We start from the raw sequence: 133,654 nt of genomic DNA on the forward strand, positions 1-133,654 counted from the left end.
TCATACACCAAAGCCCAAATGGGGCTTTACCAAAAGTAATAGCAGATAAACACTCATGTGCCCAAAGGTTCTGGGTGAGTATAGCCTGTAAAGCAAAGAGAAGGCAGTGCTGGTAGCTACTGTGGCAAGGAAAGGGCCCTGCAAAGGCTTCTCACTAACCTCATCATTGCTGATCCTTCAGGCCACAATACAGCTGCAGAAATACACCACCTCTGCCTGCTGGTTTGCTTTTCAAAGCCTGCATTCCCATATCATTTCCAAAGATAATTTCAAAGACTCCTTAACTCAGCAACTATAAAACCCCACACCTTTAGAGCAACAAACCTCAATAACACCAGGCAGGAAGACAACACAGGCAGGGTGAGGTTAACAGGGCAAGTCCAGGCTGCCTTCACGAGGCTGAGACAGCTCTCCACCAGAAGAGCAATGCCTAAAAACTACTGGCTGCACCTGGAAGGTGGGTGCTCAACAGGTGTCTGTTGTAAAGAAGAGGGAGAACCTAAATGTTGCACTTAATCCTCTTAATTCAGAGGAACGTGACAGGGAAGGTGGTTTTTAGTCAAGCATGTAAATCAGGGCAGTCTGCTGTTGTAGCTGGCTTTATAGAATCATGTGCTAAAATCAGTAATTCTTCCTGGCCAGGAGGAAGATTATCATCTGTTGTAAATTGTCATACTTCAAAATAGCACATTAATTGCTGTGATAATTTACACCAGCTGAGAATCTCCCCTGGGGACTGTGTTTATTACTCAGCTTTGTGTCTCAGACAATAGCAGTCCCTATCAGGGATGGGGTCCTGTGGTACTTTCATCGTACTCATAATAATGGAAAGAGATAGAAACCTTCTGTCTTTCCATTTTGGGCAACTAATGCAACAACTGATTTGGATTTAATTGCATAACAGTGGAAGTGAAGCCTGGAAGCACTGATGGAAATCACCTTTGAGAGTTTTCTTCCCCTTCCCCCCCCAGTTACCTTTTACTAGATGATCATCCACATATTTATAACACTGAAGAAAACACACACTTATGTTTCAGGGCATAAATAGTCAAGCTACATTTTTCCTTTACAAAATCAATTTAAAATGCATGTAGGGAGCAGATGAGGAGGGTGCATTGGGGTCAAACTGCTCAGCATTTGAATTTACCCAAATAAAGAGTGAAAACGTTTTTGATGCTTCCTCAAAATATGACCTGTCAGTTGTGTTCAACTTGATAAGGTCTTTCAAAGCTAAAAGTAGTTGAGTGGGTAGGGCTAGCAACACCCTGGCAAAGTTACTTTGGCTTTTCTTTTAAAGGCAGAGCCCTGTGAAACATTATTAACGCAGTAAATGTTTTACAGAAAAAAAAATTTGCAACCCAAATAACCAACCTATGCCTTGGTGTGGGTTGCTGGGCTGCCTCTCCATGCATCCTTCCCTCCCTGCAATGTTCCCTGGGTCCCACACTTGGCCTCACAGCAGCCAGGGGCAGGACCAGCTCAAGGAGAGATGCTGGCAGGGCTGGCTACTCCCACAGACCCCCTTCATGTCCCAGGCAGCAGCTGCCCCGGGCTTTTAGTCACACAAAGGTTTCCTGTAACCAGTTCTCCTGAAGCTGGAGAACACTGGAAGATCTGCAGGAGCTTTTTGTTCACTGCATGGCCCCTTTTCCCCTCTCCTAATGCAAACAGGCTCTTAACGATCTAAACAGCCGCTCGGAAATGTTTAGAGCAAATGCATTCGCAGTGGCTGGCAGAGCTGTCACTGCCTGCCAGGCAGCTGTGGGGAGCAGGGAAAGGATCCAGGGGGGCTCCCAAGGATGGCCAGCACCTCTAGCTTTTAAAGATTTCCAGCTTTTCTGGAGTGATGGAGCTGCTTTTCCTCTAACCCATGCAGGCTGGGCTTGGTCAGCCTGCAACCTCGCATGCTGGCAAGCAGCCCCCTCCAGAGACAGAGCTCCCACCTGTGCTGTGTGCTCCCATTTCCGCCACACTCCTGGATCTCAAGAGCAAAAACTGCTGCCTAGTGAAGTGGTGCTACTCAGCTTCAGCACGGTATTTGGACACAGCCCCGGTCCTGTCACCAATCTAAACTCTGATGTCTGTGTTTGGAATAAAACTTTGTTGCATGAAATTTGAAAAAAAATTCAGAGGTAGTTTAAGGCATGCTATAAAATACCTGATATCAAGATAAACTCCTTCCAAATTCAGAAAGACAGTAGCAGCCATAATTTGGCTCACCCTCAGTTCCCTTCACTGCCATGGTAAAAGCCTTCCCCACCCCCCAGCATGTGGAAGATTTGTTCTTGAAGCAGGCTGGGGGAGAGGACCCCACGGGGCAGTGTTCACTATTCCCATCTCTGTAAAAAACATCATCTCACTTGGAAAACACACCGCAAGGGACCTTTGCTTTTAAAAAATTCAAGGCAAACAAATTAGCCAGCACCCCTAAACGGGCAATCATCTCCAGAGACACCAACTATCCAGAATGGCTGATGTAGTCACTTTTTAAATAGGAATTCATGGGAAGCAACACATTACATTCAACCACTTGCTTTAGAGCAAGCAATTCTGTAAATCCTGATCTCATTCCTGTGATGATGATCTTGCACTGCAGGTGACAAGGACTAAGTTGCCCTGTGCCTTCATTTCCAGGACTAATCAGGTAATTATTAGAAGTTTCACTTACAGTTTTCAGAGCAGGCCAGCCTGACAAGAAAACTGGAAATACTGGTGACATTCCAAAGTTTAAAACCTCTGATTTCCAATACCATCTGCACCAGCTGGTATGATCAACTTCCCTAGTAAACGGCTGAGTTGTTCAGAAATAACATTTTGGAGCAAGGGAGTAGGGAAAATAGTAAGGCATGAAATAGATTTCACTCCCAGGAGCCACACCATGGGGTAAAGACAGCACTTCACTCAAAAATATGCCTGTTAGGGATCCTCTGCCCCCCCTTGCACCAGCACAGGCTCTTCTAGTTAATCCAAGTGACAAGAAGGGGCAGTTTCATCTCTTCTCCCTCAGTGCGGCACCACCAGTGCCTGTGGTGCTTTGCTATTAGAAATGGCAGATCCTGGATCCCAATGGAGCAGGTACCACCCGTTTTCACTGCTGGAGCAAGGAGGGTTGAGGCTGATGAGTGATGAAAAGGGCAGGAAAAGCATCACCACCTCTCCCCTGGCCACTTGCAGCTTAACAGGAGCTGCGGGAGCAGCCATTCCCTCAGGTTTGTACATGCCTAGTAACTAGCAGGCTGTGGTACTCAGCAAAATGTTGGTCTCAGGCTTTTTACTCGTGGTTGCTGAAGCACAAACATCATTCCCTGTGAAAGCAGGTGATTTTGGTCTCAACCTGTTGGTTCAGGTTTGTACTCCTGGCACTGCCTTAGCAAAGAGCTAGGAGGGAAAAGGCTATTAAGCTGCAGAGGCCTTTGATCTGCTCTATTATGTTTTACGAGGCTTTAGAGCTAGACAGAAGTTAGGGCCTGCATCTCTCATCATCTTGGGAGGTAGAGCAGCAACAAATGCAGCAGGACAAGCTCCCCCAGCCCATCCTGTGGGCATCCTTCAGTGTCCTTGGGTTTGTTGTAGAACGCACTATGGTCAACCTGGGGACACAGTGGGAATCAGCTCTGGGAAAGCAGGGCAGATGATGACTCTACTCCATCCCAGCAATGCAGCATTTCTGGCAGGACACTCTCATCCCCTCCACAGAGGAAGCTTTTGGGGGCTGCAAGGGAAGGAAGAGCAGGATGAGGCAGCAGGGCTGCCAACAAACCTGCCTCTGACTGACTGTTTCTTTGCTTGGGTGGACTTTGCCACCACATGACTTGTCTTGAAGCTTGGTTAAAAGACAGCATGTCTGACTTTGCCCACATGTAGCCCATTCATCTCATGGGGCTGATGACACACTTTAATATAAATTGAGTTAGGTATTCTTAATACATGGCAGGGTTTCATTCTGTGTGCACCTCTAAAGCACAAACCTCCTCAAGAAAACTTACTTGCTATTAGCAGAAAGTATTTTCAAGAGACTGCATGGCAAAGAAAAAAATAACAGAAAGGCATCTTCAAAATGGCCCTGGCTACTGGGACAGCTATATGTGCACTTTAGAAAACAAGACCTCCTGTAGGCCAGGAGAAATAATTTGGTGAGCACATTGCAGCAAAGAGGTCAGAGAACGTGGCTCTTTTCCCTCCCTTTTGTTTGAAACAACTACAAAAGCAGCTGCTGTTTTTCTCCCACACTGGCTGTGGTGTGCTCAGCCCACGGGCATATTCCAGAGCTGCAGAGGATCCCACCAGGGCCTGTGGGAAACCAGAGCTCCACACCTCTGTGAGCCAGTGCCAGAACAACCAGCCTGATATTAGAGGCTGCTCCTCAAAGTCTGGGACTAAGGGATGGGGTTGTCTGCTGCAGGGACCATAAAGTCACAATGAGTTTGGAATGTATTATAGTGGCCTCATCAAAAAAAAAAAAAAAAAACTCCACTTTTCTGTACAGGAAGGACAAGGCAAGCTCTCTCTGCCCCAGGGAGATGCTTACACAGAGAAAACTCAGTCTCTAATGTAACATGTTCACAGAGTTAAAGAGAGTTCTGTAGCATGCAAAAATACCCCAACTATGGTTATGTTATAAACACCTGGAAAAGCAGATTAGATCAGTCTGTTAAAATGCTCAAATAACACCCCAGGTTATTTCTAGGGCAATTACAATTTCCTGCAGCAGCTCATTAATGGAGATGTCAGTGACACTTCACTGGCATGTCTTCCAACAGTTCTTGGTGACCCTCACTGCCCCTTCTCACACCAGTCTTTGCAACAGCAGCAAGTTTGCACTGAAGCATCCACTCCCCTACTTTAAATTCCACAAAATAACAGGAGCATTTGAAAAAGGCCTAAGTTCTCTCTTACTTAACAGTCTCATGCTAACATTATTGAGGATGACTCTCACTCAGACTGTAAACTAAAGCAATAAGATGTGAGGTTTAGCAGGGGCAAAGCATGTCCTACAAACAATAAAAATCCCAGGCAGTTGTCAATTGAACCAAGAAAAAAAAAATCCCTTGCAGACATTAAGCATACTTGTCCTGCCTGATCAAAAAGTCTTACTGACGTTGGAAAGGGAAAACATCCTGTGGCTGTACCTGCCCTGGCTGATTCCCCTGGCAGGGAAATCCTCTGCATGTGCCTAAGCTGTCCATCCTCAGAAAGGCAGCACAGGTGCCTGTCTGCAGTCAGCCCTGCTCCCCGTGCACTGCAGTGCCTTGAGGACAATGTCCCCTGCCCACCCACTCCTCTGTGGCCTCATTTCCCATGCTGGAGAAAACCAGAGCAGCACCCAGCTCAACAACCCTACCCATGCCCAGCACTCAGCTCAAGTCTCCCAGCATCCCAGTGGAAAACTCCTACTCTAGTGTTGGCCTGAAGTACTCATTTGTCTTCTTCCTATTTAATAAGGCAAAGGACATACTCCCAGACTGAAGGGCACCGATGTTTGTTATCTTATACACCAAGAGTTTTCTTATCATTATAGTGCAAGGATTCCATATCACCAGGGCTTCATACCTCCTCGATTTCTTGCAGGCTGCTCCTCAGAGCACTGACTCTTCCTCATCCTTGCAGTAGTCATCTGACTCCTGATCCTACCAATCCATTCTTTTATACCATTGTTCATATTGGCCACAGGTGTGGCCTGTTAAGATCAGGCCTGCTTCTAATCTTTAGTAATTGGTCCAGCTGCAGCTCGTTGGGGGATAAGATGACATTCTATACCACCTTCTTTACCCATACTGTATTCCCCTACAGATGTTGAAAGCCTTGCCATACATCCTGGGAAGGAGAGCTGAACTCTCCCCATTTTCCATCTGAATTGCATCCACTAGAGCCATCTCTGCTGCCTCAGAGGTGGGGGTGAGAGGTACTGCTTCTTGTTTCTGCTTGGTGTCAGTGAAAAGAAAATTCTCATACAAAAAAGAGAACATTTCCCCATGTACAAATAAATACTTGGCTGAAGTCTCCGGGTAAGATACATTTGTGGAAGTCTTTCCAGTGTATGTAGAAATTTGTTACACATTTCCATCTGCTGAGGAGTCTGGCCATCAATTTGTCCTTCTAAATTCTTAAGTGCCATTAGTCTTCCAACATTGAAAAATGGGAAATTTTATTTGTGGGAATATCCAAACCAATAAATATTGCGCAGACATCACACATGCACGTGGGGAGATGGGGGAGGAGAAAAGGGTGGGAGGTAATGCACAGGCTTGCTCTTGCCAATTAGTTTAGTACTCCTAAACCCCAATGAGGGGTTTAAGAGTACTCACAAACTCGTCATGAAAATGGCCTTTTAGGCAGGCTGACATCACCCTGATGTTTTTAATTACAATGACTCTGGGACTAATTTCTCGGCTTATCTGCCACTGCCGTCCAGCACTGGTTCCTGTTGATTGAATCTGCCTCACTAACAGAGTACAACTTCAGCTGGAGAGATTCAGTTTCCTGGTGATTGGGTGTTAAGGCTTCATTGCATTTCCAGATAAGTTAGCACAGACAAGGGAGAGCAGGTCCATAGCATGCTACCTCCTTTGTCCTGATGTATGCTCAGAGGGTGTTCCTGTCCCTCTCTCCACATAAGTAGCCCTATGTGTCCTCATGAGCCAGAAGTCAGTGGAGATGGATTCCAGAGGGGACGAGGACCCACAGCTATGTTGGGGTAAATATCATGTTGAAAGGTAAGAAGATGATTAAACACAAGGTCCTCTGCCCTCAGTGGCAGAAATAGCTCATCCCACAAGCCCCTCTCCTTTCCACAGACAGAAACCTCACAGGGATATGTGAGATCCCACAGTCTCAGACCAAGCCTGTCATGCCACTCCAGCCAGTGAAGGCATCACCATTGGACTTGGCAGGGTGGGAGAAGGTTTAGGGACTGAGGCCCCAGCTCCAAACTGGAACACAACAGCTGTACCAACACAGCCTGGTGCGAAAGCAAAAGCAACATGAATCACTGGCAGCCCAGTGTCCTTACAGTGGCCAACAAGCAGTAGTTTTTCTTCAAATCCCTCAGAGATTCTCCAAGTTTCAGAGCACTTTAAAAAGCCTTTATGAGTGTAGAGCAGGATTTGGGCTTATTAAATTAAGTGCAATTCATTTTTTGTAAATCTCCGGGAGGATTTCACATCAAAGCCTGGTCTTGAGAGATATTTTCAGTCATTAATTTTCATTGCTTTCACTGGGGAGGTGTATACTGCATACAGCTTAAACTGTTTCTCTGAGCCCCTTTAAGAAAGCTACATGGAAGAAGAGCCTCTCCTGACCACAGGTGACCCCTAATTTGATGCTCCTATTACATGGGATCTGAAGCAGTCTGTATCTCTGTTTTGGTCCAAGAAGCCCCTTTTCAGGGCAACACTATTAGTTTTTATGAACTTCTCTTTACATATTTAAAGTGACTGTAGCTCCACTAATGGCTATAATTGTTGCAGACACCCATTAATTTTGATTTATTAACTTATTCAATATCCCATATTGTAGTCTTGCCCACACTGTAAGTAATTTACTGTTTTAATATTGTGGGTCAATACTAATCATATAATCTGTAAGTTGTTTAATTAATAACAATTAGCACCTCCCATCAAGAGCTCATTTTCCTGAATGAGCACTGTTAATGTAATTTTTCAGAATCATTACCTGTACCCACTCCCAACTCACTATTCAACATGTTTCACCAGTAAAGACACTTAAAGCAGCTACAGTAGCTTGTCTTATTCCATGATTTTACCAAGAATCTTGTCATATTTACTTTTCTTAAAGCCTTGGCCTTCCAGCTGAGTAACATCATGTGCACCTCATTTTCAATGTAATAAAAAAGTATTGATACAGCATATGAGTGTAGGAAAAGAGCTTACCAACATAAACAGCAGCTCAAAAACCAAAGGGTAAATAAGAACTAAAATGGCCTCTCCACAGATGTGTGTGAGTGTATACTCCTTTCCTTCTTATGATTTTAAGCTGACTTCTGTTTTTTTTCTGAGCCTGCCATTATTTTTTAGTATCAGCCACTGGCATTACTGTGGTGTTTAACAAGGAATGCACGGGTATAACAGTATTCAAGTCCCTTTCATAAAAGTCTCTCCAACCCCTCTGTGATGTGGCCACTTAGTCTTACATGTCAGCAACAAACACAGAAATTAATATTCAAATTTGTGGACCAAATACTCATCTTCCATTAGTTTTTCACCAGGGGAAAAAAAAAAATCTAGTTTCTGAATTCAAACTGAATTAAACCCCCCAAAACCTTCACATTAATATGCAGTGGCTTGCCTGGTGACATTGCAAAGGCAATGAACTGTCATGCATCAACAGACATGGATTGGTCACACTCATTTTAGCTTAGGAGCTAAGCAGGAATGGAAAACAACTAACACACAGTGTGTTGGAGATAGGAAAGAAACTCACCTGCACAGTGGTTGGCCAATCCTGGCAGCACATCCTTTGAAAATGCTGAAAGCTCACACAGGTTTGAAAGAGGCTTAGATGAGCTCCTACCAAAGAAATCCCTCCAGCACCATTATGGAGCACCTTCACTGGGGAAGCTTTTGCTGGAAAACCCCACTGTAGCTCTGCTTTACCCCAGGTGCCCACCAGGGCTTTGGCCAGAGGACAAAGCTCAGCCAGAGGCTGCTATACCCCACCTATTGCTGGGTGTGACTCCTCACCAGCAGTGGGAGTCATTTAAAACCCCGCATGGCTTTTAAATCCAGAAGTGAAGGCAAGGGATCAAAAATCCTGTCAGAGGATGCTACCTGAAGGGCTCAGAAATGCACTGCTAGCACAAAACACCCCAGCACCAATGGAAGCAAAATAAAAGACAAAATATACACACAGCAAATTTATACTACACGATCATAACCCAAATGATTGTTTCTCATCAGGCCTCCTACACGATTTCACTATGAGGAAGGTATCTGCTAGGTGCAACCAGCTTAAGTCACTTGCAAACCACATATCACTTTTTTTCCCACATTAGTATAAACCCAGACTTTCCATGTGGTCAACAGAAATGCACACACAGGACAGCAGCTCTCGTGCTCTCACTACCTCCTGAACCACGCCAGGAAATGTGGTTAACCCCACGCGAAGTACGGCAAGGCAACGCTAGCAGTGACACACCAAACAATGCGACATGGGAAAAAAAAATCAATGTTGCTATTTTTACACAAATAAAGTAATGCAAAGAGAGGTGAATGACACCTTGAATAGAATGGGGAATCCCACAACAGACCTGAGCCAGGTTCTTTATCCATTCTTCTTCTCTGTGGTTCCTGGCATGGGATGGTCACCACTCTGCACCACATCCTCACCTTTCCTCCCTTGAAACTGGCTCTGTTTTCGTAGGTGCCCATTCCAAGTTTGTCCTTTCCTAAAGGAAAGGGAGGCAAGGGAACAATTAATACAAATACAAAGTTCAGAAAAATACCAGACATGGGGGTTAACATGTCAAATGCTGTCAAAGAGATATTTACCCCAACATAGCTGGAAAAGGTGTTGCAATGCAATCCTTGACAGTCACTTTATCTTAATCTTCTATGTTAAAAATTAAAGACTGTATTAACACAATGTCAGACTAACTTAATAGTACTCTTTTATCAAGTTGATATGATGGTAGCTAATTATTAAATGAGTTAATGTATGTCTTGTTATTTAATCTACCATGACTGATAGAGAGCTCTGTCAAATACTTATTAGACACTCATTCCCTCTACACCTAGCCGACACTAACATAGCCCACAATGAAACACCCATGCTCCCTCACTGCCAGGCACAATCACAACACTACCCAATGAGCCCAGTAGATATTCCTTGGTCCAAAATGGGAGCCTCATTCTCCATGTGCCTTATACTGACATTTCTTTATCTGGTTCAACATCAGCCTTTTCATTAAAGGTGGTGGCAGTAACTCAGATACAGACCAGATGCTTAAGAAACTCTAGGCATCATCAGGCTCTAGAAACTTCACCAGAACATCCTTGAAGCTTCATTGCAAGAAGCTGAGCTGGAATCCATTCAGACGTGGCTTTTGGTCACAGCACTGCCAAGGGAGATGTTTCCTTTGACCACAAGAGGTCTTTCACTGCCAAAGGATGAATGTCCTTCATCAGCAGGCAGCTGCCACAAGGTACTGCTCAGAGCAAGCAAATTTCTTCCCCATTCCTGTAAGTGTTGAAGTTCATGTTGGACAAGGTGTTGAGCAACCTGGAAGGTCTCTCTGCCCATGACAGAGAGGAGGGATGGAACAAGGGAATCTTCACATTCACTTCCAACCCAAACTGTTCTATGATTCTTGGGCCACACTCTCATTGCTTTTCTGCATTGCCATTCCGTCCATCCAGCATCAGCATTCAGCTGGATGCAAAAAAACCCAGAAGGAAGCCACCTACCTACTCTCTTCAGCCAGACCCACTGGCCACTCCTTTTGGGGTTAGGGTCAAACAGAGCCTCAAAGTAGGAGTGGAGAATGCTGTTGTACTGGAACAAGGCTACTGCTCTTGGGACCAGAAAGAGTGGAGAAGAGGAGGAGGAGCAAGATTCAAAGCTCAACATACCTAGTTTGCTTTAGGTCTTCTCAAATTGCTGCTCTTTCACCACTAAAAGAACAATTGCCAGTCAAACTGACAAGCAACCTAATATTGCATTCACTTCAGACCTCAAAAAAATACATCCTTCCTTAGCAGGAACTTCTCACAATCACCTAAAGCCAACAACAGAGTGGGGCAATTTCAGACAGGCAAGCACTTTCTGGGCACCTGCATGAGCCATCCTGCTAACAGCCCAGCCTGCACCCTCACTTTGGCTTAGTTTCAGGGAGCTGAAGGTGAGATAGCAAAAGCTTGGCTTCATCACTCCCTGATGGAGCTGGCTTCAGCTCATGTCCACTTTCAAACCTCCTGGCCAGGGCAGTGTGTCTGCAAGCAGCCCTGAAGTTCTGATGGAGTGTGAGCTTGCAAATGGGATTTAGCAAAGCGCCTCTGAGTCTGTTCATACCTCTGGAAAACATCCCAGTGGGCTTTCAGAGGAATCTGAATGCTAGGAAAATGAATGCTTTGAGTTATTCACACACTACTCTCACTTCTCTGGAGAAGTTTTCATAACTTCTAGCAGGCTTAGGACAAATCTTCACCTGGGATTTCGGTTTCTGTATTGTAAGGTGGCCTTGCAACATGCCAGGGCATTTTGAAGTTCTTGCTACTGGGAAAAATCAAGAGTGAAGCAACTGGGTATTTTATTTTATTTGCTGACTTACTTGGAGGAAAGGGCAGAAGTCAGAAAGTATAATATTAAATCCTGTCATAACTTCAGCTCATATACAGTCTCAGGAAAAGGCTTAGTGCTAAAAATGGAAGAAAGTTGTTTGTCTGCTCATAAACAAGTCAATTGAAAATAGATTAAAATATAGACTGTATCAGAAGAGCTTCCCACCTGCCTGTGAACGCCTAAGGGAAATTACCTGAAAATGCAGAAACTGTTATATAGATCAAACAAAAGCACTTATCTATAATTACTGGACTTATCTGTTTGTCCCGGGACTAGCAGCAACAGCTCCCATTGTCAGGAATAAATATGGTGCTGTGATTTGTATTCTCTTCTTCTATCTCTTCCACCAAGATCACTCAGAAAGGATTCAGTTTATCAAAAAAAAAAAAAAAGCTTCCTCAACTTCACTAAATAAAGGCAGATTGAAGAGACTTGGCCAGATAAATGAGGGAGGGAAAGAGAGCAAGAAGAATAGCCAAAAGCTCTTTAGAGTGGATTTTCTTTCCTTTTAATAACTTTAGAGCTGGACCTGCTAGTATCTCAAAGACTTTGGAAAGTCACCTGGGAAACTCCTCACATTTCTGCCATGTCCTGGCTCTCATCCTACTTATTCAATAAATAATTCTTAAAGTTTTAAGTATTCACAGAGGAAACTTCCTGTTGCTTAGACTGAGCAGGCTCCTGCCAACTTGACAAGCCAACACTGCACGGATGATACCGAAGCCAAAGGATAATTATCCGGTTTAAAGGAAGCTGAAGGAAGTGAGTGCCCTGCTGGTTCGTAATCATTTGCTGTTGGCCAGTAGCCACAGGGTCCATCACACACCCTCAAGTTTACAGCTTTCTCCTGGGAAAAGGTGTGCCTGTGCAGCTCCCACTCAAGGGTGAAAGATGTTAACCATGCCCTACTAACTACTAGAGTTCAGGAGGCAATTTTAAATACAATAGAATAGAATACCAGAAATGTGTCTGTCATGTCCTAGGGATGCCCAAAATGCATCCCAGTGTACAACATAGACATCCAGACGATCTGTGTCACGTTTGGCCCCACAGGCAAATGGAGACCCGTCCTCTGTGAGTGGTCACACCTCCAACTGCAAACACTCACCACCCTGTGGCTGCTGAGGGAGAACAAGTCACTCCTGCCTGACCTACTGCCCAGCGCCACTGTGTCCCCAGTGTCACCAGGTGCTGAGGTTCCAGGTGACAAATGAGATGCCTGTGCATTCCTGCACCCCTGCATCTTCCAACACCTCCTTTCCAGTCCTGCAGGCTTCAGTGCCCAACAAAAGACCAGGCACAGCCCTGGTGCCAGGGCCAGGGTGGGAGCTGTTTGCCATGTCTATGTCACATTTACAGTGTTGCCAGGAGATTCTCATGTGCAAGTGGGCAGCACAGAGGGCAGAGCATGGGGCTCAAGCTGTGGGGACAGATGAAGCTGAGAGGGATGGGGATGTTGGAGGGATGATGTGGGACTTGCCCAGGGGTGTAAACTGCACAGGCTTGGTGATCAGGGCAGCTCCCAGTAACTTCTAAGCCATGAAACTGTCATTTCAGAGAGGATGTAATTGCTAGAGGAATTACTTAGTTAATCATCAGGGGACAGATCCATTATAAAAAAAGAAAAGCTCTATCAGCAGGGCTCCCAAAAAAATCAATTACTGGAAATGGTCTGCTGGGGCTCCCTGGAACCACTATTGGCTTAACTGATTATTTCTAATTTAATACAAATCACACACTCCCCCTCACACTTTCATCCACCCACTTCCTGGAAGCCAACGTGATGACTGTGCCTGGATAAAATATTCAATGAATCCTGAACCAGTGTTGCTGCAGCCTTTTAGAGACCTAAATTCAGCTGTTAGGTATTTTTGAGGACTTGTGTCTTTAGGTGCAGCACTGAGCTCCTCCTCCAGCCCTCCAGACAAGAGCAGGTCCCAGAAAATGCTGAGCCCATGATCCATTTCCAAGGACAGCTCCTCCATCTTTCTTTCTTTTTCTCCAAAGATGATAGAAAGTTGGTACTAAGGTGCACCAACAGCAAACTGCGGTGCTCTTCTGTGGAAAAAGGTCCAAGCTCTGGCCATCTTCCTACCACCTTTTCAGAGGAAAGGTGTAAGCAGATAAGCACTGCAAGTCTTCAGACAAGGGTTAGGACGAATTTCTGAATCAAACACACTTACAGGAAAAAATTAGGTTTCCCACAAAGCAACTTTTTGCAAACCTTTGGCAAGCTTGCTTTTTCAACTGACCATCTAAAATCAGAATCCTTGGAAGAGGAGAAGGAAGAAAGTGAGAATTTTTGGCTATAAAGGTTTGTGCTTTAAATCTCTCTCTCCCATGAGTCCATCTCATGCTCCCTGGACAGATTTTCCATCACAAACTGTCCCACACATCCCACCAGTAACCCTGGAGGTGATGCACCTGCCTAGCAATGCAGCACTGGACCACCTAAGCCCAAGAGCCTGTGGAGAGAGGGAGGTGAACCCCCCAGGTCCCTTTAGGGAACCCCAGTTTCCCAGGCTGCAGCCACCATCCCCTCCTGCCTCCACCAGCTCTGAGCCCAGCCTTGGCTGCTAAGGAGGAGCATTTCATCGTGCACTACAATCAGGGAGCTGACAGGGAAAAAAACATATGGGAAGAAAACCTGGAACCTGATAGCTCTGGAGACTTTCTAAGCAAGTATTTTTGTTATTGTAAGGAAACCAGCTTTCGTCTGTAGCAGCTGTAATGGGTATTTGGGCCAAGCTGTGGCAGATGTAAAAACCATCAGTTTGCCTCTGCACCCTCCCATCCCACAGGTCTCAGTCACTCAGCTCTCAGCCTTCTCACCTTGCTTTCTCCAGCTTCACTGCAGTTCCTTACAAAACAAAGTGCTGCACACTCTGAGACAAATTACCAAAATTTAGCCTTTTCTGTTTTGTTTTTTTTTTTTTTTTTTAGCAATGGCTACATTCAGAGGCCAAGTGTATTTGTATGGTGAGAGTGCAATAGGATGTGTGATGTCAATGTTTTCCCTTTCAAAAGCAAGTGATAATGAAACTAGCCTCTTCTTAACTTCATCTATTTTTTGCTAGCTTTGGGGTTTTCTTAATATGCAATAGGGAGTCTTTTAGGAAATGTATTCTCTTCACAGCTTTTTTTTTTGTCCTACAGTAACCCTTTTTAAAATGCTGAGTATATGCTTGCTCAGATAAATGTGTATCTGAACACACAAGCAATTATCCTATTTTCATATAATTAATTTTTTTCAAGCTTCTATATGCATTTCCTGCTCATTTGACCATGCAATAATTAATTAGCATTAATTATCTTAGATTATACCTTCTCCATCTACACACAAATTCAATTAGAAATGCAGGCATTTTACAGCCCACTTCAGAGGGAACACCACAAGCAGTGAAAACATATCCATGGTGAGGACATATTTCACACCTGCCAGAGTATTCTGAGAAACTATTACTATTTTTCAAGAAACACTAAAATCAAAATCAAAACCAGAAACCCACATGGTCTCTGCTGCATCCACGCCAGGGACTAGACCTTCCCCCTTCTCCTTCACTGTCCCTCTTTTCCACATCCATGGGGATATTTTCCTCCCAGAAGAAAGGTTATTTCCTTCCTCCAGATAGATGTATTTGTACTTTGAAAGCTCTCCCACTGTCTGGACCAACCTCATGGCTCTTTGATGTCCTCTTGTCCATCTCCAGCTGGTGCTTGCAAACACCCAATTTAAAGCCCTTGTGCTCCTCACTCACATTACTTCCAGCAGCTCTTTCTCTCCACTTCAGGAGCCAGCAATTACAGCTGAGGACCAATATCTAACCTGGCTGACAAATTAAAGGGTTTCACCTCCGTGCTGCTAAAAGCTGAATATGTGTTTTTCCATACTGGATAGGCATTCTGGTTTCCTTCAGGAGGGACATGCCCACTCAGTCCAGGGAGAGGCGAGACCTTTTTGGTAGTGTAAGACATTTTCAGCCAAACCATTTCCCCACCTTTATACCAAGTCCTGCAGGAGTGAGATTGGAGAATGTTGTGGTAATCACTGCCCTCCTAAATTATTAGGAATGAGGTGGAAGGGAAAATTATCACTCCTGGATAGCTAATGCTGTCTGGATGCTACAACAAGCCAACCATAAGTTAACATGAAAGGAAGGAGCAAAGTACAAAAACCCAGACAGTGCAGCTTAGCACAGAGAAAGGGAAGTGGTAGCACAGTTTTCTTTAGAAGACCAACCACATAAGACAGTGCCCCTGGGACTAAAGCTTTTGAAGTACCAGCACAAGGAGATTAATCATCTTGCCATTAAAAAAAAAAAAAAGAAAAATATAGAAAAAAACACATCTAACCTGAGACTGTGCAGATGAGCATCATACTGATGCAAGAGATGAATCATCTGCCACCTGTGCTGACTCAGAGCAGCAGCATGGGAAGCAGCTGGTGCCAAAGGCTGTGCTGCTGAGCCCCTGCACCCCCACACTGGAACAGACACCCCTAAAGCCCCCAGGGGAGAGGGAGGGAGAGAGACAGAGATGATGGGGAATGTGTGCCATGGTGTGACATCTCTGTGCCACTGAGTCAGACCCTGTTCCCCGGTAAAAGCTTTGGGTGCACGTGCTGTACACATGCATATGTGCATGCATATAAACCTGCATATACATGCACGTATGCATGCATGACTGCCTATGCAGCCATTTGTACACCCAGTACACATAACTTGGCAGCTATTGGCACTGAGGGGTGTTTGTGACTTCTGAGAAACTGAGCATCCTTCAGCCACATGTCATAAACTTGTCACCTGAAAAAGGGAAAGGAGTTTCTCCTCAGGGCATGTAAGCAGCTTCTTATCCCAGCCTTGCCACCAGGGCTTGGTCCAGTCACTGTCCCCTGTGCGGCCTCTGAGTAGGGGATTAAGTTCCCTGGAAGTGTTTGGTAGTGCTTCTGGGATCTCTGCTTCCTTGGAGGGGAGATGGCAGTGACATAATGGCCCTTTGCCCCTCCCTTATGAAGCCCCTTTCTGGGCAGGAGCCATTTCCTTCCCAACAGATGCTACAAGGAGCAGACTTGGCCTCTAGGTACAGTGGCAGGTGTGCAGTCCCCACACCTGCCCATGCAGCTGGAGGCTCAGCTGTGGCAGGGAGAGCACCACCAGCACCCCTCTTTCCCAAAAAAAGCCAAGAGGAGATGGGAAGGGAGGTGGGAGAGATGCATGGCAGCCACTTTTCCTGTGTTTTGGTCTGGTCCTTGCACAGCCAGGTGAGGAAGCAAGAGAGCCTGAAAAGAGAATGTTGAGGCTGTATTTTGGAGTCATGAGCCTGCTGTTCAACTGGTGGTCCTAACTTTGCTCCTGGAGCACTTCAGAGCATCTACCAAAACATCCTTTGGTTCTTCTAGGTTTCCTTCATTTGCCTGAGGATTTTTAGCATGTTTCTCCCTAGCAGTGCAGCCATTGGGCAAGGCTGGCACTTGCTTCTCTCCTCAGACTCCCTTGAGAATGCTTTTGGCAGATGAGATTAAACCAAACTACCCAAAAGCACCCAGCAGTTCTCTTCCCACCACTCACATGGGGAGCAGCCCCTTGGCCAATCCTACTCCCATGCACAGAACTGAAGGAATGAGGAAGGATGGTTTTCACATGTCGGTGGAAAACAGGTCAAACGATGTGCCATCAGCTGGGATGTATCTGCATCCTGTGGCTTCCCAGCCTCCTCCAAAACAAGCGTCTTCCACAGAGGAAATGTGCTCACCAAAGGAGCATCCCTCGAGCCCTTGAGCACAGCTTAGGCACATGTGATGGCGCTCCTCGACTGGGGATGTGTGCAGCCCTCTCTCAGGAGGTAGGCAACAGGACAGCAGTGGTTCATTACAGACAAAAATGAGGTTGCTTATAGAATTTTGTTGTGTAAAGCAGCACTAAGGAGCTAAACTTTGCTGGGCAAATGATTTTCCTTGCACTGGGTAATGATTTGTATACAGGTAGATATGCCAGGACACGGTTACAGTTCATTATCTCATGGAGCCACGAACAAAAATTTAAAAATACTCCCTCAGGACAAAGTGTCCTAAATCCAGCCCGGCAGATAGCATTTGTAAGAAGGTTTTCCACATCTAAAGATCCTTCCCATATAGCAGACGTAAGGATGCAAAAGCTGCCCTCAGGGTCGGCATCCCAGCCAAATCCTACAGGAAACCTCCTGACACCTTCACTGCTGCGCAAATGAGAGCCTTACACATAAGCATTCAGGAGGGGGAATTCATGTCCCTGCACATTTTAAATCCTCTGGAAATGCCTAGCCCGTGGCTAAACGGAGTAAATGAATGAGCGTTCAGTGCCACCGCAGGCTGTGCCAGCAGCTGGCACCCCGGTGTGTCTCACGCCGCGACGCCCGAATGGCAGCGCCAAGCAGCGCCGTGGCAGCAGCCGCGCTCACCTCGGGCAGCCGGGAGGGCTTGTGCAGGGAAATCTTCCGTGAGACCGAGAGGCGACAGCGGGCGCCAGCGCTGCCAGGTGTCCGCAGCACAGAGCCTTTCATCCGGGCAGGGCGGAGGTGATGGGGAGGAGGGTGGGAGGCTCGGGAGGAGCCCTGTTCCCCCAGGCAGTGCCTCCCGCAGCACTGGGACGTGGCCCCGAGGGCCAGGATTGCAGGAGGGCATGATGGCAAGAGGGGGCTCTCCCTGCTCCCGCGTGTTTTCTGCCAGGAGGAGGAGTGCAATACTTTAAGGAGGAAGGACCTCCCTGTTCACATTAGAACAACAGCTTCTCTTCCCCTCAGTCTCCCCAGGAAGACATAAGTTTATCCTTGTGCCAAGCCCAAACCCCAGCTCCATGAGACCTGGCTCCCCTGTGTCCCTCATGCTGTCTCCTTGCACCACAAAACCCCACAAAAAGGTTTGTGTCTCTCTGGGCTGCAGAATGTTGGCATCTCCTTCTCCCATGTCTCCTCGGAAAACAAATCCAATAAGGGACAGGGACAGAGGATGAGGATGGAGGTGGGAGCAGCGCACTGACATCTCCCACACCCAACAAGGCTCACCCTTCCTCTCAGCTGTCCCTGCTGTGGACTGTACCAGCCCAAAAGCAAGCTGTTGTTGTTCAGCCCCAAGGAAGATCAAGCCCTTCCCCACGCTGCCCTCTGGTAACCATAACATTTTGTCAGAACAAGAAAAAAAGCCAGAGAAAAACCCAAAATGTCCCAATCCAAGCACTCTCAGATTTTTCTAAATGACAATTTAAATGTCTGCCAGTCTATCAGCCGATAGCAGAAAGCAGATTGTGAGTGTAACAGGATGCAGTCGAGTCAGACAATTCCTGGGAGAGCAGCAGAAGGCTTAATATTAGGACTATTGGCATTCACAGCCTTTGCTAATGCTTCATGACTGTGTGTGCTGATTTGGGCTGGCTTTGCAGTGCAGAGAACAACACTTTCTGTTCAAAGCTGAAAGAGACCATCAAGACTTGATGGTCTGACTATCTTGGTGACGGCTTCCCTGTAAATATATTTTTTCCACACCTTAATGTGAAATAAATACGTAAACAAAATTAACAAACAAAAGTCAATTCCCCAGATTGCAATCTCAAAGAATGGACATTTTATGGGCAATTTTTCAACCAACCATTACCTCAGGAGAAAAACCACACCTGCAGGACTCAGAGGGATTTAATGCCATTGAATTCCTGCAAAAAGCACCAAAGAGAAGACAAGAGGTTTCTGCTGCCTAGGGCTACCCTTCTCTTTAGGGAAATCCACCTTTAAATTGTCCCTGTTGCAACTGGGAACTGCGCTGCTCTCTTCAATTTGCTGTGTTAAAGCCCAGGCAGGCTGGGTCACACTGTCACTAAGATTGCCCCCCTGACTTTAAAGTGCCTGTGCATTTAAATTAAAAACATTTCTCCACTCTTTGGAGGTGAGTTTGGCTGCTCACTGATCTGCACCAGTTGATGCCCATCCCTCCTCAGGCTGCTCTGCCCCTGAGGTTCATGCTGTACCAGCACAAGGTATTTTGGAAAGAGGTCCCAAGCCCTCACCTCTGGGGAAGGGGCACCAAACAGAGCAGGCATGGGGGGATGGCCAACACATAGGAGACTGCCAGCCACATGTGTGACACTAATCAGCACGTGCAGACACTCAGTGCCTATAGCACCTAGCAGCAGGGAGAGTGTCAACACCTTTTGGGTGGCTTAGAAGTAGATGTTAATCGTTAAATCTCATTTAGTGCTTCCCATGGGATGAGGCCTGGCATACTATGAGTGTTTTTTCTAAACCCACTGGCAGAAGAAATGTCCAACAGTTAAGTGGGGAAAAGTGGGGGGAATTTTTTTTTTAAACCTGAATAACCTTGAAAGCCACACAACAACCAATTAATCTCTTAGGAGGAATAGCCCCAGACCCTCAGCAGCCTGCAACATCCCACCCAGAACAAACCAAGGTTTGTTTCTCATTTCACTGGGTAGTAGCGCTCACAGCATCCTGAATCCTGCTTTCCCCACACCCAGACTAGCCAAAATTTGTGATACCTTAAAACAGGGCTGGTTTTACAGCATGAGGAAAAGGAGATGAATGCTGGCCCCTTGCTTTCTCAGCTGCCCTGGGGAGAGGGGGATGTACCTTGAAAAGAAGCTTTCCATGGCTGCATTCTGTGGATGCTGCTACAGCGGTGGTGATGGGCCTGCCAACCAGTTCCCTATAGAAAGGAAAGGCTGTTGCTTTCCTGTGGGACCACAAGGTGGACTGAAAAGGTGACTGGGAAAAGGGATGAAAAGGAGAAAGGATGAGAAGAAGATGAGCTCAGAACAAGCAGGTTTTTTCTTTACCTGGCAGGTTTCATTACATGTCACTTTTCATACCCAGCTCAGTGCTCTGCTGAGGGGCAGCTCCCTGCCTTCACCACTGCCGTACCTAAAGACAGAAAACAAACCAGGAAAGCAAGACGGGGGCAGGCAATGAAGGCATTGTTTAAAAATGCAAATTCCTTGCAGCTGCTGAATCGACTGAATATGCACACAAGGTCTCTGCACTCCCATGCTGCTCTTCTCCACTCTTCCCCATCCACAGATACCACCATAGATGTGCATGGGCCAAAAGGGCTTGGAGGCATCATTAAATCAGGCTGTCACCTCCATACCAAGGTGACACATGTCAGGTACAGCAATGCCATGAGCAGGCTTTAGATGGGGATTTTTACTTCCCCACTGCTGCTGATTTGCATGTAGCAAAACCATGGAATTGAGAGAAATATATCAATGAGTTTAAATGGACTGAAATGCCAAAAACATAAATTCTAGGTGACATTCAGCTTCCAGACCAGAACTTGCCCTCCTTGCCCCAGGAAAGATTGTCCTTAGTAAGACTCAGACTCTGACCTGCACTGAAGCCTCAATGGCACAATTCATTGCTCAAAAGCTTGGCCAGAGAAAAACAGTCTGAAAGAGCCAGCACACTGTGGGGGATAAATATTATCCGCTGAGAAAACATAATGTTCAAAGTGCAAGAAGAGCAAATGTGAATCAAGAGCTTGTTTTTCAACATGCAAAGTGTGGGTCTCACCTAAGTTTGGAGTGAAGGGGCATTATATTCATCAAACTTTTAAGCTATCTTTCCTGAGAGCATTTATGCATACATATGTTTACATCCCTGTCACTAACCTAGTACAGACACAGGTGCACATGCACAGGCAGTGTCTACCCTTGGGATCAGCATCTTTGCCCTCAGTGCAGCTGACCTGGTGAAATCTCCCAGCAGATGCCCAGAGCTGTTACAAACATCAGCCTCAGCAAACATCAGCTCTGCTGCCTGTTGGTTCTCTCTAATGCAATTAGGACAGATTAACATGGGTGACTAGATGTGAAAGACAACTGCACCTTGCCATCTCCATCCCACTCACATTTATTAATTTGAGTCCTGCCCTTTCCATAAACTTGCTGCTCTCTTGACCTCCCTCAGATGGAGCACCCTTTTTTTTTTGCTGCTTGAAAATTAAGAAAAGCTCTGGCAGGGAAGCACAGCCAGCTGAAATAGTGAAAGCCACAGGAGCCCTACAGCAACAGCCCACAAAGTTTCTTTGATAATCTGGACACGTGGGAGCTTCACGAGCTCCCTAGTGGGCTAGCAGCCACCTCTCTTGACTCCTCTGTCAATCCCTGGTTTCAAAAGCCCTGAAAGGACTGTGAAATTAATACCATTACAACTCTTTTGCATGGGACATCTTGATTTTATCTGTTCACTTTGGAATGCCAGGCATCTGCTCCCTGCATAGACCTCCAGCAACAGGGCAAACATCTTCGGGTTTGTGTCATGCTTTTGTGTCACAGTAACAGTTTGTGTCACAGTAACAGCACAAATGGCTTAAAAGTGTGATCCACTGACCACACAACCATCTTTTCTGACTTCTCACACAGCACAGCCTTTAGGTAAGCAGCTAAAGCACCATGGTACGTCTTTTAGACAAACCCTTGATTGAAAGGCTCTGGCACTTCCTGCGCTAAATTATTCCACAATTTAAGAAAAAAAATGCCACTTGCTCTTAACAATGAGAACCTTTCAGGCTGAATTTCTCTAGCTTTATCCCTCATCTATCGTGTTTTGTTTTGTCTTTGATTCCAGGTTCAGTCCACCCCTGGCATCCTAGCAAAGAGCAGTGTAAGGTGTGCTCCCTCCTTCCCTTGTGACAATGCGTTCTGTAACTCCCTAAGTGTGGACAGCCTAGCAAATGGCACCTCTCTGCTATTTATCTTACTCCATGCACCCAGATTTTATTTTCAGTGTGGTCTCCAACCACAACATTATTGTTCCTCCTGAGACTGTTAAAAAAAGTCCATAATTTTCTTGAGATGATGCAAATATGGGTCTCTGAAGGACTGTAGGTGGTTTCTGGTCCATCCTTGGCCTGTGGGGATGTTTCCTGACAGGCCTTACCCTGCTGAGCCTCGGGTGTAATATCTTCTTCAGGCAACTTGTTTTAAGTGCAGAACAATCTTTACAGTCAGAGATTACTGTCCTGGCAATAGATGCACATTGCTGCCAATTAGCCCAGGTTTTTCTCGCTTTACTTAGAGGATGTGAAGGGCACTTGATGCTCAGCATTTTAACAGGATTTAACATGGAGCAGATGACTTACCATGTCCTCACAGCTGCCAAAATCCCAATTCAGCAACTCCAAACCCTTCTGCTTGGGAGAGAGCTTTGCTGTATAAGCTGTCATTCCTGCAGATGACCTCTGAACTCCCTCATCTAATATATTCCTGGAAGCTCTCCAGCTGGCTGCATTTCTCCATGCAAAGCTTCACCAGGCTGTGAACACCAGAGGGTACCTCCCTGTGGGGCACACTCTGCCCTTGCACAGCACCCTGGGCTGCTGGCTCCAGAGCAGCCTGTTCTGCTGATGCTGAGCCTGTGCCCTCCTGGGGAGCTGTGGGCAGGGGGCAGGTGCCCATCACTGCCAGGGGTGACTGCTCAGCAGCTGCTTGTGCTGCACCTCCCTAAACATCTCCCTTCTCACCAAGAGGGCTGTAACAACCCTTCTCTTGACATCTTCCTCTCTCTCCTCCTTATCTGTCTCCAAAGTCATTCAATAAATCTTCCTCTTGCTTCCTCACAAATGTCAGATGAAGAACAGCCTTTCCTGGTATTTGCTGCAAAATTTAACCCCCGTTTTCTCTGCTTAGTTTTCCCAGATCAGCTGTGCCCTTCCATATCTGCCTTTCCAAGCTGTAATCTGTCCCCCAGAGTCTCTGTGGTGCCTGTTAAATCCTGGTTTGCTTCTGTGCTAAATACCCAAATACTTCCTGTTTATTTTCTGTACTTCTGGCATGATTTCTGAAGGAATTAGAATCAAATCTGTTTATCTTTGCTAAATCCCTCTGCTGATAAGGGTATTAGTGTTCTTATTTACAAATGGAAGAGTAAGGAAAAGTAGGACTGGAAGTAAAAATCTTATAAAGTGAGTCCCAAATTTGAGATGTCCTGAAAATATCCAGCAGTTGAATTTTCTAAAAATGCCAGAGAAAATATCCTCTAAAATTCGTGCCCCTTAAGGTGCTTCAGTTTAGAGACCTCAAATCAGTGGCATCCCCACTCCCTTGGTACTGAAGAAAATTGAGGATCCTGCCACAGAGGTGGAGAGCTCATCCACAGTTTTTTGTGGAAGGAAATATGATAAGTACATTGCAGGCTATGTGCCAGTCAGAGTCCTTGGTCACAGATAACCTTCTTCTATCAGAGCAATTACTTTTTAATATGTCTCCTAATTTTTCAGAGATGAAATTAGCAAGGCAGATATCACCCCACAGCTATAATTTTTTTAAAACTTTTCACCAGGTTTATAAAATCATTCTTTTCCTTGTCTCTCAACACCTTATTAAGGGAAGCAGAAGACAGGGCAGGTTGCCTTCCCCAAGAATCAGTACAGCTATTTTTCATTTTGACAGTGGCATTCTACATTGGAGGCAGTGGCTGCATGCAAAGGTGCGTGTTGCCAGTTTAAGGCTGACCACTGAACATGCTTTGGACTCCAGCCCTCAGCCCTGCCCAAAGCACCTGCTGGTGCCAGTGACCAAAAGCAAACCCCACCTGCAACACCCTGCTGCCAGCCCGAAAGGGACACACATTGTTACATTTGGATGACAAAGGAGACCTTGTGATAGTGAAGGCTGCCCCAATGAGCCAGGAAGGCAGCTGCCTTTTCCTGAAAGAAGAGAGAATTTGTGGTGTTTTAAAGCTGCTCAGGGAGGCAAGGGCTTCTGCTGGTGCCTCACAGCTGCTGAGCTCTGACAGTCTGCTCTTGTCGCTCTTCAAACCCTGAGATAAAAATGTACCTTTTAATATAATGCAGTGACTGTGACTCTGATGGATGCTTGCATCTTTCAACAGAGCTTCCCAACAGCTTTTTGAAGAAGGGCAGAAGGACAACTGTATATAACATCCCCACTTTCACCTGAAGAAAAAGGATTGAATGCACAGCTCCTTCCTTGAGCTGTAAAGCCCTAGGCTGCTGTCAGTTTGTGTCCAAAGAGGTGTTCCTTGGGCGTCTTGCTCCTGAGGAGATATGGTGCTGACTCCCTGCCTAAATCAGTAGCAGGCATGTGAGAAAAACCAAAGCAAGCTGACAGTTCAGCTAGGACCACAGACAAACTGCTCTGCCAGAGAAGGAAATCAAAAGAGACAAAGACAGCTACAACATGTACCTTCTTTGTACATTGCTTCTAGATTAGAAAATCCACACTACAGAGATCACCGGCACGTACACATTTACATTGCTTTGGAACACTATTTAGCTGCTTAAATGCATGCTGCAAAGCAGCCAGCTTTGCATATAGCTTTCATTTACAGGGTAAAATTGATTTAAGCAGAATTTAATTCGATATAATTGTGCCTGCACTAAGGATATGAACAAACATGACACTTCTGCTCATGGGCTGAGAATTTTTGAGTCACAGGGTAATGGCAACCCCGTTATAAGGTTTGGGTTTTTCATCTGGATGCACTGGGAGAACGGCAACCAACAAGTAAAGTCCTACTGAGCTTGTTAAAATGACTAATGATTAAAAATGAAAAGGTAAAGCCCTTTGAGTCATACAACGTTACAGCCCCTGCCTTTCCCAGCTCCTGCCCAGGCACACAACTAAGGCTCCTTCCAAAGACTGGCATTTGCTGTATCACATCCCAGGTGTCTGTATATCAGCCTGTTTAACTGTTTCATCAGTCCCTTCTAGTTTTCCCTTGGCACTTTTCCCTTTGCAAGACTCTCTTAGGAGCCAGCTTTCATTATATGCCAGGAAATCACAGGCTGCGCTGCAAGAAGTGGCACATATCCTTGACTTCTCTCAGTTAACAGCAAAACCTCTTCTTTCCTAATTGAGAGATGAGCTGTAGAAAATGACCAAATTCCTGATACCTAAAGCTGTATGTTAAAATATATACATTGGGAAACATTTAACTGAAAGGGACCAGTACTGATTACTGAGACTGTCACTAGTGTCACCAGGGGACATCAAGCTCACCTGGAAAAAAGATACCTTTCCTCAGTGCTACAGACACAGGGAGACTGTTTTCAGACAGCTAATTTGAAAATGTGGTTTCAGGAGATCAGCGCTCAGTCACTCTTTCATTTTCTACCATGATGTTCTGGGGAATATGAAGTCAGTTTCCAGGGAAAAAAGACACCAAGCCCCTCTCAGGGCCCAGCAGCTGTAGGAATTTATCCTTCCATCCATTCTGTTCAATTTGTAGTCAAGCAAAAGTCATGTACAGGGACAGATGAGAGAGAAGCCCTTGAAAACAAGCCACTGTTCAAACTGGGACACTTTCTGGTAACGCTGAGAAGGCAGAGTGAACACTACTGATTTCCAGCAACAGAAGCACCGAAGTCCTGCAAAAGCCTCCTGCACTCTGCTTCACACAGGCTCTGCTCACACTGCTACTCAGGGCTCATCATATGCAAGGGATGCCCTTCCATCACTGTCACCAGCAGAGACCAGGAGGAGCCCAGAGGACACTCCATGGCCTCCTCCACCTGCCTGCTCCCTTAATGCTGATGTGGAGCCACAGGGCAAGAGCTGCCAGCAAGCAAGGTGATGCTGAGCAGTGCAGCAGAGCCCATGGACAGCACATAAGGATCCACACCAGGAAGCCACCCACAAGGCTATGGAAGGCTTTGAAGATAAGGAGAAAACCAAACACCAGTAGAGAAGGCAGGGGGAAAAAAAATCAGTAAAGGATTTGGCAGCTGTAGCATGCCTTTCCTGCCCAATCCACTCAAGCCCTAAGCTATTCATGCAGCTGCAAAATGCTCACAGTTCAGGGGTTATCAAAGGATTTTAACTCCTCCAACAATCAGAGGATGGATGGATACAGCTACCAAATGTTGCTCTAGCCCAGAAATTCAGTGAGAGATGCACATTGTCACACACACAACCTGACACCAGTGCAGCAGTCCTGGTTGCACGTCACTGCTCAATGGTTCTGAGGGGGGTTAAAAGCACAGTTTTCTCCCCAGAGCTGGACTGACTGATGGTGCAGCTTCGAGCCACCTGATGGCTGCGTAATGCATTCGAGAGAAGCAGCACAGCTCACCACACTTTGCTGTGACAGGCATTTGCCTGTGGGAGAACATCCACAGCAAGCCTGACTGATGGAGTGAGACCAGCTACCGTCTGCTCACAGGGAGCTGTTTTGGGGAAGAGCAGCCATGCACTCTGCTCCTGTCCCACTGCGTGTGTTGGTCTGTGGTACTGGGTTGATGCACTTGTTTTCCCAGCTTTGCTGCCTTTCCCAAAGTGAACACAAATGGGCAATGCTGGCAGGCTGGAGAGGGAGATGAGCAGAGCAGGAAGAATTGATTTTGATCCTGAATGTCACGAACTCAGCTGCATCTAGGATCTGTATCAGACTGCTGAGTGCACTTTCTTTACAGGTCAGCTTCTGGCCCTTTCTTGAAAGGCTATTGCCAGAAGTCAACAAAGTCAACTCAGGAGTAACCACAGACCTGGTTGTCCAGCCCTCAGCCCACACTTTCCCCTACAACCCCTCAGTAGAGCTTCTGATTCCCTTGCGTAGAAGATTCAAGATTTTACTCCTACAATGATGAAAAGCAAGCTTGGGAACCAAAAGGACAAGCTGTACCTTTAGAAAGGCTTCTCCTGCTTCACCTCTGTTTAAGCCTCCCTTATCCCTTCTCATCTGCCAGGGGCTTCCTTCCCCCAGGGAATTCATCCCAACCATGACCCTGGGGGCAGGAATTGCCCCTAGCAGATGTCTAGGGTGCCAAAATTCAGGCTTTCCAGCCAGAAATGCCTTAGCAATCACAAGTCTACAGTCACCTTAGAGCCATAAACACTGAAGAGCAGCACAAAGACATCTACACCCACTGGCAAAAGCCAGGGGTTTAAAAGCTGAGCCATCTACAGCTCTTAGGAAACACACATCTCCCACCAACACAATGACAGCACTGGGCAGACAACTCATCCCAGTGTCCCTGCAGGCATCCCAGCCACTGGGTACCTCACTCCCAAATAGACAAACAAAACTCCTACATGTTTCCTCTGCAACAACTCATCTCTGCAGTCCTGGAAAAGTCCCCTCCTGTCCACGGTAGGAATACAAAGACATGACAAATAATGATCTTTGATGAATTCAGGGGAAAAAAGTGAGGTGGCATCCTGTCATCAACATGAGTCTGGCAGGGCCACCTCCTGCTGCCTGCTGGCATGGCTGCAGCCCCAGCATCAGTGTGATCCCTCAGCTCTGAGGCTGGATTCTCAAGCTCATGGATGAGCTGATGTCTCAGGACCTGAAAAAGCCCTGCTGAAAGTATAAACCAAAGCAAAACAACAGCTCACTGGACTGGTCCTGTCGCCTTTCCCTCACCTTGTCCCTCTAGGGCTTCTGGTGGATGCTGCTGTGATCCAGATATGGGCCCATGAGAAATCAGTGTCCCTCATGACAGAGACAAATGTCTGTGCAGAAAAAGGACACAGGATATTTTCTGCAGGCCCATCACATTACAGCAGACAGTTCTCTGGGCCCCAGAGGTTTGCTCAAGGAGGTGAAATGGGGTATCTAGCAAATTTCTTTCCCCTCACCTCACATAGCTGTTCACACTTTATTATGGGGGCAAGACAACATGAATAAAAACAACACGAAAATTTGAAGTCTCACTAGAAACAATTGAATTATGGTCTGAAGTGTTTGTTGCACAGAAATTCAAAGTCAGAGTTCAATTTGTCCCTGCAAGCTATGTGAAGTGGGTAGCTAATACAAGCCCACTTATTCTGCAATGTAGGGCACAGGATGAAATACTGTCTGCACTGTACATCTCTCTGGATGCTTCATTTGGGGCTTTGAGGAGGCCACGTACATTACATTCCCTCAGTAAGTCAGTCAGGTTTGCTCACTGCACCAGGAATCTGGCTGCAACTCTCATCCTGCTCCCCCCAACATTCTTGACAGTGAGAAAGTTTTCCTCTAGCAGAGGGGCAAGGCCCACACTCTTTGAAACTGCTGGATTAATTGTGTGCAATTACACACTGTACACACAAATGCTCTCATTGCAGGATGCTTTTCACCTGCGGTTTTGCCCATGAGAAATGGTGTGGCTGAGATAGTTCTAGACACAGCTCCAGAGCATTGTTTGAGCTAAGTGCATTTCAGCACATTTCCAAAGAAGCTGCATATCTGTTTTTTACAGCAGATACTTGCTTTGAGGAATGCATACAGCTTAAGTCAGGGAACGGCATGTTTGAGAGGTAAAAGACTTTTTGCCCCCAACTCTTTAAGGGTGAAAAAGTGTGGGGTGTTTATGTGACTTCTCATAGGGCAAAGCAACATGGGTCGAAATGTCTCATTCAATAAATACATTGAAGCAAACAGAACTACTCCAAGGGAGAATTTAGGTTCATGTCCCTCCCATCAGGCTGCTAACAGATACCAAGTAACATGCATTGTAGAGCACGCTACATTTGACAGGGGTATGCAGGACAGAAGGCCATTGTCTTGGAAACCAAAACATCCTGGTTTGTCAAGATGTAGCAGGAGGGCACCGGGTCACTCGGGAGGTTTGTAGGCTGAGACAGCTGAGCACAGGCTGGCGGTGCAGGGGAGGCTCGGTAAATGTGCCTTGTGCTCCGGGAGGCAAGACAGTACTGGCTGGTTCAGCAGGACTGCTCCAGAGTTTATTGAGCCTCGTGATTACAACAGGCTGTCATTAGGGCAGTAAAGCTGAAAGAGAGAGAGAGTGAGAGAGCAAAGAATAGGGAAGGGAACCACACCTATGTCAGGAAGCATTTAAAAAATGCACGCGTTTCTCACATTCATATGTGCAGGTAAAACATGCATGAGTGGTCCCTTATCTTCAGCACAGAAGCACAGTCAGAAAACAAAAGAATCCCAGCTCAGTTTCAAACTCCTGCTTGTGGCTTTTGGGTTTGGTGGTTCTTAGAGGGTTTTTCTTTCTTTTTTTTTTTTTTCATTTTACCCACTCAGTTACCCAGGTTTGCAGCTGCTTGCTCATGCAAAGGGAAAATAGGTCTTTGCTCCGGTGCAGCAGCGTCCTGCCAAAACCAGCCACCTGCCTCTTCCAGCCACAAAGGGCTCACGGGCACGGGAGGGATCTGAGCCATGCAAAGGAGGGTCACCTCTCCTAGCACAATGCAAATTTCTGGAGAAAAGCACAGGGAGAGGCCCGGCAAACCCTGTCAGCGCCGAGCCCTGGTTGGGCAGAACCAGGGCACAGAGGATGGAGATGTCTGCAGTGCCCTTCGAGCAGCTTAGGGACGAGACAGCGCTCGGAACCCACTGAGAGGCTGAGCATGGTCGCTCCTTGTCGTGTCAGCTGGATGTGCCACACCAGGGGATAAAGCAACCCCAGGCTTTAATAAAACAGGCAAACCTAAAAGGGTTTTAAATGCTGATTAAAGCCTGTGGAAATCGAGCAAGTGCTGTGAAAGCACAAAACCCGGCACAATTGAGGCAGACCTTAACCATTTTTTGCATCATTTACTTTTCCAAGAAGAGAGAGACCTGCGTCTATTTGCATAGATTTAGTCTGCACGAAATGCTGCTGAAGTCAGCTCTGCAGAAGTACACACAAAGGTCTTTGTCAGAAACTCCAGGCACTTTCCTGCAGGATAGGGCTAGCCAGCCCAGCACCTTTCCAAAGGCTGGGGAGAATGAGCTGCCTCGCAAAGGTACCAGTGACACTCTGCCTGCCACCAGCTATTTTAGCAAGTTGTAAGGGCAAACTTTTACCTCTAGTGTACTTCTGAAATGTTTCACAGAAATTAAAGTAAAACCAAAACAGTGTACAACTTGTGATATGAAAAACAAATTACTCAGTGATGACCTGAACTTCCTAGAAATCACTCTGATCTGCATCAAATGAACCGGATTTGTCATCTTGCCGAAGCCCTTTTTCACCAGCCTGCCTTTGCCAGGCAGGGGACAGATGCGGATTCAGCATCTCTTGAGCACCACTGATGAACGCAGCGCTTGTAGACCTTCTCCTGGCACCCCCTGGGGTGAAAGACACACCGGAGAGGGGGAGAGGGCCTGTCTGGAAAGCTCATGCTCTCCTAAAATCCTCCCGGGCCCCGCACCTGCCCCGGACCAGCGGAAGGAAAGCAGCCTGTGGGCTGCTCTGCTTGGCGCAGTGGTAAGTGGAGGGACCCGCGGCAGGGGCGGCCCCGGGCTCCGTCCGGCGCTCGGCACTCCGGGCGGTGTTTGGCGGTGTGAAAGCCCAGCGCCCGTTCCCAAAGAGGCGACTTTGCGTACTTTTACTTCTGCTCCCCGCAGCTGCCCCGCTCGAAGGGCTCCAGCTCCGCCGGTGACAGGCGGCGAGCGGCGCACGTAGGGGATGGCAGCGGGGAGCTGTCCCCGCCGGCGGGGGCGGGCAGGCTCGAGGGGCACCAACCTACGCTCCCGGGGCTGGGACCGGCAGCCGGACCTCCTTCTGCGGCTCCGGCTGTCGCGGGCACGACACCGTTTGTCCTGCGGCGAGCCCCGAGCCCGTAGTTTGGGAACGGTGCCGCCGGTCCCGCTCGTCCCGCACCGAGCCGCGGGCTGCGGGCGCTCCCGGGAACGAGTGTCCAGCGCACCCCGCGCTGAGCAATCCCCGCTGGCAGCCCGGTGTCTGCGGGCACAGGGCTTCATTTTGGGGAAGTCTGAGGAAGTTTTTTTCGATTCCCACACACCCCCCCCTCCACTTTTCTTTCTTGGCTTTTCTTTTACTCTGTCAGCCGGCCACCGAGCTGCACCCCCAAGCCTCCCGCCGCAGTCGGGGAGAGCAGCCCGCGCACAGCAGACGGGCTCCCGGGGCCGTGGGAAAGTGCCGCGGGCCCCCGGGGACGGGAGGGATGCGGCACGGGGGGCGTCCCACGGGGGGTGGCGGGGGCTGGCGCACGGAGGGCGGTACCCTCCGCCCCGCCGCGTCCCGCGAACCCACCGGCGAAAGCAGAAAAGGCGGAGGGGTGCGAGAGGGCGGTGGTGGGAATCCCCAAAAGGCCGAAAGAGCGTCAGCAGCCGGGAAAAAAGCCCCGCGCGGTCGGGAGCGGGGACGGCGCCGGTGACGGTGCTGGGGGCGCCCCCGCGCCGCGCGCTGGGGGGGACCGGGGGGAGCCGTGCCGCGCGCGCGGGGCGGTGCGCGGGGCGGGCGCCGACGTCAGGGCGCCGCGCGCATATTGATGCGGGGGCCCGGCCGCGCTCGCCAAGGAGCAGAAGGAAGCAAGATGGCGGCGCTGTAGGAGCAGGGAGCGCGGCGCCCGGGCTGTGCGTGCTGGATGTCGGCGAGGCTGAGGGACGCGGCAGAGGTCAGAGCGGGATCTCCGCGCCGGCCGCCTTCCCCGCCCGGCACCGCCGGGAGGTGTCGCGGGGCAGCGCCGCGCCGCGCCGCCGGGGATCGGCGAGGAGGGGGCGCCGCCGCGGGTCCCCCAACACGGCTGATTGACAGGGGCGGCCGGGGCGCCGCCGCCCCCTCCCCGCGGGGCCGGACCCGGGCTTCGCCTCGCCGCCCCTCCCCGCGCCTTTGTCTGCGGACGGGGCACGGCGGCCGGAGGCGCCCCGGCTTTGTGCCGCTCCCCGGCCCCGGGCGGACACAAAGGCGGGCGCAGCCCGGGGAGAGGGGAGAGAGGCGGGGGGCTCGCGGGGCCGGGGAGGGCGAGGGGGCGGCGAGCGGAGCGCGGTGCCGGGGGCTCGGGAGGGAGAAGTGCGTGCGGGCGAGGCGGGGGCTCGGAGCGAGGCCTCCCGTTTTCCGTGCGATGGTCCACGCGCGTGTTTCGCCCGCGTTGCTAAACCCCGCCGTCGGGGCACAATGTGGCCACGGGATGAAAAGGAGAATCACTTTCCCGAGCGTGTTCCCCTAAAAGAACGCTTTCGGCGAGGTCAGGCTCGTTCCCCGCCAGATGACAGACAAGAGCAACAACCTCGCCGCGCCTGAGTCGGACGCGCGGCAGTGTGCGCTCGCTCGCTCGCTCGCATCGCGGCGTTTACCGGCGTTAAATCACCCCCTTAGACACCAGCACTGATTCTCTTTCCCAGAGTTAAAAGGGCGCTTTTCGGCTCGCGGTCTGAGTGTTGGAAATTCAGCAGACTCTTTTCTGCTAAGTAATTTTCCTTTTCGGAGTGAGGTGAAGGGAAAAGTGATGCGGTCTAGCGTGCTTTCATCGAAACGCTGCAGCCTAAGATCTCATCACAAGATTTGCTTTCCATGATGAGCCGCGTGCCAGTGTGCAGGCTTTGAGCAGTGATCGGCAGCTCCGAATATATGTTCAGCATCATTTTCTTTTCTTCTTCTTCCTTTCAATGTGAAGTTGAAGAGTTTCAGAGATGAGCAGATAACAGTGTCCCTAGTGAAAGCAGGTCAGTGGGTGTTGTTTATCGGGTAATGAGGCCGTTCCATTCGCGTGTTAATGGCAGGTTGATTTACTGCAGCAGGGGGTGAGTGCAGTCACACATTCGCTTGTGTATCTGCGTGTGTATTCCACTGTAGCACTTTGGAGGCTGCAAAGTGCAAAACAGGACGTGGTTGCCGAAGATACGCAACAGGGAGAAGTCAATGATCAATAGTCATGTCTAAACTGGAGTTACAGCGGGATCTGGCTGCTGCTGTTAACTCTCTGAAACAATGTGCCCATCTTGGATTTTATCCCGCAGAAAATCACCATTTGGAACCAATGGAAAAAAATCTCTGTTAGGCAGTATTTTGTCTCTCTTGGAAAGCTTAGAATGACACCTGCCAGTGAAGTCAGAAAACGTTTAAATCTAGAAGCCTGGGTGAGGGGAGGAGGGAAAAAAGGAAATGTAAAGCTGTGGAAAACAACAGTGTTTTGGTGGTGGTACTAAACTGCTATTAATGTGAAATTAAGAACGCAAAAGTCATATTTCAGTGGAAAGAGTTGTCACATTTTGGGAAGTGGCATAAAAAAACCCTTTGTAAATGCATCCAGGGAACCTCAGAAAGTAGTTTTGTATTGCCCATTCCGAACAAATCTTCAAAAGAAGACAAGGCTGAACAGGAGACACTAAGGCACCCAAATCTACAGAACTATCACTGTTGGTAGTAAGGTTTTTAATGAGAACTTTGGCATTGTGGTGATTCATTGTGGTGGCTTTTAGCCAGAAAAACTGATATTGTTTTTATATAGTGCACATGGTCTTAGACTTTGGCATGTCAGCATTGTTCAAAGAACAAGAAATGAGCGCTTGTTGCAGAGTTATTGAGTTATTATGATGGACAGATTTCCAAGGTCTCTTGTTGGTACCAGTGCTGCACTGGTAGCAGAAATACGAGGTTGTAAATATTTTGGCTTTTGCATGTGGAATTGGGAGAACCTGTAGCTGCTGCTGAAATTGACATTTCAGCTGCCAAAGTTGGATGGGATTGTTCCTTCTTGCCCAAGCACTTCAGATGCTGCTGGCCTGTGTCCTCCACACTGTTCTCTTAAATATTAACAAGAGCCAAATAGCCCTGAAGAAAAGGGGGGAAAAAACCCCTAACCATAGTTTGGAGCAAATCTGCTGCTTGAAAAAACATGAAGGTCATGTTGGATTAATGTTACTGACTCTGGTCAGGTTTGCAGGGAGTGCTTCACTCCTAAGTTGCATGGACAGTAGTGTTTTTATCAGTGTGCCTTAGCAGTGACTTTAAATCCCTTGTTCCATTTAGTTCCAAGTGGAAGATGTATTTTGTGTTTCGACAGGAGCCAAGTAAGGTCCTTTTTGAAAAGCTGACAATTTTTCAAGGTGGAATTCCAGAAGAGCTGTCAAATTTAGCTGGTCACAGGGAGTGACCCCTCTGCCTCTCTCACTGGGCTGCTGCACAGTAGCTCTAGGCATGGTAGCAGCATCTGTAAGCTAGCTTCACAATTGGAGCTTGAAAGTGGTAGAACAAAGTTGCCAAGTTTCAAGTAGAGTCGGTGGTTATCTTGGAAACTGTGCTAGAGAACACAACCACAAATTATTTTGGCAAATAATATACTGTGTTTATTTAGTCCAGCACTCTGATTGCTGTTAAGGCAGACAGCCAGCAGCATTAAGAGTTGTGACATCATTTTGAAAGGCAATGTGCTGGTTCTGAAATGGAGTGGGATGTACTATGATTCATTATTAAAAAAAAAGAAAGCTGTAGTCTGACAGAGATAAAGCATATGACTGCATCATGGCTGAAAGCCAAAAAGAGAATTGTATGAATCAATCACACTTGCAGCATTATTCCCATCCCTTACTTCATAAGGCAGTGAGTACCATCTTACTCATTTAGTGACATTCTGCAGCAGAAATAAGCCTTTGAACACTGAACAAGTAACTACTAACAAGTTGCCATAGTTCCAGTTGCTACTACATTATCTCTGCTTACATGTTCAATTTGCATACCTGATTCCAATAATCCTAGATAATAAAGCCTTACAAATGGAAAGTACCATGAGTAATCATCCTCTGTCACCCATTGAAAACAAATCACTTCTGCCTTACCTTAGGGTTGATAAGTTAGCTTAAAAAATCTGTATATATATAAATATATATATATATATATTATATATATATTTATATATATATATGGGTGATTTTCCATATATATATATATGGAAAATCACCCATTTTGCTAAGAAACTGCTCAGTGGGTAGATGCAGAGATGGTGGGGTTAAGGAATAAAATTCTGACCCTCCAGCATCAGCTGGACTAATCCCAAGGACAGCTGATGACTGACCCAAAAAGGTTGTTTGGATTAAAATACTGGGAATGTGCTTTGCATTACATAGCAGGGAGGAAGAAGGTAGAGAAAAACAAGGTCTGAGAAATAGAAATAACAGCTAACTAATTTTACTCATGTATCTCATACTGTTCTTGAAATAAAGAAAAAAATAAGTCCTAACTTTTAGGTGGATCAAAAAGAGTTTTCTACTAGTTTTTCACAATAAAGAATTTTAAATCTGAGATAACTTTAAAGACAATTGCCATGCTTTGAAAAACAGTTTAACAAATAAAAGGCATAAAGATTTAGATTCCTGTCTGTCTTTTCAAGCAGGCTTGTTCATCTCTGTAAAACACCTTCCAGAATGCTGAATCATCTTAGTAACCTGAACAAAATTGAGGCTTCTTTAAAAAGCAAAGTTTTCTGTGGAGGCGGGGATTCCAAGTTGGAGTGTTGTTGCCTTGTAGTATACATATGGCAAGAAATCCCAGAAGGATTATTCTTACAGACAAATAAAGGCTTGCAGTATTTGACCTAATTCCTTGTGTGTGTGTTTTTCCTCTTACTAAAACAAAAATAAAATGTTAATGCAGGAGGCATTTCTGTTGCAGTGTGGAAAGGAATAGGCTTGTTCAATGCTCAAGTTCAGCAAGAAAGGAAAATTCAGCATTTTAAGCCTAATCAAGTACAAAGTTTTGTTAAACCACAACAGACAGTTTCAAAGAAGTGAGCAGGTGAGTGTTTAGATAGCTAGGATAACCAGGAATAGCTCAGTAATCAAATACACCTTGGAAGTGTCTTCCCCAGGTACAGGGCAGTACCAGTCGCACTCTGATTAAATACTATGATGCAATTTAGACAACATGAAATAATCTTTGCATGTTCTACAGCATTACCTCTAACCTCAAATATATTCCACATGTTTTCCCAGCATAGCAATATTGGTTTTACCAGGTGTCTGCACGGGGGAGGGGAAGTTTCCAGGTTTAAGTTGAATTTTTGCAGCTGTATAAAGAACATCTTCAGCACTCTACATGAGCTACCCTGTCCTTAAACTCACATTTCAATGACTAAAGTTTAAACAACTCTTCTGCCTAATCTCCTTTCCAATAATGCATCAGCAGTCCAAGTTTGTGTTCCAGTGTCCTGGCGTGAGTACTCTAAGTCACAACGTGTTGGGAAAGGCTTTGGCTCCTTTGCAGCAAAAGCCCAGCTTACCAAGTGGGGAGGTTTAGGTCAGGACGATGACTCTCCATGTGGTTGCGTGCACGTGGTTTGAGTGTTTACAAACAGTGTCCCAGCATCCTCAGCAGCTGCCTTGACGCAGCCAGCGAGGACAGAGTTCTAGGAATGTCCCTACTCCTCGCGACAGCAGAGGAGAGGGACAGAAAAAAAATGCAGAGTTTTAAGAACTCATATCATAGTTTGGGTTTTGGCTGAGCTTTCTGCATCTGTGTTGCATTCTAGACCACTGGATCCTTTGTCAAATGCTGTTGTTTTTTTTACTTTGCACTTGAGCACAGTCTGGGCTGTGCTGATGGGTTTGTCTGGAACAGACTGACCTGAAGTATGAGATGGGGGTTAAGGGAATTATTGCAAAGGTTTCAAATTATTTTTGTGCCCCTCCTCCCCTTTTAAAAATGTATAATTAATTCAAGTCCCAAAAGCTTTTGTGGCAAACCAGCTCTTTACAATATAAGAATCCCACTGTAAATGGTTATATATTTTTCCTTAATTAAGCATGATTCACTGCCTGTTAGGATACTAGAACAATTCCCTTTTTAAAGAACAAGAAAGAAATCATGAATCCCACTACCTTTATGAGTAAAATCAAATAGCTGAAAGTCTTTATTACTTAATGAGACATGTTGACACAAAGAGGTGTTGCCATTACGAAAGCTTATACCACTGCAAGGCAAGTTCTGGATCTCCATTAGATGTAAGAAGCTTGGTGGAAATTTCTGCATTTACCCAACCAAATGAATAATGCCACCAAGCTGTTGCTTAAAAAAAAAAAAAAAAAAGGAGGGGAAAAGTGGTGTTAATTGGTGTTAATTGTGTTAATTATTAGGGATTCCTTGCAGAGACAAAAATGTTGTGATTCTGTGAAAATGCACTGTAGCTGCTCAGAAGCACCCAACTGACAACATGGTTCCTGCTCTCACCTGTAGACCTAAACCAAACCTGTCAGGCCAGTTCAGGTCTTTAGAGACACTTGAAGCCTATGCCCTGCATGTGCTGTAGGACCTTATTATCAGAGGTTCTAATGCTCCTTTTCTGGTCCCATGCACATTTTTCAGACTTTCTTAGGCAGTTTTGCAGGAAGCACTCAGAACATTGTGCAAAGCACATTACTTGCTTTACAAAATGAATCCTAAGATCTGTTTTCTCCTCATAGCAAGGAAGCAGTTGGTACAAATGCCTCTTCCACGTTCTGAATTTGTCTGGATGAGTCATTGTATTCACTGTAATGCAACAGAGTAGGAAGGCTGATCACAGATCTTGTTATACACATGGCTTCTGCTAGCAGTTGTATGTTCACATTGGTTACTCCCATTTTCTGTTGATGTCTATTACAACACTGTAATTTTGTAATTACATTGCAGTAGTGTCTTCTCATTTGCAGGATAAAATTATTTGTGTCATATCCAGAATCTGCTTCTGTTTCAGTAAGCTCTTTAACCACTTTTCATTTTCTTTTCTAGCCTTTTTTTTTGACCCACAGTTCCCAGTACTCTTGCACTGTCTGGGCAGCAGAAGGTAGCAAGCAAGAGTAAAGCATGTGAAAGAATACGTGACAAAGGCATTCCTGAGTTTGTGCTGACTGTTTTTTCCTTCTCTTGCCAATTCTAGCACTGTTAGAGAGATCAAAGGGTAAACATTAACCCTGGGCCTGATTCTGGAGGGAGAGTTTTGCCCTCATCTTCTCTGTCCTTCAGCATCTTTCCAGATTTGTCCCTTCAAATGAAAGACAACTGTTCATGCAATACTCACCCCCATTTCATGCCCCCAATGCTTTTTTTCTATCTTTGTTTAATCTGTTTGTTCTTACAGTGCTACTTCACTTGCGTTTGAAGTCACATTCTTTGAAGTTATAAAATTTTTATACTTGCCAAAGGACACAAAACTCTTTCAGCTCTTATGCAAGCAAAAAGGAGAAAAGAATGATTGCATATTTTCTCTTGTGTGCAAGTAGCATTGGACTCTCCTGTTCACGGTAAAATGAGGAAAAGGAATTGTTGCAGTAAAACAGGAGTTTCTACTGCTTTCCCAAAGTTAAAGACCACAGAAGTGAGGTATTTCCATGAAGCTCCAAGTGCATGTATAGCTTAATAAAACAAATGCAATTTATCCCTAGAGGAGAACTTATGAAAGCTGGCAAATACATGGGACTCACCTCTTCCTGGGATATGGAGCAGTAGTATGTGTGCACACATATTACAAATTTTAACATACTTTCTGGTTACCAAATTTCTGTTCCCTCTTCACTCCTTTGCTTGCTTTTCTATTTAATTTCAAGTTTGTCTCCCCAAAACAACTATGAAGTATTACTTAAATGGCAACACTAAAAATCAAAAACATGAAAGCTGAACAACTGGAAAGGGTCAGATTTAACAATTCTTTCATTCTGTGTATCTAGTAGACGTTTTGTGGGAAGGAAAATGTATGGTAGCGTGTCTCGCATTGCATGCACAGGCAATTGCAAATGTACACATCACATACCTAGGAACAAGTGAAAATACAGACCAAATAGGGAAAAACACTCTTGATATTCATAAAGATGAAAACCACACAAAGCAGAAAAATACAGCAGCCTTTCAGTTCTGTTGTTTCTATGGTGCTTTCCATACTTTACATGGAACATTTGTTTTTCCTAAATAACTTCAGACCTGTACTTTTCTGCTTCCCTGTAATCCCTAATGCACAGAAGCTTCTGTAGGTGTGGGAAAGCAGTAACAAAACCAAGAACTGTGCTGATCTGTTTTCTTTCTATTACTCTGTGTACTGCCTGAGAAGTGAGAAACCAGGCAGGAAAATACAGATTTCTATCTATTTTTCCACTGTGTCTATGTTGTACAGTTGACAATACATTAAGTATAGGTGGCTTTTTTTTTCCCAATGTCAGCTGGCTTGTGATCCTGCAAACTGCCATTTTCACAAAGCTCTATTCATTCTTCTTGGGCTTGCAAAGCTATACCAGAGACACCTGAGGCCGTGAGGCACCTAGTCAGTCATATATTCTGTAGTACTGAAAAAAGAAAAAGAAAGGTAGGTCTTTTGGGGTTTTTTTTTGTTTTGTTTTTTGTGGGGACAGGGAGAAGAAATGGATGGAAAGACTACAGGTATAGAAGCTAAAAAGCAAATTTTTACTTAGAAACCCCAACTTTTCAAAGAAGTTGCAAGTTAACATGTATTTTGCTATAAAATGTCTCTAGCTGATGAATAAGAAGTTTGCTTCTGGAAGAGTGGGTCTAGCTACTAACAGAATGGCTGCTTTTTCTTGAAACAGTGAGCTGGTTAGAAATACTTTGTTGGACAAGCTGGAGCATGAGTCTAATTCAGGATGGCAACTCTGATGCTTCTAAATATAAGGAGAGTGGATAGAGTGAAATTAATTATTGCACATTAGGAGGCACCTCATATCCCAGCCATGAAACAGAATCCCACTGTGCTTGGGGCTGTACAAACATAAGCCATTTTTGTTCTGTCTTACTATTTAATTCAGTAAAAGAGGCAGAGAAAAGGGGTCTGGCAGCACACAAGGGGCCAGAGTGTTAGTAACTCTTGTTTATAGCAGAGGCAGGCAGCTCCCTTTCAAAAAACTAAATATTTGCAGTAAATAAAGCAAAGCTGCTATTAGTGCCTGCTCTGCATGTGTGTGTGTGTGTGAGTGTGTGTGTGTGTCAGAGGAGTTCCTAAACAGAACTGCTGCAGCCTTTTCCCCAGGGTGCTGATGTTAATGAGCAGGCAAAACACGCAAAGAAGGAGAGAAAGGGTATAAAATTAATAAGCAACAACTGAGAGCCAAAGCACACAGAGATCATGCAATGTGGTACAAACCCTGCTGGAGTCATTCATTTCTGTGCCTTTTTTTTCTTAACCCTAGAAGACCTACAGGAAAGCTGTGGTATAGCTGGGAACTGAACCCATATCTCCTAAACCCCAGTGCTTTACCCTCCTTCCTGCTCATTCAGAAGTTTACTGATCGTTTTCTCTGCTTACTAAGATAACAGAAGTATCAATTTTAAGAAACAGAAACTAGACACTTTTCACTTTTTTTTTAGAATTTGGTTTTCAGTAGCATTTTCTGTTGATTGACAACATGTTCTGGTTTTGCTGCACAAACTTTCAGATCTCTAAATCAGCAGTGCTTGTCCAAAACATCTCAGGAAATTAAATAAATCTCCTTAGGGAAAAGGATGACTTTTTGCTTTGTGGCACTGTTTAAACCCTCCACTCCAACTGAGAAAGGATGCAGGGAAGAATGTTATCTCCATTTTACTGGCACTGTAAAATGGTACATGTCTCCATGTACCTCCAAACAAATAATTAAAATAACAATAATTAAAAATAGTAGGTTGTGTCAGTTAATCACAGTGTGTGAAACAGTTATGACATTTCTCTAAGTAGGTACTCCAGTTAACTCCCTTTAATACCCTTGATCCTCCTATTCATTCAGGCAAGATTTCCCACAGTCTGCAAGCCATTCATGTACATCAGCTCCAATCTACCACACAATTCCCATTTGATCTGTTTTATTAATGAAAGGTATTAATGAAGGGTCCACGAACCTTCATGTTGCCATCACACTTGGTTGCAGAGCTCAAAGGAGTTAAAAATACCAAAATAAAACCAATTTTCATTTGTTGTCAGAAATCTCTCTGCTGGAGATGGGATGCACAAGCCTGCATTGACCTGACATTACCCATAGCAGCATTCATAGCTTTCTGTTCAAGAGTCCACTTTCTTCTCCTCGACCTGAATTGGAGATGGTAATCTTTAATGTCTCTGGCCTTTGAGAATTCCTTTGCTGTTGATCATAGTCCTAGCTCAGCCTGCCTGGTTACATAGTGCATTTAACCAAGCACCCTATTTAACTTCAGCACATTCATGGACTTGTGATACAATCCATGATGAACTGCATTTGGAAATAAAATCCAATAGGTAATTTAGCTCATGCAGCATCTCTGGATGCTGGCAGATGCAGCTGACCGTGAAGGACAGATGGATTTTCCCCTACATGTTTAGAGATACAACACCACTGCAAATACATTGGAAAAAGATGGAGTGGAGCATTGGGAACTCTGCAGCTGCTGCTCTCCCCAGAGCAGTTTGGAGGTTCAGCCAGCCCAGCCCCACGTGGCTCACGTGCACGTGGCCCCGCTATTTACAACACCCTCCTGGGTGTCCCCGCACCCACCGCTGGGTGCCACGCTGCAGCTTGGGAGAGCTCCTGTGCTTCACCCACGGTCCTGGCTGAAGGCAGGGCTCTGATGGGCTGTGGAGCTGCTAGCTTGTTCAGGTTTACTCATTTTACATTTAAGCAATATTCAGGCCAGGGGTTTAGAGCAAGGTTGTCCACAGTGAGTCAAAAATAGAAACTTCATTGCTCGATAGCGTAGTAGCACTGGAGAGCGCTAGCTGGATGTACACACAACAGTGAGGAAGGTACTTTTCTGCTTTCCAGAAACACTACTAAGGAATTGGGTAACGGTTACAGTAGGGCAGGATTTCAAAAAGCCTGTGGAAATGAATGGACACTTTTACTGTTTTCATTTCCCACTAACAAACCAGGGACCAAGTCTTGTCCAGGTTTAAGAGATGGGGCTCAACAAAACACAAATAATTCAGAGCAGCTAGTATTTAAAACCAGAGTTGCATTGTCACTCAGAGAAGACTTACTTCTGCTTTGTTTTAGCAGGCCACTGGCATACAGTAAGAAAGAGGTTTGAACAGCTGTGTGTTGCAGCATTAAATGGCCTCCTATAGCCGAGGCACAAAAAGACAAAGCTCGTTTCTTTCCAGCTGCTCAGCTAAAATTGCATTCACTTTTGCTACTCTCCTCACCGGTTCAGAGTTCAAGGACTCATATATCTATCCGTTCCTTGAGTTCAGATAACAAGATATAACTGCATGGAGGGAAACAAACAGAAAAGTTCCCATTCTTCAAAGACGAGCACTTTTTCTGTACTTGTTCCCCTGTTTTGTTTCGGGGTGTGCACAGTTTATTTTTCTCCTTTTGTTTTACTCTCCCTCCCCGCACCCCCTCCCGCTCACCCTCTGCTGCGAGCACACCCTCTTCCAGCCGCCTCTCTGGCTTGCCTGGCCGAGAAGTGCAGACTCAGCAGAGACTGGTAACACTTTACCTCTTTGTCCTATTCTCAGCTCCCCCAGGAAAGGTCAAAGCAAATGAGACTTACAGCTGCGCTTGAAACAGAGCCCCTACAATGGAGAGGGACATTGACCACAGACTGCTCCCCCTGTCACATGTTTTGGTTTTTTTCCTTGAAGCACATAAAGTGTGTGGCCAGCGTGAGATGAAATTTTGCATAGGTTTGGGTGGCTGAATCTGCTTATTTCTCGTTAAGAGGAAATTAAAGACTCGTGACTTTTGTTTGTACTGGCCATATCACGCAACTTCTACTGATAAACAGAAATAATTTAGGAGCTACTTCCTCAAATGCCTGAAACATGGTCTTAATTTCAACAGTGCAAAGCCAGCAAAAAGCTATTACAGACACGAAGTTTCTGTTATGTGTCTTTGAAGTCATTTTGGAAACTTTGGCAATGTGCCCTTGTACAGCTCTTTTCCCTAAGAGTCACAGTTTTGCATTGTGTTCTGGGACCATGTGGGCTCCAATTTTAGTGACTTAGGGCAGAAAGGAGTCCCATTTTTCTTAAGAACAATTCAGCACTGCCATTTGCTTACACTGACAGACGAACCTGCGGGGCCACCATCAACACTAGCACACATCCACGTGTGCCACGTTCAAGCAAAGGTTCCCACTCACCCTTCAAACACCGCGCCGTGGTGGCTCCCAGGGCTGCACGGGGCGTGCGCCAGCCGGGGCGCTGGCACTGGTTGGCGTAGCGACATCACCCTGGCGCCAAGCTTTACCTCTTGGCTTCGGCACTCCAGGTCATGCTGGTGTCTCGCCACGTGCTTACGCGCACATGGCAGCAGTGTTTACAAACATGACCCCAGAACTCTTCCAGGCAGTTATGAAAGAGGCAGCGAGTGCCACATCCCGCGCGCCAGGCTGACCTAGATCGCCAGCGCTGGGAGTGAACAGCGAGGCGCTCGTACCCACACAGGCTCTGAGAGACGTTCAAAGCAGATGATTTTGCTCCCAAACTGTTCTGAAGTATCATTGCCACCATGAGAGCGTTTTCCACCATAAACTAAAAATAGCTACTATTAACTAGCAGGAGCGGCGGGTAAGTGATTCAGCAACTCAGGGATAGAAGTGACTGTATTCTTCGGCACTCTGACTCTGTTTCTGCGCTGAACTAACTCAGCACATAAAATTGTCACAACGGGAAGGAAATGCAAAGCTGGATTACTTTGGCTAAAAGAAAAGAACACTGCACGATCATGTAGTTCCTGATTGACAGTTCCTTTTTTATTCCTTTATTAACACTTGCACTCAAGCACTAATGAATGCTTTGTAGTCAGGCTGTGACCATCCATTTAGGAAAAAGATTGCCTTAGTAATTTCAAATTAAACACTTCCATCTACAAAACATGAATACCACTATATGGCTGATTTGGTTTTTTGACATGGGCCTTAAGAAAAAAAAGCATAGCAGAAATGCTACTTCAGCAAAATAAGCACTGAGTATTCAACTGTCAAATGTCCATGTTCTATCTTCACACATATATTTTTACAGTACACATCTACTGAAAAAAAAAGAAAGCATTCCTTCCTCATCGTTGAAGCTCTTAAAAGAAGTTTGTATTGTATGCCAAAGTACTCCAAACCAGTGTGCTTTCTAGAAATTAGCAGTTTATAGTAGAGTGGAGTACATGATCCAACAATTCATTTTTGACAGATTTTTAGATTCTTGGAGTTGTCTCAGAAATATACGTATGTGGAGGAAGACAGGTACTATAACTGTGAGTGATTGCTTAAGATAATCAGACTTTTCTTGAAAAAACTGTGAAATGAGCAAAAATAACCCATCTTTGTTAAAAATCACTTCCAGTTTTCATTTTTGGAATTGAAGAATTTAATCTCAGCTTCGAAAAAGCCTCCTAAATGACGAAAAATTATTTTCCTCCTCCCAAATAGAAAGTTTGACTTTTCAGAAGCAGGTGAGATGGTAAAAAGACTGTAGTTCTATTGTAATACATTGCAGTGTTTGTAAATATCATAATGATAAAGCCTGTAGGAAAGAACACACTATGAGCTTCTCCACGCTTCTTCTGCAATACAGTTCAATCCCACTACTGAATAAAATTTTTCTAGGTATAGATGTCATCTTTTCCAACCATACCCGTGGCAGCTCTACATTAGTTGTCAAAATTCCTGCAGAGATTCTTTGCTATGTAAGCAAATGAAACGAGAGAGGGTGACACGTGTTCACTCTGGCTTGGTCACTAGCTCATTTCATGAGGTCTCTGATAGCTCTAACCTGAGCTGGGGAACGGCTCTGCAGGTCAGCCCCTGACCCATTGCCAGTTTTGTCCAGTCTCCTAACTATTTTTAATCTTGTATTTAGAACGTGAGCAAATGTACTTGGTCAGTTATTGTTGTCTTTTCACTGCTGAATGTTCATTACACTGTATATAATAGACCTAGAAATAAGAATGGAAGTACTGAAAATAGGTCACTGCTGTGTTCCTATTCAAGAGCTTTCTGTAGCATTTCTCCTGCCTGAGGAAAGCAACTCCACCTTACTGTGAAACTGTACAAGTATGGGCAGAGTGGGAGAATGGACAATTAGAACCTTAGTGTAAAGTCATCCCTTATGTATATAGCTTTCCTCTTGGGTACATCATTGTACATCCTCTGGAGTCTTTCTTCAGAAACCCTAAAGCACTTCTTAAATTATTCTGAATCAGAGAGTACTGAGGTTTACAAGGACTAGATTATTGGTATTTGTGATGTCTGTGGGCTTTACCAGTACATTTAATTTAACCTGTGTAATGACTATACAGATACACAAATTCTGTCTGGTGAATCTCTTACTCAGAGAATGTTCTTATTGTTTATAATATTTTCTTACACTATATGAAGAGCTTCTTTTAGTCATCCAGTGAAGAGAATATAAGGGGAAAAGTGCTGCTTATGACGAAATTTATTCAATGCTTTTACCTGGGGGCAGGAGGTAAGGGAACAGTGTAAGATTACCATTGTATGCTACAGGGTGAATACCGCCATTGTGTCAGTTTAGATGAGTATCTCAAAATAAATACAGACTCTCTAGGTAAAAAAGCAGTGGAAATCTTGTTTAACAAGTTCAGCAAAAGGCACACCTAAAGTTTAATTATGTCTTCAGATGCACAGGTACAAGTCTTACTAAAGAGTTTTACTCAACTCCCAAAGAACAAACTTAGGACTTTTGATTTTTCTTATATTTAGATGGATTGATCTACAGTCATGACAGTGCACAGTTTGGGGAAGAAAATCCCTTGGCATAATAAACAACTATTCCCAGCCACAGCTCTCTCTGCCACCTAGGTGTGTGGGAGAGAGCAAGAGATTATTTGCCAGTTCATATTTTTCAGTCAATACTCTCTCTTTCCTCACCACTCTGAAAAGCCAATCTACCAAAAAAAGCAGGGGAAGATGGAGAAGAGATGAAAAAACACTTCTGGTATTTACCTGAAGGTTCTGTATTAATGTCTCTTGGAGTTGGGAATCTTGGATAGGATCTGAATTGCACATCAATTGTGCTCCAAAAGTTGAAGCACTGAATGAGGCAGTAAGAGGACTTCCTGACCTAGGAGACAGACAGACGGGTCAAATTGTTCCTGTTTCTCTTATTTATTGTTTTCTTAACAGAAGATGGTTCCTTTACAGACCAACTGCTTATTGGTTTTGTGCACAGAGAATAAAATGTACAGAATACCTGCTGGACAGTACATTAAGTTACACTAACAACTGCCTGCAGCACTCAAAGGCAAGGTGGGAACACGCAATGGGCTTCCTAAATATATGTTCAGCATAAACCACTGGCACAAAATATTTCCTATCACCCTACTTAAAAATATAAGTCCTGTAAATTCAAGAGTCATAAGAACTATAATATGTAAATAAGAGAACAAAAGCAATGAAAGGAACAAGGAGCATTTCAGATTTTTTACAGTACTGGGGAAAATTGCCCAGAGATGTTCTTAGGAAAGCAAGAAAATCCCCCTTATAGAGTGAGTTTAAAAAAACAAAGGATGGCTGAACCCTACCAGCAATAGCTCTTCTTCATATACACAGGATTAAACCAGTGAGATCCTGAGGTTTCTTCCCATGTCTTTCAGTCCTACAAGAAACACTACTGTGCTTTACCCACCAGCCTGGCTTTGGCCATGGCCAACCTCCAAAGCTTCAAAATATGACAAAAACCCTATTTCTAGTAGTCAAGTTATATATCAATGCAAGAAAGCAGCTGCAAATATTTAACAGCCAAGCTGCAGAAACCCTGGTTCATTAATTCAACAGAGATACACCAGAAGCAGCAAAATCAGACCTTCTCTTCTACTTATGTTTCACTATCCTGGCAGCCTTTTTCTCTTTTTTTTTTTCCCTGATTTTTTTATCCTTGCTGCAGGTCCACAAACATAGGCTATGGTTGTCTCAAGAATGGCAATTTCCATGAAGCTACATGAAAAGAATGTCATGTTTCAGTGTAAAGTTTTGATGTGGACAATTTGGGTTAGTTTAATTTTGAGGGGAAGAGTGGCCAGTATCTTTCCTTTGTGAACTCCTTTTTAGCCTATTCAAACTTGCTTGCACCCTTACCCAGGAAAATTCTCATCAGGATGTACTGAACAGCCTTTCCCTGTACCAGTGCACAGCAGTAAGAAAGATGGACAAGCTGTTCCTAACAGTTGTATGAAATAGTCATGGAAGGACCATTTTTTCCATCTTCTTCTCCCAAGTCAGCCAAATCATAAAACTGGTACTTTTGATAAATAGGTGTATAATCTGCTCTAGAAGACCTCTGCTAATAGAGATTCTGTACTCTTCCAGGTCTTCTCATTTTGATGAACATTTTTGCCTTTTGGACAGATAAAGCAATCCAGCTGAAGCCCTGCCAAGGCTAAAGAAGAAAAATAACTTAATGTCTGACAAAGCCACAAAAAAAAAAAAAAACTGTGCAAAAAATGTCTTTTTTCTCAAAAATGTTGACATAACTGCTCAGCTTGATGTTCACTCTAACTCCAGGAACTCCCGTTCCTCATTCAGTGTTTTTGTTCATGATTGTTCTAGCTTTGAGACATTGCCCTCAGGCTACCAATACAAGGAACACCCTAAGAACTTCAGAAGAAAAGCTAGTGTGTGAAACAGGGAAGGTAGTGTCATCAAGGAGGAGGAACTGCATAGTGGGGGGATCTTAAGTAATTACACATTTTTGTGAGGATCTGGTGATCCATCAGAATGTGCAATTCTTGGCCAAGTGTTATCTAGGCACACTGCTGCTTTTCTCTGCATGATGCAGAGTTCTCTGCCATAGAAGAAGATCTGGACAATACAATGAACAGCTTAAGTGTAGGCACTTGCTCAATGTGGCAGTAAAGAGAAGTGGGAAAAACAGATGAACACAGTACTTAATCTTAGCAGTATGTATGGCTTTGTTAAGCTGTAGTGAATGAAGACAGAGAATTCAAAACACTAGAAAATCTTTCTCTTGAGCTATAGTGCCAGAGGCGTATGGTTTGACCATGGGAAGATCTGACCTCTTCTCTTTCTTGTTCCAGTTGGATTTTCAGATAAAATTTGCAAATTATAAGTGTTCCCATGTATTCTGACTCCAAATACAATAACTTGTGCTGGTCAGGGCCTCAGAACAGGCAGCACAGAATGAGGGAGCAGGAAGTAAAGCACAGTGAAAGTAACTAACTGGAGTGTGAGCTAAATAACATACACTCAAGACAGAGAAGGGCTCTGAGGAGCTACCTTTGGCTTTCTAGCACAGTCTGAAGAAAGACAGTATTTAAAGAAGGTAGCAGCCAATTTATTTCAAATTGCTGAAAGGAAACAAAGACAGCGGATGTGCTTAATCTAAAGACCTTGCCATCACAGCCTGTCACTTAAGCAGGTTCCTTTGTCAGCAGCAGACATTTCTGTGAATTAGGACCATGTCTAGGCTTCTGCTCCTTAAGGATATAGTCTATAGGGGGTTTAAGTCTCATGGTTTTGGCTATCAGCTGGAGGTCGGCTGAATGTATTACTGAGTGATTACACATTTCTCTGAGGCATTTGCCCTTCAGCAGACCATGATAAAAGCAGACAGTTGTTTGCTTCAGTGTGGCACTTCTCAGCTGCTGCTGGCTGTTTTCCTGTGTGCTCCTTCCTCTAAAGACTTCACCACAGTATGCCTGAGAGTACCACTGCAGCAAAAACAGGGTCCAGAAAATCTCTTGTCGGAAACATGTACAGACTGACTGCCTACCCCAAGAAGCTATTTCCTTCATTTTTCCATTTTTGCAACATCCCAGAAAGTTGTAGTTTATGTCACCAGCAGCAAGCGTGGCCACTTCCACAGTTCTTTGTAAAGCAGTGGCACGAACTGTTAAATTATCTAAAAAGAGCAAGCAATTGTTGGGGTTTCTTCAAAGATTAGATTGAAGGAACAGGAAAAAGACCTCTCTCTTAGCTCTTTCCCTTTGTTTCTAGTTTTAATATTTAATGAACATGTGATATCGTTTTAAGCTAGTCCTGATGGTCTTGTGAAGTAAGTATTTAAAGCAGATGGCTGCAGTGCTTTAATAAGGTGGTTACTATAGAAACACAGCACTGTGAAAGCAAGAGTTACTGTAATGCATGGTTCTCTCACTAAACATTTTAAAGACTCCTGATCTACATGTAGCAGGCCCAAAGAATACCAACCAAGACATGCAAAAGAGAGATAATATGCCTGGAGTATTTACTTCAGCTGGGGTCCACTTTAACTTAGCTGGATAGCTAACATTTTTGTGGCTTGCTAAAGAGCTGCTTGAAACAACATGAAACATGTGAGGAGAGATAAGCACAAATATTGATGGAGGAGATGACTGTGGGCAGGAGACAGATAGTTTCAGTTATCTTTTTTTAGAAGGCATGTTGGACTCAAACATTAACACAAACAAATTTAAAAATGCAAAACACCCCCAAACAGTTAGCTAATACACCCAAATATTTACTTCATAATCCTTGGGCTTTTTGTTTACTTCATCCTTGCATATCTAATGTTGCCTATCAACACACTTGTTGCAGCCTAATGCATGGGGAAGGACACTTCATGTGCTTTCAAGGATTTGGGCTTTTTATTACTGCCTCTGGTTTTCTTTCTTTTGCCAAAATTGTTTTAACCTGAAAATACCTAAATTCCTCTGCATGTGCCAAAGCATTTTACAGGCTATGACACAGAGTTTAGAAATCCTTTTAAAATGTTAATTATATATATGAATATGATTTGAACTATTCAAGGGGGTAAATGGCAGTCCTTTTGGAAGGGTTACGGGTTCTGTGTTCAGAACTGAGCAGGAAAGTGCTACCTCATCTGATTGTCTCCTTTCCTCCGGGGAATTTACAAGTAGTTTTCAGCAGTCTCAGAGGGTGAGTACATGGAGATATTGGTTGGAGAACTGTAGAGACTATGAAGCAAAGAAGGTCTCAAAGCAACACTGGATGTAAAGATAGCACTTGTGAGAAATAAACATCCTTTCATACAATCTGGGTATCCTGCAGAAACTCCTGTCTTGCACTATAGTCAGCAACAGTGCTAACCTGGACAAGGTTCAGAGGAACTGGAAACAACCAAGGCCTTTTCTTTGTTTTATCCTTTCTTTTGTTTCTTTCTGTTCTCCTAAACTCAGCAGGTATTTGTGCTTCCATGTTTTCTGCTTCCCTCTATACCTTAAAACACCTAAACTGGGCAGGTTCTGTTGCAGGATTTGCCTCTGTTAGGGAGCTGAACATCATTTTTAAAGCAAGAAGGGTAAAAAAATCCTGTGAGAAACACTCAACTAATAGGGTTTTCCTCTACCCTGAGACTTAAATTCTCTCATCAGTTCCTGTTTCTGTATGGTCATATCTGATTCCTTTATGGGCTTTTTCTATGACTTAAAACTTTCAGAGAAAGAAAACCACATGTGATCTAAAACGCCTCTCACTTTTCTGCCTTGTCACTGTGACCTTGCCACTGTCATCCTCTACACACCAGTCAAGGTCCATCTTACCTACTTTGCTCTGTCCTTCAGTTTCTTTCCTTCCAAACATCCCTGTTGTATACTCCATCCCACTTATGAGGCTTAACCTGCCTCATTGCTCTTTATTTCTCTGTATTTTGCTCTTTATTGCTCTGTATTTCTCTCATGCCTGGGAAGTATTACTATGAGCAGCACTGCCCACAGCTTTGCAAGTTTAGCAAGTCTAGAAGTCGGAGGTATTCCCTGCTCTACTTTACATACTGTCTGCTTTGGTTTTGATGTATTTACAGTGCAGCAGTAAAGCTATAGACAGATACTCAGAAACAGGTATCAAGCCCTTACCATGATGCTCACTGTTTAAATAATCCTTCAGTACAGCATTCAAGGATTTGGGCATCCTCATCTCTGAGGATGACGAAGCTCACCCTCAGACTATCTCCACGTGCACTTACAGGTATATTAAACACACAGGCACAGCACACAAAACCAGAGATCTCTGTCTCTGTTTTCATAACAGGAATATTTTTAGGCATGACAGATACTACGAAGGCACTCTGCCTGGCTGCACTCAGGATAGATGGGCACGCTATTTTAGGTTATTACATAGCAATTCTTAAAAAAGAAAGCTTTGTAACTTGCAGGCAAAAGCTGAGGGAAATCTGTCCCTCAGACATCAACAAAAGGAGCCCTAGGGGAATGGGTAGTCCTGTGGTCTGTATGTAGATTTAGCCCTGGACCCATTTGGTGACCTCAGAAGGATTTGTGTGATCCATGAGCACCTGTTTCCAGTTCTGGCCTTTGTCTGCTGCTCCATGTAGGATTGTGGTCCCTGTACTGAAAAGCTTTTTCCCCCCTTTCATTAAAAAGAACATGAGTGCTTTTCACAGTGGTGATTATTTAATCTCACAAATAATGTCACTGACTGCAGTGAGATCACATGTGAGAACTTACATGCATCCATGCTAGAACTCACTCTATAGCCCTTTAGGAAGAACACTATAACAGTGAGGGAAGCCAAAAGGACATTTTATATCCTTCCAGTATCTAAGAGGATGTCCCCTAGCTCAGCAGATGCATCAAGACATGCTTGTGGTATATAAATAGCACATAAATATTTTTTCTGTATAATTTGTTAATTGTTTTTAAGTGCAAATACTGGGTAGAGGTGCACAGCTTGGAAGTATATTGAGTGAGATGGTGTAAAGTTGGGAAAATCCTTCATCCTAGACCTTAAATTTCTGCTTTTATGGTAGAATATGAGTCAGAAGAGGCAGAAAGCTCTTTGTAGGAAGATAACAATAGGAAAAAAAAACCAACAAAAAAACAAACCCATGCTTAGTATGGCTTGCAATAGAAACATTCTGTCACTTGTCTGTGGTGGCAGTGGCTTATCTTTCACACAAGCAGAAGCAGAAAAAAGTATGGTGATCACAGCCTCTGGAAGATTATCTCATAGCACTATCGGGGTTAGTCCTAAAGGGCTGGAAACCTTTTACATTGATGCAGTCATAATTAAATGTGATCCAATTGCATTTGTGGAATTAACTAATCACCAGTATGAGTAAGGGGCTCACAAGTCAGCCAGAAGTTACTGTGGGAAAACCTATGTGGTTAAACTGAAAGCTCTTGAGAAATGTTGATATTTAAATGGCAAAAACAGTAGCGCAAGAACACGGGGAATAAGCAACTCTGCTTCTAACACTTCCTGGCATATGACAGTTTTGAAAAGGGGATTACTCTAAACAAAATTCTCAGTCTCACGTATGTTCATAGCTTTAATTAGACCAAGTGTAGATGGAAATTCACAGTCTGCTTAACCTATTTAAATCTCTCTGATATGTTTCCTTTGCACACCTGTTTGAAATAAAGTGTGAGTGGAAAGAATAACCTCACGGTGCTCTTTCAGGCTTTTATTGCACAAGATGGGTGGCTTTGTCTGCCTGAGCTGCCTTATTTCCTTAGTATTTAGAGTATTTTTTAGTAGACAACCAGGATCTGTGTGTGGAGAATGCCTGTTGGTGGGTGCAGCAGGAAACTGCAAGGAGCAGGCTACAAGAGGATACTGTAAGCTAAGTAGTGTGAAGACTCCACTAGTTAAGTCTCATAAATGGCCACGATCATGTGCAACTAATATATAATCCTGTCCCAGTTCTGCCTGTAAATTATATTTTCTTCAGTAAAACTACATTGTTCATTCTTTCAAAACCACAAATTTGAATGTTACAAGCTAAGGGAAGGGGTTACTGCTGGTCAGCAGGGGCTACTTTCATAGGTTAAAGTGTGAATATCAAGTCTCTATATGTGATTTTACATTAGCTTTTCAAATGTGTTTGCTAAAGGGGATGTTAGGCCTATTTAATTTTGAAAAAAAACATATGCAAAGGTGCTGAAAATCCTTACTACAAAATATAAAATCACTATTGTGTGGTAAAATTAAAGTGGCAGCCAGCATCACAAGGATTACACAGCTGTACCCACCACACCTATCAGCTTGACCGAGGAGACCACAACCCGCAAACTATGTTCTGAATTACAGAGGTTGCATATGTGCTGACACTCGTTTTAAACCAAAATTCTAAAAAGACCTTCTCACAAGAAGATGTAACCACATGAGAAGACTCTTGATTTATTAAAAAAAAAGGAAAAAGTATGCTCTGTGAAAGTCCCTGCCACACCCCCATTAAAACGGTACTTTTTTGAACTCCATTCTAAACTCACTGAAGAGAGTGAAACAAATCTAATTTCAGTGATCTTGGGACCATATCTTTAAGTTTAATTGAACAAATGCTGACCAAGTGCCCAGGTATATGGCTATGAAGAACTACATCAACTTTTCATTAGAAAGCTTGCATTAAATTCCCACCAAATTGAATTGTATTTCTAATGAACTCACCAACCTTTGGGATCAAAGTTCCTGATGATTTATATTTTAGCAGCAAGCTTGCCTGAACACTTGAGTATTCTGGGGTTTTGCCTGCTGACTTCTCCCCTTCCCCCTCCCCCTTATTTACTCTGTTCTTTTCCTATCAGTACGTGCCACTGTACTGTACACGGTGCAGTTACATTAGCATTTATCTGATGGAGCTGAAAGCCTAGATCTTTCTCTGTAACTTTTGTGAGCCAAACTTTAAAAGCTTCTCCTTCTCCTCCCCCTCCCAGATCCCTGCAGGGAAGAAGCAATATGAACAAGAACACGCACAGATCTCTCAAGAATACAAATTATGTTCTGAACAGAAAGTTGGCTCATGCATGTCAATTACTTGTTATAAAGAATAAAACATTCACCTATAGTTAACCTTTAGAGGGAATGGAAAACACAAAGTTATTGCTTGCTATATGCTTTTTACTGAAGTGGCAACTGGCAGAATGAACTGTGAAGGGGGAAAAAAAGTTGCTCTAGAGGATTCTGGGAGAGTAATTTTGAAGCAGCAGAGAGAAAGTCTTGCAGCAAAGGACAAAATTGATTTGTTGCCAGGGTGTGCAGCATGGGAAGAAGAGACATGCTCAGCAGCGGTGCTTAATTGTCCTTTTTATACTCACTGCACTGTGTGTAGTCAGGAGGAAGAAAAAAGAAAGTCCAATCCTGAGTAAAATAATGGAAATGCAGAGGAGTTTGGCTTGCCTGATCCAATGGACCTGCTTAAGCTTCTTGCTTATGTGTGTTACTAAAATACCTGTGGTCACTAGAAGATGTGCTATGAATTATTTACCATGCTTGTTTCTGGTGTATCTGTTAGTAGGTGCCTTTTCAAAATGCTTTTGCTTTTTCATTTTTGCCCTCTATTGCACATTCTCAAAGCAGTAGTGTATTCAGGAGACGACTGCATTGGCCTGTAGTGGCACAGTTGTAAGCCTGTCACTCTCATTAGACAGGATCAGCATACTCCATGATTTACTAATGTAAATATATGGAAAAGTATAATTAGTAGGGCAGAAAGAATAGAAATTGCTTGGCCAGAGTGAAAGCATCAGAGCTGATGGACAAGGTAGTGAGTAACAAACCTACTGAGAAACAACCTACTGAAATCAAATAAACTTTTTTTATGAAGATGCAAAACCACAATTAGAGTACCTAAGCTTGATTTTTTTTTTATCCTCCAGTATTAATAAACTGGACCTCATTCACTTCTACCCTTGCCTCAAGTCCATGCTGCTCCACACTGCTAGGGAGAACAGACTCATACCCTTCACACTGAAGTGTTGTGCTATAGACTTCTTCATACATTGCAAGGACCAAAATATCCACTACAGTTTTAGTGGATAAAACAAGCTTCTAAGGGCACTCTAGAAGCTACAGATGAATGCTATGGGTTTTTTTTAAATAATAGAAATATGTCCTTGGGATCTTTCTGGTGCCTGTGTATGGGTATAAAGTCTGGTTTCATAACAGAAGCCAAAGGCTTCTCTGTTCACAGTTAAGACCCGAGTAGGAAGTTGACGTGTGAGGTAATTTAGTAGTCTAGATCCTGACCTGATGATGTGTACCTCAAAAGCCACGAGGAGTAGTTCACCTCCACACTTGCTCCAGACACTCACATTCCTGACAGAGAGAGGCTGGTGCATAACTGTAATACTATCCTTGGTGACAGTCAGGTGATGGGGTGGTGTCTGGGATTGCTCAGGTCTTTATATGACTCTTATGGTCACCTTCTGGAGGTGAAAGCAGAGCACTTAAGCCAGGCATCCAACTAGACCATCAGGATGTAAAGGGGTACAGCAACTACATTAAGTCGTTCCTGGATTGTTTGGGGTGGAAGGTGTTAATCAAGAGCATTTCCTTCTTTGGGAAATGGGTACTTGTAATAGAAAGCTATTTTTAGTCACTCTGTGCTCCAGGAGTTGATACACAGAGCCTTGACCTGTCTGCTGATAACACATTACCTCATTTGCAGCTTCACTGCTGACGTGTGCTCCACCATGTCCTTGCCTGAACCTGGCAGGCACCGTGTGGTACAGTTGTCATGGCATTGTCTGAAGCATTCAGCTGCAGCGAGGAGGCTGCTACCTTTCAAACCGATGCAGAAACCCCAAATAAATTCTCAGTAGCAACATATCTTAACAGGAACACTTGAGGGGCAGGCTGACATCTGTGTTATACCAGGAAGATCTGGAATGGTACCATTTTACAGGAGTGCAGTAACGGCCTCACTGTGTAATGCCATTGCTCAGACCTTGAGCCAAAACACAACCAGTACAACTCTGCTGAAATCAGGGCAGCTACCCTGACCCACAGCAGTGCAACACCTGCCCTCGACTCTGCTATTTCTTGCAAAATACCAGATATTTTTGGGCAAAGCTAACAGGGCATCCTCGGCAAGCATTCAGTCTCCGTAAAAAGCTTGTCACAAACAGTGAGTGGCTACCCAACAGACTGCCTTCCTCCTCTCTGCCAGGTTTCCACTGCTGCCAGCACAAGGCCACATCCATCTGGACAGGCAGACAAGTCACCCTCCCTTGGAGGCAGCCCGGCTGCCTTCCCGCGAGCTGGCGCGGGGTTGGCATGGCGGCGTGCCGAAGGACCGGGAGCCTTCCGCCCGCCGGGAGCGCGCGCGTCACCTCTGGGGCACGCTCGACATCCCTTGGCCTGAGGCCCGTGGCCTGCAATCATGAGTCAATGCTCACACTGCGTTTGTCACCCAGCTGACAGTGTAGTGACCTTACTCCAGGACACAGATTTAGTTCCACGTGCCGCAGAAAAGATACCGTATAAACCATTTGATCATTCTGAATGGCGCATTCACAGCACATCTTGTGAACTAACTAGATGGGTAAATTCATCCTCCTGTATTTTTGCCACGCCAGAGAACTTTTTCTCATCATGTCCATTACTGTTCCCACTTGGTCACACCACACTAGCTCTTAGAAGGAAAGAACAACAACTGTCATTCACAGAAAGCTAAAGTTCACAATTTTGTTAGGTTAGTTTTTAAAAAACCAAAAAATTTGACTTCCTATCTCATTTCTTACCTCTATAAACTCTTTTTCACCTCTTGCTTGCTCTGTTCACTTTCTGCAAGTTGAAAAATGTAACTGCTTTATTTCAAAACATGCTTTTGTAAGCTTTTTCTTCCATTGTCCAGAACCTCATTTTTTATATCTAGCCTTCTCCATTTCACATTCTCACTCATCCCTTCTTGCCCTCCTTTAGGATACTTCCTTTGATCTCACTGCTGTTTTTCCCAAAGAAGGCCAGACATCTGAATAATCTAAGCAAGGTCTGCATCTGTATCTGGATATATACAGCACTCTCCTTGCTCAATTGTTGGCAGCTGCATGCTCCCGAGGCACCTACACATTTTCTGCCTGTGTGACTACCCTGCTTCCCTTCATATCCATCAAACTTCTCTCTTCAGTTCCTGCGACCAAACTTTGCAACTATCTTCAACTCTTTCCAAAACAGTTCCCTTCCCAAAGTAAAAATTAGGAAGGGACTTGTTCTAGCACATTCCCAACTTTCTGTCCCTTTTAGTTCTGAAGCCCTCCAGCCTTTCACGTGTGTGTCACTTTGCTGTGTGTGAAATGCTCTCTGGGAAAACTTGTTGACTGGCACAAATTTCCTACCCTGCAGTTGCATGACTTAGCATGCATTAAAACAGCACAGAATTTTTCTAAACTGTACCACCTGTCTGCCCTACCCCCTTCTCAAGCATTGCTGTGGGCTTTATTTCTGACTTACCTTCCCCAAAACATTACTTATCAAGGTTCTCTCCATAAAAGACAAGAAAGCTGGAAATCCAAAGTACTATCCTCTAGCCAGTCAAATTACAGTAAGCCTGTTGCTTCAAAAAGACCTGGTCAGTTTTACTCTTATCTTCTCTCCACTCTCTGTGATCCCAAACAGGGAATGTCTTCCCGTGAAAAGCTTCCTGTGAAGCAGGAGAGTTTCACTGCTGAAACTCTCAGTCACCCAAGAAAAGCAAACCCATGGTAATCTTAATCTTCCTGAGGCTTGGTGCTCCTGAAACTACCTGCTTGGAAAGCACCATGGGTCCCAAATCAGGAATAGTTCCCACTCCAGCCAGAATAATTTAGCATTTGCATTTCAGCTCAGAAATACTACATATTAGTACAGCATGTGTTCTTCATGCTCAGAACACAAGTACCAGTAATGGTACCACAATCCCTGGAAAAGACCTTACCTCCTAGGTTTGCATTCGGTTCTAAAAAGCTCTGTAAGTAACTCAGGATAATGACAGGTGTGTACTGACTCTGGAGATGGATTCAGCTTGTTTGGGTTATTGATCTACTAATTCTCATCTTATAACACTTCTACTTCTTCAGCAATGAGATTTCTGTATAACCTGCTCACTGCAGAACGATCTACTTCAATGGGATAGAGGTATAGCTTTACAGGATCCTAACAGAAGTGTTTATTCAGGGGAAATTTCAAGACAAACCAGGAGGTTTTGAGGAAGTCTCAGACTACATAGTATTAATACTGAAATAACTACCATAAAAGGCAAGAAAAAATTCTTTTCCATAGTGCCAATGGGATTTAGAATAACCTATGCAAGGCTATAGAGAAGAAAGAAAACATATGGCTGAAAACACTCAGGAATATTCTGGCTTGCACGCAGCGTCATGCTCACTTATACAGTTATTCATACTTCTATATATAGCTCTGTGTATCCCCCAGATTGTCAGGGTGTTCTGGATAGCTTACATAAATAAAAACCTGACCTGTAAAGATCACTCTTTTCAGTTCCTGCCCTTTCCTTACTCTGAACAAAAATGTAAAGTACTTTAGAGGAAGACCGATTTTTGTGCCTGCAAATCAGGCTACTTCATCTTTCTGTGTTGAGGGTTTGGAGCTCACATAAAGGGAAGGTGGATTTACATATGGAAATATGAATCCTACTTCCTATAGCATTTGGCTTTTCCTTGTAACTAAGTGTATATACCTGCTTAGCAAGGGAGGTCCAGTATCAAGGTGAAATTGCTACTGCACTTCTTTTTTTTTTCTTTTCTTTTCCAAAACACTAACCTCAGCTTCATAAGGCTGATTCTGGCAACTGTTCACATATTGTCAGGATGTTGTGGAGGTCAGCAGCAGACTAAGCAGGTTCCACAAACTACGTACGGGACTGCTAACTGAATGGCACAGGCTGATGTTATGGAGAGTGGGCTACCAAAACACCAGCAGTCCACAGCAGAGCTCAGGTATCCTGTAAGACAGCTGCATTCACAAGGATCTGACCTGTGTATTCTGTGGTCATCAAACCTGCATACCTGACTTCTGGTCAAACAGGCCCTAAGGACCATCTCTCCAACAGCATTCAGATGTTTGGAGAGTCAGACTGGTATTTCTGTAATTCCACAGAGTTTCTATTTATGTTTGCAAACCCCCAGGACGTGCCCATCTGCATGTCTATGTGCTCAAACACCACTGCACCTTTTGGCCCATCTTTTGCTCAGGTTGTGCTGAGTGCCACGCCGCCGTAGGCTCAGCAAGAATAACCAGGCTTCCCTCCGCGTCCCCGAGCCCTGCGGGCACGCCCCCGGCAGCCTGGCTGTGCCTGGAGAGATGCTTCCTCAGCAGCTGGCTCACAGCCAGCCGGGAGGCTGCCTCCAAAGCACGTGGATGCACATGCAGCTTTTTCCAGCACGGCAAAGCCGTTCCTCTCCAAGTCTTGAGATCAAGGTCCTCAGAAGGTGCCAGCTTGTTTCTCCCGTAGGAGTTTGTCCATTCTGCCTACAGGAAAACTCTTACGTGCTTGAAAGTTTCACAGCAATTATTCCCAAGTTTAGACAACAATGAACGCACACGCAGTAGAGCAGCAGTGAAAGCAGTTCTCAATGCTTCATGCACACACTGAGCTGATGTTAGTCACACACAGCAGCCAGATCAAAATCCAGCCTGTTGCTTCATGATCTCTGATCACTGTGGGAATCATTCTGTTGCCTGCTTTGCAGTAGTCACCTCACCACTGCATTCTCCTCCTGCATTTGCTGGTTTTCCCCATTACACAACCCACTTAGCTATTTTTCCTGAATTAAAGTTACTCCCATTCCTTGCATGTTTCTGTGATTACTCTATGATTATCTATGATGTAATTAAGAACTCTGCCATTTGGCATGGTGTATGCTTTCTGGAGTAATGCAGCACTCTGCACGCCTACTTGGTGCCTTCTGGTTTCCAAGCAAGGCCATGGGAGGACAGATGTTCAGCTGAGCAGCAGAAGGGTTTCTCACTGAGACCTAACCTTCCTGGCTTCATGGAAAATCTGTTTATTCTCCCCACAAACATCCAAAATGTTTTGGAATAACAGAATTCTTCAGCTTAAGCGTATTTCCTCCTTTTTCACTATAATTAGGAATTGCCTGGAGTGACTCACCTTTCCCCATACACCCCCTCTTGACGACTTCCTCCTGGACTGTACTCTCTCAGCAATGCTGGCAGCCATCAGGGTGTGAGAGAAGAAAGGGACAACCACCGTGGGTATTTTCTTCAGACAGAATTGTTCCTGAAGTGTTCTTTCTTTGGTGTGTTCATTATTGTTGTCCATAAAATAATGAAAGGAAAAACATGTCTATGTTAGCCTGTCAAGGGAAGGAAGCAGGGCAAGAGGCTTGTTTTTAATTAGTTGTTTTGTGAACATTTGTGCAAGGACAGAGTCTGCTGCCAAACAGCATCTCAATTAGCATGTCCCTGTGGGCAGACCTTGCTTGGATTGATCTGTGACTTACAAAGGTGACAGAGAGAAAATGCAGAAAGGATTAATTTGCTTTTTTATTACCCCCCTCTTTTTTGTTGCTAGGAGAGGAGACTGGTACAGTGGGTGGTGTCTAACTGGGAGCAGTGACCCAGTTCAATAAACCTGGCTTGGCTCCTGTGGGATTGGAGTGAGACAGTGCAGAAGAGCAGGCTGGGACCATACCAGGCACAGAGCAAGAAGCTGTTTCTAATGCTTTATTAGGGAAGAGAGGTGAAACATGAAGCAGTAAGGCAAGGATGAGGAAGGATTTGAGAAAGTAAAAGTACACTGAGCAAAGACACACATACCCAGAGAGCAGGTTTTGTCACTGGTTGGTAATTATTTGCAAAGTATCAAGTTCTCCAAACTTGGAGAGGATTTTGGGGAGGGCTGGAATTGAAGGAAAAGAATACTTTTTTCCTAAGAAAAAGTCAATGAAGAGTATTTTTCCCTACTGAAAACAAGGTGTGCATCCAGGCTTTAAAAAGTCATGATATTTCACCAGAGAGATATTCTAGAGGTTTTGGTGTTTTTGTCACACAGCAGAATGGTGCTTTGCATCACTGAAACTCCCTGAGGAGTGCAGTAGCATTTCTCAGCATGTTAATTGTCACATAGTGCAGCGGGTAGCTTTTGCTCAGGACAGGAGGGTGGCAGTGAAGAGATTAAAATGATGATTCAATCAGGAGACTCTCAGAAATCTGCCTAGTGACAATTTTTTTTCTTAAAAGACTCAGGCTCTGTGGCATAGTTACAAAGGAGGAGTCTTAATTAAAATTAGCAGGCAGTTGAAGCATTTGAATGGGCATCTTTCAATTCTTTTTCCCTTTCAGTTCACAGTAAACCCTCTTCTTTTTTGTCTTTTCTCACAACAGCTTAAGTTTGCTTGAACAGTTTTGCTTGCCCATTTTCTTTTCATCACAAAAAAACCCCAAAAATCCTTTAAATTGTAGTGTCTCTAGAGTGCCACACAAATAACTTGCATTTCTATGATTCCTTTCAACCAGGAACAATTTAGAGGCAGTTCTGCTTATCAGCCTGTGAGTTAGTCTGTATATCACTCACTATCCTGTTGTAGTTTGTGTAACAGGCACAGAAATTAACTTGGGGTCTGCATCATAATTAGCTTTTGCTGGGTGTCCATAACAGGAGTTACACATGGCTTATTTGCAAGTGTATCAGATCAGAACAGAAATGTTGTTCAACTCTGGCACCAGCTGCTTCTGTTTCTGACACCTGTTGACAGTTAGGGATAAAATTTTATGCACTAGGACAGACAGGCAGAAACTCTAACTGTGGAGATCCTAAAGCTAACATGAGTCCTTGAGCTTTCATACACAGACACACACACACACTCACACACATATATATACACACTGTGCAAGATTTCAGTACTACTAGCAAAAGTCACGTCACACTACATGAATTCAGATATAGGTGTTATAAATTATGGTAATCAACAATTTAATTTGCACCTCCCATTTCACTACCCTTTCATCATGCAGGAAAGACAGGCAAAGGTCCATTGCATGCTTTCACCAGAGCAATGAAAACCCAAACCCATTTCAAATCCTTAAACCAAATTTTTCTGACTAAGCAGATAGGAAAGAAAGCAGGTACTCTTGAGTAAGTATCAACACTGAAAGGACAGAGGAATGAAATCTATTTTTGATTATCATCATCATATGGTTAAACAGAACACAAGGCCAGATAACTTGGCTTTTAAGTTTCTTGTATTCCTAGATTCTGGAATAGCTTTCAGCTCAGCATCTTGCTGTGTATTTACTTTGCCAGGCAGAACAAGCCAGCTTGCTGTATTTCTTGCTAGGGTTTGGAATTAAAATGTAGATTCAAAGCAGATGGGGATGTTTCTGCAGCAGCTGAATAGAAATACACAGAAAATGAGAAAACTTGTCCCTCCCCTCCCCCTCCCAAACAAAGTCAGCTATCATCTCCTTCTGACAAAGGCCTATTCTTCTGCAGACCACATAAAATTATCTATCTGGTGAAGATCTGAATTTATGTACTATCAGGGCCCTTTGTGAAGTGCTGGCGAGCCCTTGGGCCAGCAGAGCCTCATTGCTGGCAAGGCCGCTCCTCGAGAGGAGCAGAGCGACCTCTGTTCAGGAACTCCTTCAACGCTTGTTTTACATACAAAGGGAAGGGAAAACAAAACAACCAGAACCAAAATCAGCGAAACAGAAAATGATTTCCTAGATGGCTGGTACCTCATCGACACTCAGTCTAACCTGTTCTGTATTGGAGCAGCACAACAGAGCCATCCTCCTGGATTAGAGGTTAGTAAGCACAGACAGCTGGTCTCCCCCTGCATCTCTCCCCTGCACTGACCTTGCACAGGGAATCCCTCCCTCCTTTATCCTTAGATAAACTCCTGTCGCCCCTGAAACCTGAATAACTGTGCCATCTCACAGTCACATTGCATCTGTCAGGCATCATTGTGAACCACCTTTGTTTTCAGCAGGGAGTTTCAAGTCATTACCTGCCTAAAATAGGATTCAATCATTGTGTTAGTGACTCTGAGAGTTTTCTTTACCAAGGCACAGGGAGATTTCTTGTATTGGGATTTTTCTTTTCTTGGCTATTAACTAAGCATTTTATCAGATGATGACTTTAAATAATCAAACAAGAACAAATCCAACAAACCCATCTCCCCCTCTTGCTTTCTATAGAAAGTCAGTAAATCAATTCAGTTTCAGATCTGAATGCTAATCTCTGCCATTCTACCCTTGGTGGGGGCATTTTACTTCTACAACCTTTGGATTCCCTTCTTCACTGTTGCAGTTTCTTTTTCTTAGTCTTTTCAGTATAATTAGTCTCAGCTGTGATACTACATATTTTCTTCTTCCCCTGGGCAAAATATCCCCCCCAAACAGTTTATGTCTGTTCTTTCCCTCCCTCTTTAAATAATAATTTACCTTTTAAGAAAACACAACTGCCTCTCTCTGTGATACTATCCTTATCTCCTTTATGGACAGCAAGAACAAGAATTTCTACTTCTTGAGAAAACACCCATAAGCTCAAGGAGAGAAAAGGTCAACTGTGACAAGGATTATGCATTTCTGAAACTCCTTCTCCTGTCTACAAAGATTCCTATTTTATGTCCAAACTATTGAACTCAGGTTTACCCTTGCAAAACCAAAAATCTTGCTATACCACTTGTATCACCTGCTACAAGGTGATGATACTATTCTTCATTATTCAAACAAAAGCTTGTTTTTCTGAATTGCTAAAATGCCGTTTAAAGCTAGGAAATAATCCCTTTCCTTCACCCCTAAAGATAGCCAAGAAAAATTTTAGCTCTGTTTTACAATTGGAAGAAATAAAAGAAAAAGGATTATGGAACTTTTTCTGTGAGACAAGAAGTATAAGCATGAGATTTTCCTAGATTTTCTTTCTTCCTCAGCAGCCCTCAAATACAACTAAAGTTGAAATGAAGACAATAAAAGCAACCAGCTGTGAGGACTGGAGAACTGAGGAAAGAAAGATTTCTGCCCATCCAACACTGATTCAGTTTTCTTCTACAAAGCATTTTTAGTTCTGCTTTTAAGACAGACACTGGACATGGACCAAAGTCAGATGGGGCGTTAATTTACATTCCTTCCTGGGTGTGGGGAATCCTTTCAGGAATATCCCCCTTATCTAAGACCTTGTGCTGTCATTTTAACTTTTCGGGGCTCTGCCTCAAATGCTCGGATGCTAAATATACATTCAGGATCAACATCATGTAGGGCAGGAAACTAATGCATCTACTTTGTGCATTTAAAATCACCAAAAATCTTAAGTGAAGAAGCACAGTTTCTCATTTTTCATCTGGGTGATTTGACTTTAACCTTTCTGTCATGAGTAGAGATAACAAGTGAGAGAACTGTGTAAATCTTCCCAGCAGATGATGTATTTGACAGCCTAACTTTGTCAAACACTGTCTAACTATAACATTGAAAGAGAAAGCTGATGATCTTTGCTCTTTTGAGGTGTCAGGTACTTAATATCATCTGTCTTCTTCATTCAGATACTATAAATCTATTTTTTCCCTTTTAAGAAAAGACAAGACTAGAGTGATATGAGAAAATGAGAAATACAGAAACTAGAGTTAAAAAATAAAGGGTTTTTTGTTTTGGGGTTTTTTTTTAAAGGCTTACAAAAGAACTTCCCTTCAAGCAAAAAATACAAAGAATGCAAATAAACATTGTCAAGCCATGAAACACTGTGTTACAACAGAAGAGCACTGTGGGAGTTATTGGGGCATGACCAATATACAAAATACCACCATTACTTTTCCTGTAATCGACAGTAGCGCCTTTAAGTTACTAGAATCTGTAATGTTTCTGCATAAAAATCTGATATCTGGCCTAGTCAACAGCAGTTTTTCCATCCATTGCAGTGGATGCAAAAGTTTATGGTCCTCTTTTCCATGTACAGTCCACAGAAATGGAAGTATTAATAAAGTAACAAACAATTTTGCAGGTATTAAAGTTGTTATACCTAAAACTAAATCAAAATTATGATAAGGCCACAAATGAGAAAAAAATTCAATAACAGATTGTTACAGCTGCTCCTCTTTTCAGTCAGCTTATTGAAAACCCAGTAAGTCTCAACTCAAGCAAGTTCATTTAAAACTTAAAAGCTTAGCCGTTTGTGTTACAATGCCTATGAATAGCTCATCCCTGAGCTTCTGGTCGGAAAAAAACACCCTATATCCTGTCCTGTGTGCTCAATGTTTTGCCATGCCACGCTGTACACAGTTCATGGCCTGTGGCCACTGTTTTTCAGTGTCTGGCCAGAATCCTTTTCAGTGTCACTCCCAGAATCCTTCAGGGAGTGTCACTCAGTTATGGCTCAGCATAGCATGCACTAGTTACTGTTCATGTCTCGTATGTGAAGTGCAAATCTTCTCCTGAAAGATAGTGCTGGCAGTACTGGCCTTAATTAACCTGGTTCTGTGTATTAAAAACACGTCTTTAGCTTTAACAGAAAGAAGCAACAATGATGCTCAAAGTGCTTACAAAATGTTTTTCCTGTGTTTTGTGCATTGTTATGTATTGGTTACTGCAGTTCCCTGTGAGTCTGTATCTGTGGTTGTGAGCTGCATGAGCAAAACAAGTGGCAAAGGCCGCTGCCCTGCTCCAGCTGGAGCGGGAAGGAAGTGGTGTCACGTGCAAGCCCCAGCATCATTCAGCAACTCTCTGTGGGGAGTGGGAGGGCTCTGCAGAGACAGCCTCAAAGAAGTGGCTTCACAAATCCCACAGGTGGGATCTCAGTGTGTGCTGGTGCCAGGCTAGACGGGAGGAGAGTACTCCAGGGCAAGTTGGCAGAACGGGGAAGGCCTGTGGAGCTGCTCTGCACTGGGAGGGGTCAGAAGGTTGCATGGGCCAGCTCCTATAAAGGCTGATTTGAAAAGTTATTGCAGTTACTTTGAAATGAGTGTCACGGTTGCAAACCACAAGCTGAAACCTTCAAATAAGTCAGTGCAATTCTGCAGCAGGCTCCTAGCAAGCCAGATTCGGGGAAAGCCTCTGTAATTAACACCCAAGGAAGGTCACTGCCTGCTGATTCCAGGGTTCACAGGCCAACCCCCAGAGGTGCTGCAGGGGCATCCCAACAATGGCAACTTGAAGACTTTTGGTTGGCAGTCCTTGGTAATTTCATCTCTAAAGACTACTGCCAGTGTTTTTTAGTCATCAAAACTTTTAGCCACAGTCTCCAGCTGCTGCAATGGCTTCCTCCAGGTTCAGCTTCCTGCAGTTCTGTGGAGCACATTCCCTCATCCCCATCCACTTCCTCTTGTTAACCTTGTAATGGAAAATCTCTCTCAAAATCTCTCTCTCTCTCTCTTCCTTGTTGCTATCTGAAGTACACCAATCTTTCCTCCAACACAAATACAATCTGACACAACAAACAGAAGGAGAGTTATTACTGCTGACCGCATATTTAATCTTTCATAGCAATTTCCTTTGGAATCCTGATTGAGTTTTTCAGTATTCGGTAGACACAGACTGTTCCCAATGTGTCTCTTGTAAAGGGGACTGCAAATCCTTGAGCTTTATATTTCCCCCCTTTAATTTAAAGTAACAGCAGTGTCTACCAGCATCTAGTTATTTCCATGATAGCCTGTTTGACCAAGTCAGGATTTAAAACCGAACTTCAAAGAAGCATCTTCTATATCATGAAGAAGCATCTTCTATATCATGGAGGTTTGATTCATTTACAAGGCTGTGCACATTTTTACAAAGCAGTTCCTCAGCCATTAGCCCACAATACCAGACTGGTTTTAGATAATCTCAGGATCTTTTCTCTAATTCATTGGCAGCGGCACCACTAGAGTTAAAATGTTTTGGTGTTCTGTTTTAGCTCTAACATCTTTTTGCTGATTTCCGAGTATCTTGTTTTACAATAGCCTCCTTCAGGCAATAGAGTCCAGAGCAAAATTTAATCTTCAGAGAGCATAACAAAAGGAATCAGCCTTACTTACCAAGAGATCATTAAGTAGTACCAGCTGTTTTCAAGACAGTGAATTTTTTCAATGAAGACAGAAAAACTGAAGCACAGACTAAGATATTTGTGCTGCCTGGTTATACTGCAGTGTATGAGAAAACAACTAACAACTCTGAAGGTATCTCTGCCTCCACAGCTCCAAGGGCTGGGGCAGGGAGCTCAGGCAGGGGCAGTTTGGGAGTTGCTGGGATCCCCAGCAATTTCCAGGATGGGACTGGGGCTCTGCTGGGTGATGCTGACACATGCCCTGTATATACTGCATGCTCAGCTGGCTTGAAGAGAGGAGCATGGTTTTCTTGGGATCTATAAGTCATAGAACTTTAAAAATGCTAGAGGGAAAAGGTAGGAAATAGGATGGGCTTGGAGTTGTCAGCAGCCTGAACGTAGAGTCCAAACAGCTTCATAACATAATTTCTCTCTGTCATGCTGCACATTTGATGCACAGCAGGTATGGGGACACATTCTGTCCCTAGCATTCACTTGATTTGCTAGTCCTCCACAGGCTTTTTTAAAGGTTAACTGCAGGTACTCTAGGATATTTTTTCCCCCATTTTGTTTTCTAATTTTAGGTGCAACTAACTTGTCAGAACATTTTCTTAATCACCAATACCTAGGAAAGACTTTTAAGACAATTTTGGATTGGGAAACTGAGGTACACATCTCATTTATTAAGCACTGTTTCCGCAGAAAGCTGTTGTGAGCTAGATGAGGCTGTTAGGAAGGTTTGTTTGCTGGGGAGTGTAATAAGCAGATAAATTTTGCCATTCATTTTGTCTCCCACCCTTCCCACAGTAAAATTATTAGCTCATTTTCTCATAATCAACTTGGCTGACCCTCAAAGGTTAACAACCAAAGATAAAGTACCCTTATATGCATTTGACAGTGGCATTCATATTAGCTTAACTGACTGCATTAGACATTGAGTATCCTGATAGATGTCTCCTCTCTTCTCCCAACTCTCCATGCCTTTTTTTCCTAAGAAAAAGCAGCTGTTCATTGCCCCCAGAGGCTGTATAGAAGTAACACTATCAGTCACAGTCTGCACTGTATTTTTTCTGAGTAAAACCAGTTGCATAAATTAGATCTTAATCCTTGCCTATCATCCTTGCTTTGCCCTCAAAACTGTTCTCTTCCTGCTGTGTTTTGGAGGCTCATGGGTGACAAGGGGACCATAGGTTTGTGTTGGCAAGAAAAGCAGGGACTGTGCTGTGCAATCCACTTGGCACATGAGAACACGCATACTCTTACGGGAACTCAAGCACACAATGCAGGGCGTTCTCTCCTACACCTGCATTCCTGAGCTCAAGACCACCACAGCTCTGAGGCTGCTGGCTGAAGGACTAGCCTGGTAAACACTCTGCATAACCTTGCCAGGTAGGAGCAGTTCTGCAGGGCTTGTGGGATCAAGTCTTCATTGCTGGAAGTGTGGATTTAAAGAATGAAAAGTCACCTGACCCATTTGAGGAGAGTTCCCCTGCTTAGGTCCTCTTAGGGAGACTAAAGAGAGGCATTTTAAAAGCTTCCATTAACTTTCATCGTCTGTGGGAAATACGTTTACTTAAGCTGAAAAAAGTCTCAACTATGATTTATGAGTTTCATTCAAAGTAGTCTCATATCTTAGATTTGTCTGTAGTTCCCAGCTTTCTAAATCCAGTTGAGTGTGTACTTTACAATGGTGAGCCTTTCATCCACACTGCTTCTTTGTGCACTAAGAGCATGGCTGTGTTGGGGACAGACAATAATCAATTAGTGAAACGGTATCTTGTGACTGAGAATATGAAGTGGGCTTTGCAGAGGCTGACAACAGCTCTTTTAACTCACCCGTTTCTCTATGTCTCTTAAATACCCCAAAATATCAAAGGTCTTTCATTAGAGCTTCAGACTCTCTCAAATCCATGCAGGCCGCTGATACCTCAGAAGACCATGAACTGATGTGAGCCGGCAGCAAGTGGCGAGTTGCCAGAACGAAGAACAGCCGACTGTTTTCAAAGCTTTGAAAATATTTGAAAAGGAAGGACAGAGAGAGAAGTGTTGCACTTCCCTTCAGGACTGCTCAAATGCTGCTCTTCCAAGTGTCAGCTGTGGGAGTCTAAAAGTCTTAGTGAGAGTTAAATCACAATCTGCCAGTTCCCCTGGCTCCTTTTAGCTTGGCAGCAGTGAATTTTCTGCCTCTTCATGTTGCATCCCGCCACAAAGGGGAAAATTTAAACAGGAGAAACAATGTTCCTTTGAATTACTGGAAATTAAAGAAAAGCAGGAATGCCAGCTCGTTCTCGGGTCCCAACTGTTTCTCAGCACAGCAATTCCAAGTCTTTTAATTTAGTTAAAGGGGAAAACTTTCATGCTAGAGCTGTGTTTTTAAGCAATCATCCCATTCACAAAATCTAGACTGGTTTCCAGTTTCCCTGGAATACCTAAGTGATATTCTACACAAAGGAAAAAGCTTGTGTCCTTGTAATAATCTTTTTTCTCTAGTAGTTTTCATAAATGTTTCTTTTCACAAAATACATATACTGACCATTTATGCTTAAATACTAAGCAGTTTTAAATGGCTATACATAAAACCCACATCCTTTGTAAGTGGGGATAGAACAAGATAAGAAGTAACTGCAAAATGGCCTCAGTTGCGTGGAAGCACAAACTGGAGCCTATCACTTTATCCTCAGAACAAGATTAACAGCGGCCTTCTAAAGAAAAACCTAAAACTCTCTTGGAAAGGGATATAAAACTAAAATTAGAAAGGGAAGAAAAATACTGTCGCTGAGATGGTAACTACAGAAAATATGTTTTTCAAGCCAGGCTTAAGAAGCTAGACTGCAACTCCTCAACACATGCTGCCATGATGTGTAGTTGGGGTCTTTTGACTGACAATTTGTTTGGGTCCTGAGCCTTTTCATCCAAGAAGATCAATAACCAAGTTCTTCCCAAGCTTATATATTGAGTATTCAAATTGAAAACAGAGTACCACATCTTCATTTCAAACCTATCAGCAACAGTAACCATGCCAAGCTTTCTTGTGTGCTTGGAACTGTGGTACAGCAGCACCAGTTCACGTTTTGTTTCTCTCCCAGAGTTTTGCTTTTATCAAGAGTAGACCTCAATGGTTCTTAGGTTGTCAGCTGGCTCGGGTCATCAAAACCATCTTGTCTTCCATCTCTGGTACATCTGGAGAGGTAACTAGAACTGTTTTCTCGGATCTGGATTCCAGCCCAAAAATCCGTGCCATTGTTCTGTGTAGATTGCAATAACCCACATGAAAACTGCTCCTGAAGACCACACACAAATGCAGAAAAGCTGAATGGCAACCATAGCTCCAGGGAGCATCTTCTCTAAAAATGCGTTAGATTCTTATCTTCTGTGATGCCTCAGCAACAGAGGAAGTCAGAAAAGATGTTTGTAAGAGTAGCTCAAAGACTTGAGCACACTGGAAGGTTTTAAGGAAACCTTTTCCATAAAGCCCTGCTAGGAGTCACAAGCCTATTCTGCTGATTTCAGTGTGATTTATACAGTGAGGGAATAAAACTGCTTAGTTACTGAGGTGAAAGTTAAGGTAATTCATACAGGTTTTTGGAAGATTATATAGATACCTGTTATAGCTGCTCATATATCAAGCATATAAATTTGGAGAAAATCTAGCAGAGTGTAACATGTGCATAATGTCTCCAGAGAACAGACTGTGGATTTGCTATGTGACCTCCATGCATTTGGTCAGGGAACAAATGGTATGGATATAGATCCACCCAGGGAGGAGACTGGATGTCATAAACTGGGTTGTTTATTCTGTCTAAGGGGAAGCATTAATGATAGTCTTCAGTTACATGGGGAGAAAGAAACCATAGCACAGAAGGAAAAAAAACCTGCTCTGCATGTCTGTGGCAGATGGGATGAGCTGATCTAAGGTTATGTTTTAAGTGGTAGAAGCTTTCTAATAAGTTAGATTAATTACTGCATGTAACTGTGTGTTATTATGAAACCCTCATGATCAGAGACTTTTGAAAACAGGTTGGAGTGGACTGGTACAGGTCTGGCTGGTGTTGTCCTGAAGCCAAGGAACAGGGCACTGACAAACCTATTTTTCCCATGTGTTTATGAGCAATTGGTCTGGTTTGTAAGTCACAAAAGGCACAAATTGGAAGGAATAAAACTAAATCACAGGTGGGAATGAAAACACATTTTGAAATTAAATCATGCCATAATTAAAACAGTGTAAGATGTTTCCAAAACAAGTACCCTTGTTTTGGCTCGCCTCCTTCAGCTCCAGTGTGTGGAAGTGAATCCCCCGCAGGACATGCAGGGGCAGGCAGCATCTCTCACAGGGACACGGGCATCTCATGGCTCACTGGCCCTGGCAGGGATCCCCAGAACCTGCCCCTTGGCTATATCGGCACACACACAGCACACTGTGTAGTGTGGGAGCTGCCTCTTTGGCTGCCTCTCATTTCTCAAAACACAGCAGCCAAAAGTTGAATTCACTACAACATCCCAGCCTAGGTGTGGCAGAGCCATGAGAAAAACAGAGGAAGAATGTGTAGAGGGGTGTAAAGGCTACAGTAGTGAGGCCAGTGAAAGGGCTGAAAGCTCTGCTTTACCATCTGGACAATGCAGTCAGAGTACACCTAAGAGCGATCAACGTTCTCTTTGCATTCTTCCCACTCTCCTCTCAGTATGACATTCAACTTCTAAAAAGAAATTTAAGAAAACTGTAATTTTGTAAAAAATTCTGTTTTCAACAGAACTGTGAGACCAACAGGGTTTCCTACTTGAAGTTCAAAGGATAATGGAAGCCAGAGCTGTGTAAATAGGTCTTCTGAGGACATTGCAGCCCACAAGATTTTATTATCTTCTATCAGTTCTTCCACTCATACGTCTATTTTCTGATGTTACTGACACAACACAATGAAACCTTGAAATTTTTAGCTTGCCAGTGTTTCTTTTTTCCATCCAGTGGTTTTTCACTCTGCCAAAAGCTGTGATGAAATCACTATGGATAACTGACCTTTGACTGGTGCTAGGAAGTCATCAACCCAAGAAATCCTAATTTGGCTATATCCAGGTCTGAAGCCAAATGGACAAAGATCACAGAAAGTGGAAGATAATGATGACAGTGACCTCTTGGTAACCCTCCCTAAACAGCAGGTTGATAACATCAAGTGTGCCTTGAGGAACAGTTCAGCCACCAAAGCTTGCTTATCCTGGCGTGCTCACAAGAGGCTGCACTGCAGAGCTTGGCCAGAACAGCAAGAGAAGTCAGCTGTTGCTCTCAGGGAGCTGATTTTAATCAGCAGCCTGTATCACCACTGCCATTTGACACACGGAGTAGCTGAAGTACTGAGAGGAAAATCATCCCTCAGATAACCACCTTTCTCCAGACATCAAAAACAGGTCAAAGCACGGGTTGTGCACCTGATTAACACTGCTCAATACATCTAGCCTAGTATAATGGACTGAGATGAAGAAAAAGAGACTGTTCTGTTTTCCAACCCAAACATCTTTGCCAGCATTTAATTCACAGGCACTGTGGAATTACTGAATTATGTCCTGTGTGGGTCACAAATTGAAATAATTTTGCTGGCCCAGACTTCACAGAGCATTCCCTCATTATGCAAAAGCATCTCACTCTACACACACTTATTTGAGCACCCCTGAGATTTAAGGTTATAACTCTGCCAGATACAAAGATTCTCAAAAAACCAGCATAGATGAAAGGGTGCTTTAATTCAGCTTTCCTGAATTTGTTAAAGACATCTAATAGTCAGGGTCGTGCTCAAGAAATTGAGCAATAGTGGTCTTAGAGTATGTTGGCATCCCAGCATCCACAGTCGTACCAAACAAACTAACCTGGGGAGCACTGCAGCTCTGTGGAATGGCCTGTCCATACAAACCACCTGGATCCACCATACTCCAAACCTAAACTATAGAAAAGAGCTCCTAACTGGCAAGAACTGACAGAGATGCCAACCTCACCTTGAATGACTTGGTTATTGCAATGGGAGGAACCTTTTGTTTCTTAAATTCAACCTGGTTCTGAAGTTTGACCTTTAGGGAAACATTTCTTATCTCATCATGCCATGGTGGCATTTAAAACAACTACTTTAGGAGCTGTGGTGTTTTGCTAGAAGTGCTACATAGTACAATTAGGTACAAAGTTTGTATGGAACACAAATCACAAAAAATGGGAACTGGAGAGCTGTGTGATGCAACATTATAATTTCTGTTTACTCATATTTTATAATCCTGAATTCATTTCCTTTGCATAATTGGTTTTTTCCACCCATATTGTAGAGGCATTTAATTTTTACTTCCCTTAATTTTATGCAATTGTTAGAATAGTACAATTTTTCACATCTGGGTAGAAATTACACAGTATCCAGTCTTGTTGATGGTTATATAATGTAGCAAGTGGAAATCACCATTTAGCTTTACTGTCATGCCCTCTGTATTAAGGTGAAAAAGCAAACTGATACAAGTGCTTTTGAAATTAGATCATTGTATCACTGAAATGCAGGAACTGGTGTCAGTAAATTGAGGGGGGTTTAGCACTAGTTGATTTTAAAAATGCATGAATTTTGAAGTGTCTGGCTTGGAGAAGATTTAATGAATTATTAATCCTCATATGTCACAAATCCCATGCTCTTCATTCCTGTATGTCTGCTTATATGTATATTCACTAGTCATCATTTTCCCTGTAAATTAAGGATAAATTAGCTATAAATTAGGTAACCAGTTTTATCCATCCCACATTTTCTTTTGTTTGACACAGATTATCGTAGATCTAAATGCCAGAGAAGACAATTATATTCATGTAATATGACCTTCTGCAGAATACACTGACAGTGTCATTGAGGAGTTTCTAGATTAACCCCTTAATTGCTCTTTAAAGCTACAATAAGAAAGCAATATGCATATTTCAGGAAAAAATATAGCTTTAACTATAACTTTAAAAAACTTCAAGGGAAGGCAAGGCATGGCATCCTTACTCAAGTTTTTTCCAAAGCATTGCTAATGCCTTAAATAAATAAACTATCCAGATGAAGAGATAGTTGAATGTAGTGCAAAAGCCATAGAGCTCAGCTAACAAGAGTGTCCTTATCCTTCTGGGGCCTCCTTTACATCTGCCTTTAAGCTCCAATGTGTTTTCCTCAGCCATCACATATGCAGTGGGGCAGCACAGCAGTGCTGCTGGTAAGGAGCAGAGCAAATCCTTAGGGGATGTTGAGGTGTTTTGAGCCTCAGTTCACCTTGGATATGAATGCAATCTCTCTCAAATCTGTCTCTCCTCTAAGTTTCCATGTGGAAGCTCATGTTGTTTCTCTGTGTATAAACTACAGTACCTTAAGTGCAAAACATACAAGAAATCCTTAAACTATACCACAAGTGTTCAACTTTTTATCCCAGCAATAATGGAAATGTCTCACTAATAAGGAGCTTTGATGTGTTACATCACCCCTTTGCCATCTGAGTTCACCGCACATCTTTTCTCCTCTAGGGACACTGGCAGTTGCTTACAGGTGTTAACCAAGGGCACAGATGCAGCAACTGGTCTTTAGCTAGGCCAGGGAATCACATCCCATAATCCCAAATACTGGTGTTAACCATCATTGTAACCGCTTACACATCTTGTTCCAATGTTAAAGAAGAGAAAGCTTTGTTATAGGGTTAATCAGAAACAATTTTGCACATATGCAAGTCCAGAAGATTTCAGGTTTTAGAACAGAAATTGAACTTTCTGACAATGTCACGCATGAGTGCCCTTACCTAAGTAATAACCACTCGTGCCTCTTCTCAAATTTTCATTTGTTAGTGAAATAGGAAAAAACCCAAACCTCTAACTTCAAGAGCTTTTTCACATGTTGGAAGTTCAATATTTAGAACTCTTTGCCAGATGCATGAATTTCAGAGGAGAGATGCAACTGCACAACAGCACATAAGGATATGTAGTCACAAGTGAAGCCAGCTATCGTACATACAACAGGAGCAGGAGAGTGTAAGCAGAAAGTACAACTTACCAAACTGGAGTTTGGCAAGGCATATGGGCTAATTCACCTCCCGTCGAGAAAGTGCTAGAGGGGTTTCTTGTCTGGGAGCAATTTAGACCTCTGTGTCATCTGGCAGTGGCAGAAGGGTGCCAGCAGGATGGAGGCTGTGGCAACACCCCAGGAACAACCCTGTGAGCCATCAACAAGCTTCTGGGTATCTGACTTCTGCTTTCCTGAGTCTCATACTGATAATCAGTTGGGGCACAAGTCAGCTGAGGCTTTGATCTGAGGATGTATATTTCTGCTGGGGAAAAAAAAACCTCTGGGGAGATAAATGTCTATCTCAGCTAACCCTAGAAGGGGAAAAAACCCCATCTGCTCTCCTACCTTTTGGTCCTTTTGGGTCTGTGAGTGCTCTATCACAGCTATTCCCCCACCTACTTTTTCTCCTGGGAATCTTGCCCAATTTTGCAGAAGACTGTACTCCCCTGCAGTGGGTATATTTATTCATTCATTCATCTGAGCTGCTTTGCATTCAAAAACTCCCCAGATACAGGTGCTATGGAAATAAGCTATGAACCTCAAGAACTGGCAAAAACTAAAGAAAGATTTTCTGTGAAAGAAAATGACACAACTTCTGTTGCTGCAGAAATGTCTGTTCTGCTCGTAACAACACCTTCCACAGTACACTGATAAGAGGTGGCAGGAATATACCAAATTTGTCCATAAAACAAACAACAAAAAAATCTCAGGCTCTCATTCAGTGCCTAGTTTCCAGTTCGTGCCCTGTGTGTGGCAAGAAATAAATGTACTTACATCGATTGCATCTGAAAAAGTCAAACAGTGCTGGTCTGAATTCTAACTTGAATGCATATTGGTGGGATGAGATGCTGATCCATTTGCACAGTAATGTGCTATATTTAAGTCATGCATTGTGGCATCTTCAAAGAGGCCAGTCATAATTATGATGGATTAGACTGCAGAGTCAGTCCTAGATGCAGTAATTGTTTCACAGATGCTGATGATGTGACTTGAATTTTTAATGAATTATAGCTGAAGAAAAATATGTGGTGCTTCTAAATGATCTGAATAAAATACAGCTATGGGAAAGACTAAAAAGACTGACTGCTGCACTTGGGGGAAGGTAGATTTACTTTGAGAGGTAGAGAGTTCATCCCACAATGACTGTAAGGACAACCACAAAGACTTTTTAAGATGTAAGCAAGTAGAAATACTATTCATAGTGTCCCAGTTATAACCAGTAAAAAAGATATCATGGCCATTTATTTTTTGACAGTTCTACATTACAAATTATGTTACTTCACATTTGCTGTGATTTGTAGTTGCTTGAGGAAGGTTTTTACTCAGGTGTGACTTGAGGATAGTGAATAACTTGAGTGTAGACAGCGAGGGAAAGAAGTATAATGCAAAGTTACCCCCCATCCTAGATGCATTTCAAAGAATACAAATCTGGCATTTTTAATGCATGAATTAACTTTGTATTTTGAAGAACCAAATGATTTCCATGTTTTTTGCAATGTCTAACACCAGTCCCTTTTACACTGCAAGTGGTCAGAATTTGGGGGAACATACCATGAGATCTTTGAAAATGATGAACAATAATTCATCTCACAAGATAACCTTGTGGGTTTTGAGAACAGCATGAACCTAAGACTCTTTTCTGACCACAGATGTGGTCAGAGGGCTCCTTAGAGGGGTTTGCAAGCTAAGTTTAAAGAAATCAGAGAGCTCCCACTTCTAAAGAAAATGGTGGGTTTATCTGATAGATAGTAAAGAGTTGAGAAGAAAGATTGCCTGGGAATTCCCAGAAGGAATTTGGTTGCAACCCACAAGGCACATCAGAAAAAAAGCCCCAAGGCAGATTTTGAGGGCCAGCCAAAGTTCCTCGCAGCTTAGTCACACAGACTAAAACGTTTTTTTAAAGAAATAAATCTTTTAGAAGCAGCTTGACAGCACAGTGTTAATCACTATGGTGCCCTTTATTTCATTTTGTACTTGCAAAATGCAGCAGCCTATTCACTCATGTCTGTGGTACACCTGCAGTTTTTAGGAATGAAAGGTGTGAAGGCAAAGTATGGCTTCCAAATTAGTCTGGCATTTTATTTTTGAGACACTCTGGGAGCACTGTTCTGCTGCCTGGCCTAGAATGACACATCAGAGGAATGCTTTTCACACAGCTTTCTGCTAAGCATGGAACATCATCTCCCTGGGAAAGCTGCAAAGGCTCGTGTCTTGTGGTACTATAAAGCTAGGGTGGGAAATACCTCTAGAAGGGAATAAGCCTACACTACCATGTTAAAAAAACCCAGGGAAGACAGACAAACATATTTCTCCATCTTCCTGTTCTTAGCTTTCCATGAAAAAATTATTTTTCAAAGTATCATCACTCGCAGCAAGAACTTCTCTACTTCTGTTATAAAAAACCCCATAAATTGAGTAAAGGAAGAAAAAAAAAACTTCAGGAGGTCAAAAGTAAATCTAAAAAGTTTGGCAATCAGAGGAAATGAATACAAGTTATCATATAGGTGCTTGCTCGTGAAAGTGTGCATTTGAATTGTCCTGCTACTGAAATCAGAGCTGCAAGCAGAGAGAATTCTGCTGGATGCAATGTATTTAATGAATTAATATTACTTCTAAAAGCATTTTAGAATTACATTACTAAACTAAGGCAATACTGCACTGAAAACTATACAAATTACATTTAAATAACATTTAAAATTACATTTTAATTACATAAAAATATTAATGTAGGACAAATACATAACCAGAGCAACCATGATGGGAGAATTTTTTCAGTATAATAGTTCTTACTACATAGTGGCAATACCAGCCACATGTCATGCTTCTCCTGACTCTGCAGGCCAAGCAGAGCTGACCTGGTAATGGAGAATCCTTCAGATTCTCCTTTATGCAAACCAAAACTAAAAGCTTCAGAACAGACAGGCATATATACAAATTTTCTCTGTGCAACTTCAAATCTGTAAGACCCACTGTCAGTCTGCCTTCTGTCATTTGTGACTGGTTGAGAACCATAAACCAACAAAGAATAAATTACAAGCAGAGTCAAACAAGGGCTTTATCTATGGGTCTTTAACTGGGTCTGTGAATTCTGGGAAGATGCATGTGAACAGGATTAGCTTGTCATTGTATGGAATTTGCTCACTGCACATTGTCAGTACTTTTATACAGCTAAAAACTTCACTTTGTAAGTAAAGAGTATATGAGAAAATGGGATTTCCCATTACAACAAAGAAGAAAAAATCCTAACTCCATAGCTGCAGAGCTCAATTCAAAACCCAAAGCATGGTTTAAGCCATGCTTGATGTCTATATGTAAATTTGAAAGGACGTTGATACCTGAAAAAAAGTATTTCCATCAAACCTTTCAAAAATCACTCTATTTCTGCCAACTTTACTGATCTGCTGATGAACTGTAAGAGTTCTCATAGACAGCAGTCAAGTATAGCTTTGTCTTGTGTATTGTGCCACTTGCATGGTCTTCAGGAATGCCAGTTTTAAAAGACCCTGTCAGACAGCTGAGGACAGGAAAAAAAGTTTTCCCCTCTAATTGGAAACTTGGTGGCAATACTCCTTCAAGTCAGACAAAAGAGGTTTGGCACACTTGATCAAATTACAGGATTAGCACCAAGTCTGGGAACCACGGTTTCAACGTGACTTTCTGCTTTACCAAGGGCAAAATGTGATGACAGAGGAGTCTGTGCTAATCATTCAAAAGCAGAGAATAGTTTTTTGCACCATTACAAGAGATTTCTTCTGGTAAAATATCTTCTTGTGTGTTAAATGGGAGTAAGGAAGTCACTCCGTATTTTTATTCTCTTTTTATCTTCAAGAAGAAACCTTTAAGAAAAAGGGAGACCTGCAAGAAGCACTAGGATAGGGAAACACCCCTCAGGTGTTGCAGGCTCACGCTGTCAGGGCAAGGGGTGCTTGAGTGCTGCAGGAATTGCCAGTTACTGGCTGTCCTTCAATGGAAACTAAAACTGACTTGGATTCTCTCCTGTTTCTTTTCTCTTTCAGATACGTTCAGAGGGTAGCCTTGTGGATGGCCTCAGAGCAGGCCAGATGGAACAGGACAGAACCAACCATGTTGACAGCAATAGATTGAGTCCATTTCTAATACCACAGTCTTCTCACGTCTGCCAGGCAGAGCCTTCTGCAGTGAAGCTACAGAACGGGAGTCCAGCAACAGAGAGGTCTGAAGTAGAAGTAAATGGAGACCACAAGCCACTATTCAATAAAAGCAACTTTGGAGTGCCCCACCCGAAGGGAAGTCCAAACAATCGTGTTAGCCCAGATCTTCTACAAGAAAAGAAAGTATATTCCAAATATATGCAAAATGGTGGGATCAAACGCACTTTTAGTGAGCCCTCTCTGTATGGACTTCATGAGAGCAAGAAAGTGAAACAAGATAAAGAGATAAATGGAGAAAAAGCTGAGCCAGAGGACAATAGTGAAAAACCAAGTGTCTCCAATTGTTACAGTGAGAAGAAATCTGAGAGTTTTAAAAGACAAGAAAACGAAGCTTCAGATTTGATACCGTCTACAAGATACAACAGCGTTGGTTCAGAAAACCCTCATGACCTTCTGATTCAGGATGAGCAGGAGCAGGAAAATATTCATTGCCATAACAAGGACATTGTCTTACTACTTAAGAACAAGGCAGTGCCAATGCCTAATGGTGCTACAGTTTCTGCCTCTTCCATGGAAAGCATGCATGGTGAACTCCTGGAGAAAACACTGTCTCAATATTATCCAGAACATGTTTCCATAGCAATGCAGAAGAACACATCTCATATCAATGCCATTACCAGTCAGGATACTAATGAGTTGTCCTATGAGACAACATATTCATCCCATACCTCAGGGCAGATCACTTCCCTACAGACCTCAAACTCTGAGCTGCCTCAAGTGCCAGCTGTGGTGGTTACTGAGGTCTACAACACAAAAGACTCCAGTAAACCACCAGGTAGCTGTTCACTTCAGAAACCAGATCTACAGCTACAGCAACAGATTCCAGGCTATGATACTCACCAGTTACCTGTAGGAAACAGTAACATTCATGGAAGCATAGGGCAGATTCTCAACCAAGACCTCTCTCTAAGTTCCAGCAGTAACCTGCAAGCTCAGAGCACTGCTCTGGAAAGGTACTCTGAGCAAGCAGAAAATAATGGTGCTTTCTTTACACAGAACTCAATGTTTCACAAAGATTCCTCCACTGCTCCTGCTCCAGAAATGAACAGTGCACTGTCTGCCGCGGTGCGAGAAGGACACCACTCCTATGACAATAGGTGTGATGAAACTCTTCCTGGGGAGATAAAAAATGAAGGGCAACAGGAGGGACCAATGTCAGAAAGTCCCAGCCTCAGCCAACAACAACTTCAACCTCAGCAGAGCCTTCTGCAACAGGCCCAAATGTCACAAGATGTCAGTGAAAGCAACCCGCAAGCTGCTGTGGCCGCCTCGATTCCGCAGCGCCCCGAAGGAGAGACGCTGGCGTCAGAATCTCCCCTCCAAAACCTGCACGCACACAGAAGTGAGGGTGAGTTGCAACAACACTATCAGCATTTCCTAGGACAGAGAGAACCTGAGACTCCTCCTGACAAAGAAAAGGACCAAGTGAAAGAGCCTGTACAACAGGCTCAACATAACTCAAAACCAGCCTGGATAGAACTGGTTTCCAGCCAGTTCCGCCAGGGAGAGCCTCCCCGGAAGCCCAGCGAAGCATTATTGCGGTCTATTCTTCAGTACCAGGCAAGCACAGCCCAAACAGTTTATACAAAACAGTATGCTGGAAGTCCTGATTCATTAAAGGGGCCTTCAGGACAGGCCCAGAGTCAGAAGATAATGCAACAGGAACAATTTCCTCCACTGTACAAAAGCGAGAGCTCCCAGCTGCAGCCGCATCCCCCAGCTGACCAGCAGCTGCCGTTCCAGAAACACTCACCACAGCCACAGCTCACAAAGGTGGATTCCCTTCTCAAGTCCCAAGTGCAGCAACACCCTCCACAGCAGCTCCATTTCCAGCCAAGATCAGAACAAGCTGAACAGCCTTTAGGGGCCCCCTTGAAACAGCAGCACTTGAATCCCCAACCAGGGGAAAATGGGCAATTCCTGCATTCACACATCTTGCAACAGATGCTGCAAAAACAGGCACATCCAGTGCAACTACCATGCAGTCCACAGCTAACCCCAAACCAGCAGCAGGCTCCACAAATGAAAACTAAAGACCTGCCCCAAGCTGTACCCCACCCCCAAAGCAATGCTGAGCAGCCTTTAGACAGGACGTCCTTCAATCAACTTAAAGCAGATGAATGTTTCCAAACTGGGAGTAAGTATGCTAAATCAGCTGCATTCCCACTGCCTAACCCTCAGCTAGGCCTGGAGCAGGTACAGACCATGAACAACAAAGCTCCCCTTTACACTCAGAAGGCAAATGCCAGTCTCCAGCACCCTTGCCCAAACAACAGACACCTGATTTCCGAGAAGAAAGGGAACGCCGCAAATATGGAACGCTTTGGAGCCAATAAAATGCAGGACTTGCAGCATGTGCAGTATTTTTCAAATAACTTGACCGCAAAGCAAGATGTGAATCACTGTTTTCAAGAACAAGAACAACAGACACAACAAGCCTCAGTTCTGCAGCTGCCACCCCTCCAGCCCTCACAGGGCTATGGTGCTAGTCTGAACCAAGACCTCCCGAGCAAACAAGCTCCACAGATCCCTCAGCAGTACTTACCACATGGCCAAACTGCCCCCCACGCCCAAGAGCAGAGAGGCTGTCATTTGCAGTCCCAGACCCCTAAGGATTTTCAAAAGCATGCTGCTCTGCGGTGGCATCTTTTGCAAAAACAGGAGCAACAAGCATACCAGCAACCCAAAACTGAGATTGGTCCCAGTGCAGCACGCAAGACTATAAAAATTGAGGCTGGCACAAAGTCTAATGTCTGCATGCGCCCATCAGCTGGGCAGCTGGAAAACAAAACGTGGAAAAAAACAATTAAACAAGAGAATCAGCACTTTGGCTGCGAGAACACGCAACAAAAGAGCATAATTGAGACAATGGAGCAGCAGTTAAAACAGATACAGGTCAAATCACTGTTTGATCATAAGACTTTTACTCTCAAATCACCCAAACATGTGAAGGTTGAAACAGCAGGCCCTATTACCATCCTCTCACGAAATACCAGTGCTGCAGATTTTGACACTCAAACCCCAATCTTAGATCAGCAAGCAAACTTGTCTGCTGAGAAAACCCCGACCAAAAGAACAGCTGGAACTGTTCTCAATAATTTTTTAGACTCACCTTCCAAGTTATTGGATACGCCTGTAAAAAATTTATTGGACACACCTGCCAAAACCCAGTATGATTTCCCATCTTGCAGCTGTGTTGGTAAGTGCTGAGATGTACTAAAAACGTAATAGTTCACAGGAAGGAAATGAGCCTTCAAGCTGGGATCACAGAGTTAGCTGGATGTTTTTGTTGGAAGATTTTTTTGGGGGTTTTTAAAGAATAGTAATTAGTGAAGACTTATAAAACTGGGATTTTACACACTTATGCCTACTCCACTTACCAACCCTACACAAGGCCCCTTTATCATTATTTCATAAAATCATATTTGATTTTTCAGTCAGAATGCTTGTGGCTTCAGATCCATTCTCCTTGAGCAGCAGACATGTAACAACAACATACTGATAAAAAATAGGTCATAACTTTATGACCTAATTTATTTGTCAAAGTTAGATACAGCTTTTAAAAAAACTACCCTGGTCCAAAACTTCTTGAGCCTTGTGGACATTTTTTGCTCTAACAGTGAAATTGTTGAAGTTTCCCTTAGTAAAGCATAAGAAAAAACAGATGTCAGATTATTCCTCACTTGTTGCAAGAGTTTATCCTCCTTTTCAGAGTTTATCCTCATTTGTCTCCTGTAAGGCTAAAAAAATCCAGTTTCATAGAGAAGCTACACAAGCAGCACCAAAAAAAGCAGTGGGGAGACCCTTGTTGTTGCTTGATGGCAAACCCTGTCTCTAAGAGCTGGAAAAATAGAGCAGAGGGAAGCAGAGTGACAGGCATGGTCCCTAGCCCAGGCTTTCATACAGTACTGACACTGCACACAGCCAAGTGTAACAGGCACTTTCAGGCTCTACTGCATAAACTATTCAGGCTGAGACAAAAGCTTCTGCACCAAAATGAGAAGAAGAAAATAAAAATCCTTGTTACTGTTTCAGTTACTAGGATTTCGTATTGACTATAAAAGAGGAAAGTTGAATCAATCCTCCAAAATGCAAAATGGACCTTTTTGCTTTTTTGAATGTTGGAGCTGTGTCTCAGAGATGATATGTGGGAACAAAACTAGGAAGTAGTGTATATCTAGAGCTCTCAGGAAGAACTCTGGAAGCCAGTTCCTTGCTCTTCCTTGTTTGATAAGAAACAACCTTCAAAAGATAGGGTTTTTTTGAAAACACAGTTGTCATTTTTTTTGGGTTTTAAAATATTGTTTCTTCCATATAGTTACCACAAGTTTTTCTGGCACTTATTTCCTTATCCTCACTTTTTTTTTTTTTTTTCCTACTGAAACCACTAGGCAAACTTAAGAACTTATCATTCATTGCCATTTTAATTCTTCAGCCCTAGCAGACAGTAGGAAATATAAGAGTATGGAACTCTCTCTGAAGAACCCAGTGCCACAGCATAATCTATAGGTTTATTGCTCTTTCTAATCAATATTGTCCTTAAGAAGATTAAATTAAGCCATTCCCCACTGACACATTCATATTTATACCATGCCTTCATCATGCTTCCAGAGGCTGGCTGTCAAGAGCAGCACCACCCATCCAGCCTGTGGAGTTAGCATGGCAGAAAGCATCAAGTCAGCATTCAGACATCAGCCAGCACAGCTCCACCATCTCCTGACCCCAAGCAGGGCCTGCCCATTTCTTTCACACAGCTGGAGCCTGCTTCCTGGTATCAAACCACACATACAGCATGTGTTGTGACTGCTGATATGGTCCTACCTACACACAGAAAACTGAGGCCACATTCTTGGCATACAAGGGTTTTTACCAGGCCTTGGGCATGATTTTTTTCAGCAAACTCGGGGAGGGGTCATTTTGCAGTCTTTTCGTGGGTGGCAGGAATTCTCTGTGTAACCTTAGTGGCCAGTTTTTCAAGCTCTAAGTTCCTGCACGGTAAAAAACAAGTACAATACAGCTCCCTAACATCAATATTTACCACTGTTATCCCATTTATCCTCCTTTCTATATACTGGGAGAGGAGGAAGTGGGAGAAGGAGAAACAATTGTTTGCTGATAACAGGAAAATGCCAATTTGAACGTCAGTGTAGAGCCTGAGGTGTGGAATAAGTGTTTGTGCTAGGGAAAAGCACATAGTCCCATTCACAGCTGTTTGCAGGATTGGCCGTTGCTTTGCATGTTTAGTACAAACTGTGTGGGCAAATACCTGAGACATAAGTGTTTGAAAACTGACCCCAGCCCATGCAGCAGTCTTCTAACAAGCTAGAGGTAAGTTTTGTGACATTGTACATGAAAGAACTAAGCTTCAAAGTAATAACCTTTATTTTGTTTTAAACAGAGCAAATTATTGAAAAAGATGAAGGTCCCTTCTATACCCATCTAGGAGCCGGTCCTAATGTGGCAGCTATTAGAGAAATCATGGAAGAAAGGTAATTAGTGCAAAGGCACAGAGCAGATTAACTTTTATCCTTTTGTGGATGTCAGAATTTTTCCAGCTTTTGCACATAAAGAAATAAACAACTGCAAATCAAGTAATTACTTGTAGGCTCAGCTACTCCAGCGTTGCCAACATTACGCACCCTGCTATTCAGCAGAGAGTCACAATATTTGACAGGGCTAACAGCCTGCTGGCTGGCACGGGCTGGGCCCTGGCACACAAACGCCAGCAAACCCAAGCCGGAACAAGTTCTCCCCAGCCTGCCAAGCAAGGCGGCTGGCAGGGGCTGCAAAGGCAGGCATGGAGCTGGTGCTCCCTCCGGCTAGGAGAATGCCAGCAGAGAAGGAGAATGAAGAGCAGAATACCAAATTTCAGCATGTTTCCCCTCACAAAATTACTAAATGTTTAGATCTCGTTCATTCATGTCCAGAGGAGTGCCACCAAATTGCTGGATGGGATTTCAGCCCAAGAATCGATAAGTAGTGTTGTGAGAAAACATTCCCCTGCCTTGGAGTATTGCACAAACCCAGTCTTATCTTGATTATGGACAATCCCCTCTTATCATGTTGCATCATGTGGTGTATTTATTACATCAATGCTAACCAAACCAGGAATTTTTAAAGGCACAGAAAAGATATATGATATGTGCTGTTTAAAAAGATGAGTAAGCACAAACCCCAGCAGCCTACCTAAGATACACAAATTAAAAGCTGTCACAAAAGTGACTTCTGCACTGTGAATTCTGCATTACTTGTAGCCAATAATGACCAGATTTTTAGAGGTATCTGGGAATTCAGTTCCCCCCTGAACAAAGAGGCAAAAGAAAAACTATTCAGTTAAGTCAGAGACAGATGGGAATTTGATTTGTTGGTACCTTAAAAATCTGGACTCCAGAATAGCAGTGAAGCTCCAGCTAGTTTCAGCTGGAGCTTCAAAAAAGCAAGTGGGCATTATTGCAGTGCTGGGTCTGAGCTAAGGAGCACCATTTCTTAGCAAGGTCTGTTAGCTTGTGTTCATCGCTGCACAACCATGGGGCACTTGTAGCCTATTAAATCCTTCAGATTAAAACCTAAAGTGTTTTTTCTTTCTTAGCACCTCTTTCCCTGTGACTCTTATGGCTACTGGTTTGCCCCAGTAATTTTCAGCTTGGGAGCAGCTTGAGTGTATATAAACTACATAAATCAGATTCCTTCTGGGAAGGAAGTGAATGCTGATTCTCTGAAGAAATTCTTAACCATCTGTTATCTCCAGAGCTCTCACAACTGGTTCTTTAGTATTTACAAATAATAAATAAAGGAGGAAAGTCATTCATGTTGTAATGTCAATTAGAGAGATGACATTTTTTCTGTTTTTTTACATTGGAAAGTAATTTTTCACTCTTAATATTGACCTTACCTTTTTTCTTTTTTAATTTAATTTCATTTCATGTTGGTAGAAGGAAATTAGGAGATACCATAGCCAAAGTGCAACTAATCAGCCAGGTTCAGCAGAGTATAGCAGCAGCCAATTGAGCAATGGCTAGTGTTCAACTGTACGGTATGAACTACGAAATTCTCTGACTGAAGAACTCCAGAACTCATTAGTTAATTTTGTATCCCTAAGTAAAAAAACCCCAAACCCTTCACTATAAAGATACTCTCAAGCATATACGTTCAGTTGGTGACATTAATCACAACTCAAGCACTTTTAACCTGGCTTCCCATGCATATGGATTGACTGGTAAGGTATCAGCACTGCTAAAGAAGCCAGGATTTGGATTTAGACTTACAATTAATATTTTAGCTATGCCAAAACTGATTTCTTGCAGAATCCATAGCAGATACAGACATTTTACCTCTCCCTTCTTCCAATTCCTACTTTTGCTCAGTGAGATTTGCTCTAGTTTTAAAGCCAATCAGCTTTGGCCTGAAAGCAAGCATGACAAACATTAGGCACTAATTCCTTTCTGACAGTTGAAAAAACTTGGGAGGAAGTCCATTTAATTTCCAGTGTGTAATGGCCAACATATTTCTACAGAGATATCCACACAATTGTCCTGCAACCAGATTAGAAAACTGATAGAAAATATTAAGATTTAAAAATGGTTTTTTTTAATGTTGTTAATTAAAGAAAAAAATAAATACTATTATCCAAGCCTAAGCAGGAAAAAGTGACCTAACAGTTGCCTGCAGAACATGTGTAGTACAACTTCATTTTGTTTGTATAATTTCCTGTGCCACTGAAACTTCACTATGAGATCACATCTAAAAATAAGCATTTTTCATTTCCTTTACAGGACAAAAGTTTAAATACAGATAGTGGCCCTTAAATATATCACCAAGATTTTAGTGCCAAAATAAGAGGGAAAAGGGTCAAAAGTCCTTAAGGAATCACTAAATGGCTGCATTAACGGGAATATACCTTGATTCTCTGCTGGTAAAGGCAAGGAATAAGGAGACTGATTTAGACAGTCCCCACACTTGGCTATTACAAGTTAACAGCAGTGAGAGTAGCAGAATTCCAGAAATGGTGATGGAAGTGCAGTTTGTCCAGTGCCCAAGGAGCAGCCAAGTGGCCAGGGTGGCTCAGTCTGTAACACTGAGGCCACTGTGTGCTCCTGGGCTCAGCAGGTAGGCAATCCCAGAGAAATGCCTGGAACTGGCTCAACACATCCAGCACTTTTTTTATTGAGTCGAAATATCCTTCACATGGCATTTGCCACATATCTCCACCTGGAAAGTGGATCCTCTTTGCTCTGGCAACAGCACTGCTTGAATATGGAGCTAGATCCTGCCTTGAGAGTGTAATCTCCTTGTTTGAACACTTCAGCAAGAGCTGAGCTTGCCCACCTTGGCTGCAAAGAGGCACACAAATAGTATTATTTGAGGCACCTTGTGATCCTGTCTGGAGTACAGAAGTCGAGTAGAAGTAAATAAGTAACAATTTATGAGAGGATTATAAGGTTAAAAAAATAGATATGGAGCAAATTAATCCTGACTTAACTGAGCCACACTAAGCCAGAAACAAGCACAGAAAATTAATGAAGTGACTGTTACATGCCAGCTGTTCCCTGACAATTTAATTATGCACATTTCACAGAAATAACTTCAACCCAAAAATTAAAATAAAAATATAAAATTCTTCACCAAAATAAGGAGACTTCTTTTTTTAAAAAAATTCACTTTTTAAAATGTCATCTATAACAAATGCTCTAAAGAAATGTCTAAAATAATAATGTGATACTGATAATTTTTACCCATCTGGGATGTATTAAAGACATTTGCCTTTCTTAATGTATCATTCCACCACTGTAATAAAATCATTAAGACAAACCCATTGCACATCTTTCCCTGTAATTCATAGTGCTTATTTTTCTAAGATAAGACCGGCAAATGTGCTCCATCTTTTCAGTGTTCACACAGAACCACATGAATCTGCTTACTGTACATGTTTTTGTTTTGTTTAAGATTTGGACAGAAGGGTAAAGCTATAAGGATTGAAAGGGTTGTCTACACTGGGAAAGAAGGCAAAAGTTCACAAGGATGTCCAATTGCTAAATGGGTAAGTGATGTAAACAAATTCATGTAGTTCGGTATGATGGTTCATGTGGCTGACAGCAGTGACATGTCCTGTTAACTGACACTAGGAAACTTCAAATAGCTCAGCAGCAGCAGCAGTAATATGGGGTGCCTGTAGCCTGCTGCCACCCTTCTCTCACTCAATTGACTTGTTGCATGGAGAATAGCAAGAAGAACATTTAATTCAAAGGTATGAAAACCTAAGAAAAAGAGCATGTTTGCTTAAAGTTTTGCACCACCTGACATTTTCACTGCTGTTTAATTTTAGCCTACAAATAAGTCCAGTAAGTGCACCACTGTTATGTCTTTAAAACCACCTCCCAGCTTGAGAGAGGTGTTAGGACATCCTCTCAGCAAACACTGTTGTACTTTGGAACAAATTACTGAGTGGTTGGGATTGCTGGGGAAAGATAGCATGAGGAAAAATGAATGCATTATAGTTTTTATGCATGCCAGACTGCACCCTTTTTAGGAAAAGCTTCTCAGTGCTTATGCTACTGGAAGGACACTTTTATTTGAAAAACATCTACTGCTTTCCTCTCAACACTGTAATATTTGTATGTAATAAGAGGAGGTCACAAAACTGTGAGGCTGGTTATGAGTATAGCCGGTTAAGTTTGGAAGGGAAGGGGAGAGAGCTCCCTTGTCCAGTTATTTAGTCCCTTCCTTACTGCCTGCCTTTGCCTGCATGCTTCGTACCCTAAGACAGGTGTCCACTACCCAGCTCTGTGCAGGGAGACACCTCACTGCTCACTTCCTCGTGCTCACCCATCAGTCTGGGCCACACTCCTAACACAGATTCAGGAGAGGAATCCTGCTTTTGCAAAGCTGGTTTCCACCACCACAACTTTCCATGCCATCAGTCACCCTCTTAGAGACAGCTTCATTAAACACAAAGAGTGTTCAACAAAGAGTAGCCCTGCCATATCACAGTGAGAAAAACAGACTGGCAAAGAGGAGGATACAAGCAGAAGTAAGCTCCCCAGACACACAGTAATGCTGAGGCTTCCCTCTCTCTTGCTCTTCCCATTAAGAATGGCATCGTTTGTGTTGGGGCTCTGGGGTGTGTGTTGCTGTACGTGCAGGTAGTCCGCAGAAGCAGTCAGGAGGAGAAGCTGCTGTGCCTGGTGCGTGAGCGAGCGGGACACACGTGTGAGACGGCCGTCATCGTCATTCTCATCCTGGTCTGGGAGGGGATCCCGACCAGCCTGGCCGACAGGCTCTACTCGGAGCTCACCGACACCCTGCGCAAGTACGGCACGCTCACCAACCGGCGCTGCGCCCTCAACGAGGAGTAAGTGCAGCAGGGCTGTGCTCACCAAACCTGCAGCTCCATCTTCAGACCCAGCTCCTCTACTCATGCTGTTACCCTGAAACATCTACCTTCCCAGCTGTTTCATGCGGTTTGGAAACCCACAAGCTTTGTAGGAAACCCAAAGTAAACACTCTTATAAATAGGGAAAAACATTTTCTCAGAGTTGTGAAGCATCTCAATATATTTAAAAGAAGATATCTCAGCAGGAGCCAGGATAGCTGATACCTCAACATTGAAATAAAAGCTGGGTGCACTAAAGCATACTTGTGTAAGCTGACACAGACCAGCCTGAATTTAAAGAAATTGCACTGTATGTCTTTCCCATGCCTTTCTGAGAGACAAGAACATTTAGACCAAAATTACCACTGCTATCACTGTATGTTACTTTGGCTTCATGGGTAGAGTCATATTTCAGGCAATATTGCTTAGCCCCTGACAGAGGGCTCCCACATTCCTGCAGGGCTGTCAGCACAAGGCCATGAGGCACTATGACTATCAGTACCTAACAAGGCACCACACAAACATACCCTCACCCAAGCAAAGCCATGTTTCTTACACAAGTGTAGAACCCCCAAAGACCCTGCTTTGTACCCAGGAAATTATTCACTCTGATAAATTCTTCTGTTATGATGTGTATGTCTCCCTCTTGCAATTCTACATTATTTACTGGTGGGAGATTATCCACACTGCTGATTCCCTGGAGCACTGGCAGAACGCTGATGGCCACTGCCAGAGCACCACAGGGGGACCTGCCTGCTGCTAACAGCTGTGTTCTCTTATCTTTTAGACGGACTTGTGCATGCCAAGGGCTGGACCCTGAAACTTGTGGTGCTTCATTTTCCTTTGGTTGCTCCTGGAGCATGTACTACAATGGTTGTAAGTTTGCCAGAAGCAAGATTCCAAGAAAGTTTAAGCTGATGGGGGATGACCCAAAAGAGGTTGGTATCCATTTCTGAAATTAGCTTCATTTGCAAAGAAATGTTTTCTGTTGCTCTGTAAATAGAGATACAGTACAAGAGAGCAGGGCCCGAGGCCTCCCTGAGTGCTGTACATGTAGGGTAATTAAATAACTGCCAGTCAAAACCAATTGATTCCAGTCACTGAGCCAGCTGAATTGACTGTCCAAATTCTGACAGCTGGTAAAAGCCCTGAGACTTGAAACCATGTTTGCAGGCTTTCACAATTAGAGGAGAAGGCATGGCCTGAATAATTCTGGCTGTATTAGGCCTGCAACTGAGCATTCCCCAGTGGGACAATGGAAGGGTTACCAGCTAATGGCACATAACACTGCAACTGGGAACCAGAGCAGACTGGTTCAATGGAGACAAACATGATGAAACTCTGAGATGACAATAGGAAGAAGAGGATAGGAAGACTCATTCTACATACAGTCCTGCCCCACTGAATGCTTCCAGACCGGGCTCTGTGTTACAACAAACTGGTGAATGTTTAAAACGAGCCAGAGTAATAAACATTGACCTTAGCCTGGACACAAGATACCCTGAAGCTATGACTGCAGTGACTCCTGGACACCTCCAGCAAGTCATGTGAAGCTCCAGTGGCCCAGTCTGCTTTCTGGCAAGGATGTGCCAATTTAGTCCCTTGCTTGTGCACTGGCATGCTAGTTTCACTGTATTCTGATGTCTTACACAAACCCAAGCATTACTCTCTCCATAATCAGAGAGACAGATAATTCCACATCCTACAGCCTGTGCTGAAAAGAGTGCATTGTTCAGAATACCATCATAACTAACATACAGGTTTTCCTGCCCACTGCTCTTCTACAGCACCAAGAACTACAGAATAGCTCTCCACCATATGTGCTGTGGCACAAAGCCTTCTTTATCACAGTCTGCAATCCTAAACTACCTACATTTCTAAGATGATACCTGGCCAGAGCACACCAGGGCACTCTTCCAACTTGCATTCTTGGATTTACTTCCTAGGAAAGCCAGATTTATGCAGGAAAGAGGCCTTTACCCTCCAGTCCTAGTCCCAAAGTTAGGGACAGCCAAAGCATGCATCCAGACCAGGGACTGGGTTCCATAGCACTGACACAGTTTACAGGCAGCACAAACAGAATCCTCACCAACAAAAACTAGAAAATTCACTAACAAATGCTAACCTACAGGCCATACAAAAGCTCCACATTCTGGCAGCAGGCACGAGGTCACAGCAAGATATTTTTTGACAATTTAATGTCAAACCAAACTAGGATATGCAGGGAATAGTACTAGGATAGTAGGGAATGCAAACTTTCAACACACCAAATTCATTCCTCTCTGAAACCTGTTTTTTCCCAGCTCTTCACATCTTCCTTCAACACAAAAACTCCTAAAAACAAATATGCCATTCCAGTATGCCACCATTCTGTAGGCATTTAAAATTAAAGATATGATAAACCTCATACAAGTGAGGTTTTGAACTTGGGATTCTCATCCCTATACGATGGTAAACAACTCTGGAGTATGTTTTAGATTTTTTTTTTTATTGCTTTATTTTGACAGTGTGCAATTCAGAGAAAAAAGGAAGTGTGGTCATTCCCACCTCCATATCACCAATTACTAGACACATCCATTCATTGCTTAAGGATTGGAAGATTTTTGAAGGCTGCAATATTTAAATACTTTGAAATTTCTGCATATAAAAATATTTCAGTATGTCAAAGTGTTGTCATCGCAATGTGCAAACCCCTTAAATTAGCCATATTTACTTGGATCATTCTGATGTTATTTCTCTCAAGCTTTCTGAAGAGTATTATTTTTCCACAACGCCAAAAAGGAAAATAATGAGGATTATCACACTTAGATCTAAAATATATCCATGTTGAAGAATGTGATTTTTCTTAATATAAAACAAATTAGGAGTATAGTATATGGTGTTCTACTGCAAGTTTTCCACTACACTGCTATAACTGCTCTATTCCTTTAAAGGCCTTAGAACAAAGAAATTAAAAGGAGATTCACAACAGTCACTGTCTAAACACCAGTGATACTGGTTCATGCCTTTACACAACAGTCCTTACACACAATTGTGTAAAGACCCCAACTTGCTGGATCCCAGATGTGCAGTATGGAAGTGTCATTGAACCCTGTTTCGTCTCTAACAGGAAGAAAAACTAGAATCCCATTTGCAGAATCTGTCAACCCTGATGGCACCTACCTACAAGAAGCTTGCACCTGATGCATATAACAACCAGGTATGATGGGGGAAAAAAGGAATATGAGCAGTCATGGAAATAACCTGGTTTTTAACATACTTCCCAATGCTTCAGCCTTGCACCAAACCATCACATACATTTTGTGCTAACATTTCTTTGATATCAGCATGAAGACAAATAGAAATGAACAATGTCACTTTAAATGCTCTCACAAGTAAAACTAGCAGGATTTGGTCCACTACATAGAATTAACCTTTTCAGCTACATCAACACGATAAAATTATTTCACTCTTCAGCTCCAAAATATAAATTTCTTGATTTAGCACGAATTACCATCCAAACCAACAAAGCTGCTGCATATATGGCATGAAATTGGCAACAGTTTGTACTCAAGTCCTGAAGCCACAGTTTCAGTTCTGCTCTCTCAAGCAGCAGATGAATTTAGTTTTCACCAAAACACCCTTTATAAACATGCTTTTAAAGTGAAGTTCTATATTTTAATACACTCAGTCCTGTGTATGGACTCAAGTGCCTGCACCAGCCTTCTTGCACGAAGGGATCTGTTCTCAGACATGTTCAGAGCTCGGAAGAGTTTCCCACTGTGGCTGTGTCTCATCTACATTTCATTACAAAATATCTTTCAGATAGTTACACCAAAATTTGACAGCACACCACTTGCAAACATGTAACTGTTGACCTTATTTTCGTTGCTCAGGTTTACCGCTGTTAGGAACATTCACAGAACTTGAGTCCCCAAACTTTCAGCATCTACTGCAAACTGTGACATCATCCTGCTTTCCTATTGACAGCATGGTACAACCAGCACAAGACAGATTCTCAGCTTTAACAGAAACAGTCAATTAACAAAAAACTGTCCATTATTATCTGCTGTAAAATTCACTCCTTTACTGTGTACTTAGTAGCAGCTAGACAGGGTAAACAGACTCAGTGCAGACTTACCCAGTTTCACTTACCTGATCTGATAATGTTTGGAGACTCATTATGGAGAAAACTGTGGCTATGTGCCCACTAGCTGTGATTATCTGTCCAAATATCTGGGAGACATTCTGCAAGAGAAAATAAGAAGAGAAAGAAAAGAAAAATGAGGTGGTGAACAATAAATTGTTTCTTTGCTTGGGCTGCTTTTCTTTTCCCACAAAAATTCACTTAAGAACTTTTCTCCAAGAAAGCTGTGGTGCTGCCCAACATTTGTTGAAAATACATGCTTTTACAAGTTTCAATTTTTACCTTATGTAATAAGGCATGTGTATAGCTTGGCTTATTTCAGGAGTTTCATGTAGACTTTGTATTTGTGGGGAAACTGTACTTGAGCTACTGCCAGTGGCTTTAAAGGGAGATGATTGAGTTCTAATTTGTATGATATTGTAAAAGGTTCTAAAACCAAAAAAAGCACTAAAACCACATTTCAAATGCCCAGATTTATTCTAATCCAAATCTGGACCACTTCTGGATTACAACCAAGAACTGGAAAAGAATTGTTTCCCAACTGGACCAAACAGCGCATTTCGGAGAGCAGCTAAACCCATATAGTTTGATCAGACAATTATAGTCAGGCTAACATTTCAGACTGCTCACATTTAATTCCAAAGAAGTTTACACAGTTTTCAAGGTTTTTTTCTGGTCTTGTTTTCAGATTCCAGGGAAGTAAATAATCCAGATTTGAAAAATAAATGTCTGTGAGCAAACTAGACATATTTTTAGTGATTTTGAATGAAGACTTGCCAAAGCATCTAATTTGACCTTAACTTAAAAAGGGATCCATTAAGTTCCATTAAGTGTAGATGTTCCATGCATTCACTTGAAAGGCTCAGGAATTTCAGAAAAGCATTTTATAAATGTGGTTTCCTTTTTAATTTTTGAAATAAAAAATGAAACCATCATTTTTCTAAGGCTTTATCTTCCATTACAAAATCCTTTCTTTTTGTGTAAGGTGTGTTAATGCATTTTTGAGTTCTTTGTAAAGCTCCTTAATAATGACTGCATGGGTACAAAGAACTGTCTTGACTGAATTCTCTCTCTTTTCAGTCAGGGTGGTTTAGATTTGTACTTAAGCTAATGAAATACATGTTTAGCATGCCAAAATATTACAAATCAAAAAGCAAATTATTATTTTTCATTAAATCATTCTGGAGTCAGTTTTGTAAAGCCATTTTCCCTTAATAGTTTGGTATACTTCCAGTCTGCACAAACATATCACTCTCAGAGTGCCAGTCACGGAAACCGTGCAATGCATTTGTCATGTAAAAACACCAACCCCTGGCAGAGTAATACACAAAGAAAAGTATTAGTGACTAATTTCACCATCGTGCCAGAGACTGAAGGTACTAGGGAACAAAGCAGCAAGGAATGAAGCATGGATACAAACCAGCCATCTAATTGCTGTAGTTTATTTGCTTTCAAGATGTGTTTGTTGTCACCTCCAAGGCATGAGGGAGACTTGCCCTTTGTCACAGCAGAGCATTCCTTGTGCCCTCGTGGAGCGCGCAGTGAACCCTGTCCTGTCTCTGCAGATCGAGTACGAACACAGAGCCCCCGAGTGCCGCCTGGGGCTGAAGGAAGGTCGCCCATTCTCTGGGGTCACTGCCTGCCTCGACTTCTGTGCTCATGCTCACAGAGACTTGCACAATATGCAAAACGGGAGTACTCTGGTAAGTCTGGGATGTGTAGCAGCCTCCTCTCTCCAGCACTCAGCTCCTGGCTTTCATTCATTATCTCCTCTCTGTTTAAATTTATACTGCATAATGCAGATCAGTAAAAAAAAAAAAAATTAGGCAGTAACTGAGCTAAGTTACTACCCCCTACACATTTTTCTTTCAAATGAATGAGACTTATAGTGTATTAAAGAAAAGTTAAACACAGACCTGGTAGAAGAGAAACTGTGGAGACAATGGAAAGAAGGTCCCAGCAGCACTGAAATGCTTTTTTCAGTGTTCCTGGCACAAAACAGTTCCTATTTATCCTCCTGAAATCCTTCTTTTTCTAACAACTTTGGATTATATCTTCTAATAAAATAAAAGTAGAAACAAATAACTTCTTTCTGAGAGAGAGTTTTGGAAAATTTGGATTTTATTCCTGCTTTGGATGAGCAGAAAGTCTGCTAGTCCATGTACCCTTGACTCTCCTCAGTTCTGATTTCTGGTAGGTACAGCAGAAGTTCTGCAGAAGATATTAGAAAAGCAAGCTGGTTTTGAATGTGCATTGGATTATTTCCGTAATAAAACAGTGGGGCCAAACATAGGAAAGAATACTCTTAAGGCTGTAATTAGAAGCAGCTCCCTAGATTCACAGTGCAGCTCTTATTATGACCAATGAGAGTATCTGCCTTTTTAACTCAAACTGAATTTTTCCTGTTTCCAGGGTCTGACTTAACTCACAAGTTAATCACCCCTAATGTACATTTCCAGCTGAGCTTTCTCTGCAAAGCTGGGACAATTATTTTGCTGCAGAATACATCCCTATCAGCACCTTTTTCCACAAAGATCCTCCCAATACCTGTTCTAGCTAGAACTAATACAACAGGCTCGCTGCATTAACTCCCCTAAATCTTGTATTAACATTACAGTTGCACTGTGAAGGGGCTGTGAAATACAACACCAGTGTGCTATATTGCACATTCTCTCTAATAGGTAGCTACCTCGTGTATTGTAGTGAAAGAATCTTCAGGTGAGTACCAAGTCCCAGATTCCACTGCTTTAGCCCTCTAGCCATGGTACAATGGATCACAGAGTTAATTTCACATGAGGTTTCTCCCTAACTCTACTGTTAATTTGAGCACAAGTAAAAAAAGTACATATCTATACACCTTCTGTTTCTTTTAACACTGTCCAACAAAGTAATGGAAGAAATTACAGTTGCAGGCTTGTTGTGATATGCAAAAATTGCACAGAAATTTACAGTTTACAAAGAGATAGCCAGATGCCAGCGCTGACAGTGTCAGGGCACAATGCAGAGGTAGAGTTTCAGATCTCTAATACACTTTCCTAACAGGTTTGCACACTGACTAGAGAAGACAATCGTGAAATTGGCCAAACACCAGAAGATGAACAGCTCCACGTGCTCCCGTTATACAAAGTCTCTGATGTGGATGAGTTTGGAAGCACTGAGGGCCAGGAGGAGAAGAAGAGGAATGGCAGCATCCAGGTCCTTACGTCCTTTCGACGAAAAGTACGGATGTTAGCAGAGCCCGTGAAGACCTGTCGGCAAAGGAAGCTGGAAGCAAAGAAAGCAGCTGCAGAAAAGCTTGCCTCCTTGGAGAATGGGTCTAGCAAAGCTGAGAGAGAGAAGTCTGCTGCAGCACGCAACAAGCAAGGCACCTCTGAAGCAGCGGGTCATGCAAAGCAGCTGGCAGGTAAACACAGGAATCTGAGTGGGGTCAGCAGTGGTAAGCATCCTACAAATCAGGGCCAGTTATAATCAGCCTCAAGAAAACCATTATTTTCAGCCCAAGAATGTAATGAAGTAAAAAGGCAAGAGATTTCTTAAAAGTGAATATCAACATTATATAAATACTAGAGTGCCAAATGTGGTACAACTCCAGAGAAGAAAAAATATTAAAAAAAGTTGCTATGAGAAATCCTTTACTCTTGGATGATTAACACTTGTAGAAATCTAGAAACAAACTCTGCTTGCCATCCAGCATATTGTAAAGTTATGTTTAAAGGATTAGTAGAGCTAGAAGCCATGAAGAGAAGTTGTGGGGTTGCTGCCAAAGAATGACTTACACATCACTCAATGTCTGCCACTGTTATAGAGCTCCTCCTGATTTCAGGAGATACAAGCATAACCTCTTTACCACTATTTATACTCTCTGCCTCAAGACCAAAAGCAAAGCAGGCTTTCCACAGTGGAGTAAGAGTTTATGGCAGTTCTCAGCAGCAGATTTGAGAGTCCTGAGCAAAGGAGTTATCAGACCTATTTTATTGTTGCAGCAGTTTTCGTAGAGAGGAAAAAAGTGATACATCTAGGGCCACCCAGAAGGTCACTGAAATACCTATGAATAGAAGTCAGCTGTCCCATGACCCAGGCAAGGGTTGTGACCATTAAATGATGCCATTGCACTTTAATGAATGTTATTTTTGCTCTCATGTCTTCAGTTAATCTCACTTATTACTGCGCTGCTCTGTCTACCAGTGAATGTTGGTTTTAACATACTGCTAGGGACATTTCCTGGAGTCAGTTCTATTCATGTAGATGAGAAGAATTATTTATTCTTGGGGAAAAAAAAGTCACTTTGTGCACGGCTGTTTGGGAGCACTTTGATGATCCATTTCATGGGCTACTTAAAAGACAATTCAACTCTTTGGATTTTGTGCATGTGACTCTGAACAGACTGCACTGTCCTCTTTTCCCCACTGCCACTAGCATCTGATCTTGTTGGACACATGCCAAAAAGGAAGAGTAGCCTTAGTATTTATTCAGCTTCTTAAATGATGGTGTTTGAGATATGAGAAAGGGAGCGTCTGTTAATGAATCTACTTTTCTTAGAAATTTCATATGAAGTATGTAATTTGTTGGGTGGTTGGTTGGTTTGGGGCCTTTTTTTAAAAAGCCTGTTTGTTGTGTGGTTGTTTTTTTTTTCCTTTTTACATCTACAGATCTTTTACGTCTTTCAGGACCAGCCACACAACAACAGCAGCAGCAGCAGCAGCAACATCCACAGCGCTCTCTCCCTAACAACCCTCAATCAAATCCCATTAACTCTTACTCGGGTTCAGGTTCTGCAAATCTCTATGGAAGGTTGCCTAATCCAGCCAATGCTTATCCAAACTCTTCGTACACTTCAGATCCATATGGAGGGTCCAATCCCGTGAACCTCTATCCAACCTCATCACAGTCTGCGGGGTCTTATTTGAATTCTTCCAGTCCCATGAACCCTTATTCAGGATCTTTAAGTCAAAATAACCAATATCCCCCCTACCAATGCAATGGAAACATAGCTATGGACAACTGCCCCTCTTACTTGGGCTCCTACTCCTCCCAGCATCAGCACATGGACTTGTATAGTTGCCAGAGCCAAGACCATATGTCTAAACTAAGTCTACCACCCATTCAAACATTATACCAGCATAGGTTTGGGAATAACCAGAGTTTTGGTCCCAAGTACTTGAATTATGGAAACCAAAATATGCAGATAGACTCCTTCAGTAATTGCACCATAAGACCAAATTTACACCACGTAGGGTCATTTTCCCCTTACTCAACCCATGAGGCCAATGGCCATTTTATGGAGGTTGCCTCAAGGTTAAAATCTAATCTGAGTAATCCAAGCATGGATTATGCCTCCATGAGTAAAACAGGTGAACATCATCACATGCAACCCCCTCCACATTTATCACATGACTACCATTCTGCTCCAACTATGTTTAGTAGTCCCCCTAATTCACTGCATCTCCAAAATAAGGATAATGAAATTATTTCACACGCAGTTAATGGTTTGTCTAACATGCTTCCAGGTCAAAACCATGACAGGACTACTCCCCAGGGTGGTTTAGATAAAACTGACGTGCTGAATCCAGAAAAAGCAGAGGATCCCGATGAAGTCTGGTCAGATAGTGAGCAGAACTTTCTGGATCCAGAAATTGGAGGAGTGGCAGTTGCTCCATCTCATGGGTCAATTCTCATAGAGTGTGCAAAACGCGAGCTCCACGCAACGACTCCCTTAAAAAATCCCAACCGGAACCATCCCACCAGAATATCCCTTGTATTTTACCAGCACAAGAGCATGAATGAGCCAAAACATGGTCTGGCTCTGTGGGAGGCGAAGATGGCTGAGAAAGCAAGAGAGAAAGAAGAGGAATGCGAGAAGTACGGCCCAGACTACGTGCCTCAGAAATCCTACGGCAAAAAAGCCAAGCGGGAGCCCGTGGAGCCCCACGAGCCCTCTGAGCCAACGTACCTGCGCTTCATCAAGTCCCTGGCACAAAGGACACTGTCGGTCACCACGGACTCCACCGTCACCACATCTCCATATGCCTTTACACGGGTTACAGGGCCTTACAACCGATACATCTGACACCTTGGCTGGTTACCTCATTTGAAAAAACACCTTGTCGCTAGGGTAGTGGTGCTTTAGGTTTCGTGGAAGGCAAGGGTGGAGAAGAAAACAGTGTTTTTACAGAGCTCATCGGTGGAAAAAGCCTCAGCACACCAGCAAAAAGAGGTAAATCTCACTAGAGCACTTGTTTTCCACTGATTTTTAAGTGGTCACAGATGGCACGTAGGAAACAGACCAAAGCATCCTATGCAAAAAAAAAAAAAAAAAAAAATTACAAACAGAAGAAGAAAATAAAAGGAAAGAAAAACAGAGAGAACACAACAAAAAAGTGTTTCACAATTTACATTGGAAAACACTGGCTCTATTACTGAAAGAGATAATCTGCAAATGGATTTTTTTTTTTCTTACAGTTTTTCACATCTGTGGCCACTTTTAATGTCATCAAGTTTGCATAGTCATGGAACAGGAGCAAAAACAACCCTAAAAAATAATACTGTAGTATTACAACTGCAGGAATCTTAAAATAACATCTGGTGCTGAATCTATGATGTACTGAAATACTGGAATTATGGCTTTTTAACACGCAGTTTTTACTGTAATCTTAATAGTATTTTGATTTTATTTAACAAAGTAGATAAGACAAATAGACAGCAAAACACTGAATTTGTTTGAATATTCTAAAACCATGGTGCTATCCAAGAGAATGGTGTCTTTATTTTATCAGTGAAACAGTTAATGCCTTTATAACAAAATGTCAATGATGTAGTCAAATGTTCTTCAGCAACAGGGAGGACCTTTTCATTCATGTATGTATTGAAGTTACCTGGTGTTAAAATAAGCTTACTTTTTAACATATGGGAATTACAAAGACCTCTGGATTTTGCTCATCCAGTCAAGTCCTAGAAAAGGACAATAAAATAGAGAGATATTTTTTTTTAAATAGTGTTTCAAAAGCACTTTGTCTACCTAAGCTTGGCAACTTGAACAATGCTAAGGTACTAAGACATTAAAAAAAAAAAAAAGAAGAGTTTACTTTGATTTTAAAAATGCAAAGATAATTTTTTTAAACTAAAAAAGCTTTTAAATACTTTTGGTTTAGCCATGCATCAGCTAGTGGGCTACATATCCATTTTTAATACAGTCAGTTATGGTAAAAATGGGGCTTACTGGATATAAGGGAATACTTTAGTACACAAAACACATTTTTTTTCTGGTGCTCATCTCACACAGCTATACTGTAAACTGTTTTCTACAATTATTATGACAAGTTCATTGCTCAAATATGTACAGTTTTAAGGAAAGAATTTTATATTAACCACAGGTAATAATTAGCAGCATGCAACAGACTACACCTAGTTAGCTTGGACTTCTGCTGTTTCTAGAGATCTGTGCGCTCCCACTATGGAATGGCAGAACTGCTTTTGTGTTGATAATTATGTACATTGTGGTGCAAGTCATTTCTTAGTGCAAGTGGCCTCTTTTCCAGAAAGACTGAGCAGACCGATGCCTACACAAGATGAATGAAACAGGGTTAGTTCTGTGCGATTCCGTTGATTCATAGAAAAAAAATAGGCAGCTGGCTTGCTGTGGTGGTTTTAAATCATTAATTTCTATTAAAAAATTTAAAAAGCAGGAGAGTTGTATAGTAAATTAAATTGTAAACAAAACTTTTTTTAACGCAATGCTTTAGTATTTTAGTACTGTAAAAATATTAAATCTATATATATTTGGGTTTTGAGCTGAATTCACATCATGGTGCTACTCAGCCTGCTACAAATATATCATAATGTGAGCTAAAAATACATTAAAAGGTTTGAGTGATGTTCCTACTTGTCATATACCTCAACACTAGTTTGGCAATAGGATATTGAACTGAGTGTGAAAGTTTATATATTGTATACCATCTTTTTCCCCCAACAGCCTTTGAAAAAAACAAACAAAAAAAAATTAAACAAAAAACTCTCAATACTTGATATTTTAGCAAGTATAACTTGAACTTCAACTTTTTTTTTTTTTTTTTGTTTCTAAAAATTCAGGGATATTTCAGCTCATGTTCTCCTATGCCAATGTGTCACCTGTGTGTATGTAAAGCTGTTGTAGGTTAAATATATTATTCTTGGGTTTTTTGTTTTGTTTCTTTTTTCAGGGATTTAATGTTTTTCTTTTGAATCCCTTTTCTTATTTTTCTTGCATATGTATTGTGTAACTAAAACTAATTTTGTAAATTTGTTAGCTCTTTTTATTATAACAGAAGTGTTTAAGAGATTTAGAATGTTTTGACTGTTTCAAATTATTAAACAAAAAGAAAGTAGAATGCACTGAGCTGATTAAAGGGAAAAATGTAAGGCAGGGGTTTGGCAAGTGACTGTTTGCTAGAGTTGTTCAAGTCACTCTCTAAACAAGGCTTCTTGGATACTGTAATTAATAAAACAAAATATAAAAAGGTACAGTCAGTACAAGGGCTTCCCTAAACATGCAAACCTCCATGTCCCAGCTATATCTTGTGCAATATACTGTAAGATTATGTTTGGTCAAAAAGAATTCTATACAACAGAATCACAACCTAACTCAAGTAAATCAAAGGAGGCCTTTGGGTTTAATGGTCAAATATTTATTACAGCAATTTTGGGTTTTCTCAGTCTGTGACTTTATCCACTCATTGAAACAAAAGTTTTGCCTTTTTGGGAAAAAAAAAAATGATGGTTCTATGTCTGATTAAGTAAATCATTATATATCTTCATCTTTTGGTGATTTTTTTTTTTTTTTTAATCCTATCTAATTCATGTAATCCATAGTAGATGTTTGGTTAATATGCCATGCACCGTCATTTGCCAAACTGCTGGCAGCAGGAGCAGGAAGCTTAGTTGGAGAATCAGTTTTGTATTGTAAATACCTGAGCTGTAATTTTTGGTGTACAGGACCCTGCCTCAGTTGGAACGAATGACAAAGCAGACAGAGTTGCTTGTATAGGATTATCAGGTCGATTATAGCCATACTTGAAGATGCTTCTGAGAGTTGTCAACTTTACTTGAATGAATTTTTCATCTTGATTGACGCACAGCAGTATGAAGTTCACTTCTAAAGCTAGTGGTTAACTTGTGTAGGAAACTTGAGCAGTTTGACACTAAGGTAATGAACTTCTGTGTGCATTTTCTATGTTTATGTTCTACTTTTTTTTTTTACTTTAGTTTCATTCATTTTCATGCGATGTTTGGTATGTCTATAAAAAGAATCCAAGGATGGTTATAAATACTGTAAGTATTGTAATGTAATGCAGGTTATTTGAAAGCTGTTTATTATTATATCATTCCTGATAACGCTGAGATGTGGGTGTTTTTAATAAAATTTATATTTATTTAATGCACTCTAAGTCTGTCTTGCAGAAACTGGTCTTTCCTTGTCATTTTTGCCAGCTAACAACAAAGCAGGCATAACGCTCAAACGAAGTGTATCACTAGGGACCTCAAAACAGGAAACCTAGACATCACATTTATTCCTAGTTCTGCTTTGACTCTTACTTCCAACAGGCTGGGACACAGGCTGCTGAGGCCAGGCTACTGCTCCATAAAATCTGTGTTTACAGGGAAGGAGGGAGGCATTTTTATGGGCAGGAAGAGACAGTAGAGCTTCACTGCAGTTTTTCCATTGGTGTTTGTGTACACAAATGAATATGGCATATTCACTGTGCCAGTGCCTTCGCTGCTCAAGTAACAGCCACAAATGCACACCTAGCAGAGGCAGGACAAGGGGGAGACTCCAAGCATTCATTTGTTTGGGGTATTCAGCTGTACCTGGTTAAGCATTTTCCTACTTTATTTCAAAACACTCCCAAATGGTGGGAGGCTCCAACAAATAGTATTGTACCAGGGGAGGACTAGATTGGATGTCAGGAAAAATTTTGTCACCAAGAGAGTTGTAAGATTGGAAAAGGCTGTCCAGTGGTTGAGTCACCATCCCTGGAGCTACTCAAAAGACTGCACATGTGGCACCTGGGGACAGGGTTTAGTGGTGGACTTGGCAGCACAGGTTTACAGTTGGACTTAAAGACCTTAAGCAACTTTTCCAACCTAAATTATTCTGTGACCAAGAAAACCTCAAAATCATTAAAGCCAAACCCCTCAGGTATAATCTAAATCACTCACAATCTAGAGAAAAGCAGAAGCAGTAAGAAAGTGTGTCTGAATCAATACCAGGACATACATTCTTGGAGGCATCAGACAAAACCTTGTTCTCCTGGACCCTTTGTTTAACTTCAGGGGATATCAAGACTGAATTCTGAAACAGCCTATTCTGTGGGAGAAGACAGAAATTGCTCTCACCACAGTTGCAAAATGTTTCTGTGACAATAAGAATAATTCTCAAGCTTCCTTTTTTGAGAGCCTGAGTTTGTTATCAGCACTGGTCCCCCATCTGTTGGGTTTTTGTGGTTGAGACGACCCTCGAGGTATTAGAAAGTCTTTTTTTCCCAGCCTCACAACTGAAGAAGTTGAGATTTGTCAGTTCTGCTTTTCAAGGTTGTTTATTTTTTTCTTATCTATTACATTCTCTCTCTGACCTGCTGAGATCTGTCCAGTGGATCGGATTGTGGCACAGTGACTGCCTTTGTGGTGGTGTTAACTTTTTATACTACAAACTATGTGTACTCTATTTACAATAATTTTCCAATACCTATCACTTATGTTAGACAGTCTGTCTCTACTTTAAACCAATCAAAAAGTGTCACCATCCCAGCAGAATATGGAGGACAAGAAGAAGGAGAAGGACAGGACACACCAGGATTCCTCCATCTTGCTTCTAGAACCCTCATTTTAAAACCCCAAAAGTCTATTTTTTCACCCTGTGACAAATTAACTATCATATTACTCAAACTCTTGTGGTTTGTAAATCTTCACACAAAGTTGGTAATTGTTTCCATGGACTAAAATTGAAGGCACAGGTATTTTTGATTCCATGCCAAGGTCCCTGAGCCCCTTGCCAGGGTCTCGAATCACCCAGAGCAGCCAGAGGAATGTCCTGGGTCCCAACGCCCATCCATCAACTCTACAGACCCTGGAAAGCCCCCCTGCTATGCACATTCAGATCAGTCAGTGTCTTGGGAACAGTGATTTAACACTCCACAGTCTGTAATGTTCCCCCCAGCTCTCAGAGTACTCCCAGATGGGAATGTCTTGAGGCAGGCTAGCACCCTGCAGCAGCCAAGTGCTGCCCTTTCCTGTGCACAGGTGCATGTTCCTGATGAACAAATGGATGCACTGGCTTTAACAGAGCTCTCTCAGCCCTTTAGCCTTCCTTGGCAAAGAATCCTGCCATTAATGAACATCCCCACTTGTGTCTTTCAGCATAATTTCTTCAGTGTACTTTTAGAGATCTCATTCCAGAGGTGCTAACATCGCACAATGTGCTCATAGCCAAGACCCAGAGAAGTCAAACCAGACCTAACCAGGACACTTCTGCCAGGAACACAGGCTCTTCCTGAGACTTGGGCAGTTTGCTGCTGTGTCTCAGGGGGCCATGACCACTCACTGTCACCACCCAAACCACTGGCTGTAGCCACCATACAGTGGTTACAACTGGGAATGCCCAACTGAGCATCCAAATAACTTCTGCCTCACCTTTTCTCTTCACTTCCCTATCTGTTCTGTCATTTCTCACCTTTTGACTCTCACAGAGAGGACAATACAGCTTTTTTATGGGAATTACAGGAAAGCCTGTGGTGAGAAGTCAAACCAGGGTGAACAAACCCCAAGCAAAATCTAAGAGCAGCAGGTAATGATGCTCTTATGGAAAAGAGCATCCAAAATATAGGGAGAAGTATCCAACACAAAAAGGATGTGAGGAAAAGCACAACAGATTTCTCTTGGAGAAGCAAAACAACTTAAAGAAGACAGGGATTAAGCTGTGGGCAATGGTAGTTTTACTATATGCACATTTTCAACACACTTTCAAATAGGAAATGTTTTAGAAAAGCTCAAATCTTTTCACTCAAGTAAAGCTCCAAGCAGAGGAACAAGACCTTGGATTTAAACACGAACCCTGTGGTTTACACTGTCTGCAAAACAGAGCCTATAAAAATGCACATTCTCTTCCCTTTAGGCTGTTCCCAAGAGCAAGGCCCTGTCAGCAGAGCTCTCTGTTACTTCTATGTTTGTGTGACAAATGCCACCCCAAACCTGCAAAGGTTTGTTGGTAATCCAGCAGCACTGATACTAAAACTGGCACATATCTCAGCAGCAAATTAATACTCCGCTATTTGACACAGTAAAATTTCTTTTTCCTGAAAAAGATGCATCTGTCAAGTTCTGTTACAGTTGACTCTGTTTACCTAATGCAGACAAAACTAATCGTTTTGAGGCACATTTTGTCTCAGAGGACTAACATTTCCACCCCCACCAACCCATGAGCCACAATGACTGCTCTCCATGCATCACTCTGTGAGACACTCTGCTTTCCAACTATGTTTATACATTAAGCAAGTCTATTTACTTTGACCTGTAAATTATTCCCTAAGTTAGTTTAATTAGGGAAAATATTGTGCTAGGAGAGATTCTTGCAGAACTGGGGAGATAAGTCAGCTCTATGTTTTTATTTGCCTCACCTCTAACCAGCAAAGGGAATATCAGTCATTAGCACAGAAAGTGCTGCTGATTTAAAGAAACAAAAAATGCTCATTTTTAGAGGGAAGAAAAATCTTACACTGGGGGCAGGAACATGAGAAAGAAGGAAGAGATGTGTTGAAGATCTACTGCTGTCCTTTCTGATGGGAGAACACTGAAGCTGCTTACTTGACTTGGATGTTGCAACATGCACTTAAGTCCCAGACAAACACCACTGCCACTGCAGCAGAGTGGGGGCCAGGGGCCCCTGAAGGAGGGATCCCCAGATGCTAGGCCATGGAGAAGGGAATTACATACTTCCCACAAAATGCTGTAAAAACATCTCCAAGGCTTTGCTGGTTAGAAATCTCTTTACTGTTGACTTCAAAAGGTCTCCTTCCTTGCAAGTTTGTGAGAAGAACCACAATTCTTTCTCCCTCAAAACCATTTTGCCATTAGTTCAGGTGCTTGGAATACTCACAGTCTTAGCACTCAGGTCCTCCATGTCTGGACAGATTCAGATTATCATCATTCTAAAAGGCTTGAAGTACTCTGGGGTACACACAAGTCCATCCCACATCACAAAGAAATACTTCCCACCGTTCTATGAAGGACTGAGGGAAGCCTGCTGTCCTACTTCATTTTAAAATGGGGTTTAATCCTCAGTGTAAAAACCAGTGCCACCCTCTTGTTTCATGCTCCCAGCAGAAGCAGAACATCACTGCTGGAGGCAGCTACAGGAAGGTTTGAAGGGATTTTTTCTTTTACAACCCAGCCAAGCCAATCTATGTTAACCCACTCAAGATTTGCTTCAACTGCCACACTAAATACTTTGTCTTCAGAGTATTTTACACAAGGAAAGCCATCCCAGGGTAGGGACATTTCCTCCTAACGTCATGGCAACACAGCTGTACACTCCTAAATCACAGCAGAAAAGCCAGCCTGGCAGGAACATCTTGCGATTGTGGCTCAGCTTCCTTTTAGTTTCCACTGCATTAGCAATTGGAGCCTCATTGCATTTTCAGGCGTAATCATCTTCCTCTTATTTTTCTGCTCCCGTTGTGATTATTTGTAAAAATGACAGCACCATTATCTTCTTGTATGTAAGGCTTCATATAGACCACTTTGGTAAAGAGATTTAACTGGAGGGAATGGCCGAAAGTGCAGTCTGCTCTGAAAAGGGCCGGGTAAAGTGGCATCCTGGGGCTCCCAGTCTGCATTTCAATTATTGTTGTAGGCCAGTGAGCCTGATTTGGAAAGGGGGGGTGCCATTTCCCCCTTTCCCCTCCATCTATCCCTCCCCAGACAGATGTACCAGATCTCCTCTGACTGGCCCTTCCCACCTGTGTAGTCCTGGCTCTGTTGACATTTGTACAGGCACAAAGCTGGTCAGATGGCAGCAATCCAGTTATAATTAATGGGAGCAAATGGTTTGCTATAAACAGAGGAAGGGTTGGCATGGGGGAAGGTGACAGATGTCAAGCAAAGGGAAAACATCTATTAGCTATTCCATCCTCCACTGCCACCCCGGTGCATTTGTTTTGCATGACAGCCCTTCAGTTCAGGCCCTGGTTTAAAACATCCAGACTCCAAATATTGGGTCTGTATTTGAACATTTGCAGTATTTACACAGCCCTCCTAAGCCAGGACACTGGAAGGGACTGTATAAGGCAGAATTTTAAAACTTCAGGCTTGCCTGCTCTTCAGGAATTTATACAGTCTTATAATCAGTAACCCTTGCAAATCTCCCCTCTCTTTGTCTCTTCTGTGAACGCTCTCCATACGAGAAGCAAGCAAAGGCTTTTTGTCAGAAGGCTTCAGTTTGCAGGCATTTATTCTCCCAGCTCTTAAGATGAAAATGATTGCTCATTTGCACAAAAGAATTCCAGTACCTCTGGTGCAGGATACAACCAAGAGCAGCCTGTTTCCACCTTGATCCAGCTCCTGCAGGAGCCTTGGGTGAGCTGCAGAAACTCCTCAGCTGAGCTGCTCCAGGGAACACAGGGAGCAAGTCCATGGCACAGTGCACATGTGTCACAGAGGACACTCTGGGCTCCTTTTGTCCACAGTGCCAGGCAAGAAACACTAGCACAGAGGAAAGTCACCTGTACTAAGACAATGCTGCTGTGAGGGGATGCCAGGTGATACCAGCCAAACCAAAGCAGTACAGGGAGAAGGGGGGAGGAGTCTGACAGTTCCTGAAGCACTCAAATTGCCAGGCAGAAATCCCAGCCACATCAGACAAGACAAAGGTGAACCTCTCTCATAGGACTACCAAGACAACATTTGGATCTGTTCTCTTGGTAATTTTCCCAGCAGTAACACACTGGCATTTTACAGAAGGATTTGCATCTCAGGACTCCTAGCCCCAGCACAGACAGAACATAGATTCCAAGTTAAATCAAATTGAAAACCAGATGTGCTTTTGACAAGGAAACCAGGTCAAGTGTAGCTGTGAGGTTTCAGATCTCCTGCAGCTGTGCCTGTTACAGGAAGAAAGCAGTGCTGCCTCCTCCTCCACCACAGTCTCTGCTGCTGCACAGCAGCAGCTGCTTCCTTGGGAAAAGTAGGCAAACAGCTTAGTTACACATTCTCAGACTCACCCCAGAAAAACACATTTTAAGTGCCAGGGAAAATAAGAAAACTTCACAAAGTCTAAAGAGAACAAGTTCCCGTGAATCCAGCAAGCGCTCTCTTCATGCATTTGCAGTTCGGCACTAAGGAACTACCCAGATACACAGCTCAGTACACATGCCACAAAGTCACAGAGGATGGGTCCGGCTGGGAGGGACCACAGTGACTCATCTGGTCCAACCTCCCTGCTCAAGCAGGGTCAGCCTAGAGCACATGGCACAGGATTGCATCCAGATGGTTCTTGAGTATCTCCAGTGAGGGGGACTCCACAGCCTCTCCGGGCAATCTGTTCCAGTGCTCAGTCACCTGCACAGTAAAGAAGTTCTTCCTCATGCTCAGGTGGAACTTCCTGTGCATCAGTTTCTGCCTGGTGTCTCTTGTCCTACTACTGGGCATCACTGAGCAGAGCCTGGCTGCACCCCCTTCACACCCTCCCTTCAGACACTCACAGACATTGATGGGTTGCCTTCTCTGTCATCTCTTCTCAAGGCTGAACAGCCCCAGCTCCCTCAGCCTTTCCTTCTGAGAGATGCTCCAGCCCCCTCATTGCCCTTGTGGCCTCAGCTGGACCCACTCCAGGAGCTCCATGTCCCTCTTGTGCTGAGGAGCCCAGAACTGGACACAGCACTGCAGATGTGCCTCACCAGGGCTGGGCAGAGGGGCAGGATCACATCCCTCAACCAGCTGGCAATGCTCTTCCCAATACACCCCAGGATGCCATTGGCCTTCTGGGCCACAAGGACACCACCAGGCTCATGGAAGGCTTGTTGTCCACCAGGACACTCAGGTCCTTCTCCACAGAGCTGCTCCAGCAGGTCAGCCCCCAGCCTGTGCTGGTGCCTGAGGTTATTTTTCCCTATGCATACGGTCATTTACAGCTGACATAGATGGGAATATAAGAAGTCACTTTCTTCCTCTTCCTAAGAAAGCAGCTTGCTGACAGTTGATAGTCACAAGTTACATGTGGCTGTTAAGTTACACTGTGAAGATCTTTCTACACAGAAAGCCATGGATCGCCGCTCTAGGAAAGCCAGTGCCCTCTTTTAGGAGTGTTATACTTGTGCTGATAAACAAACCAAAGGTTTGCTGCATTTGTGGGGCCTGCCTGCTTGCCTCTAAAGCACAGACCGAGCAGGGAGCAGACACGGTTTGATCTGTGGAAGGTCCTGCTGGCTAGCAAGTATTCCCAAACAACTCCTGCAAAAGAGCAAAGTGCTTGCTCAGTTAACACCAATCAATCAACTACAGTTAAGAAGAGAGATTATACATTATACAACCCTTGCCTACCACACACACAAACATCTTCCAAAATGCAGCTGAGTTCCTGTTAGGAGGCATGGTTACTGTTTTTAAATGACTGCCAGAAGAGATTCAAGCCCTCAGTGCAGGTGAAAGAGCATTAGTCCAAGACATGCACCTCCTCGAGGAAGGGGACTCCTCCTGCCACTCAACCCAAATTATAATAATGCATGTGCTGGGCCAGAGGGAGGGAATTATGCCTAAGGGGAAGCATGACTGTAGTATGGGAATGAAGAGCTTTGCTGCCTGCTCTCATTTCTGCTTATGGATGTGATGTTAATGTTAAACAGCACATTAAAAGACAGTGCTCAGAAATAGCACTTGACCCCTGCCTTCCTCTTCACAGGCAAGCACCTTCCCCTGTAGGCTCTCTCCTTTCCCAGCTACAATTTAAAAGCAGCCAAAACAGAGGTGTGATGCTTGTCAGGAGCTTGGTTCCCCCGAGCACTGAGTCTACTTTGATCACAACTTAGGCAAAGAAACTCTTCATGTTGGGGTCAGGTCACATTTCCCTGTGAGCTGTGCTGTGGGACTCCCCTTCTAAGCAGTCCTGAGTGGGTATGAATGGAGAATCCAGCTGATCAGAGATGTCAGGGAGGTTCCTCACCTCCAAGGGTAAGTAGGGACTGAAGAGGGAATAGACAGACAGCAGTCTGGATTTCAGCATCTAAACTCTGCTTAGAACCTACTTTAGATATCCAAGCCCCTCAACTCAGTTTCTAGGTCACAGCTGATTTCCAAAAGGTTCTGCTCCAAACCACATGGGAATGTTACAGTAATAAACATATTATCAATTTAAGTGTTCAGATACTGTGGTAACAGCACCTGATTTTTGTATGCTTGAAGTGGGCAAGCTCAACTGCTTTTTTTCTGTTAATGTTAACTTTCTTTTTTCCTGCTTTAAACTTCCACTCTTATGAGGTAAGCCCTATTAAAACATGGGTTTTCCTCATCTTTGCTTTAAAAGTACCTCCTTTAGAGAACTGTTCTATTGTCAAGCAGTTTAAAAAAAAAAAAAAGAAAACGAGAGGGTGAGGGAGAATGAATGAAAGAGACGGCTTTCTGTAAAATCTTCCAGCTCATCTAGTCCACCTCAAAGCAGGTACAGACAAGAATAGCTGCTCAGTGTGCGTGTAAAATGGTTTTACTAAATGTGGAAGGCAAAGCATTGATTCAGTCTCCCAGACACGAGAAGTCAGGATTGCACAGAGCTGCCATTAGTGCTCTCACTGCTGTGAAATCTGAAAGGAGTGGAATGGCCACTCGCTCAGAGGCCAACATAAAGGCAATGAAGGAAGCCAAAATTACTCTTCTGAATTTCCTCTCACTGCTGCTATAATTGGGCACCCCAAGGTATTTTCTTCTTGTTCACAATGCTGAGCAGTCAAACCCATCACTGCATACATAGTAGGCAGCACAAAGCTGTCAGTTTTTCCATTGATTTTTTATAATATGATCAATGAAATATTTCACTATGACCCATAAAATCCTATGTGCATCATCAGAAGATGAGAAAGATGCTGAACAGAAAAAAAAAAAACAACGCCAAATACTAAAAAAAAACCAAACCAGAAACAGAAGTGCAGATCTACTTACTACTTTTTCTCCAGTAAAAGCCCATACAAGATGGTTTCCTTTCCAATTCTAATCACATCACTGGTGAGGTGAAAAAATCAAACCCCATTGGCCAGAGTCAACTTCAACTGGAGAAGTGCCACACAATTCAACAACCATGCTTGTAGTTGCCTCAACAGCCAGAGCAGTGTAATAGGACTGGCTCTCAGCACTACAGGCACACTGTATTCCCTTGTTTGGAGATAACAGCATGAAACACTAAACAAAGCAGCCCTCCATGCAAACTTTACCAGATTGCAGCGAACTGCCCCAAATGGCAAGCTGCAAAGTGCAGCTTGCCACTGGCTGACAGCTCTACAGGCAGAAAGGCCCTATCCCAACGCATCAGCAGTGACCTTGAAGAGCTGGTGGGGACTGCAAATGGCCCTGGGGCAAAAAGTGTCTTTTTCAAATGCACTCTTTGGGCCATTGGGGTAAGATAATTAGAGGTGAAGACACTGAAATTCTCTTCCTTGAATGTAAATCCATGCCTGCAGAAAGCACATTCCCACCACTCTGGCTGAAGGGCCATTAACTTGAGAGCTGGACCTGATGATCACAGCGGGTCCCCTCCAACTCAGAACATTCTGCAAAAGAATGAAACAAATCTTGAAGTCTATAGAAAATAGGTGGCCAAATACACCACAAACTCTTGGAACCTTAAAAGGTTTCAAGCTGTGCATGCTGAAAATCTTGGAAAGCCACCTGATTACTGGAATATAAACAGGTACTTCAACTTCTTTTTAACATCTCACATTAAGTAGCCAACACTCAGCTGGTCACTTTGAGAAGTATTTGAGTGCAGACTAACTGTGGATCGGACTGCAGTAACATCCACTTCCATACTTATTGAAACATTTTTTTTTTTTCTTCTTCCCCCAGTTGTAACTGGGGGAAGAAATCTGTAATGTAAAAAAAGCTTTACATAGTAAATTTACAAACAATTTTTGATTGCTCACAAAACAGTCCAGATACACCGCAAAACTTAAATTTTGGAATATAAGTAGTAGAGATTTTGGGAATTGGTTATGAAATGAAAAGCTTCCTCAGAGCCTTGCTTTACAAGACTGAGTTCAGAGAGTGAGAGCTGTTTCAGACAGCGCTGCTCTGAACCTCTTGCCTTTTTAAGATCCAAGAAACTCTCACAACAGCCTAGTTCTCCAAAGGTCCTTCCCAAAAGGCAATTCATAAAGTCTGAAAGCACTAAGATGACAGTGGATATGGGACTTGTGGGAAAGCTCAAGGCATGACAATGCAGCCATTCTGCAGAGTGCTACAGAATAACCACAAAAGTGAAAGAACTGACAGAGAAGCAAGTGAACAGCACTCACCCTTGCCCATAGGTCAGCAGTACATCAACTGGGAAGAGTTTGCACAACTCCAGTCAGGCTCACCACAGCTTTTACTCCAAGATGCACACAAGATACACAGAACCAGAAGCACCATCTGGTAACTGCTACCGATCACAGTAAGATGTGGATTGGGGATTTCTGAGTGAATCATATGTGACAGAGGAAAGGCTGGACTGAAAGAAAGAAAAAGGAACATGCTTCATCTCATTCCATATTCTCCTTATGGAAAAGGAAAAAAAAAAATTAACAGAAGTAGTGAAAAACAGCACAATTCTGGCACAACGCAGAAAGAAGGAGAGGGAGGACAGTCCAAGAAGAGAAACTGTGCCTGTTTTTTGCTGTGGTTCTGATTGCACCATTGCCTGTTACAAGCTGCAGGAGTCAGGCTGAGGCAAAGAGGATCGTTCACACTGCAAAGACAACCTCCTGAGTCTCCAGTTTCTCCACGGGCCTCATAAGCTGGGACCTGAACACAAACCATGACCAGACAGCACTACCTACAGAGCAGCCCCTGGGAACCGAGCTTGGTGCATCCATGGGAATGGCAGAGAAAACCGATCCTGGCAGCCAGAATTGTTTTCAGAGCTGCAGCAGGGGACTACCAGGACGTCAATAAAAACCACAAAACCCTCTCAATTCTATGCAGGGCTCTGGGAGTTTCTACAGCTTGCAAATTCCTTCAAGGATTTTGAAGATTTCCTTCTTTGCATCCATTTTCAGGTGCTGAAGAGATCTATTCACACAACAGGTTGGAAACAGATTTCTCCTAACAGAGAAGGAGGGTCTTTAGTAAACACCATTCCTCAGGCTATTACTTCTGCTTGGGACACCCAGACTTTTATGCATCAGTTACAAGACCTCTTACATCCTCTAAGAAATCCTGCTTTCCTCATCCCTCAATAGCCTCAGACCTTTAAACCTCACTGCATTGTGTCAGCAGCTTTGCAGGAGCCTTTTGGAGTGCTCCCATCTTCTACCAGGATCACCACACTGACTCAACAGCATCAGCTGGCAAAGAAATTTTAAGAGCAAAAATAAAAAGCCATTCTGAGAACTATTAGGTGAATTCTACTTGCCATTGTGCTATTTCTGTTCACAGTGGAATATTTTATTAAATTGTGTGCTTGTGCACTACCTCCCATTAGTCAAAAAAAAAAAAGTCCAAACCTGCTTATGCCTTCATGACATTTTCCTGCTGTGGATCTTTAATGCTGTGGCCATCGATACTAATCCCAGGAAATTAACAAAAGCCTTCAACCATCAAGAGGCACTCACACAGGACTCTACAAGTGAACATCATACCAGCTTTTGCAGCCACCAAAATGCTTGTCAGTCAGTTTCCAAAATAATCATACCTATGAGCTCTCTCTTTTTGTTTAATCCACTCTGCCCCCCTTCGCAGCAACTCAATAACCTGTTTACCATGCTTACAGAAAATAGCATCATAAAAAGATCATTTGTGACCTATAAGAAAATTAATAAAAAAGCTTATCTTGCAAAGTGGCAAGGAATGGGATCTAAACCAAGATCTAAATCTCAAAGTTTATTGACATGCATTGTGACCCTTTCACATCTTCCACTTTAAGAGAAACAAAAAATATGAGCAATAAAGCCCCTCACTTCAGATACTTTGAAAGGAAAAGTCAGTGCACAACACATTCTTCAAGGACTCTCACATGGGAGCCACACCCAAAATTAAAATTTTTGATTTTGAGACATCTTGAAAATGAGAAATTTAAAATGGACCTGGGGGTGACTAATTCCCTTGGGCTGGAAGATGGCATGATGACTGTATTGCTAATAAAAATAAATTCTATTCAGAAAGTCTAGGAAACAAGTGATACACTCTATTGTAACTAGCAAACAGGAGGTAAGGAAACCCAAGGAGCAAATGCCAGAACTTCCTCTCACATTAGAAGCAAGTCAGTCCCACTCTTTTTCAATGTCTTTCACAGGAAGAAAACACCGTCACTTCTGTAGCCACAACAGACCTCTTGTAAAACAGCCTGACTCACTCTGGATACAGTCAGCAGGCAAGTTTATTTATTTGGTCAACTGGCAGTAGGTTGTGTAAACAGTGTAAGATCACCAGGTTTCTTCACCTGCTCCGTGCCAGCCTTGCTCACACTGGGCTTGTCCCCATTGGAACGGGGACATTCCACTGCTAATGAGCTCTCCAAGCCTCCACCCTGCCCAACTGGGAGCTGTCTCAGCTCCCATAGTTACACTTCTAACACTGGGTGCTCCTTAGCAGCTGAAGGGAGAGGTTTCAGCCTGCAAAGTAAATGCTTGCAAGGTCCACAGGAAGAGAGCCTAAGCTGTGGTTCCTTCTGTAAGGCACAAAAAGCATTAACAGTGTGAGTAAACAGAGAGAAAGGTCAGAAGCAGTCAGTTAATCAACTAATTCATGCTTCTTAACTGGAACTCAGTCCCAAAGCTAGTAAAGATCTAGCTGAAACCTGAAATGTTTCCACATGCAGGCAGCATCTCAGATTTCTCTTTGGTAACCCAGGTTTCAATGGCATCGTTCCCCTTGACAGGAGGTTTTACCTGTTTTCTGGGGCCCCAAGACACTAACCAAACTTAAACACACAAGCTCTTGAGCTGAATCACATATTTACTTCCAAAACATGCTATCACACTAACAAAACAGTCTTATCAATGATGTATCAAAATCAAACAAACCAACCAGACAATCATTAGCTTCAAGAGCATTTAATCAGAGCCTGGAAAAGGTTAAATGCAGGAGCAGACTTGTCCATAAATCACAAAAGTCCTTTTCAATTTCCAGTGACAACACAGACAAGCTTTTCACTTTCTCACGGCCCATCAGAAGAGCCTTAATCACAGCCTCACACTCATTCCCTCGCCCATCAAACCAGAGCGGCTGCCACACCCCTCATCACGGCCCATCCTTGGGTTTGCTCACCCCTCCAGGCAAGGAGCCTGGGACGGTGTTACAGACCCTCTCCCAGGCTATTTTATCACACGTGCAGCACAGAAGGAACACGGATAGCTACACCACAGCACAATCCAGAGTGGTTTCATCATTTTCCAGCTGGGTTTTTATTTAATGGGTCTTCTTAAATTTCTTTTTTTAGAAGTCATATAGTAAAAACAATTAGCCAAAAAAATAAAATCTAACTATCCCTTGTCAGTTACCAGGTGCTTTATTATACAAAGTATTTTCACAGTGATTTCTTTTCTGACAGTGCTGAGGGCTAACAGCAAGGAATTCAGCCACAGTGGGACTTGAGCAGCTCCACAGGTGGCATTGCAGGGTGTAACCAAAGACAAGGCCTTGGGTGGAACTTGGGACTATGTGAACAGAATCACTGAGCTCACCCAAAGCCCAAAGACAATCAGGTTCCTCAGGAGATGCAGGCAAGGGGCAGAGCCCAGCGTCCCTGGGACCTTCAGGTCTTTATGAAGAAGCAACATCACTGGTCTATGATGCACATCCTCTGATTAAAAGAGAACACCTCTAGTCCTACTTTCAAGCCAGGAGTCATTGCTTTTAGACCATGACTAATTTGACATTTAGCTGAAATATGGTAGATTAGGCCTTAAACCCTCTCCATCTGGGAGGAGATCCAATTTTATAAACCCAGAGCCTGAGCTTTCTCCACTCTTCCAATGGCTATTCATGCATTTGTCATTGTATGGAGAAGAGCATGAAACACTAGAGCCTCCATCTTTAATTCAGATACAGGCACTCACTACAAATCTCTCAGGCTGCAAGATAAATTCAAAAAGTTGGATGAAGGCTGCTCCCACTGAACAACCAATTGTCTCCACTTCACTGGAGAACTCCACGCCCTGAGCCCAAGGAAGGAGTTATATTGCTGCCTCCTCACAATTACCTACAACCATAATTTTCTTTCCCCTTTTATTGAGCTTTGCATTTCAGCCGCAGCTACCATTTCATGATAGGAATTACACTTCCACTGCACCAGAGCAATGATACCCAAGATGGCCATAAAGAACAAGTCTTGCTAAATCCTGCCAGAGCAGTCACACTGCAAGGAAGAGTAACACATACTCCGAGGTGCAAGCATGGTGGGAAGGGTAAGAGGCAACAGAAAAGACAGTTGGTACTGCTCTCCAACACACTCCTAAAAATCCTTCATATTTTAAGCTTCAAGATTTCTTGCCAGTTAAATAGCTCAGTGCCTTACACACACACCAGTAGTAAGTACGTATTAAACTGAACTCACCTTCTTAACTTGTTTTCCCCTAAAAGCTGCCATGATCTGCCTTGGAAAGAGACCACCCCTCCTTTGCTCTTATTTTGTAACCTCACTTAAGAGGCAGCAGGTGTACCCTGTGTAGGGAAAACCCTCACTGCTGGAGAGCAGCCCCCAGCCCAGTGCTGGACTAGTCCCAGTCACGCCCACTCTGCCCAGCTGCAAACCCTCTCAATCAGCTAGCACAGAACAGGTGAACACATTACTAAAAAGCTGTAGTATTGTGTCAAAACCAGAGTGGTTTCAGCTGGGTGCTCTCCTCCTTAACAGTGCCTGTCATTTTCACCTATAAATTGAAATATGGTGCCCTTGACTGATTCTGTCTCATAGCTGTGCCAGTTTACCTTTAAAAAAGTGAAAATAACAAAACCTGCCCTTTGCGTTCCTCACAGTTAATTGGATTTATTTGGGTGGGGAGGAAGGGAAATCTCTCTGCCCTGGTTTGGTTACTTTCCATGTAATGGTGTAATTCATACAGAACCCAGCTATGCCTTGCTTAACAGCAAACTCCCATTCTGGGAGTCCAGACAGTTTCTGTGGCTCCACAGCAGACTGTCTGAGACTGCTGTCTGGGGCACAGAAGCATAATTATACTAATTAAGAGAGAGAAAAGATAATAGATACAGAAGTTCTTTTCCCTAATCAGCTCTAGGTCAAAGCTTTACCTACAGCTAACAAGGAAATAACCTATTAATGAGCCCACATAAGGAACCAGCATAGTCACAGCAGTGCAAACACAGAAAGTCATAATTTGCAACAAATGGGTTAGAGCTACATTTTTTAAAAATTGCAGTCTTGGGCTTATTTAGCTAAAGACATTATTATCTTTTAACTGCAAGTGCCTTGGTGCTTGGTCTTAGCTTAGAAAGAAGGGATCCACCTAAAGCAATGAACACAATATACTGACATTTCAGAGCTAGGGCTACCAGAACAAATGCTGAAAATCCAAATCAGCCTCTGAAAATGCCAATGGTATTTGGAAGACTGTTTTTCTTATTCCTCCTGCTAAGCATGTTGCTTATTCAAGAGAAAGATGCCATCTATTCCTGAATTATGCTAATGCATATATCACAGGACTCTGAGTGTTAGACCATTCCAGGCAGCTTAGAGCTTTCTAGAGAAAGGGAATGTTTATTTCTTGTACAACTATTTTATTGTGTACTCTATATACAGTACATTGTGTACTGTATATATATGTATCTATTGTGCACTCCATGTACAGTCTTTCTTAATAGAAGACTAAGAAATTGATTGACAAAAATATCAGTGCAGACTTTGGATATGCTACAGCTGGGTTTTTGTTTTTTTTTTTTAACAGCTAGTAGACGTCCCACCAGCAGCTGAAGTGCAATGGGATGCAAGGAACTGATTGTCTGTGCTGTGCTTTTAAGAGCATGGTGATGCACACATTAGAAGCTATCCTGGCTAGGTCTCATAGCTGCTGCTGTGACTGATAATCTTTTCAGGGTAGCTGGCTGGAAGCAAGCGTGCTTTTTTTTTTTTTGTTTTTTTTTCTTTCAGGGAAGAAACAATTGCACAGATGCAAATCACAACTGACAGGTGCTCTGCCGGCGGCCTGCAGTGAAGGTGGGACACGGGGTCTGGGCTTTATGGGTAGATCCTCTAATTCTATTTCAACTGTCATAATTGTGTAGTTATTGGGGGAGTTAATGTATATTTTATATGCAGCCTGCTGGGAGGAAGGTTTGGGAAGAAAGCAGTGCCAAATGCTACCTTTCCTCTGTACAAGCACATACTTCCAGAGTATTGTGGTCTTAATGTCCCCTAAGGAACAAGCTGTTAATCTTTTTGTGGACCTAGGTTTTTGGCACAGCAGGGCTGCACAAAAGGACATAAAACTATTGCAGTCTCCAGATTTTTCAGCAGAGGCAACAGTTGTGATTTCAGCAAGTAAGTTCCGCATGCAATGTGCAGGAAAGAGCACAGTCCATGTAAACTGTTCCCTGCAACACAACCTGGTTCAACCAGCACGGGGGGAGCACCGAGGAGGGAGAAGCTCCTTCAATCCCCCTCTTCAGGGGCTCAGGCTGTTCATGCAGGGCAACAGGAGGCCCTGCTTTTCATCTGCAGTTCAGCATGCTGAGCTCTGCCCTGCCTACCCCTTTGCTCTCATGATGAAGAGCAACATCTCTGCTACACAGCATGAGCAGAGGAAACAGCAGTTTCCTTGCCCTTCCTCAGCGGTTACAGCACTCATTCAGGATGTGGGAATAAAACATAGTTCTGCGTCTTCATGCTGGAACTCGGATCCATCTGGTGAGTTTTGCAAGGGCTGAATTTCCTCAGAAATTGGAGAACTGAACACTCTGAACCGTGGTGTAAAATGACCTGTCTGGAAGCTGTTTGGATGGAGCACTGCAGGGAGAGCAGCCTGTGTATGGCTCAGGTGACACAGATGTGCCACAGCACTCAGCCATGAGGAATAACCCAGAAGTGTTTCTGACAATGGCAACAGCAGGACTGTCCAAGTCCAAGGATTTATGTATGAAAACCAAGGATCATATGGTTTCCAAATTTAGATGGCCATAAGCAGGCTGCAATAGGAGCTGTATTAGTTCTTCCTGCAGGCCAGGGCTTGTGACTTCCATGCTCCAGATCAGAGGCAGGACAGACAGCATCTCATGTCCATGATAATCAGGTCCACCAAAACAAAGCCCAAGCACCCAGACATAAATAAATCATAGGACTATCTGTTCATTCAGAAAACTAAACAAACCATATCCAAGGCTATGCTTACTTCCCTGTTAGTTAATAAAATTTCCCAAAAAGAAACAATGGTAAAACTGTGTACCTCTAATAATTTGCCAGGAATTTCCCATGTTTTATGGCTGACCAGCAATCAAGGAAACACTTGCAGCCTGAGAAACACTTGAACAATGAAGGTTCTTCAAATACTACCATCTTTTTCTAAAAAGATTTCATTTCTAAAGATAATGGGGAACAACTATCCAAAGCCAGGCAAGATAGTATCTCATTTTAAGAAAAGTTTGACAACCTCCTGTCAAAGACAGAGGTCAGAGCTGCTTTTTTTGTGATCACAGTTCCCAGTTCAGAGACAAATAAGGAAAGCACTCACTGTAATGGAATTGTTAGGTTCAGCTGGAAGAATGGGAGAACTAGCTTACACTCCAAACAGGATAAACCAGCTCCTACCGGTTTACATAAAACACCCTAAATAACAATGTCAACACCATGTGTCAGATCACTGAACCAACAGAGCATAAGATCAAATTGCTGTTGGATAATCAACAGGGCCTCTGAGCCAGAGTGTGCTTATCTTCAAAGAGCTGCTGTTCACCAACTGATTCTTTAAGGCGTCTCATGCTCGTACACCCTGATTTTCTTTATAAAACCTTAGAATGCCAAAAAGATGGTAAAGGGGAAGTACAAGCATATTATGGGGAACATCTGATCTTCTCTGTTCAAATCCACCTTTTGTGGCTACCACAGGACCCTCAACATACACAGGATGGTCCTAAGCACTGCACTCCTCCCGAGTCCCCTCCTCACAACCCTGCACTTCTAATATTGTCTTCTAGGCTCTCACCCAGCTGAAGTGACCTTGGCTGGTGTGCAGAAAGTACTTTACATTGCTACATACTGAATTTAAACATCTCTGCACTGTGTTTCTAGTCTGTCTGGCTCAAGCAGCTCTGCCTCAGTACACTCCTGTGCTTTCTGTACTGGAGCAGCCATTCAATCACTGTACCATATTTAAATATGATTCTAGAAATGACACAGCAGAAGTCCATTTTTATTTGTACCAGCAATTACTGATCACTGCCTGCTTCTCAGCTTTTGGGGTGGTTTGCTTGTTCTTGAGTTTTTGGTGCTTTTTAGGGATAGGATTCTGTTTTGATTTAAAAACAGGACAAAGAGAAGGGAAAGTAATTGTTAACCTTAAAAATCTGTATACATGAAAGCTTTGTGTTCTTTTTCAAGTAATGCAAGTTATTTCCTGCCTTTTTATTTGTGATTGTAATTATTCTTATGTTGATAATGTAGGAGTCAAAAGCCAATCTGCTTGCTTTTAACTATGTTGACCATGCAAAGCAGATTTTAATCTAAACAATAAGCAGATTGAAGCTAGAAATAAATGCTGGTCTCCAAGTAAAGGAAGCCTACAGGATATTCCCAAAGCAATATTTTTCAGGATTGTTTCCACTGATACTTGTTAAGTGAAATAAATTGGCAACAGTTCCCTTACTGACAATGACAACAGAAACCACAGTAATTCTAATAATGATTTCCATTTCTTAACATTTATAGAGACCACTAGTTTTTTGGGCTTTCTGGCTTTTGGGGTTTTTTTTTCCTACGTGATTACACAGCATAGATGTAGTGAAACAGAGGATCCAAAATGCATCTGCCCACCTTTGTCAGTGCTGCATTTCCCCTGACTTATTTAGTAAAAAAACAAATTAAACTCCAGATGTATGGGGTCTGAAAAAAAGCCATTAGTGAGAATTTGATTTGCATAATTGAAGTATCACCATGGAAAATAAATGTTATTTATTATCACAAAAAAGCAACAAAATTGAAGTGGTGTTATTAGGTGTTCACTTGCATTGCAATGGGGAGAAAGGCCAAAAGCATTTAGCATTTTTAAAAAAGCAAAAATATCTTCAAAGTCACTCACTTCCAAACACCTAATTCATTCCTAACAATTCACTATAGCTCCCATAATTTATGAATCCCAAGGATGCACTTAAACATCTGCAATTTCATAATTTCATATTTTATACCATTAGCTTAAAATTTTGACGAGTCATTGTGCAGGTAACAAGTCGAGAAGTTGAATATTACTGCTGCAGGAGAAGCAATGAACACAGCTGTTCAGCATGATCAAGAAAGGATTATTTCCTGTGACAGGTCATAGCAGAGGATTTTCTTGCTGTTGTTTAATACCTGCAACAGCTGAAAAAACAGCTGCTTGGTTTGAACATTTCAAAATTCCCCAATGAGAAAATAACCTTTGTTTTTAACGTCTTTTGTGTTTTGAGGAGGCTTGTTTGGTGTGTGTTTTTCAAGAAAAAATGCAGAGCTCACAACGAACTCATTTGAGATCTTTCAAATTCATAAAATCCCACTCCTCTTTTACCAAACCATAGCAGTTTACACAAAAAGCAGCAGAGTAGACTTATCATAACAGCCTCACGAAATAAACAAGGCTGTTTTATATATACATTCAGCAAAAGGTACTGAAAATTTGGAGCATTTGCAGAATGGCAGTGAAATACTATGCAGCCAGTAGTGAAGAGCCTCTCACTCCTGTCCTTCCACAGAAGTGGCCACAGCCACTGGTAGAGCAGCATGCCTTGAGGATATCCTTTGCCTCACAGGACTTGCCTTTAGCCAGTGTCTAACCCCTTATTCCAGTTTTCTCTCCCCTGGTAATTACAGGAAGTGAAGCTGATGTCTCAACTACTCCGAGGCTTTCAAATTCACACACTTTCTCCAGGAGTTGCTCCATCACAACGCATAGATGCCTCTCACATCCTTTTCTGATATGTTCCGTGAAACCAAAGAATTACAGGAACAGAACTAAATTAGCCACTACCCTGTCTGCTTCTGCCTCCTCTACCCAATTTCTGCATTTAGTGTTGGACTCAGTTTAGAGAAACTCTGTCTGATTCAGCAGTTCTGCTAATGATCACACAAGGAACACCACTACTGGCTTGCTGCACCAACATGGTAACAACTCCTTTTAGAAGCAGCATTCCCTTGCGGCACTGGAGTGTCAAACAGGCTGAGAGTAGTAATTCACCAGCTTCCCTTCATCTAGGTCAGGTTTCCCAACCCGTGGTTTCCACACCACGCATGATGTGCAAAGCCAGCTCGAGAGATATGCACTAAAACCAGACCCGCCCACAGTTGTTTCTGTGGAGGAAACGGGAGCAGTAAATACTGCCCGTGCAGCTCAACACTTCTTCCTCTTGTGCCTGCCAGCAGTCCCAGACCTGCCCCCATGTCTCTTTGTGTGAAAAAAAAGTTAATGCTGAAGATGGAAGTCAACAATCTTTGAGTGTTTACTTATTTGGACAAGACTTCTTTTGCTGTGCTCTAGGCCTGGGTTTTCACAGAAGCAGGCTTTGTGCACAAGGGTATTTATTTCACTGTTTTCACTGCTCAGCATGAAGTATAGCACCAGAGATTCTCCCGTGCCACATGACAGTGGGTCCCAGCAGTCCCTCTGCTTTCCCCTTCCCTGACTTGTCCTTCTGAAGTAACCAACAAATTACTTAGTGAGGATGTGAATAATGTGACCATGCAGCCATGCAGCTGTGCTCAGTCATCTGACTGCCATGTGGCATTAACTTGGAAGCTAATCTGGATGAAGCGGTCATTTACTTTCCCTCAGTTCACCTTCCTTCTTTCCATACCTCATGAAAGCCTCCTATAGGTTCAAATGGCATTTTTCCGCTCAGGGTATTGCAGCATTTGCCACAAACTCATTTCAACATCGAGAAAGCAAACTTCCTAACCAAGTCCTGCAGGGGGCTGGGAGAACTAAAAAGCAACGGCAGTAACTCCCATCTCCATGCACACCTCCACAGGCAGCAGCATGCTCCCATTCAAGCACTCCTCTCAGCCGACACCCTGCACCACTTCCCCTTTCCTGTCGCCGTCCCAGCGCAGGCAGCGCAGGGAGAGGCTCTGTGGTTGCTGCCCTGGTCCCTTCTGCCCGGGAGGCAGGAGCAGGCAGGGAGCGGAGCGGCGGCCCGGGGAGCAGCGGCCGAGCTACCCCTGCTGCTGGCGGCCAGAAGTGCGGGGCGGGGCGGGGCGGCTCTGCCCTCGGCCGGGAGCACCGGGAGGCGGCTGCCGCTCCCCACGGCTCAAGGCCACGCTCCCTGTGTGTAGGTGTTTAACCGAGAGTCACCCGAAGGTCACTAAATGACTCCATCTGCAATAAAACTTGAAAGTTCTGATGCTGTAAATCTGCCACTTGCTGAAACCACTAAATCACGTGTAGGAATCAACATCTATAGTAAGTCTTCAGTTTCACAAAGCGTGACCAACACTTCAAGTTTGGGATCTGGGATGCAAGAGACAATTTTCTAAGTACTTCAGGAGGAAAAATTAGACCAGACTTGAGCCCACTATTTGTTTTTGATAGTTTTAAATTTGACTTAATATTTACATAGCTCCCTCCCCCGAGCATATTTCTTTTAATTTGCCTGCACCACTGAACTGTGCTCTCCAACCAACTTCCATAAGTGATCACCTTAGTGGAATAAACCATTGTCTGTTCTAACTCGATACAAGGAATTGGACCAGGTCACTGGATATAGAGCAGTAAAAAAAAGCCATTAAGAAAAATTTGAAAAAACATGGTGAATGCATGGATCAAAGCTTTCTGCAAACATGGAAGTACTTCTTCTGTTCCACCTGACATTTCCAAGTGCCATTTTTCTTCCTGGGTCAGTGCCTGCATCCTACAGGATCTTTCCTTAAGACACTGTAACAAGGAAAATAACACAAGATAGATTGAGAGCTTGACGGCTTTTAAGAAGTGAATGAATCAACTGTTCCCCCTAAGATCATGCTCCTTTCAGAAGTGGTTGAGGCCTAAAATAACTGGGGAAGTTGAGGCTACCACCTTTCTAACCCCTCACCACAGTCTGACCATGTTCTCAGAATGAGAAACAAGCTGCTGTGGTCAGTGTGTGTCACGGGGTTTTGCAAATGATACAGAAAAGATGATGGGCTCTGAGACAAAACCTGGGCAAAAGGGGCCTCTTTCATTCACTCCTGCTCACAAGTATAAAATCAGAACTGTAATGCACAAGGTGGGGAAAAAAGATCTCTCACAAAAATCTGCTTCTTTCAACTTCACAGACTCTTGTTTTCATATATATCACTTTCTTTCACCTTCAGCACCCAGACAACTCCAGTTCCAACACTTCCTACAAATCTACATTCTCCAAAAAGGAGCGCACAACCCTCAGCTTCCTGCATGCTCACTATCCCCAGTCTCAGAAGCAACAGCTCAGCAAGGAGGAAACTCTCTAGAGCTCTACTGCTGCCTAATCTACACGCAGATCAATTTTTCCTCTGTGTAAATTCCTCAGCTTTTCATTCTCCGCTGTACAGCTCTTCTGCTGCCTTCTTGTCTCAAAAACAGTCAGAATGTCTCTGAAGGCAGACATATTTCACACGGGATGCCAAAAGTCAGTCTTCTGCAGAAATCACTAGTGGCTGGATCATACTATGATGCTAAGTCCTTGTCAACCCTCCCCATGAACATCTGAAATGGGCCTAACTAGAATTAACAATTTTGGAAGGGGAAAAGGGAGGGAGAAAAAAAGAAAAAAAATGGCCTAGTGTTTGCCAACAAACAAACCATTAAAATTCCGTTGAACTTCTCCTTTCTGCCTTCCTCAGATGGTTCTCTTTTTCAGATGGAAAGGGGAACTGTATAAAGAAAGACTTTTCTGATCCTCTTTCCAAACTGGCTTAATGATCATCCAGGGATTCAGGCTGCTGTTAGGAGTTGGGTTTTAGTGATTTTTTAAAGGCTGAATGCTTATTCAAATTCTGCACTTCACAGTCACGTCATCCTACCACTAGCTGTGACCCCACCAAGTAATGCCCTATTCCTTACTGTTTAAAACAAAATACAGAGATTTTATTCCTGCATGGCTGTTCCACTTCTGACAATCTATGAACAGACCATTTCCTCTGGCTGCAACAGAGATGTCCATCACTAACTGTTCATGCCATGCTTAGCTCAGTTACCACTTCCTCAAATCTGCTGACTTGTTTAGTCTGGTTATTCCTCTGATAGACATTTCTACCAAAATGCTCTTGCTCCAGTTAAATAACCAAAGCTATAAAACTTTGAAAGCCTGATCTGAGAAGTGGAAAGCTCATGAGGCATTTGCTACAGTTAGATATTGTGCATCAACAGCTGTTTGGGGACAGTCTACTCAACTGCATCAGTCTTATCATAAAATCTCTCTTCCAGAGCTACTGCTTAATTTAACATAGCTAAATTGTGCATTGTTAAAAGAAAGACATGTAACATTTTCTAGTCCCCTAACAAGAGGGAGGGAAGATGGAATAAAATTCTGGATATACTCACCCACCTATCCCTCACTCTTATGAGCCTCAGGCTCAAGCAGAATACCTCTTGGCATTCCTCCTCTACACTGCTGCACAAGGGATTAAAGTAGTGATTAGAGCACAACTTCTAACAAGGACAGATCTGCCTCAGCCCATTTGAAAAATTAGAGAGGAAAAAACCCCAAGATATACTCAATTGATTATCACAGGTTTTTTTTGCTAGTAATACTGTAATTCAGTTAATGAAGTTGCAACTGAGTTTAACTTGGCTCCATGTCCTTTAATGTAAATAATCTGCTGCTGGCATTAAACATGTTAACATTTGAGCATATGGTTGAAACACCACACTTCTACTGAAACAAACATCATCAGTTTGAATAAAAAGCCAAATACACAGATTCCTACACCAGAACATCTTATTAATGGAAATCTGCTAACAAATATAGTTACTTATTGGGACTACATGAATAGTTCAGCTTGGATGACTACAGTCCCATCATACAAATGTTTTCTGCCACCCTGCCAAAGGAATTGCCTCTAGTTTATACTTTCATTAACATACAAGACTGGAAGTAAGAAGAAAGGAAGGACTACATTAGGTCTGCATTATGTGCAGAAATTTCTTCATGTATTAAAAGATTTTAGCTTCCCACCCCTGCTACCATGTGTGAGGTGAGAGTTCTCTGTCTCTCAGAGAGTGCTGTAGAAGTATTTTACAGTAACACAGGCTAGGTAGGTGAGCAGTCTCTAAGCCAGCTCAAAAGCTTTGCAAAAACAATTTAAATTATGCTAGCTTAACCCCTGGAAGGCAGTGACTCTTCACTCACAAACTCTTCAGTCTGGCCACATGTTAGAGAAAAACATGAAGGTTGGTGTCATTCCTGAAAGCTCCAGGATTCAGCTGACAAAAGGACACAACAGATAGTGTTTAGATCCAGGGAAAAGAACTTCCTCAAGGTAAATCACACTTTTTCCTCCTCTGTGAACACAAGGATTCCTTTTCTGGACCTCTGCAACATGTGGTACGTAGGTCAGCAAGACATAAGGATACAACACCATACATTTAAGGTCCCAATATCCTACATTTTTACTATGTAGGGTATGCTAAATTTATCCTGCTTGCATGGCTGTTTTGCATTACAAGCAGCCAGTCTCCTCCACATAACACAGAACTGTCAAACAATAGCACCATGACACTGCAGTATGGAAGGTGAGAGGTCAGGGTCTATACAGAGCTCATCTCTTTCACAGCCATTGCCCCTGAGTAACCAGCTGGTGTTCACGTGCTCCTCAAGTTCTCTCCATGGCACAACAGGAAAGGCATTTAATTCTTCTACCGTATCTCACCTTTTTCTTACGCTTATGAGTGTTAGCTCTTTGAGGTGCTATGTATATTTTGATGTACCTACTACAATCTCTCTGATCATGATTACTAGTTCTAATAGATGCAGAAAATGGTTATGGCTGCAAAATTTGGTTTCTCCATTATTCATATTCTGGAAAGTAGCATCTTTAAAATCAGAAAAAAGTTTTCTAGATGTTACACAGAATGAGCATTTTATTTTTAAGAATACTTTGTATCATTTGATGGGTCAGAACACTTCAGTGCAACATGGTTTTGAAATGAGTAATTTAAAAATAGGCGTTTTTAAATAGGAAGATGTATAATTTAAAATTTCAGAAAGCAAAACTCAAAGAGAACTGGGAATGAGTCAGCTACATCTATTCACTATGCAACTAATCATCATAAAGAAACCATTTCTGCTAAACTTATTTTAATAAACTTATATTTAGAAACGGATTAGGCTTTTAAATTAAAAGGAAAAAATCATAAAGTTTTAGGAGCTACTGTGCACATGTTCACTAACTGATACAGCTTGCTTGGTCCCTTCTTGGGACAGGACATATCTCCCATTCCACCCCTCATCCCTATTTCTCCCCCATCTTTGAAGAGATTTCTTTTACAAGATCACCAGATCACAAACTCAGTGAAAAATATCATGTGCTGTGCAACTTGCATACGTTACACTTTCGGGCAGACCAGAAGGATATTGGTATGATTCAGATTAGCTCTACTGTGTATGCAACAAAGAGCCCCTACGTCACAGAAATATCATTATGAAATTTTCAAGAACTGTCACTTCTTCCAAGAAGTGTGAATTGAAGAGAGACATCTAAGACTAATTTGCATTTCAGTTGGAGGTATCTTGAACCATTCCAACTCAAGATAAAGTGCTAAGTGAATCCAAGAGCAGACTTTACAAAGCAGATTAGTAATCAGGGAAGAACACCTTTACAGGGCTTGCAAATAAGGGACAAAGAGGTTGCAGTGACACTTAGGTCCACAAAAACACATCTCCAATCTCTTCTTGTAGTGGGACAGGAGATGGCATTTCCTTTCCCACATCTGAGTCTCCTTGGTCTCCCCTCTTGTTCTCCCAGTTGCATGACTACCTACAACTTTCTTTTCATAACACTTTACAATAGTGCTTATCCTGACTATTTTCTCTTGCAGGATTTCCCTTCTACGTACACATAGCAAAAGAAACTTTCTTTGACAGGATCCCAAAACTCCTGAATACGGAGAAGCTTTGTGCTGCCAACCTACAGGGTCAGAGAGACATCTGTTAGCGATCAGACGACTTTGATCTTTAAGGTTTTTAAGCCACTAATGTCCACAACATTACTGTAACAAAACAAACAGTATCCCTATTTATAGACACAAAAAGTGAGGGAGAGGTTTGTGTGGTTTGTCAGTCAGAAAGCTCTTGATTCCCAAATCATAACATACGAGGAAGCTAGTTATAGCAAGGCAGTATGAGGCAAAAAGTGAATTTCTGTGAACAGCTGTCAGGGGAATTTTGTCCTCAGCTGACTGTACCTTCCCTCTCATCCCAGGTCTCCAAGGAAAGCAGGTTTCCACTCAGATGTGATTTTTTTTTTACTACACTGTAAATTTTTAAGTAGCAGGATATATTTACTTTAACTCTTAAGCCAGCTTTGTTTGCAGGTCTCCTATGATTTAAAGTTAAAATGCTCAAATCTCCAGGCGGTCAGGAGCTATACTTTGAATTCGGCATTTCTGCACTCCAAAAAAACCCCATGAAGAGGCCCATTAGGGGACTTAAAGGCTTGCTTAAAAATTGAGTCTAGTCTCCTTAAGAAGTCACAAGGACAAGACGCTAATTTACACCTTGAACTTTCATCACCACTGATACTCTTTTCACACTTAAAATCCTTATGCCATCAGACAACCCTTGGGCAGATCAGTCTGACTAGCAAAGCCTGTATCTTCAGCCAAATCATGCAAAAAGCCTGTCAGTATAGCCCACTCCTCACTGTAAACAAAGCTGAATGAATCCTACATTTTCTGAGACACTGGAAGGAGTTTGCCCCTTGCAGGGGCAAGTCTCTATTAAAAATCAGACCACTCATAAAAGAAACTTTACTACCCATTTTACAGGTAGAATTAAGATGACTTGGCCTGCCCAAGCCCACAAGGTATGCCCAAGCACACTATGGAGAAGCAGAATTTAAAGTTAATTCTTTGTAGTTCAATGTAAAGCTTTTGACTACAGGTAGATGTTTACTCTTCAGCAAATTAAAAATGTGAAATACAAAATGCTTGAGAGAATCCCCAAACTTGTAGTTGGTACAACAGCAGCAGGCAGATTACATAGTAGGCCAATCAGCTGCATAACATTCCAATATCCCTATCCTCACACATGCACCAATAAATGAGCACAGGATTAGTAACAGCTATGAAGTGCAGCCATTTCAGTGACTACACTTACTCTCTTCATCCCAAAACAGAAGCATACATGACCATCCAGTGATTTTTTAGAACTGGACACTGCACAGAAAACCAGATTTTCAAGTCTGAAAAAAACCCCTTAGTTTCCAGGCAAGTATTAGTACATACACAGAAGCAGTCAACTATGTGTACAACTGAGCACACAAATTTGCATATGTGCTCTAACACCTCAGTAATGCAAGTATTTTTCTTCCAAAGATAATGAACAAAAAAGTTAGTCAAACGTGGTGACATCTATAAAGAATCTACAAACTTTATGAGGATGTTGTTAGGGAAAAAGCTAAAGGGAAGCAGTGCTCTGGCACATAAGAAATACTCTTCATGCATAGAATAGTGAAATTATTTCTGGCTTCTGCATTTTCCCTTATGAAGACAAACTCTTTTTTGACCCTTGCAAATAGAGCAAATCATCAACAAAAATCCTACATACTGACTTAACATTCTGAATCACTGACAAGACTGACTCAGTTGTAACTGAGCAGATCTAGAATGAAAATTTTAAAAAAACATGCAGCACAACTTGAATTCTGCCCAGAGCAATTTAAGACTTCTGCTACAAGTAGTGAAGAATTAATTAGCCAAAGCTGACAAATAATTGCAAAGTGATAATCTGCTGTAGTAAGCTTGGTTTTTTTTGGTCTACTCTTAGACCCCATCTGTAGTTTCAGGAAGAGAAGGCAGCAGTTACAGTGAACTGTGAGAAAACAAAGACTCTGTGTGGGTGTATCAGTCAGTCAACACTGCTGAGCACCCAGGTCATATCTGCATAACCCAAGAGACTCCCAGGAAATCAACAGTATATACAGTTGCTGCTTTCCATTATCTTCCCCCACTTAGGTGGCTGAAGACTAAAGCACTGTTCCTGTGCACTTAGGGGATGCAATTACAACTTTTGTGTGGTGGGTAAACCTTCTTCCTTGGCAAGTGCATCCTATTGACCTCTCCAGTTGCATGAAATCAGCATTGTTATGTATTGCCCTAATTTTTAGGCATGTTTTAAAGCATTTCAGTCACACCTATTTAGAATTCTATTCATTATTTTTATTTGCCTGAACCTCATAGATTCTTTCTGTTCTCTTCAAAAAAGTGAGCTTTTTTCCTATTTATTCTCTAAATCCCAGAAGTCCGGTCCATACGGAGTAGAAGCCAGGTTGTCAAACATGATAGGAAATCACCTTACACTTTACAGCAAGGGCAGAAAAACCAAACTCTTTGCACCCTACTGATGTAACAATAGGTCTGCCTTTTCACCAGAAAAACTGAACTCCAAGCCATTAAAAAGATTCAATCCCATTAAAAGCAAAGGGACGCATGAAACACTTCAATCAGTTTAATACTGCTTTTATGCTGTAGCTCTCAAGTGTTAAACACAGAAAAGTTATAGCAAGAAGTAACATCTTCTTGCATAACATCTATGAACAGTTCTCCCAAACATACCTCAGAATGACTTCCTCTTCTTCCAGAGGTTTTCAGAGTATATCCATTATTACTAACAGCATGAAAATAACATCCTGACAGGGACAATACCATCCTATTTTCACAGTCCTTTTATTTTCACACTTGAAAGAATGAACATTATTGCCACATAAGTAAAACTCAAACCCCGCTTTTGACTGGGGGGATACATGTGTGAATTCCATGCCAGTGAAAGGTACTATTTTGTGCAGCAGCTAATGATTTAGGTAAGTAAAAAGAACCCTCACTCTTACAACAGCAAGGGGAGAAAAAAAGTAATCTCTCCTTCCTCTACAAAGAGGAAATCAGGACAAAAATGTATCTTGAAAGTATATATATGTGAGTATTATATATTCAACACAGAAAAAAATACAGTTAGGATGGATTTATTTCTGGGAGAAAAAAGTGATGTTTCTCTTTATGTCCTCATTTGCAGGAGTATCAGATATAAAAAAGTTCCTTTCATAAAACTATTGAAAAGTGGACACTGCTACACTTACCTTCCTGCTAAAATGAAATCAATTTTAAATAGTACAATATACGCAAATAAACACAAAGAGAAGGCCTAGCCTGTGAAAAAAGTGAAAATAAAACAAAAGAAATGCTTATTTCAGACTTTTTTCCTAGGATCTGAAAAATATATTCTAGTTTCTCTGTCCCATCTCTCTATAGCTCCTTTATTATGCTTAATTTCTGAAAATTTTCAGTAGTATCCAGTGCATTCTCTCAGCAAAGCTACGTGTAACAGCACATCTTTATATCCCACCTGGGAAAAATCTTCAAAGAATGAACATGAACACTTGCCTTTCCTTCAAACTACCTTCACCATGACAGTCAACTGCTTATATTCATATTCAATAAGAAAGACATACTTAAACATTTTCAAATTTACGGTAGTATTAGGCATCTCTGATCATTTCAGTTTTCAGTTTTCCCAAGTACTATTTGTTATTTCCCTGCACAAGGCCTTATCTGATTTAAAAATTTATTTTTGCTTCTCAGACTCATAACCACATTCCATAAATATACTTAGAAATTAAAGAATTCTGCTAAAATTTATGTGAAGTAAAAATGAAGTAACTTAAGGCCTATCTTGATAATTCAGCATGGGTGCATTTGTAATCAATATTTGGTTTTTACATGGGTATGACTTTTCATGCTGTCTAAAAAAAAGGTAAGAAAAGGACAGAAGTGACCATGTAGAGGGAAAATAATTTGATTTACACAGTGCCCTTCATTGTTCAGCTGTCCTTAAGCACTTCATAAAACAGCAAGCTTCCTAGGTGTACTACCATATGGGAAAATACAGCAGCTGTTCTGCAAGCTACAAGAGCTCACCTCTAACCAGAGGAATCTCATCCTGAGAGGCTGCATGCCAACACAAGCCACTCAAGAAACATCTACTCTGTTTAAGAAAACCTGGGGGTATAATTTTGCATGTACTTAGAATTCTTAAGTATAAAATAAAGCATGGAAAATCAGCGCTGTAAGTGTATGCTGGATGCAACATGTCACTTGACTACAAAAAATAAAAGTAGCCCCTAATATCTGAGGTTTACGTTGCATTTGTCCTATCACACTTAAACCCTGCATATAAAACAATGCAAAACTCTATGCAGATGGGAGAACTTCATCTCCTCTAAACTGCTGAGGCCCAGACTGAAATCTCCAAAGTGACTGGTACTTGTACACTAAACAATACACTATAGGAGTCTAAAGAAGGGAAACTTTATCCTAAAATCAGAGACATTCCCAAAGGTGAAACCTTTCTTACTAAAAACTTACTCTTTATAAGGAAAAGTTAATCCTCTCTGGCAAGCCACAGCCTAACTTTTGCTGTTCTTTGTCTTCCATTTCCACCCTGTGTCAGCAGCGCTAACCTTCTGTTTCCGTCATGGGACAAAGCAGACAATGCTCACCTTTGGTCTCACTAACAAGCTGGATAAAGCTGTCTGTCTATATTATCATTTCCTCTCTTTCTGCTTAATAGCTGCCTTTTTTGTCTTTAATGAACACTGTGGCCAGACATAATCCTGCAGAAGGAAAAAATGGCAGATATTTGTACCATGAAAGCACAAAGCTCAGTTCTGTACATTTTATTAATCTCGTCTCATTGAACAAATAATTATCACAAGTATACACAGTTCTAAAAATGGAAGTTTTCCATAAGGAAAATCCTTCCTGTGTGATGAAACACACAAGTTATCAAAACAGGATGTAGAACAGAGAGCACACGTGCATCCTTACTTGAATTGTTATGGCATTAGTCCT

General features: G+C 42.9%; 1 protein-coding gene across 2 annotated transcripts; it reads left to right on the forward strand.

The window, feature by feature from the left end:
• The first annotated feature begins 31,454 nt into the window (after window positions 1–31,454).
• On the forward strand, window positions 31,455–102,658 carry TET2 (tet methylcytosine dioxygenase 2). Of its 2 annotated transcripts, none has more exons than XM_063156440.1 (10): window positions 31,455–31,595; window positions 78,571–81,943; window positions 84,143–84,233; window positions 87,688–87,781; window positions 88,884–89,092; window positions 89,901–90,051; window positions 92,223–92,312; window positions 94,805–94,942; window positions 96,282–96,642; window positions 97,907–102,658. In XM_063156440.1, the coding sequence occupies exons 1-10, from the start codon at window positions 31,566–31,568 to the stop codon at window positions 99,304–99,306; spliced, it is 5,937 nt and encodes a 1,978-aa protein (XP_063012510.1). In that variant the 5' UTR covers window positions 31,455–31,565; the 3' UTR covers window positions 99,307–102,658. The 2 variants fall into 2 exon arrangements, with proteins under 2 accessions (XP_063012510.1, XP_063012509.1); XM_063156439.1 differs by having other exon boundaries at window positions 31,456–31,595; window positions 97,889–102,658.
• The last annotated feature ends 30,996 nt before the right edge of the window (window positions 102,659–133,654 follow it).

The sequence above is a fragment of the Melospiza melodia genome, chromosome 5 (assembly GCF_035770615.1).
Source record: "Melospiza melodia melodia isolate bMelMel2 chromosome 5, bMelMel2.pri, whole genome shotgun sequence".
NCBI classification, from domain to species: Eukaryota; Metazoa; Chordata; class Aves; order Passeriformes; family Passerellidae; genus Melospiza; species Melospiza melodia.

What these genes read in the sequence shown, in the direction of transcription:
- TET2 (XM_063156439.1), top strand. Translation starts at nt 31,566, where the DNA reads ATGTCGGCGAGGCTGAGGGACGCGGCAGAG. An exon ending in AGAGAAATCATGGAAGAAAG is followed by an intron (nt 84,234 to 87,687) that starts GTAATTAGTGCA and finishes GTTTTGTTTAAG; the next exon opens with ATTTGGACAGAAGGGTAAAG. An exon ending in CGCTGCGCCCTCAACGAGGA is followed by an intron (nt 89,093 to 89,900) that starts GTAAGTGCAGCA and finishes CTTATCTTTTAG; the next exon opens with ACGGACTTGTGCATGCCAAG.